Here is a 106,580-nt window from a genome sequence, read left to right on the forward strand (position 1 = left end):
TACTAATACAGCAATCACACAGCATCACAAAATACACGTTTTCAATCACAGTAAGTCCTATGCAAATAACATCTGTTCAGTGTTTAACAGAGAAGAAAAACAGTACATCCGCAAAAACGACCAGCGGAGGGCGCATGACCCATGCAAAATAAAACACCACAATCCCTTCATTGTAAAAAAGTAACAAACCAAGGTGAATACACAGTTACATGAGGGATATTTAGTGGAATACAAACACTTTTCCATACCTGCTACTGTAGCAGGTATGGAAAAGTGTTTGCATTCCACTAAAAGGGATTTTGTCAACAATTGTTTTTCACTTTAAATGTAGTAGCCTGCTAGTTTACAAAACTTTCCAAATTTGCTTGTACTCAGGCATCTGAGGTGTGCTCTGCCTTCTTGCTTGCGTGGCAGAGCGAGGCTTCGTAACCATGTTGATACATATTTGCTTGGCTCAAAAAGGCTTACAGGGGGCCCATTGATGCTGATCATCATCAACTTGCTGACACTAGACAACAACATTCTAGATCTTTGGTCTGTGTACACAATATTCATCAGACTGAAGCCCCTTTCACACTCTGCAGTGCTGCAAGGGATGGTCTGCATGCAGTGGATGAGTGGTTTGAGGCATTCAGGTTCACTCTCTGGGTGCTCGATAGAATCTCTCATTCCATTGACAGCTTGTTCTTGACAAAGATTGAATCGCCTGCACAGTCGTTTTAAATGTGACTCATCGTGCCGTATGCCAGGTGTTGATGGCCAGGTGCTTGAATCCAGAATGCTGAGATCATGAAGAATTTCATCCTTAAATGAGAGCCGCTTCTCCATGTTGTTGATCAGACTTTGTAGGAACTGCTTTGTATTGATCGGCATGAGCTTAGCATTTGACTCCAGGGACACTGATCCAAACTGTCCCAAAGCCTGTGCTTTCAATGCTTCCTCCAATTTCTCTCCTGGAGAATCTTTAAATGATGCCAGCACTCGGATGGTGCGCTTCAGCAGCTGTTCTGCTCTTAAAAGTGAGATTGAATGGGCCTGTAATTGCTGGGACAGGTTTGAAAGTTCAGATAGTGCATCATACATGAGTCCAAGGTCACAAATAAATTCCTTGCTTTGCATACGACGTGCCAGGCCTCTGTAGGTTTGCCTCTCTTTGCCGTATCTTGTTTGGTCTCCTGCAGCATTCTCAAAGTGTCTGTTAAGTGCTTCGTATGACCTCCACACCGCCTTTACAGAACGGAAACTGCTGGCAACCCATCGGGTGTTTAAAACTCTGCCAATCTTCAGGACTTGTGAGCCCACTTCTTGTGCTGCTTCCATAAGTTCCCGTGAATTTTTATTGGACTGACTGTAGAGATTGTGGAGTTTGTCCATGAACACTTTGAAGTGGTTGACTGCCTGAACCTCATCCACAGCATCATTTACAGCCAGTTCTAGACGGTGGTTCATACAGTGCCATGTGAAGAGGTTAGGGTACCTTGCAGTCAGCCTGGTTGCCACACCAGAGTTTTTGCCTAACATAACACTGGCTCCATCAGAAACAAATGAGATCCAGTTGTTTGAAGCCACTCTTCACTAAAGCCTGCAGTGTCCAAACAGTTTAATAGAGCTTCCTCTATAGACTCTGCCCTCTGGCTTTCCAGCTCCACCAGGTCCAAAAAAAACAAATTCAGGAGTAGCTCCATCTAAAGAGGCCTTCACATTGACAATCATGGCTGATTTATGGCTGAGAGAAGTTGCCTCATCAATGAGAACAGACAGCTTGCTTGAAGATTACACAATGCTGTCAACTATTTTTGTCTGCATCTTTTTTGCTATGTGGTCCACAATTTTTGTTGAACTGAACCTTGAGTGCAGACTTGTGCCCATGTTGACACCGTTTTTTTCCTGAAGCTCAATGAGATCGTCATGGTCAGAGAAAGGTCGGTTCATCTTGGCAAGATAATATGCTGTTCTGAATACAGCATTTGTCTCAGCTAACACAGTGTCTGACACAGCTCTCACAAGATTCCCAAGTAAATCCTGTCCACCCTTTTCAGTGAGCTCCTGAGCTATTTCGTGTGCCCTGGGCATCTCATGCCGTCTGATCTTGTTTCTCAAGGAGGCCAGGGTTGTTGGTCTGCTTGAGCCTGATGACTGGATCTTAAACATCGCCCACTCCTCAGATATGGAAATTCTTTTCTCTGTTAAGACGCCAGTAGATTTTGTTGAGCTGCAAATAGCACAACCTGGAAGTAACCAAAAACATGACTAATTAACATCATTCAAGTAGTCTTTTTTGAATCTATATTAGCAATAACACCTTCTGAACTGGATAAGAATCTATTCAAAATAATTGAATGAACTGTAAATAAGCTTCACCGTGACAATATCATTATAATTTAATTGTATAAAAGTGAAATTAATGTATCTTTAAGATGAAAATAAACCAGCTATACTCTCATTTGCATAAAGTTGACTTCATGTGTTTATACCAGCTTTACAAGTTGGCTGATATTTACCTAACTTTCTGTCCTTCCATTCTAACCAAGAATGCCTGCTTTTAAACTCCCTAGCCTGACTCTCAGTCCATAGGGCTGGCCAGGAGTTATCATCTAGAAGGAACAAGGAGATATTCAGCACACACACACTCACAGTCTCAGAGTAAAATGTGTAATAACTCCGTTATTTACTACTTTACTACAACAAGATTGAGCTAGCAAGGCCGTTTAGTGAATATACGTGTGGTATTCATTCAGTTTGGGAAATCTCTTATAAGCTAGTAGCTAGTAGTCTAATATCTGCTAAAATTCACTTGTATACGACTTTCACTTACCCGATACACTGCTGGCATCAGGCTCCGCTGTAGTTCCCTCTTCTTCATCTTACGTCTTAGTGACTGCTGGAGTGTCATCCGAGGCAGCAGCAGGATTGTTTTTGTTTATTAAATGGCTAAGGGTAGTTTGTTGCTTCCGCTTCATATTTAGTGTTGAGCCGCTGGACATCACCGCGGCGCCGACTGAGTTTGATATCGCTGTGGTCAGGTGATGTGACTCAGGCCTGGGTCACGGGTAGTCCACCACTGTCACGGCCATGGACGGAAGACTCTGTATGGCTATTATAATGCTGCGTCCCATTGTACTCGGAACTCGGGACTTTCCGACTTCCGACAAGGAAAAGTGCGACTCTGACAGAGACACAGCGCACAGGTTGAGTTTATGAATGAAAGTATGAAGTGTCATACTTTCATTCATAAAATAAACAGAACTTCTGTCACTATCGAAGTTGATACGTGTCATTGCGCATTTCTAAGTGGGCATACGGAAATGCTGGAGCTTTCTTAGTGGGTATACGGCGTATACCTGCGTATCATGTAGACTACACCTCTGTATACAACTGCAGAGTGGGCAACTTCTCCACAGTGGGCAACCTCCTCAAGCCTCGAGCCACACTCTCCCTACCTCTACTCCGGATCTCTGCAACTCATTCCTCCACTTTTTCGCTGATAAAATCAGCACCATCTATCAATCTTTATCCCCTGTACCCGACTCCTCAGCATCTACTCCACCACCTACCAAGGCCCCTCCTTTCAACATCTCCCTGACCTCCTTACCCCTCCTCCACACTGCTTCCTCTCCCAGTTTGACCTGGTCACCCCTATTGAAATCTCCAAACTCATCAGCTCTTCCAAACCCACCACCTGCTCCCTCGACCCTCTCCCCACTCCCCTGTTGAAGTCCTGCCTCCCCGTACTCTGCCCCTACCTCACTAATCTCTTCAACTCCTCATTGTCCCAAGGAATTGTCCCCTCCGCTTTCAAAACTGCTGCCGTTAACACCAATCTTAAGAAACCTGGTCTTGATCCCTCCTCTCTCATTAACTACCGCCCAATCTCAAACCTCCCCTTCCTTTCAAAAACCCTGGAGCGTATCGGTGCGTCACAACTTCATTCCCACCTCCTTGCGTATAACCTACTTGAACCCCTCCAATCTGGCTTTCGCCCCCTCCATAGCACAGAAACTGCTCTCCTCAAAGTCCTCACGACCTCCTCTACCTCTGCTGACACTGGTTCCCTCAACATCCTCATCCTCCTCGACCTGAGCGCAGCCTTCGATACAGTGAACCATAACATCCTGCTCACCAGACTCAAGGACCTCGGCATTGAAGGCTCTGCACTCAGCTGCTCCGTTCCTACCTTTCCAACAGATCCCACTTCAATCTCTCTCCACACCACACCTCTGCTACAGCCGCAGTCACTCAAGGCGTTCCCCAAGGCTCCGTACTCGGCCCCCCTCCTCTTCATCATCTACATCCTCCCCCTTGGTCAGATACTCCGCCACTTCAATCTGGACTTCCACTGTTACGCTGATGACACCCAGATTTACCTTGGCACCAAATCCCCCCACAACCCCCCCCCTCTCCCATATCAACTCCTGTTTGTCAGCAATAAAAACCTGGATGCAACATAATTTCCTCAAACTCAACAGCGATAAGACAGAATTTCTCCTCATAGGCTCCAAAGCCACACTTAGCAAAATCAATAACCCCACTCCTCACCATCGACGGCACCACTGTCTCCCCATCTCCCCAGGCCCGCAACCTTGGCGTGATCTTTGATTCCACCCTCTCCCTTGAGCCTCACATCCGCCATGTCATTAAAACCTCCTTCTTTCATCTCCGCAACATCGCCAAAACTCAGACCCTCTCTCACAACCGCCTGCTGCTGAAAGACTCATCCAGCCTTCATCTCCTCCGACTGGACTATTGCAACTCACTTCTCCTTGGCATCGCTCCACCTACATCAACCGACTCCAACTGGTCCAGAACGCCAGCCGCCCGACTCATCACCCACACCAAATCCTGGCATCACATCACTCCAGTCCTCAAAAAACTTCACTGGCTTCCCGTCTCCCACCGGATCAGCCTACAAAATCCTGGTCCTTCACCTACAAAGCCCTCCACCATCTGGCCCCCACATATCTCTTGACCTCCTCTCCCCCTACCAACCCCCTCACGGTCCCTCAGATCCACATCAGCCGGGTCTCCTCTCCATCCACAGAGTCCAACCTCCGCAGTTTGGGGACAGAAGCCTTCTCCAGGGCAGCCCCCAGGCTACTGGAACTCCCTCCCCCAACTGATCCGCAATTCCGTGTCCCTCCCCATCTTCCAGTCCCGCCTCAAGACCCATCTCTTCACCTCTGCCTATCCTTAGCCCCACGTCCCCGTCACTTTTCATCTGTGCATCAATTGCCTCATGCTGTGTTTTGTATTGAATTCTGTCTTTACTTTGTGTACTAGTCATGTCTCTACTATTTATTTAATTCCCCTTACATGTTTTTCCTATACATGCTCAATTTTTGTAAGGTGTCCTTGAGACTCTTGAAAGGCGCCCATAAATAAAATGTATTATTATTATTATTATTAAGAACCTCTTTGCTCCTGTACTGAAATCCTCTTGTTATGAAGGCCAACATTCCATTAGCTTTCTTCACTGCCTGCTGTACCTGCATGCCAACTTTCAGTGACCGGTGTACAAGGACACCCAGGTCTCGCTGCACCTCCCCCTTACCTAACCTAACCCCTTTGAGATAATAATCTGCCCCCTTGTTTTTGCCGCCAAAGTGGATAACCTCACATTTATCTATATTATACTGCATCTGCCACGCATCTGCCCACTCACTCAACCTGTCCAGTTCACCCTGCAACCTCCTAACATCCTCTTCACAGTTCACACTGCCACCCAGCTTTGTGTCATCCGCAAACTTGCTAGTGTTGCTCCTAATCCCCTCTTCCAAATCATTAATATATATGGTAAACAGTTGCGGCCCCAATACCGAGCCTTGCGGCACTCCACTCGCCACTGCCTGCCATTCTGAAAAGGACCCGTTCGCTCCTACTCTTTGCTTCCGGTCTGCCAACCAATTTTCTATCCACGTCAACACCCTACCCCCAATACCTTGTGCTCTAATTTTAGTCACCAGTCTCCCGTGCGGGACCTTATCAAAGGCTTTCTGAAAGTCTAGACACACTACATCCACTGGTACCCCTTCATCCATTTTACTAGTCACATCCTCAAAAAATTCCAGAAGATTAGTCAAGCCTGATTTCCCTTACACCTATGGGTTGTGTGGGAAAATGAACCCCACGCTCCCGTCTCCCCCTTCTCTCTTCCCTCTTCTCTCTCTCCCCCTCTCTCTCTCCCTTCTCCCTCTCCCTTCTCTCTCCTCCTATCTCTCCCCTCTTCTCTCTCCTCCTCCTCCTCCTCTCTCTCTCCTCTTCTCTCTCTCCGCTCTTCTCTCTCTCCCCTTCTCTCTTCCTCTTCTCCCCCCCCCCTTCTCTCTCCCTCCATTCTCTCTCTCCTCTCTCTCTCCTCTCCCCTTCCCTCTCTCCCCCCTCCCTCCCCCTTCTCTCTCTCCCCATTCTCTCCCCCTTCTCGCTCTCTCCCTCCTCTCCCCCCCCCCTCTCTCCCCCCTTCTCTCCCCCTTCTCTCTCTTCCCCGTCTCCACCCATTCTTCAGAGTACTGCCTGTTTTGCGCGTGGGAATCTACAGCGCGGAAACAGGCCGTTAGGCCCAACGAGTCGACGCCGACTAACGATCTCCGCACATTCACAAAATTGGGAGAATTCAATGTTCATGCCACCCGGACGCAACTACCCAGGCGGAATATAAGGTGCTGTTCCTCCAGTTTCCGGTGTTGCTCACTCTGGCAATGTAGGAGGCCCAGGACAGAGAGGTCGGATTGGGAATGGGAGGTGGAGTTGAAGTGCTGAGCCACCGGGAGTTCAGGTAGCTAATTGCGGACTGAGCGGAGGTGTTCGGCGAAACGATCGCCCAACCTCCGCTTAGTCTCACCGATGTAAATCAGCTGACATCTAGAGAAGCGGATGCAGTAGATGAGGTTGGAGGAGATACAGGTGAACCTTTGTCGCACCTGGAACGACTGCTTGGGTCCTTGAATGGAGTCGAGGGGGAGGTGAAGGGACAGGTGTTGCATTTCTTGCGGTTGCAAGGGAAAGTGCTCAGGGAGGGGGTGGTACGGGAGGGAAGGGAAGAATTGACAAGGGAGTTACGGAGGGAGCGGTCTTTGCGGAAGGCAGACATGGGGGGAGATGGGAAGATGTGGCGAGTGGTGGGGTCACGTTGGAGGTGGCGGAAATGGCGGAGGATTATGTGTTGTATTTGCCGGCTGGTGGGGTGAAAGGTGAGGACTAGGGGGACTCTGCCCTTGTTGCGAGTGCGGGGATGGGGAGAGAGAGCAGTGTTGCGGGGTATGGAAGAGACCCTAGTGCGAGGCTCATTTATGGTGGCGGAGGGGAATCCCCGTTCCCTGAAGAGCGAGGACATTTCCGATTTCCGAACCCTCAAACCTGTACGTCTTTGGAGCGTGGAAGGAAACCGATGGCGCCACTGCTAATTTTCTCGTTAAAGCTGCGATCCTTTCCCCCAAACGCACCCACGCCCAGCCCCGAGTCTTGTTTACGTGGTACAAGCGCAGTTTTATGTCTGTTTTCGGCTGTCATGTGTATAGAGCTACAGTGAAAGGCTTTTGTTTCCGCCATGAGTACAATCAATCCGTGTACAAGGGGAACAAGTAGCGCAAATAGTTACCCCTCAGATCCCTATGAAATCTTCCCCCCTTCACCTTATTCCTATGTCATCTCTTTCTAGATTCCCCTTCTCTGGGCGAATGAATCTATTTCTAGCAATATTGCACACCTCTAGACGTTCACCCCTCCGCCGCCTCTACTCCAAGGAATAACGTCCTCAAACTATCACCATATTTCAGGCCCTCGAATCCTGGCAACAGACTCGTATATCTTCCATGCACCCCTTGCATCTTGACCACATCCTTCTATAACACGGTGACCTCGGTTAGAAGATCGGGATGCAGCCTTAAGCCCCTGTCCCACTTAGGAAACCTGAACGGAAACCTCTGGAGACTTTGCGCCCCACCCAAGGTTTCCGTGCGGTTCCCGGAGGTTTTTGTCAGTCTCCCGACCTGCTTCCACTACCTGCAACCTCCGGCAACCTCCGGGAACCGCACGGAAACCTTGGGCGGGGCACAAAGTCTCCAGATGTTTCCGTTCAGGTTTCCTAAGTGGGACAGGGGCATTGGCTTATAGGGGGTCTGTTCAAGACTCTAATAGCTGGGAAGTATCTGTTTCCAAAATCTGACAGTACACGGTCTCATGGTTTCGTTTCTTCTGCTTTTCAGCTAATTTGGACTCGGCCGAACAAACATGTCTTCAAACATTTGGAGGTGAACCCAGCCCAGTGGAGCTGAGTGCATTCAAACTAGAAATCAGTGGGTCTTGTGGGCGCCAATGGCGGACATTCCCGAGGGGCCTAATGCCCCTGTCCCACTTAGAAAACCTGAACGGAAACCTCTGGAGACTTTGCGCCCCACCCAAGGTTTCCGTGCGGTTCCCGGAGGTTGCAGGTGGTTGCCGGAGGTTGCAGGTAGTGGAAGCAGGTAGGGAGACTGACAAAAACCTCCGGGAACCTCCGGGAACCGCACGGAAACCTTGGGTGGGGCGCAAAGTCTCCAGAGGTTTCCGTTCAGGTTTCCTAAGTGGGACAGGGGCAATATAGGTCTATTCCCTGTGCTTGGGTATCTGACTCAGTGACGGGACCGTGTGACACAACAATGCCCATTATCTATTGCGGACAACATCTGACTCCGCCCTTTAGACAAAGCGGCCAATCAGCTCCAGTCCGCCTCTGACTTTGTTTACATGGCACCTAGCAACCATTCTCCCAGCCGACCAATCAGACGATGGGCCCCTCGCCATACTGTCGGGGGTATAAATAGCGCGACCGCCGGCGTCAGTCAGGCATTGTCGAAGGCTGCGGTGATCACCGGACATTATGGTAGGCTACGTGGTAGAACTCTGTGGGCAGCCGCGTTCCATGGAGACAGGCCCGGTTAACACAGTGACGTGCTCTGCCCCTGTCCCACTTAGGAAACCTGAACGAAAACCTCTGGAGACTTTGCGCCCCACCCAAGGTTTCCGTGAGGTTCCCGGAGGTTTTCGTCAGTCTCCCTGCCTGCTTCCACGACCTGCAACTTCCGGCAACCGCCTGCGACCTCCGGGAACCGCACGGAAACCTTGGGTGGGGCGCAAAGTCTCCAGAGGTTTCCGTTCAGGTTTCCTAAGTGGGACAGGGGCAGAAGGAGGGAATGGATGGAATGCGCCCGACACTAGTCGGTTGACTTTAAGCCCCGACCCACTTCATCTATCTCTCATATCATCAGCTTTTAAACTGATTCCTGGGATGGCAGGACTTTCATATGACGAAAGACTCGATAGACTCGGCTTGTACTCGCTAGAATTTAGAAGATTGAGGGGGGGACTTATAGAAACGTACAAAATTCTTAAGCGGTTGGACAGGCTAGATGCAGGAAGATTGTACCCGATGTTGGGGAAGTCCAGAACAAGGAGGTCACACAGTTTAAGGATAAGGAGGGAAGTCTTTTAGGACCGAGATGAGAAAAACATTTTTCACACAGAGAGTGGTGAATCTGTGGAACTCTCTGCCACAGAAGGTAGTTGAGGCCACAGTTCATTGGCTATATTTAGGAGGGAGTTTGATGTGGCCCTTGTGGCTAAAGGGATCAGGGGGTATGGAGGGAATGCAGGTACAGGATACTGAGTTGGATGATCATATTGAATGGCGGTGCAGGCTCGAAGGGCCGAATGGCCTACTCCTGCACCTATTTTCTATGTTTCTATGTGAGGTGGCAGGGAAGGCAGGGAGATGAAAGGGAGTGAGAGGGAATGCTACTCCTGCATCTATTTTCTATTATTTTGTTTCTATATCGATTTGTCCCCATCCGGTACTAATCCCGTGTTTCCCCCCCATCTCCAGCGCGAGTGTATTTCAATCCACATCGGCCAGGCTGGCGTCCAGATCGGCAACGCTTGCTGGGAGTTGTATTGCCTGGAGCACGGGATCCAGCCGGATGGACAGATGCCCAGCGACAAGACCATCGGGGCCGGCGACGATTCCTTCAACACCTTCTTCAGCGAGACGGGGGCGGGCAAGCACGTCCCGCGGGCCGTGTTCATCGACCTGGAGCCCACGGTGATCGGTAAGGTGGCAGGGCAAAGAATACTGATATGTTCTGCATTATCCAAATCCATGCCCTGACATGTGGGGAGGGTGCATGTTATGTGGCGCAGGTTAATTTTCCATTCCTGCTCCTCTTCCCCTGCAGATGAGGTGCGGACCGGCACCTACCGGCAGCTCTTCCACCCCGAGCAGCTCATTACTGGAAAGGAGGACGCGGCCAATAACTACGCCCGGGGCCACTGCTCCATCGGCAAGGAAATCGTGGACCTGGTCCTGGATCGCATCCGGAAAGTGGTAGGTGGACTTGCGATAATGTTTCCCAGAATTTCTCTATTACCACCGCAATTCCAGGAGTGTGTTTATGTCAAAAACAGGAAAGTAGACTATTATCTAAATGGTGGCCGATTAGGAAAAGGGGAGATGCAACGAGACCTGGGTGTCATTGTACACCAGTCATTGAAAGTAGGCATGCATGTGCAGCAGGCAGTGAAGAAAGCGAATGTTATGTTAGCATTCATAGCAAAAGGATTTGAGTATAGGAGCAGGGAGGTACTTCTGCAGTTGTACATGGTCTTGGTGAGACCACACCTGGAGTATTGCGTACAGTTTTGGTCTCCTAATCTGAGGAAATACATTATTGCCATAGAGGGAGTACAGAGAATGTTCACCAGACTGATCCCTGGGATGTCAGGACTTTCATATGAAGAAAGACTGGATAGACTCGGCTTGTACTCGCTAGAATTCAGAAGATTGAGGGGGGATCTTATAGAAACTTACAAAATTCTTAAGGGGTTGGACAGGCTAGATGCAGGAAGATTGTTCCCGATGTTGGGAAAGTCCAGGACAAGGGGTCACATTTTAAGTATAAGGGGGAAGTCTTTTAGGACCGACATTTTTCATACACAGAGAGTGGTGAATATGTGGAATTCTCTGCCACAAAAGGTAGTTGAGGCCAGTTCATTGGCTATATTTAAGAGGGAGTTATATGTGGCCCTTGTGGCTAAGGGGATCAGGGGGTATGGAGAGAAGGCAGGTACAGGATACTGAGTTGGATGATCAGCCATGAACATATTGAATGGCGGTGCAGGCTCGAAGGGCCGAATGGCCTGCTCCTGCACCTATTTTCTATGTTTCCACGTTTCTACGTTTCTACAAACACAATATGGGAACTTGTTCAACAAAAGCTATGCCCAGTTCACTTTCTCATTTTCTCCGCGGGAAAGGTGTTCTAACTATCTACCCTATCAATACACCTCGCATATGGTCTCCTCTCGCCCTCCGACGTACCGTAAAGGAAACAATCCAGATTTTCCAATCTCTACATAGAGCTAAATTCCTCCAATCCCGGTTTATTTCAGGTTAAATTCTTCCACACTCTTATGCCCCTGTCCCACTTAGGAAACCTGAACGGAAACCTCTGGAGACTTTGCGCCCCACCCAAGGTTTCTGTGCGGTTCCCTGAGGTTGCAGGTGGTTGCCGGAGGTTGCAGGTGGTTGCCGGAGGTTGCAGGTAGTGGAAGCAGGTAGGGAGACTGTTAAAAAAAACCTCCGGGAACCGCAAACAAACCTTGGATGGGACGCAAAGTCAGCAGAGGTTTCGGTTCAGGTTTCCTAAGTGGGACAGGGGCGTTACCTTCCTATCCTTCCTTTAATGGAGCAACCAGAACTGCACACAGTACCTAAAATATCCCCTTTCCAAAGTTAGATTACATTATTTATACGTCAAGCCCAATATCAGGTAGGCGTCCCTTGCTGTAACACGTCGGAGGCCGAATGCCTTTCCAAATTTCGAAAGTGATTTCGAAATGACATTGGATGGGAAATGTTCAGGAGGAACGCGAGGCAAATGGTTCGGGCCCAGACTGCCAAATATTTCTGCCTGTAGGTGTTGCGTGTAAATGCCTGAAGAGACGATGCCCCTCGATCAATCCAGTCCAATCTTTGTGCGCCCAATACTCAGTGGTAGTTGGGCAACGAACATCAGCAATGTCACATCCGGTATTCTATTCATGCTTTCTGGTTTCCTTCCCTCAGGCCGACCAGTGCACCGGACTCCAGGGGTTCCTCATCTTCCACAGTTTCGGCGGCGGCACCGGCTCGGGCTTCACCTCCCTCCTCATGGAGAGACTCTCCGTGGACTACGGCAAGAAATCCAAGCTGGAGTTTGCAATCTACCCGGCGCCGCAGATCTCCACCGCCGTGGTCGAGCCCTACAACGCGGTGCTGGTCACCCACTGCACCCTGGAGCACTCCGACTGCGCCTTCATGGTGGACAACGAGGCCATTTACGATGTGTGCCGGCGGAACCTGGACATCGAGCGCCCCACCTACACCAACCTCAACCGCCTGTTGGCGCAGATCGTGTCGTCCATCACCGCCTCGCTGCGCTTCGACGGCGCCCTCAACGTGGACCTGACTGAGTTCCAGACCAACCTGGTCCCCTACCCGCGCATCCACTTCCCGCTCGCCACCTACGCGCCCCTCATCTCGGCCGAGAAGGCTTACCACGAGCAATTGACGGTCGCGCAGATCACCAACGCCTGCTTCGAGCCGGCCAACCAGATGGTGAAGTGCGACCCCCGCCAGGGCAAGTACATGGCGTGCTGCATGTTGTACCGCGGGGACGTGGTCCCCAAGGACGTCAACGCTGCCATCGCCACCATCAAGAGCAAGCGCAGCATCCAGTTCGTGGACTGGTGTCCAACCGGGTTCAAGGTGAGTGAAGGGTTTGAGCCAAAACCGTGTGTACCTGGTGGAGGAGGGGATGGGCTCTGTTTGTCCGATTCCTCAGGTGAACGGCACGGCTAAAAATGTTAAATAGATGCCCCTGTATTCATCGACAATAATTGAACAAGCACCTCCCCCTCTCTCACCAGTGTGCCCTCCCTACTCAACACCCCAACGCATTGTAGTCATCCCATGGGAATGTTCCCACCGGTCCCAACATTTGCAGGAGACATCCTGTGCTGATGATGGCACAAGGGATGGAGGGGAGGGGGTGGATTTGAAGGAATTCATGTGCTTGGAGACGGTGGGGCGAAGTGTCTCTTTCTGCCGGGTGCCAGTGAGAATGCTCCAGGAAACATTGAGCTTCTGATAGGGGGCGGAAGTGAAGAATTGGGTTCATCACTAAATAGCCTGGTTCCACTTTGCAACGCGGGCAACAGAGGCTTTGCAGTTCACGGTGTTTACGCGGCGAATGGGTTGGGACGGGCTCGCATGTTGACGGGGGTCCAGGAATTGAAGTCCAATGTCTGCACTTTCCCTAGGTGGGCATCAACTACCAGCCCCCGACTGTGGTGCCGGGGGGCGACCTGGCCAAGGTACAACGCGCCCTCTGCATGCTGAGCAACACCACCGCCATCTCCATGGCCTGGACCCGCCTGGACCTCAAGTTCGACAAGATGTACGCCAAGCGGGCCTTTGTCCACTGGTACGTGGGAGAGGGGCTGGAGGAAGGGGAGTTCCAGGACGCGCGGGAGGACATGGCGTCGCTGGAGAAGGACTACCAGGAGGTGGCCCTGGACTCCTCCGAACTCCAAAGAGCAGGAGAGGAAGAGGGAGAAGAATAGATAATATTATTTGAAGTCAAATGTCACCTTTTATTTTAGAGAACATTTAGCAGTTAAAACTTTCAAGAATGTAAAACCAGGTATAATCATGAAAATAAATTAATGTGAAAGCGAGTTTCCAATAGTGTCCATTGTAACAGTTAAGAACACGAAAGGGTATTGACGGGCTTGGGGTTCAAATCGATTCGAGTTTATTGTCACCTACACAAATACCTCGTGGTTCAGTTATGCCTCTGTCCCACTTAGCAAACCTGAATGGTAACCTCTGGAGACTTTGCGCCCCACCCAAGGTTTCCGTGCGGTTCCCGGAGGTTGCCGGTGGTTGCCGGAGGTTGCAGGTAGTGGAAGCAGGTAGGGAGACTGACCAAAACCTCCGGGAACCTCCGGGAACCGCACGGAAACCTTGGGCGGGGCACAAAGTCCCCAGAGGTATCCGTTCAGGTTTCCTAAGTGGGACAGGGGCATTACAGTGAAGGTCTTGCTTACAGCACCGCGAGATAGCCACATAGAAGACAAATAATTGCCACCCAGGCGTTAACTATGAACACGTTGTGTAAATTGCATGTAGATTCAACGTTGTGTATAAAATGAGAACAACATTTTTCACACAGAGAGTGGTGAATCTGTGGAATTCTCTGCCACAGAAGGTAGTTGACGCCAGTTCATTGGCTATATTTAAGAGGGAGTTAGATGTGGCCCTTGTGGCTAAAGGGATCAGGGGGTATGGAGAGAAGGCAGGTACAGGATACTGAGTTGGATGATCAGCCATGATCATATTGAATGGCGGTGCAGACTCGAAGGGCCGAATGGCCTACTCCTGCACCTATTTTCTATGTTTCTATGTTTCTAACATTCTCTTGCACTCCAAAGGTCATTAAGAATATATCAAACATCGTTCACTTTTCCCTCAATACCTGCCCAAATGTGCCACTATGCACATCAATGCAATCTGCAGTCCGTCTGTCTTTTGTTATTTTTGTCTCGTTTGAGTGCAGTTTAAAGTGTTTTTTTTTATACTGGGTATGTGTGTGTGTGGGGGGGGGGGGGGGGGGTGGGGGGGGGGGGGGGGGACCTTTTCTCTGTCGAGTCTCCGTTGTCGTTGGGGCCGAGCACCGTGGAGCGGCCTCCAACCGGAACGACTTGGGGCTCCAGTCGCGGAGCCTGCGGACTTACTTACCATCGCGAGATTGATCCCTGGGATGGCGGGACTGTCATATGCGGAAAGATTGAAAATACAAGGCTTCGGAAGGATGAGGGGCGATCTTATAGAAACATATAAAATTATAAAAGGACTGGTCAAGCTAGATGCAGGAAAAATGTTCCCAATGTTGGGCGAGTCCAGAACCAGGGGCCACCGTCTTAGGATAAAGGGGAGGTCATTAAAGACTGAGGTGAAAAAAAAACTCTTTCTCCCAGAGAGTTGTGAATTTGTGGAATTGCCTGCCACAGAGGGCAGTGGAGGCCAAGTCACTGGATGGTTTTAAGAGAGAGTTAGATAGAGATCTAGGGGCTAGTGAAGTCAAGGGATATGGGGAGAAGGCAGGCACGGGTTATTGATAGGGGACGATCAGCCATGATCACAATGAATGGCGGTGCTGGCTCGAAGGGCCGAATGGCCTCCTGCTGCACCTATTTTCTATGTTTCTCTGTTTCTATGGATCGAAAAAATTTGCGCCATCTATTGGCCAATGCTCATATTACTTCAAGGGAGCCTAATTCCGTGTGCGGTCTATTAAAACCATATATATATACACACACACACACATTCATATATCTATCTATCTATATTTAAAACTCAGTGTGTGGCTGGCTGTGTGGCTGTGTGTGTTTCTGATTTGTGGCTGCCAGCCTTTGATTCGTTGCTACGCCAACATCAGACCCAGAAACGCCCTGATTTTTTCCATTTCGGTACAGATTTCACTTTTCATTCCATTTCATTCCAAGCATCCACTCCTCATTAAATTTCGTCGTGTTTATGTACACATTTTTAATAAAATCCTTCAACCCCCCCCCCCCCCCCCCGCCCCGAGATGCGGGCGCCAGGAGCCGTTATGGCCGCTGGCCAGCAGGAGGCTGCTGGCGCCCGCATCTCGCCTCAAAGACGCCATTTAAAAACAGCCGCACTGCTGATTCCTGAGCCGCTTGAGTTGGAGGACCACGTCTCCCGTGGGGGCTACGGGTAGGGCACGGCTGCGTTCGGGGAGCAGGCCCAACGGGTCTGCACTTGGTCGAGTATATAATTAAAAGTCTCATCTTGACCGCTTCCTGTCTGCGCTGTATATTGATTTTAGAAAAACCGCTACCATATATCGTTATGATTTTTGGCCATCTTACTCTCAGTCCTCCTCCGCTGAGCAGGCCCCGAGGTTTTTACATCGATGAAAAATAAAAAAGTTATGAGTGTTTAAAAAACCTTGAGACCCTCTCGCCTGTCAATCACCGCGATGGAGGTAACGCCCATGAAAATCTTCTCTAATTTTGCATACAAAATCTTGAAGTGAACTGTACAAACATTGCACAAGTACTCAATAACAGTTTGGATTTCTGAATGGCTATGTTGACCTTGTGGAAATGACCTAGCAGACGGGTCAAAAAATGCAGCATAGACACAAATTCCAGTGCTTCCATTTTCTGCAAAAGGTTGTTAGCTTGAAGCCTGGTATCACCTTTCACATTAATATCAGAGTACAAATGACCGAGGGCATTCTGTGTTATTGTACATCTTTTGAGTGGGGCACTGTCCGTGTTTTTCACTTCTTTAATTTTATTTTTAGTACGTTAAAAGTGTTAGTTGGGGGTCTAATCTTTTTATGTGTGTGTGTGGGAGGGGGGGGGGCTGTTTTTCAAGTCCCTACCTGGTCGGAGAGGTTGCTTTCCTCCGGGCAGCGCCTTCGACCTGTCCTCGCGGCCTACCAGCAGGGCCAGGAGCGGCGTTGCCTGAGGGGACCTGACCAGAACCTCGGCTTCGGCGGCGGCACAGCGCAGGTGCGCTATCGCGGAGCCCGGATCGCCGCGCTGGAACTCCGGTGAGCTGTGACCCGCCGAGAAAAAAACATCGCGGAGCTGCGGGTCTATGGAGCGGCCAGCTGCGGGCGGCGGCGCTGAAATTTAACATCGGGAGCCTGGGATCTCTCGCCGAGATCGCCAGTGGTGGAGCTCCGACCAGCGCGGCCTGTCGACTTCGTAAGCCGCGGTCTCCGGTAGGGAAGCGGTCGTTCCAGACATCCCAAGCCGCTGAGAGGGTTCTCCCGACGCCGGTGCACCATCACCCGGCGAGAGGGCCTGAAACATCGGACCTCCATGGCGGCGACTGTGGAGGCCGCAATAGGCCTGACCACGGGTGGACATGGGGATGGGGACTGGACTTTGTGCCTTCGCCCACAGTTGTGGGGGGATGTTTTTATGTTAAATTTCTTCTTCAATGTTATGTTGTATTTTTATTAGTGTGCTGCAAGGACACCTGAATTTCCCCTGAAAAGGGGATTAATAAAGGATTTATTATTATTATTTATTATTATTATAATATTATAATATTATTATAGCGCTGTAACTTTCCAAAACAGCTTCTGTGGCTTTTGCATGTGCCTCCCACATAGTACCCACATTTAGGCACTTTTGACTGAGGTTGCAAAAATGATTTTAGAACTGCCCATGTCTTTTTGGAGAATGAAAAGAAGGTATACATTTCATTGATAATTCCAAAACTGTTCACTGCATCAAGGCAGCAATCAACAGCCGAATTTAATGAGTGATTCCTGGGATCATTCTTGTAAACCTCCCGTGGACCATCACAATACTTCCTCAAAGGCCAAAGTCATCCACAGGCAAAGGGTAGAAGACCACTTCAATACCGCGGACACCAGAAGCATGTGGCAGGGTGTCAGGGACATCACTGACTACAAGAGCAGCCCCGCCTGCCCCCACAGTGATATCACACTGGCCAACGAACTAAACACCTTCTTTGCCCGGTTCGATACTGGCAACACCACCAGGTGTGGAATAACCCCGGCCATAGCGGAGGGACAGGCCTTAACACTGAGCACTCAGGAGGTACAGTGCGCTCTGCGTAGGATCACTCCACGCAAGGCTGCAGGCCCGGATGGTGTACAGGGAAGAGTATTAAAGGACTGTGCTGGACAGCTGGCGGAGGTATTCACGAGAATCTTCAATCTCTCTCTATCTCTGGCAACGGTCCCCAAGTGCCTGAAAACAGCCACCATAGTGCCGGTGCCGAAAAAGTCCAAAACCACCAACCTCAACGACTACCGGCCGGTTGCCCTGACTCCAATCCCTATGAAGTGCTTCGAAAGGCTGGTCCTCTCCCATATTAAATCCAGCATCCCTGCCTCACTGGACTCCCATCAATTTGCATACAGGGCAAATAGATCGACAGAGGATGCCATCTCTCTGGCCCTTCACACTGTCCTGACTCACCTGGACAGACAGGGCACGTATGTGAGGATGCTCTTCATTGACTATAGCTCTGCATTCAATACGGTCATCCCCACCAAGCTCACCACCAAACTCCACCAGCTAGGCCTCAGCTCACCGATATGCGCTTGGATCCTGAACTTTCTCACGGAGCGACCGCAGGCAGTGAGACTGGGCCCGCACCTGTCCTCCACCATCACCCTGAGCACCGGCACACCACAGGGTTGTGTACTAAGCCCCATGCTCTACTCCCTCTTCACTCACGACTGTGTCCCTGCATTCGACACCAACACCATCGTGAAGTTTGCAGACGACACAACAGTGATTGGGCTGATCACCAACGGTGATGAAACTAAATACAGAGCGGAGGTGCAGAACCTGGCGGACTGGTGCGCCAATAACAACTTGGCACTAAACACCTCCAAGACCAAGGAGCTGATTATTGACTTCAGGAGGTCCCATTCTGGAGAATACGCCCCAATCTCCATTTATGGGGAAAGTGTGGAGAGAGTGTCCAGCTTTAAGTTTCTGGGCACTCACATTTCAGAGAACCTCACATGGTCAACAAACACCGCCGCGCTGGTCAACAAGGCACAGCAACGACTGTTCTTCCTGAGGACATTAAAAAAGACTGGCCTGCCCCAACAGCTGCTGACAACCTTCTACCGCTGCACCACAGAGAGCATATTAACGTATGGCATCTCTGTGTGGTATCTCAGCTGCACGGAGGCGGAGAGGAGAGCTCTTCAGCGCGTCGTCAACAGAGCGCAGCGGATCATCGGGACAGAGCTACCAGCCTTGGAGGGCATCTACCACACGCGGTGCCTCAGGAAGGCCCTCAGCATCCATAAGGACTCATCACACCCCTGCCACGGTCTGTTTCAACTACTTCCCTCCGAAACCTCCAGACTCAGGAACAGTTTAATCCCAAGAGCTATAGCGGCTCTGAACCGGCCCTAATGAGTGCCCCCCCCCACCCACCCCCTTTGGACAGTCTCCCTCAGATGGTCACGTCAAGCAATTCAGCTTGTTTATTTATGTATTGTATTTATTTACCTTTCTTGTACATCAGTGGAGCTGCATACTAAATCTCGTTGCACTGACGTGCAATGACAATAAAATATATATTATTATTATTATTATTATTATTATTATTATTATATAGTGCCCAAAATTAGTGAGACACGACCTCGCACGCACAAAGCCATACTGCCTATCCAGAATCACCCGCCTTTTCGAATGCATCTATGGCCTCTCGTCCTAGACTCTCCCACTCGGTGGGCCGAAGGGCCCGTTTCCGCGCTGTATCTCCAAACTGAACTAGAAATCTGATCAGACAGGAGAGATATAATCTATGTTCCTACATTTTAGGACCGCCGGCAAATAGGTCAGGCTTTTCCCTCTCCCTTGTAGGGCCCCTACATATTGCCCGATGAAAGCTTCCTGAACACATTCGCCAAGCTCCACAACATCTAACCAGTTGGCACTATGGCAGTCCTAGTGTACATTGGGAAAGTTCAAATCCCATAGGACAACTGTTGCACCAGCATATGTGTTCCTCTAATTCCCATTGACTATTTGGGGACCTATAATCCAGTCGCAACAAGGCCATCACCTCCAGCTGTGACCTATCCCGTTGCTCCTGTTTAAAGCTCTTATTTAATTTTCCTCCCAATCAACAAGGTCTCTAAGGAGGCACAATCACAAATGCATTTTTCCAAATGATTTATTTTCAGACTTATAGTGCTAAAGCGAAATGTTATATTTGTAAAACTACCTACTAAAATGTTATGTATTCTGTAACGTAAAATATCACATTTGATTCAATGTTTAACTTTAAATAATATCGTCTATTCTTCCTCTGCTGCTCTCTCGAGATCGGAGGAGTCCATGGCCACCTCCTGATAGTCCTTCTCCAGCGACGCCATGTCCTCCCGCGCGTCCTGGAACTCCCCTTCCTCCAGCCCCTCTCCCACGTACCAGTGGACAAAGGCCCGCTTGGCGTACATCTTGTCGAACTTGAGGTCCAGGCGGGTCCAGGCCATGGAGATGGCGGTGGTGTTGCTCAGCATGCAGAGGGCGCGTTGTACCTTGGCCAGGTCACCCCCCGGCACCACAGTCGGGGGCTGGTAGTTGATGCCCACCTGCGGGGGATGGACAGAGAAAACATAGGATTTGAATTCGTGGGGCCCTTTTATCTCAACGTGAATCATGTGAGATTGTCCCAACTCTCAGCCGCGGGACAGATGCAACGCTTTGTTTCACCGCAGGATGGCGCTGTAAGGCGGGAGGGACGCAACTAGGAATTGATGCAATTATTTAGAAACATAGAAAATAGGTGCAGGACGAGGCCATTCGGCCCTTCGAGCCAGCACCGCCATTCATAGTGATCATGGCTGATCGTCCGCTATCAATAACCCGTGCCTGCCTTCTCCCCATATCCCTTGACTCCACTAGCCCCTAGAGCTCTATCTAACTCTCTCTTAAATCCATCCAGTGACTTGGCCTCCACTGCCCTCTGTGGCAGGGAATTCCACAAATTCACAACTCTCTGGGTGAAAAAGTGTTTTCTCACCTCAGTCTTAAATGACCTCCCCTTTATTCTAAGACTGTGTGTGGCCCCTGGTTCTGGACTCGCCCGACATTGGGAACATGTTTCCTGCGTCCAGCTTGTTCAGTCCTTTTATAATTTTATATCTTTCTTTCAGAATCCCCTCATCCTTCTAAACTCCAGTGAATACAAGCCTAGTCTTTACAATCTTTCCTCATATGACAGTCCCGCCATCCCAGGGATCAATCTCGTGAACCTACGCTGCACTGCCTCAATCACAAGGATGTCATTCCACAAATTAGGAGACCAAAACTGTACACAATACTCCAGATTTACTTCCATTATCACCAAAAGTGAAACTTTTCGTGGAGTATTCTATATGAAGGAATACGGTAAAATGTTCGAATTCTTCCCATGGGATCACTACCGTCTCCGCGCACAACAATCCCAACTATTCCATCTAACCCCAGCTCCTTCGATGGCGCCCCCTTCAGGGTTGTGCCTAACATGTGCTATTGAGGCGTGGACTCAAGGATTGTGGTGAGAAAATGCCCAAGGAATATTCCATTGGTTGTAGTGTATTGTATTGTATTGTATTGTATTGTATTCAAATTTATTGTCATTGTCTCAGTTAGAGACAACGAAATGAATTTCCCTCACAGGCAGTATCATAAAAATAAAAATAAATAAATAATAATAAATAATAAAACATATTAAAATTAAATAGAATTTTTAAAAAAGCACAAAGAGTGAAAGTCCACGACACAACATAACACAGTGGCACCAAGGTGAGGAAGGCACCATAGTCCAGCCAGCCTCCCCTCCGTTCTTCCCAGATGTTCACTCGTGGTCGAGGCCTTCCTAGCACCCGCAGTCGCCGCCCTGGGTGGCCCGATGTTCAGGCCCTCACGCCGGGCTGGTTGAACGCCGACGCCGAACCCCGACGGTGAACATCCTCCTCCTCAGCGGCCCGGACCTCCAGATTAGCCGCCTCCCGCAGCCGGAATCCGCAGCCCCCGAGTCCGCAGCTCCCGAACTCCCGAGTCCGCAGCCCCCGAGCTCCCGAGTCCGCAGCTCCCGTGTCCGCAGCTCCCGAGCTCCCGAGTCCGCAGCTCCCGAGTCAGCAGGCCGAGCCGGGCAGAGTCGCAGGACCCCGCGCTGTCCATCAGCGCCGCCCGCGTTGGGGGCTCCGCAAACCGCAGCTCCATGATGTGGGTGCCGCAGGCCCAGCACTCCGGGCTCCAGACGGCGATCCCCGGTAAGGCATCGCCAGCCCCGCGATGTATCAGCGCTGTCCCGCCGCTGCTCGAGCTCTGGTCGATCCCGGCAGGAAAGGCCGCACCAATCCAGTAGGTAGGCCGCTGGGGGGGGGGGGGGGGGGGGGGCGAGGACGCGACTCGTATAATAGTCGCGTCTTCACCAGGAAGCGACTGAAGGACGGTATCCCCCGCACCGTGCCCTCTTCCCCCACATAAAAACACAAAAAAAACACAAAAAAACACACTTTTACATAACTAAATAAACAAAAAACAAAAAGATACCGGGCTGTAGGTGGAGGCTGCTGGCACCAGCGCCACCGGAAGTACAACATGCTGGATCAGGATGGTTTGGGTTATTGAGTATGAAGTGCGAAGTTGTTTTATGCCCACTTCTTGTGAATGAAAGACGGGACGTCTATTGAACAGGTAAAAAATGCACCATTCTCTTGGGGTATCGCTTTTCAGAAGGCAATGTCCCATGTTTCCATTGGGGCATCTTATCCTTACCCCTCCACTCACCTTGAACCCGGTCGGACACCAGTCCACGAACTGGATGGAGCGCTTGGTCTTCATGGTGGCGATGGCGGCGTTGACGTCCTTGGGCACCACGTCCCCGCGGTACAACATGCAGCACGACATGTACTTGCCCTGGCGGGGGTCGCACTTCACCATCTGGTTGGCCGGTTCGAAGCAGGCTTTGGTGATTTTGGCGACAGTCATCGGCACGTGGTAAGCCTTCTCGGCCGAGATGAGGGGCGCGTAGGTGACGAGCGGAAAGTGGATGCGCGGGTAGGGGACCAGGTTGGTCTGGAACTCAGTCAGGTCCACGTTGAGGGCGCCGTCGAAGCGCAGCGAGGCGGTGATGGACGACACGATCTGCGCCAACAGGCGGTTGAGGTTGGTGTAGGTGGGGCGCTCCATGTCCAGGTTCCGCCGGCACACGTCGTAAATGGCCTCGTTGTCCACCATGAAGGCGCAGTCGGAGTGCTCCAGGGTGCAGTGGGTGACCAGCACCGCGTTGTAGGGCTCGACCACGGCGGTGGAGATCTGCGGCGCCGGGTAGATGGAAAACTCCAGCTTGGATTTCTTGCCGTAGTCCATGGAGAGTCTCTCCATGAGGAGGGAGGTGAAGCCCGAGCCGGTGCCGCCGCCGAAACTGTGGAAGATGAGGAACCCCTGGAGTCCGGTGCACAGATCGGCCTAGGGGAAGGAAAGAGAAAGCCATTGTAAGAGTGACATATAGCCTTTGTATATGACGTTACTGAGTTATCTGACTACGGAAGATGCCACTATGGCTACTGAGCGTCATTGTCTATTCGGGAACTTGCACCCATCACGTACAGGCCATTCCGGGCAGCATTCGTGGCCCGACCCATTTGCCTGTATTTGTCCCACATCTGCCTTAACTCCTCCTCCCCATAGATGTGGCCAAATGTCTTCCGAAAGTCGGATGTGTAACCGGGCTCTGACGGGCAACAGCAAAGGCGCCGCATCTTAACTCGAGGTTGAAATGTCAGTAAAGTAATCCAACTTTAGTTAGGCCGCATTTGGAGTAACATGTGCAGGTTTGGTTGTTCCACAGCGGATCAGCTGTGGCGGCTCAGAAGAGGTTTAGCAGATTGTCGCCTGGGATTAGCTCTGCGAATAGGGTGAACACATTTCGATTGTTTTCTCTGGAACGTATAAGGAAGTACTAAGTTGACATATTCACATATTCTGTTGTGCTGCAGCAAGTAAGAGTTTCATTGTCCCATCCGGGACATATAGAAACATAGGCAGAAACATAGAAAATAGGTGCTGGAGTAGAGGCCATTCGGCCCTTCGAGCCTGCACCGCCATTCAATATGATCATGGCTGATCATCCAACTCTGTATCCCATCCCTGCCTTCTCTCCATACCCCCTGATCCCTTTAGCCACAAGGGCCACATCTAACTCCCTCTTAAATATAGCCAATGAACTGGCCTCAACTACCTTCTGTGGCAGAGAATTCCACAGATTCAACACTCTCTGTGAAAAATGTTTTTCTCATCTCGGTCCTAAAAGATTTTCCCCTTATCTTTAAACTGAGACCCTTGTTCTGGACTTCCCCAACATCGGGAACAATCTTCCTACATCTGGCGTGTAAGTTTCTATAAGATTCCCCCCTCAATCTTCTAAATTCTAGCGAGTACAAGCCGAGTCTATCCAGTCTTTCTTCATATGAAAGTTTTGCCATCCCAGGAATCAGTCTGGTGAACCTTCTCTGTACTCCCTCTATGGCAATAAAACACTCTTCACCCTTGACTCTTGACTCTTGAAGAAGTATGTACAAGCATGTGAGGCACAGATATGTTAGATAGTCAGAACCACTTTCCCAGGGTGGAACTGTCAAAGACGAGAGGGCATAAGTGAAAGGGCGATAATTTAAAGGCGATATGCGGGAGTGGTTTTTGCACACACAGAGAGTGGAGGGTTTTGTCTTTACACGGTCAGACTAGTTTCTGAGACAGGGAGACGCGACTGGAAGTGGTGTATTGAGGGAGAAATTCCGGAAGCTCTATTGCAAATCCACCTACCACTTTCCGGATGCGATCCAGGACCAGGTCCACGATCTCCTTGCCGATGGAGCAGTGGCCCCGGGCGTAGTTATTGGCCGCGTCCTCCTTTCCAGTAATGAGCTGCTCGGGGTGGAAGAGCTGCCGGTAGGTGCCGGTCCGCACCTCATCTGCAGGGGAAGAGGAGCAGGAATGCAAAATTAACCTGCGCCACATAACATGCACCCTCCCCACATGTCAGGGCATGGATTGGGATAATGTAGAACATATCAGTACTCTTCGCCCTGCCACCTTACCGATCACCGTGGGCTCCAGGTCGATGAACACGGCCCGCGGGACGTGCTTGCCCGCCCCCGTCTCGCTGAAGAAGGTGTTGAAGGAATCGTCGCCGCCTCTGATGGTCTTGTTGCTGGGCATCTGTCCATTCGGCTGGATTCCGTGCTCCAGGCAATACAGCTCCCAGCAAGCGTTGCCGATCTGGCACCCGGCCTGGCCGATGTGGATTGAAATACACTCACGCTGGAGGGGAGGAGAAATACAAGAAGACAATATTTACAATGACAGATTATTGACACCAGAGGGACTGGGGCCGTAACAGATGACGGATAACCTATCCCTTCCCAAATGTAGTTCTGTAGATATTTTCCTCCACACCCCGTCCGCCAATAAATGCACACTAGAACTAGGGGACATAGTTGCAGAATAAGGGGGGGCTCTTTTAAAACTGAGATGAGGAAGAACTTCTTCACCCAGAGGGTGGTTAATTTATGGAATTCACTGCCCCAGGGAGCAGTGGAAGCAGAAACGTTAAATATATTTAAGACTAAAATAGATGGTTTTTTAGCTGCCAAGGGGATAAGGGGCTACGGGGAGAGGGCAGGGATATGGACCTAGGTATGGTTAGTATAGTAAGACCTGAGTGATCTCCTGGACAAGTGTCGATCGCCTGGATTGGGGTCGGAGAGGAATTTCCCGGATTTTTTTCCCGAATTGGACCTGGGTTTTTATCCGTTTTTTTGCCTCCCCCAGGAGATCACGAGGTTCTTGGGGTGGAGAGGGGTGATAGCGGTATAAAGGGGAGGGTAGTGTCTTGTGTTCTGTGTCTTGTGTCTACTGTTTGTGGGTAAGTGTGTCTGTTTAGTGTTCAGCCATGAGCGAATGGCGGTGCGGGCTCGACGGACCTGGTGGTCTACTCTCGCACCTGCTTTCTATGTTTCTATGTTAAAAGCGAATGGTATGTTGGCATTCATAGCAAAAGGATTTGAGTATACGAGTAGTGAGGCTCTACGGCAGTTGTACAGAGTATTGCGTATAGATATGGTCTCCCAATCTGAGGAAAGACATTCTTGCCATAGAGGGAGTACAGAGAAGGTTCACCAGACTGATTCCTGGGATGTCAGGACTTTCATATGAAGAAAGACTGGATAGACTCGGCTTGTACTCGCTAGAATTTAGAAGATTGAGGGGGGATCTTATAGAAACTTACAAAATTCTTAAGGGGTTGGACAGGCTAGATGCAGGAAGATTGTTCCAGATGTTGGGGAAGTCCTGAACAAGGAGACGCAGTTTAAGGATAAGGGGGAAATCTTTTAGGACTGAGATGAGGAAAACATTTTTCACACAGGGAGTGGTGAATCTCTGGAATACTCTGCCACAGAAGGTAGTTGAGGCCACAGTTCATTGGCTATATTTAAGTGGGAGTTAGATGTGGCCCTTGTGGCTAAAGGGATCAGGAGGTATGGAGAGAAGGCAGGGACAGGATACTGAGTTGGATGATCAGCCATGATCATATTGAATGGCGGTGCAGGCTCGAACGGCCGAATGGCCTCTACTCCTGCACCTATTTTCTATGTCTCTAAACAACAAAACACACGATGAATATTTGTGGAAGACGCCATCGATTAGGACAAGGTACAGCTGCGGATGAGGAACTAATGTGTCCATGTTCTACTTGGATGTCATCTCGGTTAGCGACACCTCCGCCCAAGGTGTGAATGGAACATCCGGTCGACAGATAGAACCGGACGTGAAAGGTGATTGGTGAGGGATATGTATCCATCTCCTCCCACCAATCAGATGCCCGGGTGGATGGAACGCGCGGCGCTGGGGGTTCTGTCACGTGGGCTCACCATCCTCTCTCTCTGTTGTCTCGGCGGTCGATGGCGGATGTCGCCACTCGCCCTACTTATACCGCGGCCCCGCTCACCAACAAACGCCTCGGATTGGCCTCGCCGGGACAATTGACCCGCGGTTGCCCGGAGACATTGTAGTAAGCAAAGGCCGGCGGATTGTCCGCGGTCATGTCCGTCACCGTAGAGTTGAGGTATAGCACTGGGCAACGGGCAGATGAGATTTGTCGACCTCATTTCAGCCAACATCAGCCAGCCACGTATCCACCCCCCCACCCCCCCCCCCCCCCATTTACATCCCAGAGGGTGGCATTGAAACAGGCCTTTCGGCCCATCCATCCCCTCCTGGCAATCGCACCCACACTAATCCCATTTTTTCGGCACTGAGTCAAGATTTCAATCCCACTCCGAGGAGAATAATCCTTACAGTTATTTTAAGTCTCTACCTTCCACCCGTAACCTCTGGTCTTCCACACCAGTAGGCCATGGGAAAGAAAACAAGTCAATGCCACTACTTGGTGACAAGGGTAGCTAAATTCTGCATCTGTCCAATAAAACTAAACATGTTCGAGATGTTGGGTTGGCAACCGCTCTGCCAAAGGCCGCAAACGACTGCAGAGGGTGGTGGATGTAGCCCAGTCCATCACACAGACCAACCTCCCACACTCTGCCAGAATTTTGTCCACCTCCCCCCTCAACCTCCTCCGCTCAGTGGACATCAAAACCAGCCCAACCGGTCCTCACTCCACCCCCCCCCCCCCCCCCCCCCCCCCCCCCCCCAACCTCGCCTCACGAAACCATTCCACTCCGGGCAACATCCCGACGGATCCCCTTTGTACTCTCTCCTGTGCGGTCACCCCCTCATTGAAGTGTGGAGACCAGTACTTTAAACTGCTTGAAGAACCCCCACATGAAGCATCCATACATGATACCCCAGCAATCGGGCCTAACGTGTCACGTGGTTAAACGGTGGGGGAGGGGTGGAGGCAGGGACCACATCCCATTCAGGTGATATGAGGGCGAGCTCTCGAATGGCCATTTCAGAGTCGGCCAGGGATTGACATCATGGAGTCATAGAACTATACTGCACGGAAACAGGCCGCTCGGGCCACCTATTACAGGACGAACAGGATACTGGGCTATTCCAGGGACGAAATTTGTATGTTCATTGCATGACGTGCATGGATTTTTTCCCCCGAGATATTTGGTTTCCTCCCACACTCCAAAGACGTGGATTACACAGACACAGTAACTCAGCGGGACAGGCAGCATCTGGAGAGAAGAAATTAGTTATTGTCCCTGTCCCACTTAGGAAACCAGAACGGAAACCTCTGGAGACTTTGCGCCCCACCCAAGGTTTCCGTGCGGTTCCCGGAGGTGTTTGTCAGTCCTGCTTCCACTACCTGCAACCTCCGGCAACCACCTGCAACCTCCGGGAACCGCACGGTAACCTTGGGTGGGGCGCAAAGCCTCCAGAGGTTTCCGTTCAGGTTTCCTAAGTGGGACAGGGGCGTTACGTTTCGGGTCGAGACCGATCTTCAGACTGATGTCAGGGGAGTGGGTGGTACAGAGATAAAATGTGGTCGGAGACAGAAAGACTGGTCGGAGAACAAACTTCGTACAGACAAGCTTCCACAGTCAGGATCGAAACCGGGGCTCCGGCGCTGTATACAGTAGCTCTTCCGGTACACCACCATGCAACTTACTTAGGATACTCTCTGCATTAGGGAGATAGACCCGCCTGGTCCTCAAGATGTACGCCAAGCGGGCCTTTGTCCACTGGTACGTGGGACAGGGTCTGGAGGAAGGAGAGTTCCAGGACGCGCGGGACCACATGGCGTCTCTGGAGAAGGACTGCCAAGCGCTGGCCCTTGATTCCACTGAACTCCAAAGAGCGGAGGATGAGGGAGTTGGATAGAAGATATTATTGAAAGTCAAATGTCACCTTTATGTTGGAGAACATTGTTAGTGGTCTGTTGAACAGAAAGTCGATGATCCACATGCAGCTGGCGCTGCTGACTCCGACTGCCACGTGTTTGGCCATGAGCTAGTTTGCAATAATGGTATTGATTGCAAAAAAAGACAGATTGGCTAAATAGGTGGCTCAGCACTTCAACTCCCCCTCCCATCCCCCGTCCGGCCTCTCTGTCCTGGGTCTCCTCCATGGCCAGAGCGAGCACCACCGGAAATTGGAGGAACAGCACCTCATATTCCGCTTGGGGAGTCTGCCTCCTGCGGGCATGAACATTGAATTCTCACAATTTTGTTAGCCCTTGCTGTCTCCTCCCCATCCTATCTCTCCCTCAGCCCTCGGGCTGTCTCCTCCCATCCCTCCTCCTTTTTCCTTCCTTCTCCCCGCCACCCCTATCAGTCTGAAGAAGGGTTTCGGCCCGAAACGTTACCTATTTCCTTCGCTCCACATAGATGCTGCTGCACCCGCTGAGTTTCTCCAGCATTTTTGTGTACCTTGGCTAAATAGGAGTCTGCCTTGTGCGTCCTTCTTGTCCAGGTGGATTATCGCTGTGGATTATCGCTGCTTGGTAGACTGGAGTTGGCATGTGCCAGACACGACACGCCTCTCCAAGCATTCATGATGGTGGGTGTCAAAGGTACTGGACGGTGGTCATTAAGGCGTGAAATTGCTTTTCCATGGAGGAGACAGAGACAAACAGAACGAGGAACAAGACCATTGTGTAGATTACAATTACAACACAATTCGGTGGAGTGCAAAAGGGGCGGGTGATCAGCCTGTGTATATCCCCTCCTCCACCCCGGTGTGCAGGGGGAGGGGGCGAATCTGGGTTGAGTTGATCGGGATATGGATCGATTAATCTGCGGGTTAGTATTAGACTGATCGTGGTGTGGGGGGAGGAGGGGGAGGGAGGGGACACGATGCACCAATGCCAGTCTCCGCGCTGCAAGATTCTGGAATGAATGACATTGATCAGAAAAACTCATCCTGGTAAAAATCTGCCCCCCCCCACCCCCCCACCATCTCTCAGCCGCCTCCCCTTGCAGCGAGTGAGTGACCCTATCCTCCACGACCCACCTCCTCGCCCACGTATAAGGTGTTTCCGCGCTGCCCGGTTCCATGACGTTATTCCCTTGCCTTCCCTGACATGGCCATTCGAGAGCTCCCCTTATACCGCCTGAATGGGATGTGGTCCCTGCCTCCAACCCAACCCCCCCCCCCCCCCCCCCCCCCCCCCCCACGCCCCCCACACCCCCTTTACCACGTGACACGTCCGTCCCGATTGCTGGGGTATCATGTGTGGATGCTTCATGTGGGGGTTCTTCAAGCGGGTTTAAAGCACTGGTCAGGACTTTCATATGAAGAAAGACTGGATAGACTCGGCTTGTACTCGCTAGAATTTAGAAGATTGTGGGGGGGGGGGGGGTCTTATAGAATCTTACAAAATTCTTAAGTGGTTGGACAGGCTAGATGCAGGAAGATTGTTCCCGATGTTGGGGAAGTCCAGGACAAGGGGGTCACACAGTTTAAGGATAAGGGGGTGAGTCTTTTAGGACCGAGATGAGAAAAAAAATTCACACAGAGAGTGGTGAATCTGTGGAATTCTTTGCCACAGAAGGTAGTTGAGGCCAGTTCATTGGCTATATTTAAGAGGGAGTTAGATGTGGCCCTTGAGGCTAAATGGATCAGGGGGTATGGAGAGAAGGCAGGTACAGGATACTGAGTTGGATGATCAGCCATGATCATATTGAATGGCGGCGCAGGCTCGAAGGGCCGAATGGCCTCTCCTGCACCTATTTTCTATGTTTCTATGTTTCTACACAACAGGACACACGATGAATATTTGAGGAAGACGCCATCGATTAGGGCGAGGTACACCTGCGGATGAGGAACTATGTTTCTATCTTTCCCATGGTCTCCACACTTTAGGTGACCGCACATGAGAGAGTACAAAGGGGGTGCATCGAGGGGGTGCATCGAGATACGTGGGGGAGGGGGGGGGAGTGAGGACCGGTTGGGCTGGATTTGCTTTCCATTGAGCGGAGGAGGTTGAGGGGGGAGGTGGACAAAATTATGGCGGGAGGTTGGTCTGTGTGATGGACTGGGCTACATCCACCACCCTCTGCAGTCTTTTGCGGTCTTTGGCAGAGCGGTTGCCAACCCAACATCTCGAACATGTTTAGATGTATTGGACAGATGCAGAATTTAGCTACTCTTGTCACAAAGTAGAGGCATTGGCTTGTTTTCTTTCCCATGGCCTACTGGTGTGGAAGACCAGAGGTCATGGATGGAAGGTAGAGACTTAAAATAACTGTAAGGATTATTGTCCTCGCAGTAGGATTGAAATCTTGACTCAGTGCCGAACAAATGGGATTAGTGTGGGTGCGATTGTCAGGAGGAGATGGATGGGCCGAAAGGCCTGTTTCAATGCCGCCCTCTGGGATGTAAATGGGGGGTGGGTTGGTGGCTGGCTGATGTTGGCTGAAATGAGGTCGACAAATCTCATCTGCCCGTTGTCCAGTGCTATTCATCAACTCTACTGTGACGGACATGACCGCGGACAATCCGCCGGCCTTTGCTTACTACAATGTCTCCGGGCAACCGCGGGTCAATTGTCCCGCGAGGCCAATCCGAGGCGTTTGTTGGTGAGCGGGGCCGCGGTATAAGTAGGGCGAGTGGCGACATCCGCCATCGACCGCCGAGACAACAGAGAGAGAGGATGGTGAGCCCACGTGACAGAACCCCCAGCGCCGCGCGTTCCATCCACCCGGGCATCTGATTGGTGGGAGGAGATGGATACATATCCCTCACCAATCATCTTTCACGTCCGGTTCTATCTGTCGACCGGATGTTCCATTCACACCTTGGGCTGAGGTGTCGCTAACCTAGATGACATCCAAGTAGAACATGGACACATTAGTTCCTCATCCGCAGCTGTACCTTGCCCTAATCGATGGCGTCTTCCACAAATATTCATCGTGTGTTTTGTTGTTTAGAAATATAGAAAATAGGTGCAGGAGTAGGCCATTCGGCCCTTCGAGCCTGCACCGCCATTCAATATGATGATGGCTGATCATCCAACTCAGTTTCCTGTACCTGCAGAGTACCCTCCATACCCCCTGATCCTTTTAGCCACAAGGGCCACATCTAACTCCCTCTTAAATATAGCCAATGAACTGTGGCCTCAACTACCTTCAGTGGCAGAAAATTCCAGAGATTCACCACTCTCTGTGTGAAAAATGTTTTCCTCATTTCGGTCCTAAAAGACTTCCCCCTTATCCTTAAACTGTGTGACCCCTTGTTCTGGACTTTCCCAACATCGGGAACAATCTTCCTGCATCTAGCCTGTCCAACCCCTTAAGAATTTTGTAAGTTTCTATAAGATCCCCCCTCAACCTTCTAAATTCTAGCGAGTACAAGCCGAGTCTATCCAGTCTTTCTTCATATGAAAGTCCTGACATCCCAGAAATCAGTCTGGTGAACCTTCTCTGTACTCCCTCTAAGTAGGTATGTTGCAAAGCCTACCTGAAGCGTCGTTGAAAATCTGCCGCTGCGGGTGTGCGCGATTTTGGCGCTGTTTAGAGGGGGGCGGGTTTAAAACGCGATTTTCTCTAGGCTGTTCAAATCGAAGATGTTCAGCCTAGTTAATTATTAACGAAAAATCGCTGGAAGACCCCGTCGCAAAAGCTATTATTAGTTTTAAAGGCCTCGTATAATAGTTATAGTAGTTTAAAAATCAATCTCTAAACCCGCGACCGCCAGCAACCGCAGGGTCTCATAAAGCAGTCAACTGAAGGTATGCTGTATATTTTTACATTAAAAAGGGCTTCTAAAGATCCCTTTATACAAAGTTTAATATTGCGAGAAGCTCATTTTGGGCCCATTATATCCCGCAGTATTTTTCTGGGCATTTGGGGCACAAATCTACCGCAATGTGAACGTTCTAAACCAGCGCGTTCCACAGGGACCCACTAGAAAGCTGATTTAAATGGGCATTTATTTACAGCAATTGAACACTGAATTCCTTCCATTTGGCCTATAAATTAATGTAAATGAGATTTAAAAATCATGTTTTATTGTGAATTATTTGTGAATATTATTTGGACATTTAGGCTATTTAAAAATGTTAATCATTTATTAAGAAATGGATAGATGTTTAGATCTAGTAATTGAAGTCTGAAATTAGCTACAATTAGGTAACTAACTAATTATATGCTTTAATTTCAGGTCATCCAAGTAAGATTATTTTATATTTGTTTCAGAATGCTTCAATCTATGATAACTGAAAATTTCATTCAGTTCTCTTAATTTTTAAGAAAGTTATGGGCTTTTGACTGTTCACGATCACAGCTTTTTTGTTATGTCCATAGAAAATCAATAGGGAACAAGATGCTCATTTCCGAGTATGAAAATGGCCATAACCTTTTAAATACTTGAGATATGAAAGTGAATTAGGTGTCAAATTAAACTTATTTTTATGCTTTATCTGATGGGATAAATTACAGACTTGATTTTTAAAATCTCAAAATTTTGTAACATTGCTACTCTAAGGCAAGAATGTCTTTCCTCAGATTAGGAGACCAAACTGTACGCAATACTCCAGGTGTGGTCTCACCAATACCGTGTACAACTGCAGTAGAACCTCCCTGCTCCCATACTCAAAGCCTTTTGCTATGAATGCTAACATACCATTCGCTTTTACCGTGTGCATTTATTGGCGGACGGGGTGTGGAGGAAAATATCTACAGAACTACATTTGGGAAGGGATAGGTAATCCGTCATCTGTTACGGCCCCAGTCCCTCTGGTGTCAATAATCTGTCATTGTAAATATTGTCTTCTTGTATTTCTCCTCCCCTCCAGCGCGAGTGTATTTCAATCCACATCGGCCAGGCCGGGTGCCAGATCGGCAACGCTTGCTGGGAGCTGTATTGCCTGGAGCACGGGATCCAGCCGAATGGACAGATGCCCAGCGACAAGACCATCGGAGGCGGCGACGATTCCTTCAACACCTTCTTCAGCGAGACGGGGGCGGGCAAGCACGTCCCGCGGGCCGTGTTCATCGACCTGGAGCCCACGGTGATCGGTAAGGTGGCAGGGCGAAGAGTACTGATATGTTCTGCATTATCCCAATCCATGCCCTGACATGTGGGGAGGGTGCATGTTATGTGGCGCAGGTTAATTTTCCATTCCTGCTCCTCTTCCCCTGCAGATGAGGTGCGGACCGGTACCTACCGGCAGCTCTTCCACCCCGAGCAGCTCATTACTGGAAAGGAGGACGCGGCCAATAACTACGCCCGGGGCCACTGCTCCATCGGCAAGGAGATCGTGGACCTGGTGCTGGATCGCATCCGGAAAGTGGTAGGTGGATTTGCAATAGAGCTTCCGGAATTTCTCCCTCAATACACCACTTCCAGTCGCGTCTCCCTGTCTCAGAAACTAGTCTGACTGTGTAAAGACAAAACCCTCCACTCTCTGTGTGTGCAAAAACCACTCCCGCATATCGCCTTTAAATTATCGCCCTTTCACTTATGCCCTCTCGTCTTTGACAGTTCCACCCTGGGAAAGTGGTTCTGACTATCTAACATACCTGTGCCTCACATGCTTGTACATACTTCTTCAAGAGTCAAGAGTCAAGGGTGAAGAGTATTTTATTGCCACAGAGGGAGTACAGAGAAGGTTCACCAGACTGATTCCTGGGATGGCAGGACTTTCATATGAAGAAAGACTGGATAGACTCGGCTTGTACTCGCTAGAATTTAGAAGATTGAGGGGGGATCTTATAGAAACTTACGAAATTCTTAAGGGGTTGGACAGGCTAGATGCAGGAAGATTGTTCCCGATGTTGGGGAAGTCCAGAACTAGGGGGTCACAGTTTAAGGATGAAGGGGAAATCTTTTAGGACCGAGATTAGAAAATCATTTTTTACACAGAGAGTGTTGAATCTGTGGAATTCTCTACCACAGAAGGTAGTTGAGGCCAGTTCGTTGGCTATATTTAAGAGGGAGTTAGATGTGGCCCTTGTGGCTAAATTGATCAGGGGGTATGGAGAGAAGGCAGGAATGGGATACTGAGTTAGATGATCAGCCATGATCATATTGAAAGGCGGTGCAGGCTCGAAGGGCCGAATGGCCTCTACTCCTGCACCTATTTTCTATGTTTCTGCCTATGTTTCTATATGTCCCGGATGGGACAATGAAACTCTTACTTGCTGCAGCACAACAGAATATGTGAATATGTCAACTTAGTACTTCCTTATAGGTTCCAGATAAAACAATCCAAATGTGTTCACCCTATTCGCAGAGCTAATCCCAGGCGACAATCTGCTAAACCTCTTCTGAGTCGCCACAGCCGATCCACAATGGAACAACCAAACCTGCACATGTTACTCCAAATGCGGCCTAACTAAAGTTGGATTACTTTATTGACATTTCAACCACCAGTTAAGATGCGGCGCCTTTGCTGTTGCCCGTCAGAGCCCGGTTACACATCCGACTTTCGGAAGACATTCGGCCACATCTATGGGGAGGAGTTAAGGCAGATGTGGGACAAATACAGGCAAATGGGTCGGGCCACGAATGCTGCCCGGAATGGCCTGTACGTGATGGGTGCAAGTTCCCCAATAGGCAATGACGCTCAGTAGCCCTAGTGGCATCTTCCGTAGTCAGATAACTCAGTAACGTCATATACCGTCACTCTTACAATGCTTTCCTCTTCCCTTCCCCTCAGGCCGATCTGTGCACCGGACTCCAGGGGTTCCTCATCTTCCACAGTTTCGGCGGCGGCACCGGCTCGGGCTTCACCTCCCTCCTCATGGAGAGACTCTCCGTGGACTACGGCAAGAAATCCAAGCTGGAGTTTTCCGTCTACCCGGCGCCGCAGATCTCCACCGCCGTGGTCGAGCCCTACAACGCGGTGCTGGTCACCCACTGCACACTGGAGCACTCAGACTGCGCCTTCATGGTGGACAACGAGGCCATTTACGACGTGTGCCGGCGGAACCTGGACATCGAGCGCCCCACCTACACAAACCTCAACCGCCTGTTGGCGCAGATCGTGTCGTCCATCACCGCCTCGCTGCGCTTCGACGGCGCCCTCAACGTGGACCTGACTGAGTTCCAGACCAACCTGGTCCCTTACCCGCGCATCCACTTCCCGCTCGTCACCTACGCGCCCCTCATCTCGGCCGAGAAGGCTTACCACGAGCAAATGTCGGTCCCCGAGATCACCAACGCCTGCTTCGAGCCGGCCAACCAGATGGTGAAGTGCGACCCCCGCCAGGGCAAGTACATGTCGTGCTGCATGTTGTACCGCGGGGACGTGGTGCCCAAGGACGTCAACGCCGCCATCGCCACCATCAAGACCAAGCGCTCCATCCAGTTCGTGGACTGGTGTCCAACCGGGTTCAAGGTGAGTGGAGGGGATGGGATCAGATGACCCCTTGGGAAGAGAGGACATTGATTACGGAACACCGGTAACACACGAACAGCGTGGATAGACGCCCGCCCTTTATTCGCCACAATTGAACAGAGAACCTCCCTTCCGCCCTCTACTCAACAACCCCAACCCATCCTTGTTGCAGCACTGCCAATATTCCCTGGAAGTTTTCCCACCTCAATCCTTGAGTCAAGGCATCAATAGGGGGGTTGCACGTAAGGTCACTGGGTCATAGGGCTTGACGCCCGGAGCCGCTCAATCCATCTGGAGGACATCCGTCACTTCCGGTAAATGTCATTTATGCAAGAAACGCCTACTTTCCTACCAGTTAAAAACCGCCAAAATGTTGAATTTCTGCGCTGAAAAAAATTGTGGGAGTCGGGGTAATTGTGCGAGACATGTACCCAGCTTTAGAATTCCAAAAGTGAAGCGAAATGAAGATATAGAGAAGCGAGAACTGAAGGGACAACAACAGCTAAAGTGCTTGGTAAACATTGGCTGTGCAGATATCGGAATTGAAAATATTGGGAATTATCGCGTTTGCTCACTGCATTTCATCAACAGTAAGGCATTATTTGTGTTTTTTCTTGATTCCTTTGGTATCTAAAAAGTCTCAGAAGTGATCAATCAGGCTGTAAATTTTGCATCAGAGCCGTTTTCATTTTGCATGTAAAACCCACTTGAGAACCATGGGCGATTTAAAAAAATTACAGCCAGATTGATCACTTCTGAAACTTTTTAGATGCCAAAGGAATCAAGAAAAAACACAAACAATGCCTTAGTTGATGAAATGCAGTGAGCAAACGGCCAATGTTCGCCAAGCACTCTGGCTGTTGTTGTCCCTTCAGCTCTCGCTTCTATCTACCGTCATTTCTCCTCACTTTTGGAATTCTGAAGTCGGATAAATGTCTCACACGCTTATCCCGATTTCCATAATTATTTACAGCGCAAAAATTGACAATTTCAGCGGGTTTTAACGGGCCCGCTACGCTGGAAACAATGGTAAGTCCCTACCTGCAGTTCATCGCGTGTACTCCAGTTGGCGTAGCGTGGCAACAGTACGGGTCATGGGCCGTGACCCGACTGCCGTGAAACCTCCCTATAGCACAGGTTAGGCACAGCCCTGAAGGAGGCGATATGGAGTGAGTAGAGGGAGGAAGGAATTGGTGGGATTGTTAGGGGCTGGAGACGGTAGTGATCCAATGGGCAGAATTGCCTTATTTTATCAACAAATCCTACAGATAGAATAGTCCAGGAAACGTTCCACTTTTGGTGGTTAAGGAAGTAAAGCATTGCATCACTTCCTAATTGCAAGACTCCCGTCTTACAGCGCCTCACTACGGGAGAGCAAAGCGCATTTGTCCCGCTGCAGGCGGTTTTCAGAGAGAACAGGCTTGAACTTACTCACAGGTTTCGCATTGCCTCCAGGAATTGAATTTCAACGTTTGCTCTGTCCATCCCCCGCAGGTGGGCATCAACTACCAGCCCCCCACGGTGGTGCCGGGGGGCGACCTGGCCAAGGTACAACGCGCCCTCTGCATGCTGAGCAACACCACCGCCATCTCCATGGCCTGGACCCGCCTGGACCTCAAGTTCGACAAGATGTACGCCAAGCGGGCCTTTGTCCACTGGTACGTGGGAGAGGGGCTGGAGGAAGGGGAGTTCCAGGACGCGCGGGAGGACATGGCATCGCTGGAGAAGGACTACCAGGAGGTGGCCCTGGACTCCTCCGATCTCGAGAGAGCAGCAGAGGAAGAATAGACGATATTATTTAAAGTTAAACATTGAATCAAATGTGATATTTTACGTTACAGAATACATAACATTTTATTAAGTAATTTTACAAATATAACATTTCGCTTTAGCACTATAAGTCTGAAAATAAATTATTTTGAAAAATGCATTAGTGATTGTGTCTGCTTACTATCGACGAGAATGGGAGTAGAAACATAGAAAATAGGTGCAGGAGGAGGCCATTCGGCCCTTCGATCCAGCACCGCCATTCATTGTGATCATGGCTGATCGCCCCCTATCAATAGCCCGTGCCTGCCTTCTCACCCTATCTGTTGACTCCACTAGCCCCTAGAGCTCTATCTAACTCTCTCCTAAATCCATCCAGTGATTTGGCCTCCACTGGTCTCTGTGGCAGGGAATTCCACAAATTCACAACTCTCTGGGTGAAATGTTTTTTCTCACCTCAGTCTTAAATGGCCTCCTCATTATTCTAAGACTGTGGCCCCTGGTTCTGGACTCACCCAACATTAGGAACATTTTCCCTGCATCTAGCTTGTCCAGTCCTTTTATAAGTTTCTATAAGATATCCCCTCATCCTTCTAAACTCCAGTGAATACAAGCCTAGTCTTTTCAATCTTTCCTCATATGACAGTCCCGCCATCCCAGGGATCAATCTCGTGAACCTACGCTGCACTGCCTCAATCACAAGGATATCCTTCCTCAAATTAGGAGAGCAAAACTGTACACAATACTCCAGATGTGGTCTCACCAGAGCCATATACAACTGCAGAAGAACGTCTTTACTCCTATACTGAAATCCTCTTGTTATGAAGGCCAACATTCCATTGGCTTTCTTCACTGCCTGCTGTACCTGTAAGCCAACTTTCAGTGACCGGTGTACAAGGACACCCAGGTCAAGCAACTCCTCCCCCTTACCTAACCTAATCCCATTGAGATAATAATCTGCCCCCTTGTTTTTGCTGCCAAAGTGGATAACCTCACATTTATCTATATTATACTGCATCTGCCACGCATCTGCCCACTCACTCAACCTGTCCAGGTCACCCTGCAACCTCCTAACATCCTCTTCACAATTCACACTGGCACCCAGCTTTGTGTCATCTGCAAACTTGCTAGTGTTGCTCCTAATTCCCTCTTCCAAATCATTAATATATATGGTAAACAGTTGAGGCCCCAACAACTAGCCTTGCGACACTCCACTCGCCACTGCCTGCCATTCTGCCATTCTGAAAAGGACCCGTTCACTCCTACTCTTTGCTTCCTGTCTGCCAACCAATTTTCTACCCATGTGAACACCCCACCCCAATACCTTGTGCTCTAATTTTAGTCACCAGTCTCCCGTGCGGGATCTTATCAAAGGGCTTCTGAAAGTCTAGATACACTACATCCACTGGCTCCCCTTCATCCATTTTACTTGTCACATCCTCAAAAAAATCCAGAAGATCAGTCAAGCCTGATTTCCCTTTCATAAATCCATGTTGACTTGGACTAATCCTTCACTGCTTTCCAAATGCCCCATTATTAAATTGAATTGATTTTAAATTGAATCCTTTATTTGTCATTCAGACCTTTCGGTCTGAACGAAATGCTGTTGCCTGCAGCCATACATGTAATAATAACAAAACACAATAAACACAAATTAACATCCACCACAGTGAGTTCACCAAACACCTCCTCACTGTGATGGAGGCAAAAGTCTTAGAGTTACTGTCTCTTCCCTCCTCTTCTCCCTCTGCGCCGAGGCGATACCCCACCGGGCGATGGCGGCCCGGGGGGTGGTCGAAGCTGCCCGCAGCTGTTGCAACGGGTGCTCCGGAAAACAGGCACCAGCCTGTTACCTCTTTAATAATTGACTCCAGCATCTTTCCCACCACCGAAGTCAGGCTAACTGGTCTGTAATTCCCCGTTTTCTCTCTCACTCCTTTCTAGAAAAGTGGGATAACATTAACTATCCTCCAATCCACAGGAACTGATCCTGAATCTATTGAACATTGGAAAATTATCACCAATGCGTCCACTATTTCTAGAGCCACCTCCCTGAGGACCCCGGGATGCAGACCATCAGGCCCAGGGGATTTATCATCCTTCAGTCCCATTAGCCTACCCAATACTATTTCTTGCCTAATGAAAATGTCTTTCAGTTCCTCTACCCCCTTAGATCCTCTGTCCTCCAGTACATCTGGGAGATTGTTTGTGTCTTCCTTAGTGAAGACAGATCCGAAGTACCTGTTCAACTCTTCTGCCATTTCCTTGTTCCCCATAATAATTTCACCCGTGTCGGTCTTCAAGGGACCCACATTTGACTGCTACTCTTTTTCCCTTAACATATCTAAAGACGCTTTTACTGTCCTTCTTTATATTCCTGGCCAGCTTCTCCCCGTACTTCATCTTTTCAGCCCGTATTGCCCGTTTTGATTGCTTCTGTTGTCCTATGAAAGTTTCCCAATCCCCTTCCGGCTACTCTTTGCTGTGTTATACATCTTTTCTTTTCGTTTTATTCTATCCCTAATTTTCTCTTGTCAGCCAGTTGCCTCCTACTCCCCTTGGAATCTTTCTTCCTTTTTGGAATTAAATGATCCTGCATCTTCCAGATTATGCCCAGAAATTCCTGCCATTGCTGTTCCACTGTCATCCCTGCTAGGATCCCTTTCCAGTCTACCTTGGCCAACTCCTCCCTCATGCCTTCATAGTCATAGAAACATAGAAAATAGGTGCAGGAGTAGGCCATTCGGCACTTTGAGCCTGCACCGCCATTCAATATGATCATGGCTGATCATCCAACTCAGTATCCTGTACCTGCCTTCTCTCCATACCCCCTGATCCCTTTAGCCACAAGGGCCACATCTAACTCCCTCTTCAATATAGCCAATGAACTGGCCTCAACTACCTTCTGTGGCAGAGAGTTCCAGCGACTCACCACTCTGTGTGAAAAATGTTTTTCTCATCTCGGTCCTAAAGGATTTCCCCTTTATCCTTAAACTGTGATCCCTTGTCCTGGACTTCCCCAACATCGGGAACAATCTTCCTGCATCTAGCCTGCCCAACCTCCTAAGAAATTTGTAAGTTTCTATAAGATCCCCCCTCAATCTTCTAAATTCTAGCGAGTACAAGCCGAGTCTATCCAGTCTTTCTTCATATGAAACTCCTGACATCCCAGTAATCAGTCTGGTGAACCTTCTCTGTACTCCCTCTATAACAAGAATGTCTTTCCTCAGATTAGGAGACCAAAACTGTACGCAATACTCCAGGTGTGGTCTCACCAAGACCCTGTACAACTGCAGTAGAACCTCCCTGCTCCTATACTCAAATCCTTTTGCTATGAATGCTAACATACCATTCGCTTTCTTCACTGCCTGCTGCACCTGCATTTTACATGTTTTCTTTTAGTTTTATTCTATCCCTAACTTCTCTTGTCAGCCACGGTTGCCTCCTACTCCCCTTGGAATCTTTCTTGCTTTTTGGAATGAAATGATCCTGCGTCTTCCGGATTATGCCCAGAAATTCCAGCCATTGCTGTTCCACCGTCATTCCTGCTAGGATCCCTTTCCAGTCTACTTCGGCCAGCTCCTCCCTCATGCCTTCATAGTCCCCTTTGTTCAATTTAGAACTCAACAGAGGAGGACAATGGGGTTAATTAAGAGGGGGCAAAAACTAAATGAAGGAAAGCTTGCGGGAAATATAAAAACTAACTGTAAATGTTTTTATAGGTATGTAAATAGGAAAATATTACTGAAGACGACTGTTGGTCCCTCACAGTCAGAGATAGGTGAATTCATAATGGCAAACAAGGAAATGGCAGAACAGTTAAACGAGTACTTTGGTTCTGTCATCTCATCTCCCGGAAATACGAGAGGACCGAGGATCCAGTGGGAAGGGGGAACTGAAGGGAATCCACATTAGTCTGAAAATGGTGTTAGGTAAACTGTTGGGACTGAAGGCAGATAAATCCCAAGGGCCTGATGGTCTGCATCCTAGAGCACTCAAGGAGGTGGCTTAAGAAATCGTGGATGCATTGGTGATCATTTTCCAATGTTCTCTCGACTCTGGATCAGTTCCTGTGGACTGAGAGGGTAGCCAATGTAACTCCACATTTAAAAAAAAGCAGGGAGAGAGAAAACGAGGAATTATAGACCAGTTCATAGAAACATAGACAATAGGTGCAGGAGGAGGCCATTCGGCCCTTCGTTGTGATCATGGCTGATCGTCCCCTATCAATAACCCGTGCCTGCCTTCTCCCCATATCCCTTGACTCCACTAGCCCCTAGAGATCTATCTAACTCTCTCCTAAATCTATCCAGTGACTTGGCCTCTGTGGCAGGGAATTCCATAAATTCACAACTCTCTGGGTGAAAAAGTTTTTTCTCACCTCATCTTAAATGACCTCCCCTTTATTCTAAGACTGTGGCCCATGGTTCTGGACTCTGGACTATAATACTTCGAGGATTGGACAGGATAGATGCAGGAAAATGTTCCCGATGTTGGGTGAGTCCAGAACCAGGGGTCACAGTTTAAGAATAAGGGGTAGGCCATTTAAGACTGAGATGAGAAAAAACGTTTTCACCCAGAGTTGTGAACCTGTAGAATCTGTAGTTCCCCACCACGGATGGTGGGGAAGTTGATGGTGGTTTTTTAAAGATGTTATAGCAGCACGTTTGGAAAGCAGTGACGTGATCGACCAAAGTCAGCACGGATTAATGATGGGGACTAATCTTTTGGAATTTTTTGATGATGTAACAAGTAGAATGTATAAGGGAGAGCCAATGGATGTGCTGTATCTGAACTTTCAAGAAGCCTTTGACAAGGTCCTACACAAGAGATTAGTGTGCAAAATTAGAGCACATGGTATTGGGGGGTAGGGTATTGACATGGATAGAGAACTGGTTGGCAGACAGGAAGCAAAATGTTGGAATTAACAGGTCCTTTTCAGAATGGCAGGCAGTGACTAGTGGGGTGCCGCAAGGGTCAGTGCTGGGACCCCACTTGTTTACAATATATATTAACGATTTAGACGAGGGAATTAAATGTAACATCTCTAAGTTTGTGGATGACACAAAGCTAGGTGGCAGTGTGAGCAGTGAGGAGGATACTATGAGGATGTAGGGTGGCTTGGATAGGTTGGGTGAGTGGGCAGATGCAGTATAATGTGGATAAATGTGAGGTTATCCACTTTGGCAGCAAGAACAGGTAGCCAGATTATTATTTCAATGGTGTCAGATTAGAAGGGGATGTACAACGAGACCTGGATGTGCTTGTACATCATTCAGTGAAAGTAAACATGCAGGTACAGCAGGCTGTGAAGAAAGCCAATGGCATGTTGGCCTTCATTGCAGGAGGAGGTCCTATTGCAGTTGTACAGGGCCGTGATGAGACCGCACCTTGAGTATTGTGTGCAATTTTGGCCTCCTAATTTGAGGAATAACCTTATTACTATTGAAGGAGTGCAGTGTAGGTTCACCAGGTTAATTCCCGGGGTGGCGGGACTGACGTATGATGAAAGAATGGGCCGACTGGACTTGCATTCGCTGAAATTTAGAAGGATGAGTGGGCATCTTATAGAAACATATAAAATACTTCGAGGATTGGACAGGATAGATGCAGGAAAATGTTCCCAATGTTGGGCGAGGCCAGAGCCAGGGGTCACACAGTTTAAGAATAAAGGTTCGGTCATTTAGGACTGAGATGAGAAAAACGTTTTCACCCAGAGAGTTGTGAATCTGTAAAATTCTCTGCTACAGAAGGCAGAGATGTTTCCAAGAGAGTTATGCCCCTGCCCCACTTAGGAAACCTGAACGGAGGTTGCAGGTAGTGGAAGCAGGTCGGGAGACTGACAGAAACCTCCGGGAACCGCATGGAAACCTTGGGTGGGGCGCAAAGTCTCCAGAGGTTTCCGTTCAGGTTTCCTAAGTGGGACAGGGGCATTAATGAGCTCCTGGGGATAAGGGAATCAAGGGATATGGGGAAAAAGCAGGGACTGAGTACTGATTGTGGATGATCAGCCATGATCATATTGAATAGTGGTGCTGGCTCCAAGGGTCAAATGGCCTACTCCTGCACCTATTTTCTATGTTTCTGTTTCTATGTAATCCTGAACTACTATCTTTTTCATTGGAGGCCTTTGGACTAATTTTGATCAAACTTTACTGGCTTTATCCTGCACTGGACATTCACATTATTCCTTTTATAATGTGTCTGTACACTGTGGATGTCTCGATGGTAATTATGCATTGTCTTTTCGCTGAGAGGATAGCATGCAACAAAAGATTTTCACTGTACCTTGGTTTACCTGACAAGAAACTTAACTCAACTCATTCTTCCAAAGTTTTGATTGTATATGTCCTATTTCTTTGGCTCCTCGTGATAGAACAACCCCCTTTTGAAAAAGTCTGAAGGGTTCCGACTTATCTGCATGGTGGCCGATTAGGAAAAGGGGAGATGCAACGAGACCTGGGTGCCATGGTACACCAGTCATTGAATGTAGACATGCAGGTGCAGCAGGCAGTGAAGAAAGCGAATGGTATGTTAGCATTCATAGCAAAAGGATTTGAGTATAAGAGCAGGGAGGTTCTGCTGCAGTTGTACAGGGTCTTGGTGAGACCACACCTGGAGTATTGCGTACAGTTTTGGCCTCCTAATCTGAGGAAAGACATTCTTGCCATAGAGTGTGTACAGAGAAGGTTCACCAGACTGATTCCTGGGATGGCAGGACTTTCATATGAAGAAAGACGGGATAGACTCAGCTTGTACTCGCTAGAATTTAGAAGATTGAGAGGGATCTCAAGTTCAAGTGAGTTTATTGTCATGTGTCCCTGTATAGGACAATGAAATTCTTGCTTTGCTTAAGCACACAGAAAATAGTAGGCATTTACTACAAAACAGATAAATGTGTCCATATACCATGATATAAATATATACACACATGAATAAATAAACTGGTAGTGCAAATAACAGAAAGTGGTTGCTAATAATCAGTTTTGTCCGAGCCAGGTTTAATAGCCTGATGGCTGAGGGGAAGTAGCTATTCTTGAACCTGGTTGTTGCAGTCTTCAGGCTCCTGTACCTTCTACCTGAAGGTAGCAGGGAGATGAGTGTGTGGCCAGGGTGGTGTGGGTCTTTGATGATACTGCCAGCCTTTTTGAGGCAGCGACTGCGATAAATCCCCTCGATGGAAGGAAGGTCAGAGCCGATGATGGACTGGGCAGTGTTTACTACTTTTTGTAGTCTTTTCCTCTCCAGGGCGCTCAAATTGCCAAACCAAGCCACGATGCAACCGGTCAGCATGCTCTCGACTGTGCACCTGTAGAAGTTAGAGAGAGTCTTCCTTGACAATCCGACTCTCCGTAATCTTCTCAGGAAGTAGAGGCGCTGATGAGCTTTTTGATAATTGCGTTAGTGTTCTCGGACCAGGAAAGATCTTCAGAGATGCGCACGCCCAGGAATTTGAAGTTCTTGACCCTTTCAACCATCGACCCGTTGATATAAATGGGGATGTGGGTCCCCCTCCTACTCCTTCCAAAGTCCACAATCAGTTCCTTGGTTTTGCTGGTGTTGAGGGCCAGGTTATTGCGCTGGCACCATATGGACAGTTGCTCGATCTCTCTTCTGATCTTATAGAAACTTACAAAATTCTTAAGGGGTTGGACAGGCTAGATGCAGGAAGATTGTTCCTGATGTTGGGGAAGTCCAGAACAAGGGGTCACAGTTTAAGGATAAGGGGAATGTCTTTTAGGACCGAGATGAGAAAATCATTTTTCACACAGAGTGGTGAATCTGTGGAATTCTCTGCCCTTTGTGATTGAAAATCAGTGCCTGAATGCATGAACAGGGACTTGAACTCTCAGATGGAGAGTCTGATGCTGTACTGACTGAGCTAGGCAGCTCACATGTATAACATGATTTCCCCCTAACACAACCATGGCGTAATAGTCGAACTACACGTTAATCTTGCCTTGCAGCCATAATCTTCACCACACCTTGGCAAGGCGAGCAGCATCGTCAAGGATCGGTCTCCCCCCCGGACACTCCTCCTTTTCCCCTCTCTCATCAGGCAAGAGGTACAGAAGTGCAAAAATGCAAACCTCCAGATTCAGGGACAGCTCCTTCCCAGCTGTTATCAGGAAATTGAACCATCCTATCACCAACTAGAGATCGACTGAAGGGCTCCGACCTGAAACGTCACCTATTTCTTTGTCCAGAGATGCTGCCTGACCCACTGAGTTACTCCAGCATTTTGTGTCGACCTCATTGGAGACCCTCAGACTATCTTTCGTGGGACATTACTGGACTTTATCCTTGCACTAAACATTATTCCCATTATCCTGTATCTGCACACTATGGACAACTTGATTGTAATGCCACTGTCCCACTTAGGAAACCTGAACGGAAACCTCTGGAGACTTTGCGCCCCACCCAAGGTTTCCGTGCGGTTCCCGGAGTTTGCAGGTGGTTGCAGGTAGTGGAAGCAGGTCGGGAGACTGACAAAAACCTCCGGGAACCGCACGGAAACCTTGGGTGGGGCGCAAAGTCTCCAGAGGTTTCCATTCAGGTTTCCTAAGTCGGACAGGGGCATAATAAGGCACACAAAATGCTGGAGTAACTTCGCGAGACTGGAGAGAAGAATGGGTGACGCTGGGGACGAGACCCTTCTTCAGACTGATCCGATTCAGACATCAGCCTGAAGAAGGGTCTCGATCCAAAACGTCACCCATTGCCTCTCTCCAGAGATGCTGCCTGTCCAGCTGAGCTACTCCAGCATTTTGTGTCTATCTTCGATGTAAACCAGCATCTGCAGTTCCTTCCTACACAGCTCGATTGTAATCATGTATTCTCTTCTTTGCCTGGATAGCACGCAACAAAAAAGATTTAAATTGTACATTGGCACACAAAAGTAATCTAAACTAAATACAACCAGTAAGTGACAAAAAAAAATTATATATAGATAATATACATTAGAATTTACACAAAAACACTTTTTACAGCATATATTAACAAATTCTTTATTCTTCTTCCTCCAATTTCCTATCGAGATCCGCTGAATCGATCGCCACCTCTTCGTAGTCCCTCTCTAGTGAAGCCATATTTTCCCGCGCGTCCTGGAACTCCCCTTCCTCCAGCCCCTCTCCCACGTACCAGTGGACAAAGGCCCGCTTGGCGTACATCTTGTCGAACTTGAGGTCCAGGCGGGGCCAGGCCATGGAGATGGCGGTGGTGTTGCTCAGCATGCAGAGGGCGCGTTGTACCTTGGCCAGGTCTCCCCCCGGCACCACAGTCGGGGGCTGGTAGTTGATGCCCACCTGCAGGGAACAGAAGAGCAAATACGAGATTATTAGTTTATTTTTTTAATTTAAAAGGCACCAGAGACATAGAAACACAGAAAATGGGTGCAGGAGGAGGCCATTCGGCCCTTCGAGCCAGCACCATTCGCCATTCATTGTGATCATGGCTGATCGTCCCCTATCAATAACCCGTGCCTGCCTTCTCCCCATATCCCTCGACACCACTCGCCCCTAGAGCTCTATCTAACTCTCTCTTAAATCCATCCAGTGACTTGGCCTCCACTGCCCTCTGTGGCAGGGAATTCCACAAATTCACAACTCTCTGGGTGAAAAAGGTTTTTCTCACCTCAGTCTTAAATTACCTCCCCTTTATTCTAAGACTGTGTGTGGCCCCTGGTTCTGGACTCGCCCAACATTGGGAACATTTTTCCCGCATCTAGCCTGTCCAGTTCTTTTATAATTTTATATGTTTCTATAAGATACCCCCTCATCCTTCTAAACGCCAGTGAATACAAGCCTAGTCTTTTCAATCTATCCTCATATGACAGTCCCGCCATCCCAGGGATCAATCTCGTGAACCTACGCTGCACTGCCTCAATCACAAGGATGTCCTTCCTCAAATTAGACCTGGATTCGATCCCGTCCGCGGGTGCTGTGTCTACAGCGTTTGCACGTTCTGCATGGGTTTTCTCCGGGTGTTCCACTTTCCACCCACATTCATGTATAAAATCATGAGAGGAATAATCCGGGTAGATGCACAGAATCTCCTGGTCAGAGTAGGGGAATCAAGGCCCAGAGGACATAGGTTGAAGGTGAAAAGATACAACAGGAATCTGAGGGGGGGGGGGGGGGGGATAACTTTTTCCACACAAAGGGTGGTGGGTGTATGGAACAAGCTGCCAGAGGAGGTAGTTGAGGCTGGGACTGGCCGAATGTTTAAGAAACAGTTAAGACAGGTACATGGATAGGACAAATTTGGAGGGATATGAACTAGACGCAAGCTGGTGGGACGGCTTTAGCTGGGACATGTTGACTGGTGTGGGCAAGTTGGGCAGAAGGGCCTGTTTCCACACTGTATCACTCTATGACTGTATTCCAAAAACGTAGGTTAATTGGCAGCTAAAATTGCCCCTAGTGTCGAGGATAGAACTAATGAATGGGCGATCACTGGTCAATAGGTGCAGGTGCAGGCCATTCAGCCCTTCGAGCCAGCACCGCCATTCACTGTGATCATGGCTGATCATCAACATTCAGTACCTCGTTCCTGCCTTCTCCCCAGATCTCTCGATTCCACTATCTTTAAGAGCTTTATCTAACTCTCTCTTGAAAGCATCCAGAGAATTGGCCTCCACTGCCTACTGAGGCAGATAATTCCAGATTCTGGGTGAAAAGGTTTTTCCTCATCTACGTTCTAAATCACTCCATGGTTTAGGGCCAATGTATATCACTGACATGCTTCCTCTATATAAGCCTTCTATCTAAGATCTTCTGAGACCAATCTGTTAGTGATTCCCAGAGTAAATACAAAACATGGGAAAGCAGGATTTAGTTACTATGCAACAAATAGCTGGAATAAACTTCCTGAAGATTTAAGACTTGCCTCAACTTTGACCACTTTTAAAACAAGACTGAAAACTTTTATGTTTACTTTAGCTTTCAGCTAAATCTTAACTACATTGCACTTTTAACTTTGGCACTTTTTATAATGCATTTTTAACTTTGCTTTTATTTTCTTTTAATTCTTCTATTTTATTTCATTTTATTATTTCATTTTATTGTATGACATGTTTTTATGTGAAGCACTTTGAGTCTGCCTCGTGTATGAAATGTGCTATATAAATAAAGTTGCCTTGCCTTGCCTAGCCTAAATGGCCACCCCTTATTCTTAAACTGTGGCCCCTGGTTCTGGACTCCCCCAACATCGGGAACATGTTTCCTTCCTCAACCGTGCCCAATCCCTTAATAATCTTATATGTGTCAATAAGATCCCCTCTCATTCTTCTAAATTCCAGTGTATACAAGCCCTGTCGCTCCATTTATTCAACATATGACAGTCCCGCCATCTCGGGAATTAACCTCGTGAACCTACACTGCACTCCCTCAATAGCATGAATGTCCTTCCACAAATTGAGACCAAAACTGCACACAATACTCCAGGTGTGGTCTCACTAGGGCCCTGTACAACTGCAGAAATATCTCTTTGCTCCTATACTGAACTCCTCTCGTTATGAAGGCCAACATGCCATTCGCTTTCTTCACTGCCTGCTTACTTTCAGTCACTGAGGAACAAGGACACCCAAATCTCGTTGTACTTCCCCTTTTCTTAACTTGACACCATTCAGATAATAATCTGCCTTCCTGTTCTTGCCACCAAAGTGGATAACCTCACATTTATCCACATTAAACTGCATCTGCCATGCATCTGCCCACTCACCCAACCTGTCCATGTCACCCTGCATCCTCATGGTATCCTCCTCACAGTTCACACTGCCACCCAGCTTTGTCATCTGCAAATTTGCTAATGTTACTTTTAATCCCTTCATCCAAATCATTAATGTATATTGTAAATAGCTGCGCTCCCAGAACCGAGCCTTGCAGTACCCCACTCGTCACTGCCTGCCATTCTGAAAGGGACCCATTAATCCCTATTCTTTGTTTCCTGTCTGCCAACCAATTTTTTTCCATGTCAGTACCCTACCCCCAATACCATGTGCTCTAATTTTGCCCACTAATCTCCTATGTGGGACCATATCAAAAGCTTTCTGAAAGTCCTGGTGCACTACATCCACTGGCTCTCTCTTGTCCATTTTCCTAGTTACATCCTCAAAAAATTACAGAAGATTAGTCAAGCATGATTTCCCCTTCGTAAATCCATGCTGACTCGGACCGATCCTGCTACTGCTATTCAAATGTGTGGCTATTTCATTTTTATAATTGACTCCAGCAACTTCCCCACCGACGTTAGGCTAACTGGTCTATAATTCCCTGTTTTCTCTCTCTCCATTCTTAAAAAGTAGGATAACATTAGCTACCCTCCAAACCACAGGAACTGATCCTGAGTCTATAGAACAATGGAATATTATCACCAATGCGTTGACGATTTCTAGAACCACTTCCTTAATTACCCTGGGATGCAGACCATCAGGCCCTGGGGATGTATCAGCCTTCAGTCCCATCAGTCTTCCCAACACCATTTCCTGCCTAATGTGAATTTCCTTCAGATCCTCCTTTACCCTAGATCCTCTGGCCACTAGTACATCAGTTTGTGTCTTCCTTCGTGAAGACTGATCCAAAGTACCTGTTCAACTCCTCTGCCATTTCCTTGTTCCCCATAATAAATTCACATGTTTCTGTCTTCAAATGTCCAACTTTGGTCTTAACTATTTTTTTCCTCTTCACATACCTAAAGAAGCTTTTACTATCCTCCTTTATCTTCTTGGCTAGCTTACCTTCACACCTCATCTTTTCTCCCCGTATGGCCTTTTTAGTTATCTTCTGTTGCTCTTTAAACGCTTTCACAATCCTCCGGCTTCCCGCTCACCTTTGCTATGTTAAGATTCCTTCGCATCTACAGATACTGTGAATCACCGAGTTCTTCCACCAGTTTGTTTTCATGCTCGGAGACAGAGCAGAAAATGATCTCGAAATAGCTGCCTGGCAGAATGGTCAATCAGGGCTTTCAAGCCATGAAACCATATAGACATCACAGTCGGTATGGGACAGCACAGTGGTACAAGTATAGAGTTACTGCCTTACACAGCCAGAAACCTGGGTTTGATCCTGGGTACACTAAAATGCTGGAGAAACTCAGCGGGTGCAGCAGCATCTATGGAGCGAAGGAAATAAGCAACGTTTCGGGCTGAAACCCTTCTGGGGGGAGGCGGGGAGAAGAAAGGAAAAAGGAGGAGCCCGAGGGAGAGGTAGGAAGGGGAGGAGACAGCAAGGGCTAACAGAATTAGAAACATAGAACATAGAAACATAGAAAATAGGTGCAGGAGTAGGCCATTCGGCCCTTCGAGCCTGCACCGCCATTCAATATGATCATGGCTGATCATCCAATTCAGTATCCTGTACCTGCCTTCTCTCCATACCCCCTGATCCCTTTAGCCACAAGGGCCACATCTAACTCCCTCTTAAATATAGCCAATGAACTGGCCTCAACGACCTTCTGTGGCAGAGAATTCCACAGATTCACCACTCTCTGTGTGAAAAATGTTTTCCTCATCTCGGTCCTAAAAGATTTCCCCCTTATCCTTAAACTGTGACCCCTTGTTCTGAACTTCCCCAACATCGGGAACAATCTTCCTGCATCTAGCCTGTCCAACCCCTTAAGAATTGTGAGAATTCAATGTTCACAGAGAGGGAGCAGTTAGAGAGGAGGTTGTGAAACAGTCTCCGGAGGGAGGAGGAGAACTTCTTCAAAGTAGGCAAACCTTGAGGAGATTTCGCAGTGGAGTAGACAAAGTGTTTAAGAAGGAACTGCAGATGCTGGAAAATCGAAAGTACACATGTGTGGGTGCTGTATGCATGTTCCCCCTGTGACTGCGTGGGCTTTCTCTGGGTGATCATAAGGAACAGGAGCAGAATTAGGCCATTTGGCCCATCAGGTCTACTCCGCCATCCAATCATGGCTGATCTATCACTCCCTCCTAACTCCATTCTCCTGTCTTCTCCCCATAACCCCGACACCCGTACTAATCTAGAATGTATCTATCTCTGACTAAAGATATCCACTGACTTGGCCTCCACAGCCTTCTGTGGCAAAGAATTCCACAGATTCACCAGCCTCCGACTAAAGACATTTCTCCTAATTTCCTTCCTAAAAGAGCGTCCCTTAATTCTGTTAGTTTCGCCGAACACCTCCGCTCGGTCCGCCTTAACCAACCTGACCTCCCGGTGGCTCAGCACTTCAACTCCCCCTCCCATTCTGTATCCGACCTTTCTGTCCTGGGCCTCCTCCATGGCCAGAGTGAGCACCACCGGAAATTGGAGGTGCTGTTCACCTCACCTGAGCACCGGCACACCACAGGGCTGTGTACTAAGCCCCATGCTCTACTCCCTCTTCACTCACGACTGTGTTCCTGCATTCGACACCAACACCATCGTCAAGTTTGCAGACGACACAACAGTGATTGGGCTGATCACCAACGGTGATGAAACAAAATACAGAGCGGAGGTGCAGAACCTGGCGGACTGGTGCGCACGTAACAACTTGTCACTAAACACCTCCAAGACCAAGGAGCTGATTATTGACTTCAGGAGGTCCCATAATGGAGAATACGCCCCAATCTCCATCTACGGGGACAGTGTGGAGAGAGTGTCCAGCTTTAAGTTTCTGGGCACTCACATTTCAGAGGACCTCACATGGTCCACCAACACCGCTGCGCTGGTCAAGAAGGCACAGCAACGACTGTTCTTCCTGAGGACATTAAAAAAGACTGGTCTGCCCCAACAGCTGCTGACAACCTTCTACCGCTGCACCACAGAGAGCATATTAACGTATGGCATCTCTGTGTGGTATCTCAGCTGCACGGAGGCGGAGAGGAGAGCTCTTCAGCGCGTCGTCCACAGAGCGCAGAGGATCATTGGGACACAGCTACCAGCCTTGGAGGGCATCTACCACACACGGTGCCTCAGGAAGGCCGTCAGCATCCATAAAGACTCATCACACCCTTGTAACGGACTGTTCGAACTACTTCCCTCCGGCAGACGTTACAAGGCCTTCTACGCCCGAACCTCCAGACTCAGAAACAGCTTTATCCCCAGAGCTATAGCGGCTCTGAACCGGCCCTGCTGAGTTCCCCCCACCCCCCCTGGACTGTCTCCCTCGGATGGTCACGTCGCACAGCTTATTTATTTATTTTACTTTTCTTTTACATAGGTTGGAGGCTGCATACTAAATCTCGTTGCACTGACGTGCAATGACAATAAAAGATATTATTATTATTATTATTATTATTCCGCTTGGGGAGTCTGCATCCTGGGGGCATGAACATTGAATTCTCCCAATTCTGTTAGCCTTTGCTGTCTCCTCCCCTTCCTATCTCCTCCCCTTCCTATCTCTCCCTCAGCCCTCGGGCTCCTCCTCCTCCTTTTTCCTTTCTTCTCTACCCCCCGCCCCCCCCCCCTCCCCCACCCCACCCTCACATCGTCTGAAGAAGGTTTTCGGCTCGAAACGTTGCCTATTTCCTTCGCTCCAACGATGCTGCTGCACCCGCTGAGTTTTTCCAGCATTTTTGTGTACCTTCCTTTAATTCTGAGGCGCTCCCACTCGTAGAAACATCCTCTCCACAACCACTCTATCCAAGCCTTACACTATTCTGTATGTTTCAATCAGATCTCCCCTCATTCTCCTATTCTCCAGCCAGTACAGGCCCAGTGCCGACAAACGCTCATCATAGGTTAACATTCTCATTCCCAGGATCATTCTTGTAAACCTCTTCTGGACCCTCTCCAGAGCCAACACACGCTTCCTCAGATATGGTACCCCAAATTGCACACAATATTATTCAATTCTATTCTATTCTATTCTCATATTCCAAAGCGGCCTAACCAGTGCCTATAGAGCCTCAACCTTACATCCCAGTTCTTGTTGCCTGGGCGGCGCGACTCTCGTCAGCAGCGGCCTCTGCAGTCCGTCTGTGTTTTATTATTTTTTGTCTTGTTTTTATGTAGTTTTTGTTATTTTTTTTGTTGGGGTGTGTGTGGGGGGGGGAGGGAGGGGTGGTGTGGGGGAGAGGGGGTAACTTTAAAATCTTTCCCCTGCACGGGAGACCCGACCTTTTCTTTGTCGGGTCTCCGTTGTCGTTGGGGCTGCAACGTGGAGCGGCCTCCAACAGGAACGACCTGGGGCTCCAGCTGCGGAGCTGCCGACTACTCACCGTCACGGGGCTGGCCGAGTCCGGAGCGGGTGGAGCTGTGGTGGAGCACTGCTGCCACCCGACCTCCGGAGTTTCGGAGGCTGCAACTGCGGGTCTGGCGGACGGCGGCACCGGGAGCCCGCGGGTCCCTGCTGGGAGACCACTTTTCGGGGCTTCCGCAACGGCGACTTCTCCCGCCCGAGTTGCGGGGTTGAAGAGCTCCTGGAGCGGGGCCTTACACCATCGCCCCGCGCGGCTTGGAATGGCCGCGGCTTGGAATGGCCGCGGGACTTTGCGAGCGCACGCCGGGGGCTCTAACACCAAGACCCGGTGCGCGACCTTGCATCACCCGGCGTGGGTTTAATGGCCGCGGGACAATCGCCATCGCCAGCCGGGGGCTTTGACTTTGACTCTGACTCTGACATGGGGGGGAGAGTGCAGTGGAGAGATAAGTTTTTTTTGCCTTCCATCACAACGATGTGATGGATGTCTGTGTAAACTGTGTTGTGTCTCGGGTCTATTTGTTTGTAATGTATGGCTGCAGAAACGACATTTCGTTTGGACCTCAAGGGGTCCAAATGACAATAAATTGAATTGTATTGTATTGTATTGTATACAAGCCCTGCTGAAATAAATTCAAGCATTGAGTTTGCTTTCATTACTACCGATAACTTCCGCTTTCCTCCCACACTCCAAAGACGTACAGGTTTGTAGGTTAATTGTGTGTCAGCAAATTGCAAATTGCCCCTAGTGTGTAGGATAGTGCTAGCGTACGGGATGATTGCTGATCGTTGCGGACTGGTTGGGCTGAAGGGCCCGTATCCACGCACGATCTCTATTGTAAACTAAAGTTGGTCTTTGCATCATGTTTGCCACAGATATTGACCAAAGGAACAATGCCTGTGCCGGCCTGTTCTACATTCAGGAAACCTCTGTTGAGACGACACAGTGGCAGAGCTGTTGCCTCACAATGCCAGAGACCCCGGTTTGATCCTGATTGTGGGTGCCGATTATGTGTGGAATTCACACGGTCTCCTTGTGGGTTTCCTCCAGGTGCTACAGTACAGTCTAAAAATTTGAAAAACATTTAGATAGGTACATGGACAGGAAAGATTTAGAGGGATATGGGCCAAACACAGGTGAGGTGGAACTAGTGTAGATGGGTCATCTCGGTCGGCATGGGAAAGTTGAGCAAAGGGCCTGTATTACTCTAAATATAAAAGGCACAGAGGAAACATAATGTGTAGAAGGAGTGAGGAGTGATTTAGTTTAGTTTAGGGATACAGAGTGGAAACAGGTCCTTCGGCCCACCGAGCATATGCACACTACCCTACGCACTCTTTGGACAATTTTACATTTACACCAAGACAATTAACCTGCAAACCTGTACGTCTTTGGAGTGTGGGAGAAAACCAAAGATCTCGGCGAAAACCCAGACAGGTCACGGGGAGAAGGTACAAACTCCGTGCAGACAAGTACCCATGGTCAGCATCGAATCATAAAAACATAGAAAATAGGTGCAGGAGGAGGCCATTCGGCCCTTCGAGCCAGCACTGACATTCATTGTGATCAAGGCTGATCGTCCCCTATCAATAACCCGTGCCTGCCTTCTCCCCATATCCCTTAACTCCACTAGCCCCTAGAGCTCTATCTAACTCTCTCTTAAATCCATCCAGTGACTTGGCCTCCACTGCCCTCTGTGGCAGGGAATTCCACAAATTCACAACTCTCTGGGTGAAAAAGTTTTTTCTCACCTCAGTCTTAAATGACCTCCCCTTTATTCTAAGATTGTGTGTGGCCCCTGGTTCTGGACTCGCCCAACATTGGGAACATTTTTCCTGCATCTAGCTTGTCCAGTCCTTTTATAATTTTATATGTTTCTATGGAAATAAAATGGGGCAATAGGGTCTTAGCCCCATATGGGGTTAGCAATGGTGTTAAACAAGGGGGAATTTTGTCCCCGGTCCTTTTTAATCTATATACCCACCGATTTCAACGACATTGACATGTCGCTAGTTAAGATGGTCATTGAGGGGATCTTCAAACCTTTAACATTCATCTGTAATTTATCCTTCCAAACCGGTACTTTCCCAATTCAAATGAAAATAGCAAAAATAATACCAATATACAAAACTGGGAACAAGCATCATTTTACAAACTATAGACCTGTTTCCTTACTCCCACAATTTTCCAAAATATTAGAAAAAATGTTTAATAATAGATTAGACAAATTTGTAGAAAAGAATAAATTAATCACAGAAAGTCAATATGGATTCAGAACAAATAGATCAACATCACTTGCAATACTAGAATTAATTGAAGACATCACAAACGCCATTGATAAGAAATTATATGCAGCTGGGATATTTATTGACATAAAAAAAGCATTTGATACAATTAATCATGATATTTTATTAAAAAAATTGGAGAGGTATGGAATTAGAGGAATAGTACTGGACTGGATTAAAAGCTACTTAAGGAACAGGCAACAGTTTGTAAATCTGGGTAATCATAATTCTACATGCTTGGACATTGTGTGTGGTGTACCACAGGGGTCAGTGCTGGGCCCAAAATTATTTATCATGTACATAAATGATATTTGTAATGTGTCCAATGTCTTGAGGCTGGTTTTGTTTGCAGATGATACAAATATTTTTTGTTCTGGGGAAAATTTAAAACAGCTATTGGATAAAATAATAAAAGAAATGGGTAAATTGAAAATATGGTTTGATAGGAATAAAATTTCATTAAATCTGAGTAAAACTAAAATAATGTTATTTGGTAATTGTAGAATAAATACACTAGTAAGTATAAAGATAAATGGGGTGGAAGTTGAAAGAGTGCATGAAAATAAATTTCTTGGGGTTATAATTGACGATAAAATAAGCTGGAAATCACATATTAAACATGTAAAATTAAAATTGTCAAAAAGTATCTCTGTATTATACAAAGCCAAGCAAGCTCTGGATTACAAATCACTCCGTATTCTTTATTGTTCATTAATTTTACCCTACTTAAATTATTGTGCAGAAGTCTGGGGTAATAACTATAAAAATTCGATACACTCATTAACCATGATGCAAAAAAGAGCAATTCGTATTATCCATAATGCTAAGTATCTGGGTCATACGAATCCATTATTTTTAGAGTCAAAATTATTAAAACTAGAAGATTTGGTTACATTCAAAACAGCTCAGATAATGTTTAGGGCCAAAAATAAAAATTTACCTGGAAACATTCAAAAATTATTTAACGAGCGTGTGGGGGGTTACAATTTAAGAGGAATATTTAACTTTAAGAAACAAAAAGTCCGTACGACTAGAAAAACCTTTTGTATTTCGGTTTGTGGAGTAGGAGTGTGGAATAAATTGAACGGGGAATTAAAGCAATGCACAAACATGAATCATTTTAAAATGATATATAAAAAAATAATTCTCAAGGGGTACAGGGATGGAGGGGATGGTTGACAAGTGGGGGTTAATATTTATCTATTGCTTTACTATTGTTTACTTATGTTTGGGTACTTCAGTTATGAAGTTTGTATGTACATAATAGTTGTATGTATATATATGTCTGTAGGTATTATGGGAAATTGCCTAGGGTAGTATTATTATTAGTAATTAATTGATTTTTAAAATTGGTAGAAGTGTTGGGGAAAAGGGGTGAGATTTAATAAGTTATTCTTCTTCTCACTCCTTTTCGAGCTTGTACAGACACAGAGTTGGACATTGGAACTATGATTTGTTCTTCTCATTGCTTTGTAAATATTGATTGTAATGTCGATAATTTCGATTTTGTTAATATTAATGTCGTTAATGTCTTTACTTGTTCGGAATAAATAAATAAATAAATAAATAAATAAATAAATAAAATATTGATGATCTGTCTAAACAATTGAAAGCCTGTAATACTGGGTGCGTGATTGGTAATATTTTAGTGAACCATATTATGTATGCAGATGATCTTGTGGTCTTTAGTCCATCTAGCGCTGGTCTCCAGCAGCTTCTTACTATATGTTCCGTGTATGGTGTGGAACATGACATTAAATATAATGCTAGTAAGAGTGCTGTTATGGTCTGTAGAACCAAAGAGCATAAATGTCTAAAATATCCTGTTTTTAAATTGTCTGACAACAATCTTAGTGTCTGTAATAAGATAAAATATCTAGGGCATATTATTACAGAATAAATGACAGATGATGAGGATATTTATAGGCAACGACGCATGCTGTATGTACAGGCAAATATTCTCTTGTGTAAATTTGGTGCGTGTGCAGATGTGGTGAAGATGTCGCTATTTAGAGCATACTGCACACCACTCTACACTGCGCACCTGTGGTTGAACTATTTAAAGACAAGTATGCAGAGACTAAAGGTGGCATATAACGATGCCACGAGAACACTGCTAAGGCAACCTAGATGGTGTAGTGCCAGTAATATGTTTGTGGCTGCAGGAGTCAGTACTTTAGAAGCTATCCTAAGACACCACATGTATAAATTCATTTGCAGGATAAATGACTCTAAAAATGTGCTTATTGTGGCCTTGACAAACATAAGGGTTAGCAATACACGCTACGAATCCCAGTTGTGGAGACACTGGTATCATTGTCTCGTTGTAGGACATTGATCATCTTTTAATCTGGATTTTTAACTTAAGTATTGTGGATTTTTGTTAAATATAAATTATGATGTTTTTATGTGATATACCATGATTTTATATATATATATATATGATATATGATATGCAATGCATTTTTAATGTAATGTTGCCCCTTGTCTGGACCTTGAGTCCGTAAGAAAGTTTATTATTATTATTATTATAAGATCCCCCTCATCCTTCTAAACTCCAGTGAATACAAGAATCGGGGTCTCTGGTGCCATAAGTCTCTACGGCTGCACCACTGTGACTAAAATTAAAATTGTATCTGCCATTCCCGAAAACCTGCTCTCCCGGCTAAGTCAAAAACCGAATGCTCGATATCTTTAATCCATGCTCTCTGTTCCCTTGGACGTGCCGTGAATGGAGGTATATGGACCACGTGCAGGCAGAGGACATCAGTTTAATCCTGCAGGAAAGAGCTGCAGATGCTGGTTTAAATCGAACATAGACACAGAAAGCTGGAGTAACTCAGTGGGACAGGCAGCATCTCTGGTGAGGATACGAATAAGGGGTAAGAATAAGGGGTAAACTATGTATTCATAGCAAAGGATTTGAGTATAGGAGCAGGGAGGTTCTACTGCAGTTGTACAGGGTCTTGGTGAGGCCACACCTGGAGTATTGCGTACAGTTTTGGTCTCCTAATCTGAGGAAAGACATTCTTGCCATAGAGGGAGTGCAGAGAAGGTTCACCAGACTGATTCCTAGGATGTCAGAATTTTCATATGAAGAAAGACTGGATAGGGGTTGGACAGGCTAGATGCAGGAAGATTGTTCCCGATGTTGGGGAAGTCCAGAACAAGGGGTCACAGTTTAAGGATAAGGAGGAAATCTTTTAGGACCGAGATGATGAAAACATTTTTCACACAGAGAGTGGTGAATCTCTGGAATTCTCTGCCACAGAAGGTGGTTGAGGCCACAGTTCATTGGCTATATTTAAGAGGGAGTTAGATGTGGCCCTTGTGGCTAAAGGGATCAGGGGGTATGGAGAGAAGGCAGGTACAGGATACTGAGTTGGATGATCAACCATGATCATATTGAATGGCGGTGCAGGCTCGAAGGGCCGAATGGCCTACTCCTACACCTATTTTCTATGTAGAACAGAGACGAGGAAACACGGGGATATGGGGAGAAGGCAGGAACGGGGTACTGATCGTGGATGATCAGCCATGATCAAAGTGAATGGTGGTGCTGGCTCGAAGGGACAAATGGTACCTATTGTCTATCGTCTAAGGAATGGGTGACATTTTGGGTCAAGACGAATGATGTAGGGTCACCCATTCCTTCTCTCCAGAGATGCTGCCTGTCCTGGTGAGTTACTCCAGCATTTTGTGTCTATTTTCAGTTTAATCCTGTGTGGATTGCCCCGCTTGTAACTGGCAGGGACCCAAATATCACCTCCGTAATGCCGTAGTGTGAGGTTATCCACTTTGGCAGCAAGAACAGGTAGCCAGATTATTATTTCAATGGTGTCAGATTAGAAGGGGATGTACAACGAGACCTGGATGTGCTTGTACATAATTCAGTGAAAGTAAACATTCAGGTACAGCAGGCTGTGAAGAAAGCCAATGGCATGTTGGCCTTCATTGCAGGAGGAGGTCCTATTGCAGTTGTACAGGGCTGTGATGAGACCGCACCTTGAGTATTGTGAAGACTGAATAGACTCAGCTTGTACTCGCTAGAATTTAGAAGATTGAGGGGGGATCTTATAGAAGCTGACAAAATTCTTAAGGGGTTGGACAGGCTAGATGCAGGAAGATTGTTCCTGATGTTGGGGAAGTCCAGAACAAGGGGTCACAGTTTAAGGATAAGGGGAATGTCTTTTAGGACCGAGATGAGAAAATCATTTTTCACACAGAGTGGTGAATCTGTGGAATTCTCTGCCCTTTGTGATTGAAAATCAGTGCCTGAATGCATGAACAGGGACTTGAACTCTGGACTCTCAGATGGAGAGTCTGATGCTGTACTGACTGAGCTAGGCTGCTCACATGTATAACATGATTTCCCCCCAACACAACCATGGCGTAATAGTCGAACTACACGTTAATCTTGCCTTGCAGCCATAAACTTCACCACACCTCAGCAAGGCGAGCAGCATCATCAAGGATCGGTCTTCCCCCCCGGACACTCCTCCTTTTCCCCTCTCTCATCAGGCAAGGGGTACAGAAGTGCAAAAATGCAAACCTCCAGATTCAGGGACAGCTCCTTCCCAGCTGTTATCAGGAAATTGAACCATCCTATCACCAACTAGAGATCGACTGAAGGACTCCGACCTGAAACGTCACCTATTTCTTTGTCCAGAGATGCTGCCTGACCCGCTGAGTTACTCCAGCATTTTGTGTCGACCTCATTGGAGACCCTCAGACTATCTTTCGTGGGACATTACTGGACTTTATCCTTGCACTAAACATTATTCCCATTATCCTGTATCTGCACACTATGGACAGCTTGATTGTAATGACCCTGTCCCACTTAGGAAACCTGAACGGAAACCTCTGGAGACTTTGCGCCCCACCCAAGGTTTCCGTGCGGTTCCCGGAGGTTGCAGGTAGTGGAAGCAGGTCGGGAGACTGACAAAAACCTCCGGGAACCGCACGGAAACCTTGGGTGGGGCGCAAAGTCTCCAGAGGTTTCCGCTCAGGTTTCCTAAGTCGGACAGGGGCATAATAAGGCACACAAAATGCTGGAGTAACTTCGCGAGACTGGAGAGAAGAATGGGTGACGCTCGGGACGAGACCCTTCTTCAGACTGATCCGATTCAGACATCAGTCTGAAGAAGGGTCTCGATCCAAAACGTCACCCATTGCCTCTCTCCAGAGATGCTGCCTGTCCAGCTGAGTTACTCCAGCATTTTGTGTCTATCTTCGATGTAAACCAGCATCTGCAGTTCCTTCCTACACAGCTCGATTGTAATCATGTAGTCTCTTCTTTGCCTGGATAGCACGCAACAAAAAAGATTTAAATTGTACATTGGCACACAAAAGTAATCTAAACTAAATACAACCAGTAAGTGACAAAAAAAATTTATATATAGATAATATACATTAGAATTTAAACAAAAAAACTTTTTACAGCATATATTAACAAATTCTTTATTCTTCTTCCTCCAATTTCCTATCGAGATCCGCTGAATCGATCGGCACCTCTTCGTAGTCCCTCTCTAGTGAAGCAATATTTTCCCGCGCGTCCTGGAACTCCCCTTCCTCCAGCCCCTCTCCCACGTACCAGTGGACAAAGGCCCGCTTGGCGTACATCTTGTCGAACTTGAGGTCCAGGCGGGTCCAGGCCATGGAGATGGCGGTGGTGTTGCTCAGCATGCAGAGGGCACGTTGTACCTTGGCCAGGTCGCCCCCCGGCACCACAGTCGGGGGCTGGTAGTTGATGCCCACCTGCAGGGGACAGAAGAGCAAATACGAGATTATTATTTTATTTTTTTAATTTAAAAGGCACCAGAGACATAGAAACACAGAAAATAGGTGCAGGAGGAGGCCATTCGGCCCTTCGAGCCAGCACCGCCATTCATTGTGATCATGGCTGATCGTCCCCTATCAATAACCCGTGCCTGCCTTCTCCCCATATCCCTTGACTCCACTCGCCCCTAGAGCTCTATCTAACTCTCTCTTAGATCCATCCAGTGACTTGGCCTCCACTGCCAACTGTGGCAGGGAATTCCACAAATTCACAACTCTCTGGGTGAAAAAGTTGTTTCTCACCTCAGTCTTAAATGACCTCCCCTTTATTCTAAGACTGTGTGTGGCCCCTGGTTCTGGACTCGCCCAACATTGGGAACATTTTTCCCGCATCTAGCTTGGCCAGTTCTTTTATAATTTTATATGTTTCTATAAGATAGCCCCTCATCCTTCTAAACGCCAGTGAATACAAGCCTAGTCTTTTCAATCTTTCCTCATATGACAGTCCCGCCATCCCAGGGATCAATCTGGTGAACCTACGCTGCACTGCCTCAATCACAAGGATGTCCTTCCTCAAATTAGGCCTGGATTCGATCCCGTCCGCGGGTGCTGTGTCTACAGCGTTTGCACATTCTGCATGGGTTTTCTGGTTTCTCCGGGTGTTCCGGTTTCCACCCACATTCATGTATAAAATCATGAGAGGAATAATTCGGGTAGATGCACAGAATCTCTTGGTCAGAGTAGGGGAATCAAGGCCCAGAGGACATAGGTTGAAGGTGAAAAGATACAACAGGAATCTGAGGGGGGGGGTAACTTTTTCCACACAAGGGGTGGTGGGTGTATGGAACAAGCTGCCAGAGGAGGTAGTTGAGGCTGGGACTGGCCGAACGTTTAAGAAACAGTTAAGACAGGTACATGGATAGGACAAATTTGGAGGGATATGGACTAGACGCAGGCAGGTGGGACGGCTTTAGCTGGGACATGTTGACTGGTGTGGGCAAGTTGGGCAGAAGGGCCTGTTTCCACACTGTGTCACTCTATGACTGTATTCCCAAAACGTAGGTTAATTGGCAGCTAAAATTGCCCCTAGTGTCGAGGATAGAACTAATGAATGGGCGATCACTGGTCAATAGACATAGGTGCAGGTGCAGGCCATTCAGCCCTTCGAGCCAGCACCACCATTCACTGTGATCATGGCTGATCATCAACATTCAGTACCCCGTTCCTGCCTTCTCTCCATATCTCTCGATTCCACTATCTTTAAGAGTTTAACTAACTCTCTCTTGAAAGCATCCAGAAAATTGGCCTCCACTGCCTACTGAGGCAGATAATTCCAGATTCTGGGTGAAAAAGTTTTTCCTCATCTCCGTTCTAAATCACTACATGGTTTAGGGCCAAAGTATATCACTGACATGCTTCCACTATATAAGCCTTCTAGACCGCTAAGATCTTCTGAGACCAATCTGTTAGTGATTCCCAGAGTAAATACAAAACATGGGAAAGCAGGATTTAGTTGCTATGCAAAAAATAGCTGGAATAAACTTCCTGAAGCTTTAAGACTTGCCTCAACTTTGACCACTTTTAAAACAAGACTGAAAACTTTTATGTTTACTTTAGCTTTCAGCTAAATCTTAACTACATTGCACTTTTAACTTTGGCACTTTTTATAATGCATTTTTAACTTTGCTTTTATTTTCTTTTAATTCTTCTATTTTATTTCATTTTATTATTTCATTTTATTGTATGACATGTTTTTATGTGAAGCAATTTGAGTCTGCCTCGTGTATGAAATGTGCTATATAAATAAAGTTGCCTTGCCTTGCCTTGCCTAAATGGCCACCCATTATTCTTAAACTGTGGCCCTTGGTTCTGGACTCCCCCAACATCAGGAACATGTTTCCTTCCTCAACCGTGCCCAATCCCTTAATAATCTTATATGTGTCAATAAGATCCCCTCTCATTCTTCTAAATTCCAGTTTATACAAGCCCTGTCGCTCCATTTATTCAACATATGACAGTCCCGCCATCTCGGGAATTAACCTCGTGAACCTACACTGCACTCCCTCAATAACATGAATGTCCTTCCACAAATTGAGACCAAAACTGCACACAATACTCCAGGTGTGGTCTCACTAGGGCCCTGTACAACTGCAGAAATATCTCTTTGCTCCTATACTGAACTCCTCTCGTTATGAAGGCCAACATGCCATTCGCTTTCTTCACTGCCTGCTTACTTTCAGTGACTGAGGAACAAGGACACCCAAATCTCGTTGTACTTCCCCTTTTCTTAACTTGACACCATTCAGATAATAATCTGCCTTCCTGTTCTTGCCACCAAAGTGGATAACCTCACATTTATCCACATTAAACTGCATCTGCCATGCATCTGCCCACTCACCCAACCTGTCCATGTCACCCTGCATTCTCATGGTATCCTCCTCACAGTTCACACTGCCATCCAGCTTTGTCATCTGCAAATTTGCTAATGTTACTTTTAATCCCTTCATCCAAATCATTAATGTATATTGTAAATATCTGCGCTTCCAGAACCGAGCCTTGCAGTACCCCACTCGTCACTGCCTGCCATTCTGAAAGGGACCCATTAATCCCTATTCTTTGTTTCCTGTCTGCCAACCAATTGTTTTCCATGTCAGTACCCTACCCCCAATACCATGTGGTCTAATTTTGCCCACTAATCTCCTATGTGGGACCATATCAAAGGCTTTCTGAAAGTCCTGGTGCACTACATCCACTGGCTCTCTCTTGTCCATTTTCCTAGTTACATCCTCAAAAAATTACAGAAGATTAGTCAAGCATGATTTCCCCTTCGTAAATCCATGCTGACTCGGACCGATCCTGCTACTGCTATTCAAATGTGCGGCTATTTCATTTTTATAATTGACTCCAGCATCTTCCCCGCCGACGTTAGGCTAACTGGTCTATAATTCCCTGTTTTCTCTCTCTCCATTCTTAAAAAGTAGGATAACATTAGCTACCCTCCAAATCACAGGAACTGATCCTGAGTCTATAGAACAATGGGATATTATCACCAATGCGTTGACGATTTCTAGAACCACTTCCTTAAGTACCCTGGGATGCAGACCATCAGGCCCTGGGGATGTATCAGCCTTCAGTCCCATCAGTCTTCCCAACACCATGTCCTGCCTAATGTGAATTTCCTTCAGATCCTTCTTTACCCTAGATCCTCTGGCCACTAGTACATCAGTTTGTGTCTTCCTTCGTGAAGACTGATCCAAAGTACCTGTTGAACTCCTCTGCCATTTCCTTGTTCCCCATAATAAATTCACATGTTTCTGTCTTCAAATGTCCAACTTTGGTCTTAACTATTTTTTTCCTCTTCACATACCTAAAGAAGCTTTTACTATCCTCCTTTATCTTCTTGGCTAGCTTACCTTCACACCTCATCTTTTCTCCCCGTATGGCCTCTTTAGTTATCTTCTGTTGCTCTTTAAAAGTTTCCCAATCCTCCGGCTTCCCCTTACCTTTGCTATGTTAAGATTCCTTTGCATCTACAGATACTGTGAATCACCGAGTTCTTCCACCAGTTTGTTTTCATGCTCGGAGACAGAGCAGAAAATGATCTCGAAATAGCTGCCTGGCAGAATGGTCAATCAGGGCTTTCAAGCCATGAAGCCATATAGACATCACAGTCGGTATGGGACAGCACAGTGGTACATGTATAGAGTTACTGCCTTACACAGTCAGAAACCTGGGTTTGATCCTGGGTACACTAAAATGCTGGAGAAACTCAGCGGGTGCAGCAGCATCTATGGAGCGAAGGAAATAAGCAACGTTTCGGGCTGAAACCCTTCTGGGGGGAGGCGGGGAGAAGAAAGGAAAAAGGAGGAGCCCGAGGGAGAGGTAGGAAGGGGAGGAGACAGCAAGGGCTAACAGAATTAGAAACATAGAACATAGAAACATAGAAAATAGGTGCAGGAGTAGGCCATTCGGCCCTTCGAGCCTGCACCGCCATTCAATATGATCATGGTTGATCATCCAATTCAGTATCCTGTACCTGCCTTCTCTCCATACCCCCTGATCCCTTTAGCCACAAGGGCCACATCTAACTCCCTCTTAAATATAGCCAATGAACTGGCCTCAACTACCTTCTGTGGCAGAGAATTCCAGAGATTCACCACTCTCTGTGTGAAAAATGTTTTCCTCATCTCGGCCCTAAAAGATTTCCCCCTTATCCTTAAACTGTGACCCCTTGTTCTGGACTTCCCCAACATCGGGAACAATCTTCCTGCATCTAGCCTGTCCAACCCCTTAAGAATTGTGAGAATTCAATGTTCACAGTTAGAGAGGAGGTTGTGAAACAGTCTCCGGAGGGAGGAGGAGAACTTCTTCAAAGTAGGCAAACCTTGAGGAGATTTCACAGTGGAGTAGACAAAGTGTTTAAGAAGGAACTGCAGATGCTGGAAAATCGAAGGTACACATGTGTGGGTGCTGTATGCATGTTCCCCCTGTGACTGCGTGGGCTTTCTCTGGGTGATCATAAGGAACAGGAGCAGAATTAGGCCATTTGGCCCATCAGGTCTACTCCGCCATCCAATCATGGCTGATCTATCACTCCCTCCTAACTCCATTCTCCTGTCTTCTCCCCATAACCCCGACACACGTACTACTGTAATCTAGAATGTATCTATCTCTGACTTAAAGATATCCACTGACTTGGCCTCCACAGCCTTCTGTGGCAAAGAATTCCAGATTCACCAGCCTCCGACTAAAGACATTTCTCCTCATTTCCTTCCTAAAAGAGCGTCCTTTAATTTTGTTAGTTTCGCCGAACACCTCCGCTCGGTCCACATTAACCAACCTGACCTCCCGGTGGCTCAGCAATTCAATTCCCCCTCCCATTCTGTATCCGACCTTTCTGTCCTGGGCCTCCTCCATGGCCAGAGTGAGCACCACCGGAAATTGGAGGTGCTGTTCACCTCACCTGAGCACCGGCACACCACAGGGCCGTGTACTAAGCCCCATGCTCTACTCCCTCTTCACTCACGACTGTGTTCCTGCATTCGACACCAACACCATCGTCAAGTTTGCAGACGACACAACAGTGATTGGGCTGATCACCAACGGTGATGAAACAAAATACAGAGCGGAGGTGCAGAGCCTGGCGGACTGGTGCGCTCGTAACAACTTGTCACTAAACACCTCCAAGACCAAGGAGCTGATTATTGACTTCAGGAGGTCACATAATGGAGAATACGCCCCAATCTCCATCTACGGGGTCAGTGTGGAGAGAGTCTCCAGCTTTAAGTTTCTGGGCACTCACATTTCAGAGGACCTCACCTGTTCCACCAACACCGCTGCGCTGGTCAAGAAGGCACAGCAACGACTGTTCTTTCTGAGAACATTAAAGACGACTGGTCTGCCCCAACAGCTGCTGACAACGTTCTACTGCTGCACAACAGAGAGCATATTAACGTATGGCATCTCTGTGTGGTATCTCAGCTGCACGGAGGCGGAGAGGAGAGCTCTTCAGCGCGTCGTCCACAGAGCGCAGAGGATCATTGGGACACAGCTACCAGCCTTGGAGGGCATCTACCACACACGGTGCCTCAGGAAGGCCGTCAGCATCCATAAAGACTCATCACACCCCTGTAACGGACTGTTCGAACTACTTCGCTCCGGCAGACGTTACAAGGCCTTCTACGCCCGAACCTCCAGACTCAGAAACAGCTTTATCCCCAGAGCTATAGCGGCTCTGAACCGGCCCTGCTGAGTGCCCCCCACCCCCCCTGGACTGTCTCCCTCGGATGGTCTCGTCACACAGCTAATTTATTTATTTTACTTTTCTTCTACATCGGTTGGAGGCTGCATACTAAATCTCGTTGCACTGACGTGCAATGACAATAAAATATATTATTATTATTATTATTATTATTATTATTATTCCGCTTGGGGAGTCTGCATCCTGGGGGCATGAACATTGAATTCTCCCAATTTTGTTAGCTCTTGCTGTCTCCTCCCCTTCCTATCTCTCCCTCAGCCCTCGGGCTCCTCCTCCTCCCTTTTCCTTTCTTCTCTCCCCCCCCCCCCCCCCCCCTCCCCCACCCAACCCCACCCTCACATCAGTCTGAAGAAGGGTTTTGGCTCGAAACATCGCCTATTTCCTTCGCTCCATCGATGCTGCTGCACCCGCTGAGTTTTTCCAGCATTTTTGTGTACCTTCCTTTAATTCTGAGGCGCTCCCACTCGTAGAAACATCCACTCCACATCCACTCTATCCAAGCCTTACACTATTCTGTATGTTTCAATCAGATCTCCCCTCATTCTTCTATTCTCCAGCCAGTACTGGCCCAATGCCGACAAACGCTCATAATAGGTTAACATTCTCATTCCCGGGATCATTCTTGTAGACCTCTTCTGGACCCTCTCCAGAGCCAACACACGCTTCCTCAGATATGGTACCCCAAATTGCACACAATATTATTCAATTCTATTCTATTCTATTCTCATATTCCAAAGCGGCCTAACCAGTGCCTATAGAGCCTCAACCTTACATCCCAGTTCTTGTTGCCTGGGCGGCGCGACTCTCGTCAGCAGCGGCCTCTGCAGTCCGTCTCTGTTTTATTATTTTTTGTCTTGTTTTTATGTAGTTTTTGTTATTTTTTTTGTTGGGGTGTGTGTGGGGGGGGAGGGAGGGGTGGTGTGGGGGGGAGGGGGTAACTTTAAAATCTTTCCCCTGCACGGGAGACCCGACCTTTTCTTTGTCGGGTCTCCGTTGTCGTTGGGGCTGCAACGTGGAGCGGCCTCCAACAGGAACGACCTGGGGTTCCAGCTGCGGAGCTGCCGACTACTCACCGTCACGGGGCTGGCCGAGTCCGGAGCGGGTGGAGCTGTGGTTGAGCACTGCTGCCACCCGACCTCCGGAGTTTCGGAGGCTGCAACTGCGGGTCTGGCGGACGGCGGCACCGGGAGCCCGCGGGTCCCTGCTGGGAGACCGCTTTTCGGGGCTTCCGCAACGGCGACTTCTCCCGCCCGAGTTGCGGGGTTGAAGAGCTCCAGGAGCGGGGCCTTACACCATCGCCCCGCGCGGCTTGGAATGGCCGCGGGACTTTGCGAGCGCACGCCGGGGGCTCTAACACCAAGACCCGGTGTGCGGCCTTGCATCACCCGGCGTGGCTTTAATGGCCGCGGGACAATCGCCATCGCCCGCCGGGGGCTTGACTTTGACTCTGACTCTGACATGGGGGGGGAGAGTGCAGTGGAGAGATAAGTTTTTTTTGCCTTCCATCACAACGATGTGATGGATGTCTGTGTAAACTGTGTTGTGTCTTGGGTCTATTTGTTTGTAATGTATGGCTGCAGAAACGACATTTCGTTTGGACCTCAAGGGGTCCAAATGACAATAAATTGTATTGTATTGTATTGTATTGTATACAAGCCCTGCTGAAATAAATTCAAGCATTGAGTTTGCTTTCATTACTACCGATAACTTCCGCTTTCCTCCCACACTCCAAAGACGTACAGGTTTGTAGGTTAATTGTGTTCAGCAAATTGCAAATTGCCCCTAGGATGTAGGATAGTGCTAGTGTACGGGGTGATTGCTGATCGTTGCGGACTGGTTGGGCTGAAGGGCCCGTATCCACGCACGATCTCTATTGTAAACTAAAGTTGGTCTTTGCATCATGTTTGCCACAGATATTGACCAAAGGAACAATGCCTGTGCCGGCCTGTTCTACATTCAGGAAACCTCTGTTGAGACGACACAGTGGCAGAGCTGTTGCCTCACAATGCCAGAGACCCCGGTTTGATCCTGATTGTGGGTGCCGATTATGTGTGGAATTCACACGGTCTCCTTGTGGGTTTCCTCCAGGTGCTACAGTACAGTCTAAAAATTTGAAAAACATTTAGATAGGTACATGGACAGGAAAGATTTAGAGGGATATGGGCCAAACACAGGTGAGGTGGAACTAGTGTAGATGGGTCATCTCGGTCGGCATGGGAAAGTTGAGCAAAGGGCCTGTAATACTCTAAATATAAAAGGCACAGAGGAAAAATAATGTGTAGAAGGAGTGATTTAGTTTAGTTTAGGGATACAGAGTGGAAACAGGTCCTTCGGCCCACCGAGCATATACACACTACCCTACGCACTCTTTGGACAATTTTACATTTACACCAAGACAATTAACCTGCAAACCTGTACGTCTTTGTAGTGTGGGAGAAAACCAAAGATCTCGGCGAAAACCCAGACAGGTCACGGGGAGAAGGTACAAACTCCGTGCAGACAAGTACCCATGGTCAGCATCGAATCATAAAAACATAGAAAATAGGTGCAGGAGGAGGCCATTAGGCCCTTCGAGCCAGCACCGCCATTCATTGTGATCATGGCTGATCGTCCCCTATCAATAACCCGTGCCTGCCTTCTCCCCATATCCCTTAACTCCACTAGCCCCTAGAGCTCTATCTAACTCTCTCTTAAATCCATCCAGTGACTTGGCCTCCACTGCCCTCTGTGGCAGGGAATTCCACAAATTCACAACTCTCTGGGTGAAAAAGTTTTTTCTCACCTCAGTCTTAAATGACCTCCCCTTTATTCTAAGATTGTGTGTGGCCCCTGGTTCTGGACTCGCCCAACATTGGGAACATTTTTCCTGCATCTAGCTTGTCCAGTCCTTTTATAATTTTATATGTTTCTATGGAAATAAAATGGGGCAATAGGGTCTTAGCCCCATATGGGGTTAGCAATGGTGTTAAACAAGGGGGAATTTTGTCCCCAGTCCTTTTTAATCTATATACCCACCGATTTCAACGACATTGACATGTCGCTAGTTAAGATGGTCATTGAGGGGATCTCCAAACCTTTAACATTCATCTGTAATTTATCCTTCCAAACCGGTACTTTCCCAATTCAAATGAAAATAGCAAAAATAATACCAATATACAAAACTGGGAATAAGCATCATTTTACAAACTATAGACCTGTTTCCTTACTCCCACAATTTTCCAAAATATTAGAAAAAATGTTTAATAATAGATTAGACAAATTTGTAGAAAAGAATAAATTAATCACAGAAAGTCAATATGGATTCAGAACAAATAGATCAACATCACTTGCAATACTAGAATTAATTGAAGACATCACAAACGCCATTGATAAGAAATTATATGCAGCTGGGATATTTATTGACATAAAAAAAGCATTTGATACAATTAATCATGATATTTTATTTAAAAATTGGAGAGGTATGGAATTAGAGGAATAGTACTGGACTGGATTAAAAGCTACTTAAGGAACAGGCAACAGTTTGTAAATCTGGGTAATCATAATTCTACATGCTTGGACATTGTGTGTGGTGTACCACAGGGGTCAGTGCTGGGCCCAAAATTATTTATCATGTACATAAATGATATTTGTAATGTGTCCAATGTCTTGAGGCTGGTTTTGTTTGCAGATGATACAAATATTTTTTGTTCTGGGGAAAATTTAAAACAGCTATTGGATAAAATAATAAAAGAAATGGGTAAATTGAAAATATGGTTTGATAGGAATAAAATTTCATTAAATCTGAGTAAAACTAAAATAATGTTATTTGGTAATTGTAGAATAAATACACTAGTAAGTATAAAGATAAATGGGGTGGAAGTTGAAAGAGTGCATGAAAATAAATTTCTTGGGGTTATAATTGACGATAAAATAAGCTGGAAATCACATATTAAACATGTAAAATTAAAATTGTCAAAAAGTATCTCTGTATTATACAAAGCCAAGCAAGCTCTGGATTACAAATCACTCCGTATTCTTTATTGTTCATTGATTTTACCCTACTTAAATTATTGTGCAGAAGTCTGGGGTAATAACTATAAAAATTCGATACACTCATTAACCATGATGCAAAAAAGAGCAATTCGTATTATCCATAATGCTAAGTATCTGGGTCATACGAATCCATTATTTTTAGAGTCAAAATTATTAAAACTAGAAGATTTGGTTACATTCAAAACAGCTCAGATAATGTTTAGGGCCAAAAATAAAAATTTACCTGGAAACATTCAAAAATTATTTAACGAGCGTATGGGGGGTTACAATTTAAGAGGAATATTTAACTTTAAGAAACAAAAAGTCCGTACGACTAGAAAAACCTTTTGTATTTCGGTTTGTGGAGTAGGAGTGTGGAATAAATTGAACGGGGAATTGAAGCAATGCACAAACATGAATCATTTTAAAATGATATATAAAAAAATAATTCTCAAGGGGTACAGGGATGGAGGGGATGGTTGACAAGTGGGGGTTAGTGTTTATCTATTGCTTTACTATTGTTTACTTATGTTTGGGTACTTCAGATATGAAGTTTGTATGTACATAATAGTTGTATGTATATATGTCTGTAGGTATTATGGGAAATTGCCTAGGGTAGTATTATTATTAGTAATTAATTGATTTTTAAAATTGGTAGAAGTGTTGGGGAAAAGGGGTGAGATTTAATAAGTTATTCTTCTTCTCACTCCTTTTCGAGCTTGTACAGACACAGAGTTGGACATTGGAACTATGATTTGTTCTTCTCATTGCTTTGTAAATATTGATTGTAATGTCCAATTGTTTGATAATTTCGATTTTGTTAATATTAATGTCGTTAATGTCTTTACTTGTTCGGAATAAATAAATAAATAAATAAATAAATAAAATATTGATGATCTGTCTAAACAATTGAAAGCCTGTAATACTGGGTGCGTGATTGGTAATATTTTAGTGAACCATATTATGTATGCAGATGATCTTGTGGTCTTTAGTCCATCTAGCGCTGGTCTCCAGCAGCTTCTTACTATATGTTCCGTGTATGGTGTGGAACATGACATTAAATATAATGCTAGTAAGAGTGCTGTTATGGTCTGTAGAACCAAAGAGGATAAATGTCTAAAATATCCTGTTTTTAAATTGTCTGACAACAATCTTAGTGTCTGTAATAAGATAAAATATCTAGGGCATATTATTACAGAACAAATGACAGATGATGAGGATATTTATAGGCAACGACGCATGCTGTATGTACAGGCAAATATCCTCTTGCGTAAATTTGGTGCGTGTGCAGATGTGGTGAAGATGTCGCTATTTAGAGCATACTGCACACCACTCTACACTGCGCACCTGTGGTCGAACTATTTAAAGACAAGTATGCAGAGACTAAAGGTGGCATATAACGATGCCACGAGAACACTGCTAAGGCAACCTAGATGGTGTAGTGCCAGTAATATGTTTGTGGCTGCAGGAGTCAGTACTTTAGAAGCTATCCTAAGACACCACATGTATAAATTCATTTGCAGGATAAATGACTCTAAAAATGTGCTTATTGTGGCCTTGACAAACATAAGGGTTAGCAATACACGCTACGAATCCCAGTTGTGGAGACACTGGTATCATTGTCTCGTTGTAGGACATTGATCATCTTTTAATCTGGATTTTTAACTTAAGTATTGTGGATTTTTGTTAAATATAAATTATGATGTTTTTATGTGATATACCATGATTTTATATATATATATATATGATATATGATATGCAATGCATTTTTAATGTAATGTTGCCCCTTGTCTGGACCTTGAGTCCGTAAGAAAGTTTATTATTATTATTATTAATATAAGATCCCCCTCATCCTTCTAAACTCCAGTGAATACAAGAATCGGGGTCTCTGGTGCCATAAGTCTCTACGGCTGCACCACTGTGACTAAAATTAAAATTGTATCTGCCATTCCCGAAAACCTGCTCTCCCGGCTAAGTCAAAAACCGAATGCTCGATATCTTTAATCCATGCTCTCTGTTCCCTTGGACATGCAGTGACTGGAGTTATATGGATCACGTGCAGGCAGAGGACATCAGTTTAATCCTGCAGGAAAGAGCTGCAGATGCTGGTTTAAATCGAAGATAGACACAGAAAGCTGGAGTAACTCAGTGGGACAGGCAGCATCTCTGGAGAGGATAAGAATAAGGGATAAGAATAAGGGGTAAACTATGTATTCATAGCAAAGGATTTGAGTATAGGAGCAGGGAGGTTCTGCTGCAGTTGTACTTGGTGAGACCACACCTGGAGTATTGCGTACAGTTTTGGTCTCCTAATCTGAGGAAAGACATTCTTGCCATAGAGGGAGTACAGAGAAGGTTCACCAGACTGATTCCTGGGATGTCAGGACTTTCATATGAAGAAAGACTGGATAGACTTGGCTTGTATTTGCTAGAAAATAGAAGATTGAGGGGGGATCTTATAGAAACTTACAAAATTCTTAAGGGGTTGGACAGGCTAGATGCAGGAAGATTGTTCCCGATGTTGGGGAAGTCCAGAACAAGGGGTCACAGTTTAAGGATAAGGAGGAAATCTTTTAGGACCGAGATGATGAAAAAAATTTTCACACAGAGTGGTGAATCTCTGGAATTCTCTGCCACAGAAGGTAGTTGAGGCCACAGTTCATTGGCTATATTTAAGAGGGAGTTAGATGTGGCCCTTGTGGCTAAAAGGATCAGGGGGTATGGAGAGAAGGCAGGTACAGGATACTGAGTTGTATGATCAGCCATGATCATATTGAATGGCGGTGCAGGGTCGAAGGGCCGAATGGCCTACTCCTACACCTATTTTCTATGTTTCTATGTAGAACAGAGACGAGGAAACACGGGGATATGGGGAGAAGGCAGGAACGGGGTACTGATCGTGGATGCTCAGCCATGATCAAAGTGAATGGTAGTGCTGGCTCGAAGGGACAAATGGTACCTATTGTCTATCGTCTAAGGAATGGGTGACATTTTAGATTACATTAGATTAGATAGCCTTTATTGTCATCCAGACCGAAGTCTGAACGAAATTGAAGCAGTCATACATACAATACAATACAATAAAAAACAACAATAAACACATATTAACATCCACCACAGTGAGTCCACCCAACATCTCCTCACTGATGGAGGCAAAATTCTTAGGTTTCCAGTCTCTTCCCTCCTCTTCTCCCTCTGCGCTGAGGAGATACCCCCCGGGCGATGTTACAATTGTCCCGCGGCTCAAACAGCGCGGCCCACCAGTCCTGCTGACGCAGCCGCTGGCCCGCGGCCGAACCCCGGACTCAGGCCACCGCCGCCAGAACACCGTCCCAGCCACCGGAGCACCGTTCCAGCCCCGAGCCGGATCGCCCTCACGTGAGTACCGTCACCGTCTCAGCCTCGCGCCAGGCCGCCCCGGCATGGGCGCCGCTCCTCCCTCGGGCTGGGCCGCCCCGGCATGGGCGCCGCTCCTCCCTTGGGCTGGGCCGCCCCGGCATGGGCGCCGCTCCTCCCTCGGGCTGGGCCGCCCCGGCCCTACTCCTCCGGCTCCGCAGGGCGTACGCTGTCAAGGGGGTGGGCGCCCGATATGCAGGGCGACATGGGCGCCGCTCCTCCCTCGGCTGGGCCGCCCGCCGTTGGCTCCTCCGATGCTCGCACTCCGACGGGAGCACCGTTCCTTCCTCGGGCCGGCCGTCCTCACGGGAGCGTCACAGCCCCTCACGAAAGCACTGTTCCAGCCCCGAGCCGGACCGCCCTCACGGGAGCGAGCTCAGGGCGAGTCCTGGCGGGCTCTGCCTCCTGAGCCTCGAGGTCGCCAGCTCCGCCATTAGGCCTCAGCGCAGACGGAGGCAGAGAAGGGGTCAAGACGAATGATGTAGGGTCACCCATTCCTTCTCTCCAGAGATGCTGCCTGTCCTGGTGAGTTACTCCAGCATTTTGTGTCTATTTTCAGTTTAATCCTGTGTGGATTGCCCCGCTTGTAACTGGCAGGGACCCAAATATCACCTCCGTAATGCCGTAGTGAATCTAGGAGCCTCTCACCTTGAACCCGGTCGGGCACCAGTCCACGAACTGGATGGAGCGCTTGGTCTTGATGGTGGCAATGGCGGCGTTGACATCCTTGGACACCACGTCCCCGCGGTACAACATGCAGCACGACATGTACTTGCCCTGGCGGGGGTCGCACTTCACTGACTGGTTGGCCGGCTCGAAGCAGGAGTGTGTGATCTCGGCGACGGTCAGCTGCTCGTGGTAAGCCTTCTCGGCCGAGATCAGCGGGGCGTAGCACAGCAGCGGGAAGTGGATGCGCGGGTAGGGGACCTGGTTTGTCTGGAACTCGACCAGGTCCACGTTGAGGGCGCCGTCGAAGCGCAGCGAGGCGGTGATGGACCACACGATCTGCGCCAACAGGCGGTTGAGGTTGGTGTAGGTGGGGCGCTCGATGTCCAGGTTCCGCCGGCACACTTCGTAAATGGCCTCGTTGTCCACCATGAAGGCGCAGTCGGAGTGCTCCAGGGTGCAGTGGGTGACCAGCACCGCGTTGTAGGGCTCGACCACGGCGGTGGAAATCTGCGGCGCCGGGTAGACGGCAAACTCCAGCTTGGATTTCTTGCCGTAGTCCACGGAGAGTTTCTCCATGAGGAGGGAGGTGACGCCCGAGCCGGTGCCGCCCCCGAAACTGTGGAAGATGAGGAACCCCTGGAGTCCGGTGCACAGATCGGCCTGTGGGCAGAAGAAATACAAACCGTTACGATGAAAACAATAGACAATAGGTGCAGGAGTAGAGGTCATTTGGCCCTTCGAGCCAGCCCTTTCATCCCCAATCAGTACCCCGTTCCTGCCTTCTCCACATATCCCGACTCCACTATTTTTAAGAGCCCTATCTAGCTCTCTTGAAAGCATCCAGGGAACCTGCCTCCACCTCCCTCTGAGGCAGAGAATTCCACAAACTCGACACTCTCTATGAGAAAAAAATGTTTCCTCGTCTGTTCTAAATGGCTTACTCCTTATTCTTAAACTGTGGCCCCTGGTTCTGGACTCCCCCAACATCGGGAACACGTTTCCTGCCTCTAGCGTGTCCAAGCCCTTAACAATCTTATGTGTTTCAATGAGACCCCCCTCATCCTTCTAAACTCCAGAGTGTACAAGCCCAGCTGCTCCATTCTCTCAGCATATGACAGTCCCGCCATCCCGGGAATTTACCTTGTAAACCTACGATGCACTCCCTCAATAGCAAGAATGTCCTTCCTCAAATTAGGGGACCAAAACTGCACACAATACTCCAGGTGTGGTCTCACTAGGGCTCTGTGCAACTGCAGAAGGACCTCTTTCCTCCTATATTCGATTCCTCTTGTTATAAAGGCCAACATGCCATTCGCTTTCTTCACTGCCTGCTGTACCTGCATGCTTACTTTCATAGATTGATGTACAGGGACCCCAGATCCCGTTGTACTTCCCCTTTTCCCAACTTGACGCCATTTAGATAGTAAACTAGAAGAGACCTTGTTCCTCCTCCCAAAGTTGGGATATGCAGCCCCAAACTCCACGACAAATAAGTCTGGGTGCGTTATTTTCCAAAAAGGCACAAATTCCTTCCAGGGTGGAATGTGTAGGAAGGAACTGCAGATGCTGATTTAAACCGAATATAAGACATAAAACGCTGGAGTAACTCAGTGGGACGGGCAGCATCTCTGGAGGAACAGCACCTCACATTTAGCTTGGGCAGCTTACAACCAGTACGAATTATGATTTCTCCAACTTCATGGGTGTATGGTGACCCCAAATTTCACTGTACCAATTGGTGCATGTGACAATAAATGTCTCTTGTCCTGTCTTCAAGTAACCCTGGCTTTCCCTCTCTCCGTCCCTACCCCGCCCGAGTTTTCACTGTCCTAATTAATTTTACTGATTGTATGCTTTCTTGTCGTCTTCCCCTCAGCTAACAATGAACCATTCTACATTTCCTTGATCATCGTCTGCTTTGATCTGTCGTTTTCACACTTTTCCCTTACATATCTCTCGTCTCCCCGACTCTCAGACTGAAGAAGGGTCTCGATCCGAAACGTCACCTATTCCTTCTCTCCAGAGATGCTGCCTGTCCCGCTGAGTTACTACTGCGTTTTGTGTGCATCTTCCCTCCAAGGCAGAACAGACTTTCGAGATGCTGTACGGAAGCAGGGCCTTTGGCCCGCGACGACCAGCGATCGTTACCTCTATACTAAACATAGAAACATAGAAAATAGGTGCAGGAGTAGAGGCCATTCGGCCCTTCGAGCCTGCACCGCCATTCAATATGATCATGGCTGATCATCCAACTCAGAATCCCGTACCTGCCTTCTCTCCATACCCCCTGATCCCTTTAGCCACATCTAACTCCCTCTTAAATATAGCCAATGAACTGTGGCCTCAACTACCTTCTGTGGCAGAGAATTCCACAGATTCACCACTCTCTGTGTAAAAAATGATTTTCTCATCTCGGTCCTAAAAGACTTCCCTCTTATCCTTAAACTGTGACCCCCTTGTTCTGGACTTCCCCAACATTGGGAATAATCTTCCTGCATCTAGCCTGTCCGATGTTGGGGAAAGTCCAGAACAAGGGGTCAATAAACACACTCGGGACAATTTACAATTTTATCGAAGCCAATTAACCTTCAAACCTGGACGTCGTTGGAGTGTGGGAGGAAACCGAAACGTCCTGAGAAAACCCACGCATTCACTGGGTGAAGGTACATACTCCGTGCAGCCTCACAGCGGCAGATACCTGAGTTCTGTAGCTGTAACATGTCGCCTTGACGCCCAAGTACTTAATACACTGATCGACAAAAGCAAGTTTGCCAGATTCCATCACCACCTATGTTGCCACTCTCCTGGAACTATGTACCCGCAAACCTGTTCTACAACACTCCCTATTTAGTGTGCAAGTCCTGCCCTGGTTCGCCCAACATGCCTTGTACATGCATTTAGATGGACTAGCGCTGATGAGGGATAGCCAACATAGTTTTGTACATGGGAGGTTATGTCTCACAATTCTGATTTGAAATTTTTTTTGAGGACGTAACCAAAAAGGTCAATGAAAACAAAGCTGAAGACATTTTTTTTAGGTAGACAAAAGTGCTGGAGAAACTCAGCGGGTGCAGCAGCATATAATAATAATAATAATAATAATAATAATAATAATAATATCTTTTATTGTCATTGCACATCAGTACAACGAGATTTAGTATGCAGCTTCCAACCCATGTCAAAAAAATAAATAAATAAACTGTGCGACGTGACCATCCGAGGGAGACAGTCCAGGGGGGGTGGGGGGCACTCAGCAGGGCCGGTTCAGAGCCACTATAGCTCTTGGAATGAAGCTGTTCCTGAGTCTGGAGGTTCGGGCGTAGAAGGCCTTGTAACGTCTGCCGGAGGGAAGTAGTTCGAACAGTCCATTACAAGGGTGTGAGGAGTCTTTGTGGATGCTGACGGCCTTCCTGAGGCACCGTGTGTGGTAGATGCCCTCCAAGGCTGGTAGCTGTGTCCCAATAATCCTCTGCGCTCTGTGGACGACGCGCTGAAGAGCTCTCCTCTCCGCCTCCATGCAGCTGAGATACCACACAGAGATGCCATACGTTAATATGCTCTCTGTGGTGCAGCGGGAGAAGGTTGTCAGCAGCTGTTGGGGCAGACCAGTCTTTTTTAATGTCCTCAGGAAGAACAGTCGTTGCTGTGCCTTCTTGACCAGCGCAGCGGTGTTGGTGGAACATGTGAGGTCCTCTGAAATGTGAGTGCCCAGAAACTTAAAGCTGGACACTCTCTCCACACTTTCCCCGTAAATGGAGATTGGAGCCTGCAGCTATGGAGCGAAGGAAATAGGCAATGTTTCGGGCCGAAACCCTTCATCAGACTGATGGTTTTTTTTTATAGGTACACAAAATTGCTGGGGAAACTCAGCGGGTGCAGCAGCATCTATGGAGCGAAGGAAATAGGCGACGTTTCGGGCCGAAACCCTTCTTCAGACTGATGGGGGGTGGGAGAAAGAAGGAAAAGGGGAGGAGGGGGAGGAGCCCGAGGGCGGGCGGATGGGAGGGTGGGAGGAGACAGCTAGAGGGTTAAGGAAGGGGAGGAGACAGCAAGGGCTAGCAAAATTGGGAGAATTCAATGTTAATGCCATAAGGACGCAAGGTCCCCAGACGGAATATGAGGTGCTGTTCCTCCAATTTCCGCTGTTGCTCACTCTGGCAATGGAGGAGACCCAGGACAGGGAGGTCGGATTGGGAATGGGAGGGGGTGTTGAAGTGCTGAGCCACCGGGAGTTCAGGTAGGTTTTTGCGGACTGAGCGGAGGTGTTCGGCGAAACGATCGCCCAACCTACGCTTGGTCTCACCGATGTAAATGAGCGAGGCTTTTTTTATACATGCCTCGCTCAAATCCATTCAACAAGGCCAATTATCTATCCATTTGTGTGGGAAGGACCTGCAGATGCTGGTTTACACCAAAGATAGACACAACATGCTGGAGTAACTCAGCGGACGTGTTTGAAACGAAGCAAGCCAGCGTCCGAAGATAGACACAAAGCGCTGGAGTATCTTCAACTATGCACCTGCACTCCTAGCTCCCTCTGCTCTACAACACTCCCCAGCAGCCTACCGTTCACTGTGTCGGTTCTGCCCATGTTTGTCCTCTCAAAATGCAATACCTCGCATTTCTCTGTATTAAATTCCATCAACCATTCCTCGGCCCAACCGGTCAAGATCCTGCTGCAATTTTTGGCAACCATCTTCACTGTCAACCGTACCACCCACTTTGTATCATCTGCAAACATGCTAACAATGCCATATGTATATTCTCATCTAAATCATTGATATTGATCGTAAACAGCAATGGGGCCCAGCACCGAACCTTGGTGTACAGAGCCTTGGTGAGACCACACCTGGAGTATTGCATACAGTTTTGGTCTCCTAATCTGAGGAAAGGCATTCTTGCCATAGAGGGAGTACAGAGAAGGTTCACCAGACTGATTCCTGGGATGGCAGGACTTTCATATGAAGAAAGACTGGATAGACTCGGCTTGTACTCGCTAGAATTTAGAAGTTTGAGGGGGGATCTTATAGAAACTTACAAAATTCTTAAGGGGTTGGGCAGGCTAGATGCAGGGAGATTGTTCCCTGTGTTGGGGAAGTCCAGAACAAGTGGTCACAGCTTAAGGATAAGGGGGAAGTCTTTTAGGACCGAGATGAGATAAACATTTTTCACACAGAGAGTGGTGAATCTGTGGAATTCTCTGCCACAGAAAGTAGTTGAGGCCAGTTCATTGACTATATTTAAGAGGGAGTTAGATGTGGCCCTTGTGGCTAAGGGGATCAGGGGGTATGGAGAGAAGGCAGGTACAGGATACTGAGATGGTTGATCAGCCATGATCATATTGAATGGCGGTGCAGGCTCGAAGGGCCGAATGGCCTCTACTCCTGCACCTATTTTCTATGTTTCTATGTCCCCCTGAGGCACACCACTAGTCACAGGCCTCTAGTCCGAAAAGCAACCTTCCACCATGACCCTCTGCTTCCTTCCATGAAGCCAATTATCTATCCATTTGTGTGGGAAGGAACTGCAGATGCTGGTTTACACCAAAGATAGACACAACATGCTGGAGTAACTCAGCGGACCAAGCAGTATCTCTTGATAGAAGGAATGGGAGATGTTTCAAGATTCTTCATCAGATAGATGTTTAGGGTCTGGACCTGAAACGTCATCCATTCCTTCTATCCAGAGATGCTGCCTATTCATCCGAGTTACTCCAGCCGCTACCATGGAGTTGCCGGGTTCGGAGCTCCAACCGGCGCCGCCCGCGGCCGGACGCCCGCAGCCCCAGCTCCGCGATGTTGGGAGTCGGCGGCCACAGCACACCGGAGCTTACTGCACGGCGACCCGGTAAGGCATTGCCCGCTCCCCGCCTCTCCGACCAGGTAGGGGACTAAGAATTAAAGTTTCCCCCTTCACATAAAAGCCCTCCAAACTAACTGACTAACATTTAAGCAATGATTTACAGATGTTTAAGTGTCTCCCCGGTCTCCGGGGAGGAGGCAGCCGCTACAGTAGTACAGACCTGGGTTGACCGTGGGTCGTTTCGGGTCAAGTTTGGCGCTAAACGCGAGCTTTGGTGTGCCGACGACATCCTGGAAAAAATGTCCGGTTTCGGAGCATTTCGGTTTCCGGAACTCTGATAAAAGGTTGTGCACCTGTACTAAGACGGCATGAAAAGAGATAGAAACCAGGACTGCTTGTGTCTGTCTGTCACCCTGGTGCTATTTTCCTGTTATGCGCTTGGATGGGGTGATATGGATTTCTTTGCCAGTCAGTGGATAGATAAGGCAGAGATAGAAACATAGAAAATAGGTGCAGGAGTAGGCCATTCGGCCCTTCGAGCCTGCACCGCCATTCAATATGATCATGGCCGATCATCCAACTCAGTATCCTGTACCTGCCTTCTCTCCATACCCCCTGATCCCTTTAGCCACAAGGGCCACATCTAACTCCCTCTTAAATACAGCCAATGAACTGGCCTCAACTACCTTCTGTGGCAGAGAGTTCCAGAGATTCACCACTCTGTGTGAAAAATGTTTTTCTCATTTTGGTCCTAAAGACTTCCCCCTTATCCTTAAACTGTGTGACCCCTTGTTCTGGATTTCCCCAACATCAGGAACAATCTTCCTGCATCTAGCCTGTCCAACCCCTTAAGAATTGTGTAAGTTTCTATAAGATCCCCTCTCAATCTTCTAAATTCTAGCGAGTACAAGCCGAGTCAATCCAATCTTTCTTCATATGAAAGTCCTGCCATCCCAGGAATCAGTCTGGTGAACCTTCTCTGTACCCCCTCTCTATGGCAAGCACTTGGATGGGGGTGATATGGATTTCTTTGCCACACAAGGCTGTAGAGGCAGTCAGTGGATATTTCTAAGGCAGAGATAGATAGATTTTTGATTAGCACAGGTGTCAAGAGGTTATGTGGAGAAGGCAGGAGATAGGTCAGCCATGATTGAATGTCGGAGTAGACTTGATGGGCCTAATTCTATTCCAATAATTTATGACCTTAAGGCCAGATTACAGCAGGGAATCCACACTGCAGGTTCAGTGTCTGGACACAACCTACCAGTTTCCAGATGCGATCCAGGACCAGGTCCACGATCTCCTTGCCGATGGAGCAGTGGCCCCGGGCGTAGTTATTGGCCGCATCCTCCTTGCCGGTGATGAGCTGCTCGGGGTGGAAGAGCTGCCGGTAGGTGCCAGTCCGCACCTCATCTACAGAGGGAGTGGGGGGGAAGGGGGGTGAGAACAGAAATTTCAGTAGCTCAGATTTGGAGACCAAAACTGTACGCAATACTCCAGGTGTGGTCTCACCAAGACCCTGTACAACTGCAGTAGAACCTCCCTGCTCCTATACTCAAATCCTTTTGCTATGAATGGATTACATGCTATTCGCTTTCTGACATACAGGTTTGTCGGTTAATTGGCCTCGGTAAAATTGTAAACTGTCTCTAGTGTGCAGGGTAGAGTTAGTGTGCGGGGACTGCTGGCCGGAGGGGATTCAGTGGGCCGAAGGCCCCGTTTCCGCACAGTACCTCCAGACTAGGGTGATTGCTGGTCGACGCAGACTCGGTGGGCAGAAGGGCCTGTTTCCACGCTGTATCTCTAGACTAAATATAGTGGAACGCAACTGTGGCGCTATCAAAGTCAGCAACAGTGCGTAGAGAACGTGAACATCCAGTCGCTTACCGATCACCGTGGGCTCCAGATCGAGGAAGACCACCCGGGGAACGTACTTGCCCGCTCCCGTCTCGCTGAAGAAGGTGGTGAAGGAATCGTCGCCGCCTCCGATGGTCTTGTCGCTGGGCATCTGTCCATCCGGCTGGATCCCGTGCTCCAGGCAATACAGCTCCCAGCAAGCGTTGCCGATCTGGCACCCGGCCTGGCCGATGTGGATAGAGATACACTCACGCTGGTACGAGGAAAGGAGCGGGTTGTTATTCACACTGAGACACGGGCAACCTTGGTTGCATTTTACGTGCAAAGTATCCCTCGTCTCAGACAGAGACAAAAGTGCATACCATGCGAGAATGATGGCAGGGATGAGGGGGTTAACCCATGATGAGCTTTTGCCCGCACTGGGCCTGTACTCGCTGGACTTTATAAGGATGAGGTGGGGGTGGGGGGGACCTCAGTGAAACATACAGAATAGTGAAAGGCTTGGATAGAGTGGACGGGGAGAGTATGTTTCCACCACACACACGCACATACAGTGAAGATCCCTTGCCCCTTCTCACACACACACACACAGCGAGTGAAGCTCCCTCAGCACAAGCCCGTGACACACACACACACACACACACACACACACACATAGTGAAGCTCCCACAGCACGCGCACACACACACAGTGAAGCTCCCACAGCTAGCGCGCGCGCACACACACACACACACGCACGAAGAGTCTAGGACTAGAGGACATACACTCAGAATTGAAGGCCGTTCTTTTAGAAAGGAGAAACAGAGAAAATTATTTTGTCAGGGGGTGGTGAATCAGTGAAATTCTTTACCACAGAAGGATGTGGAAGCCGTCAATGGATATTTTTAAGGCACAGAGAGATAGATTCTTCATTAGTACAAGTGTCAGAGGTTATGGGGAGAAGGCAGGAGATTGGGGTTAGGAGGGAGAGATAGATCAGCCACGATTGAATGGCGGAGTAGACTTGATGGGTTGAATGGCCCAATTCTACTCACATGGCCTTATGAGAGTGACCTCATACGTTTTAATTCCAGCGAAGGACAGAGTCCCGTCAAACGCTCATCATGCGTTACCCTAATCATCGTCAGGTTCATTCTCATAAACCTCCAGAGTCTGCACAGCCGTCTGTTAAACGGCCTCTCCCCCTCAATGAGCATCTGCTCTCCCCTCAGTTACTCCCTTCTCCTGCTCTCTGAGACTCTCCCTCCCCTCCTCAGTTACTCCATCGTCCCATCTGAGCCTCCCACTACCCCTCAGACAGACCTCTCTCCCCTCAGACATGGGGGGGGAGACACTGTCCTCTCTCCCCCTCACTGTGAACCCCTCTCTCCCCCTGCCTGAGCCTCTCCACTCCTTCCCCATCTGTTACTCCCTCTCCCCATCTGAGCTTTCCCCCCCCTCCATTCCCGACTCCACTCTGAACCCCTCTCCCCCTCAGTCCCCACTCCCCGTCTAAGTCTCTCCTCACCCATTATTCCCCCTCCTCAGATACTCCCCCTGCTCTCCCCCGACACCTCTCTCTGAACCACACTCAACCCCTCCTTCAGTCAGAATCTCTACCCCCCCTCAGTCAGTCCCCTCCATGAGCTTCTCCTCTCCCTCCCCATCTCAGTTACTCCCCCTCCCTCAGTTACTCCCCCTCCCTCAGTTATTCCTCCACTCTGTTATTCCCCCCTCCCTCACTCCCCCACCATTATCCTCCCCCCTCAATTACTCCCCCTCCCTCAGTTACTCCACTCCCCCTGACTTAGCCTATACTTCTACATCTCTCTTCAGCTGCCCCCCCCCCCCGTTACTCCACCCTCCTCAGTTGCTCCGCTCCCTCTCATCAGTCACTACCCCTCATCTCCCCTGACCCCTCTAACTCTGAACCGCACCTTCCCCACCCCACCCCCTCCCTCCCCTCCCAGTCAGAACCTCTCCGCCTTCAGTCAGATCTCTCGAAGCTCAGTCAGGGGGAGATAGTCTGAAACCCTCTCCCCCTCACGTCAGTCCCCTCCATGAGCTTCTCCTCTCCCTCCTCAGTTACCCCTCTTGGTTACTCCCCCCCTCCCTGTTTCTCCTCTCCCCGTCTGAGCCTCTACTTCCCCATCTCAGTTACTCCCCCTTCTCTCCCCTGGCCCCTTTCACTCTGGATCACACGCCCCACCCCCCGCAGACAAGGGGGGGAAGACAGTCAGAAACCCTCTCTCCCCTCTCAGTCAGTCCCCCTCTATGACCTTATCCTCTCCTTAGTTACCTCTCTCCTGTTACTCCTCCCCTTATTCTGAACCTTCTACATCCCACCTCAGTCTCAACCTCTTCCTCAGACACCTCCCCTCACTCCAAACCCCTCCCCCTGTCAGTCTCCTCCACTTGCCTGAGTCTCTCCCCTCACTCTCAACCCACTCCCCCGTCAGTCCCCTCTCCCCCTGTCCGAGTCTCCCTCCTCACCACCACTCCAAACCCTTCCCCCCCCCTCAGTCAGACCTCTCGCCTCAGTCAAATTCTTCTCTTCCCCGTTAAACAGAGCCCCTCTCAACCCCTCAGTCTCAACCGTTCTCCCGTCTCATCCTCTCTTCAGTCTCAACCCAATACCTCTCCCCCCCCATCAGACACACCTCCCCCTCAGTCAGTCCCCTCTCCCCTTGTCTGAGTCTCACCCCCTCACCCTGAACCCCTTTCCCCTCAGTCAGACCCCTTTCCTCAATCACAACCCTTAACCCCCCCCCGTAATCAGAGCCCATAACCCCTTTACCCTCCCCTCAGTAAAATCCTAGCCTCCACCCCCCACCCTCAATCCTCTCCCCCTCACAACCCCTCTCCGCCTCAGCCCCTCCCTCAGTCAGACACACCTCCCCCTCAGTCAATCCCCTCTCCCCTTGTTCGAGTCTCTCCACCCTCATTCTGAACCCTTTTCCCCTCAGTCAGACTCCTTTCCTCAATCATAACCCTTCTCCCTCCCCCTTTAATCAGAGCCCATCTCAACCCCATTCCCCCCCCCCTCCCTATCAACCTCCTAGTTAGTCTCAACCTACCCCCTCAGCCTCTCCACCTCCACCAGTCGCACATCCCATCCCGCTAAACCTCTCACGCAGTCACACCTCCCCTCACTCTGAACCCCTCTCCCCCTCCCTCAGACACACATCCCCCCACCACCCTCAACACCTCTCCCTCAGTCACACACCTTTTCCCTCAGCCTCCACCCCTCTCTGAACCTACCCCACCCCCCACTCCCCAGTCAGACCCATCGCGGGGTGGGAGATTGCAACCTTCACGTCGTCCGCCCTGTTTCAACGAATGCAATCAACCTGGCATGCACAATCAAATAAGATCAAATAGAACAAATTGTCCTACAACTTTAGGCTGTGCACGCCATACGCAAGAAGACCCATCTCCTCCGTCACAACCCTTCAACTCCACCCCCCCCCCCCCCCCAATCAGAACCGGTCTCAACTCCTTTCTCCTCCCTCAGTCTTGGTTCTTGGTCCTCCAAAATATTCCAAATGGAATTTAAGCTGGAGGTGGTGGAGGGAAGACTTAAGCCAGAAAGGGTTTTTGGGAAGAAAGAGCAACCTTAAATTTAGTTGTATCTGGTTGGGTAACTATGGTAGGGTGGAGATTATTCCATGCTTTAATTGTGCGGGGGAAGAACAAATTGCTGTACACATCTGTCTTGGTAGCTGGAGTCTCAAATTGGATCGAATGCCCTCGTCTGCTCCTAATTGGGTTTGGTGTAGGTTTTGAAAACTATGTTGAGCTGACCATTTAACATTTTGTAAAAACAGGTCAAACGGTGAGCTTCACTTCTGTCTTGGAGAGGGTTCCACCACAGTGAATTCAGAAGTTCGGTAACACTCGCTTCTCTCCTTCAGTCTCAACCCCCCTCCCCATTTATGAGCCTCCCCCCCTCTCCTCTCCCTCCACCATCCCCCCTCCCCTCTCCTCTTCCTCCACCATCCCCCCCCCCTCCACCATCCCCCCTCTCCTCTCCCACCACCATCCCCTCTCCTCTCCCTCCACCACCCCCCCTCTCCCTCCACCATTCCCCCTCTCCTCTCCCACCACCATCCCCCCTCTCCTCTCCCTCCACCACCCCCCCTCTCCCACCACCATCCCCCCTCTCCTCTCCCTCCACCACCCCCCCTCTCCCTCCACCATCCCCCCCTCCCCTCTCCCTCCACCATCCCCCCCCCCTCCCCTCTCCCTCCACCATCCCCCCCCTCCCCTCTCCCTCCACCATCCCCCCTCTCTCCACCATTCCCCCTCTCCACTCCCTCCACCATCCCCCCCCCTTCTCCTCTCTCACAACCATTCCCCCTCTCCTCTCCCTCCACCATCCCCCATCTCTTCTCCTCTCCCACCACCATTCCCCCTCTCCTCTCCTTCCACCATCCCCCCCCCCTCTCCTCTCCCTCCACCATCCCCCCCACTCTCCTCTCCCTCCACCACCCCCCCCCCTCTCCTCTCCCTCCACCATTCCCCCTCTACCATTCATAGAAACATAGAAAATAGGTGCAGGAGTAGGCCATTCGGCCCTTCGAGCCTGCACCGCCATTCAATATGATCATGGCTGATCATCCAACTCAGTATCCTGTACCTGCCTTCTCTCCATACCCCCTGATCCCTTTAGCCACAAGGGCCACATCTAACTCCCTCTTAAATATAGCCAATGAACTGGCCTCAACTACCTTCTGTGGCAGAGAATTCCACAGATTCACCACTCTCTGTGTGAAAAATGTTTTTCTCATCTCAGTCCTAAAAGATTTCCCCCTTATCCTTAAACTGTGCGACCCCTTGTTCTGGACTTCCCCAACATCGGGAACAATCTTCCTGCATCTAGCCTGTCCAACCCCTTAAGAATTTTGTACGTTTCTATAAGACCCCCCCTCAAACTTCTAAATTCTAGCGAGTACAAGCCAAGTCTATCCAGTCTTTCTTCATATTAAAGTCCTGACATCCCAGGAATCAGTCTGGTGAACCATCTCTGTACTCCCTCTACGGCAAGAATGTCCTTCCTCAGATTAGGAGACCAAAACTGTACGCAATACTCCAGTGTGTGGTCTCACCAAGACCCTGTACAACTGCAGTAGAACCTCCCTGCTCCTATACTCAAATCCTTTTGCTATGAATGCTAACATTCCGGAAGTGGCGGCGGTGTGATACAGCTGCGGCTCGCCTGCAGTCTGTCTGTTTTTACTTTTTGTGTTGTTGTTTTGTCTAGTTTAGTAATTTTTTTGGTTATTAGGTGGTGTTATGTGTGTGGGGGGAGGGTGAAACAGAGCTTTCTGTCTCTCCCTTCGGGGGAATGCGACTTTTTGTCGTATCCCCCTTCTCTTCCCCCGTCTGCGCTGAGGCCTAATGGCGGAGCTGGCGGCCTCCAACCTGCGACCGACCTCGAGGGTCCGGAGGTAGAGCCAGCCAGGACTCACCAACTGGCCGTCTTCGAGCAGTGGCGACGTCCGGGTAGCGGCACGACTCGGCGCTCCGGTGAGGGCGGACGGCGCGGGGCTGAGACACTCCTGTGTGAGCGGCACGGCTACTGGCTGGAAGGCGCTCTCGTGGGGGCAGCCCGGTGCGGGGCTGAGACGCTGCCGTGTGGGCGGACCGGCTCCTGGCTGGAAGGTGCTCTCGTGGGGGCAGCCCGGTGCGGGGCTGAGACGCTGCCTTGTGGGCGGCCCGGTGCGGGGCGGAGACGGCGCTACGGCGGCGGCGACCTGGATCCGGGGCTCGGCCGTGGGCCAGTGGAGGACAATGTTGGGAGCTCGCAGGTCACAGGCTGGTGCCTGTTTTCCGGAGCACCCGTTGCAACAGCTGCGGGCAGCTTCGACCACCCCCGGGCCGCGGAGCTTGAACCGCGGGACTGATGCCATCGCCCGGTGGGGTATCGCCTCGGCACAGAGGGAGAAGAGGAGGGAAGAGACAGTAACTCTAAGACTTTTGCCTCCATCACAGTGAGGAGGTGTTTGGTGAACTCACTGTGGTGGATGTTAATTTGTGTTTATTGTGTTTTGTTATTATTACCTGTATGGCTGCAGGCAACAGCATTTCGTTCAGACCGAAAGGTCTGAATGACAAATAAAGGATTCAATACCATTCACTTTCTTCACTGCCTGCTGCACCTGCATGCCTACTTTCAATGACTGGTGTACCATGACACCCAGGTCTCGTTGCATCTCCCCTTTTCCTAATCCTATTACATCTATTGTACCCCTTCATTTTTTAAGCTTTAAGGAAAGATATAGATAAAGAAAGTAGAAAGTAGGATTTCCTATCCTCAAATCAAGTTCAAGTTCAAGTTTATTGTCACGTGTCCCTGATAGGACAATGAAACTCTTGCTTTGCTGCAGCACACAGAACATAATAGGCATTGACTACAAAACACATGAATAAATAAACCGATAAAGTGCAAAATTTGTCCGAGCCAGGTTTAATAGCCTGATGGCTGTGGGGAAGTAGCTATTCCTGAACCTGGTCGTTGCAGTCCTTTTGCTATGAATGCTAACATACCATTCCACCACTCCTCTCCCTCCACCATTCCCCCTCTCCCCTCCCACGGATGAGTTGTCTCCTCGCGTCGGGAAAGCGCGGGAACGGCGGCCGCGCCTGCGCCCCTCCGACCCAACTGCCGGCGCTGACGTCGACGGCCGGCTGCGGAGCCACTGCGCCTGCTCGCTGACGTCAACAGCCGGCTGCGGAGGCACTGCGCCTGCTCGATGACGACAATCGGCCGGCTGCGGAGACACTGCGCCTGCTCGCTGACATCGACGGCCGGCACCGCGCCTGCGCACAGCAGCGAAGCGGGAGGCGCCGTCGCTCGCCTTTGAAGGTAAACACACATATGATGGCGTCCGCTGCCGCCGTCCGTCGTCGACGCCCCTCACCAGTAACAGCCTCCCACAGCCCCATCGCCATCCTCCCCGATAACAAACCACCTTCCCCACCCGAGCCAGGGCCTGGGCCTGGGAAACAGGGCGGTTCCTCACCATATTTTCACCGCCGCGGACGAAACTACAACTTCCGTCCAACTCCCTCCCTCCCGCCGACTGGACGCGTCTCCCACTGAGCCGCGCTATTTATACCCCGCAACATGCCCCGCCCACTTCCGCCGGCCGGCGCCGCCTCCCATTGGCCGCGGCCCACGTCATCACGGTTGCCGGGCGACGATTGGCTGCTTACTTATGGAACGCTCCCACCTCCCCCACGCTCCTTTCTTGAAAAGTGGGATAGCATTAGCTATCCTGCAATCCACAGGAACTGATCGTAAATCTATTGATCGTTGGAAAATTATCATATGTATAAATATATATGTATGTGTATATATGTATGTATGTATGTGTATATGTATATGTGTGTATATATGTATGTATATATATGTTTATATATGTGTGTATGTATGCATATAAATGTATCCATATGTATGTGTGCATTTGTATGTGTATACGTGTGTATGTATGTATGTGTGTATATATATGTATGTGTATAAATATATATATATCTGCATATATTTATTATTACTATATAATTATATATATAATTGCCTTTATGGGTTATGCACATCATCTTATAGCAATGTTACAAAATTTTGAGATTTTAAAAATCAAGTCTGTAATTTATCCCATCAGATAAAGCATAAAAATAAGTTTAATTTGACACCTAATTCACTTTCATATCTCAAGTATTTAAAAAGTTATGGCCATTTTCATACTGGGAAATGAGCATCTTGTTCCCTATTGATTTTCTATGGACATAACAAAAAAGCTGTGATCGTGAACAGTCAAAAGCCCATAACTTTCTTAAAAATTAAGAGAACTGAATGAAATTTTCAGTTATCATAGATTGAAGCATTCTGAAACAAATATAAAATAATCTTACTTGGATGACCTGAAATTAAAGCATATAATTAGTTAGTTACCTAATTGTAGCTAATTTCAGACTTCAATTACTAGATCTAAACATCTATCCATTTCTTAATAAATGATTAACATTTTTAAATAGCCTAAATGTCCAAATAATATTCACAAATAATTCACAATAAAACATGATTTTTAAATCTCATTTACATTAATTTATAGGCCAAATGGAAGGAATTTAGTGTTTAATTGCTGTAAATAAATGCCCATTTAAATCAGCTTTCCAGTGGGTCCCTGTGGAACGCGCTGGTTTAGAACGTTCACATTGCGGTAGATTTGTGCCTCAAATGCCCAGAAAAATACTGCGCGATATAATGGGCCCAAATTGAGCTACTCGCAATATTAAACTTTGTATAAAAGGATCTTTAGAAGCCCTTTTTAATGTAAAAATATACAACCTAACTTCTGCTATTTGCTTTATGAGACCCTGCGGTTGGTGACGGTCGCGGGTTTAAAGATTGATTTTTAAACTACTATAACTATTATTCAAGGCCTTTAAACCTAATAATAGCTTTTGCGACGGGGTCTTCCAGCGATTTTTCGTTAATAATTAACTAGGCTGAACATTTTCGATTGGAACAGCCTAGAGAAAATCGCGTTTTAAACCCGCCCCCTCTAAACGGCGCCAAAATCGCGCACAACCTCAGCGGAAGATTTTCAAGGACGCTTCAGGTAGGCTTTGCAACATACCTACATCTTACAAGACAAATGAATTAATAGTGATTATTTAAATCAAAGTTGCTTCTGATCCATGAGAATAAACTTTATTATCTCTAACTTGCCTCTCACACACAGACACACATTCATATAAATATATAAAATATATATACGTTAAATGTAATTTTGTGCAGTGTGTGTTAAAGGGAAACTGCACAATACAACGCAGAGGAGGGGGCTGTTCCCGCTACAAGATACTCGAGGATCTTTGCTTTGGATCAAAGATTATAGAGGAGCTCTATAATCTTTGCTTTGGATCTCAGCGGGTGGCATACCGGAAGTCGCGTGTCGCTTAAAGAAATGGCGGCCGTGACGTTCCGTCACGTACTACACTTCAGTCCATTGGATTTCGGAGGAGTGGTCTATCTTGCTCCTCTATGATCTTTGCTGCCCAGTGCTGTCCCACAACCTCATCAGATGATTCTAACCTCAAAACCTCTGCAGGCCCACACACACAACTAATCTTTCACCCTATCCATTGGGAAGAATATATCTCTTTTATGTTCTTTTTTTTTTTTTTAATTTAAATTTATTAGAAGTACAGTAAATTACAGTAAAGTTCAGTAAATTACAGTAAAGTACTTATTAAAGTATTAAAGAACTTATTAAACTATTTATTAGAAGTACAGTAAATTACAGTAAAGTACTTATTAAAGTATTAAAGTACTTGTTAAACTATTTATTAGAAGTACAGTAAATTACAGTAAAGTGCTTATTAAAGTATTAAAGTACTTATTAAACTATTTATTAGAAGTACAGTAAATTACAGTAAAGTACTTATTAAAGTATTAAAGTACTTATTAAACTATTTATTAGAAGTACAGTAAATTACAGTAAATTACAGTAAAGTACTTATTAAAGTACTTATTAAACTATTTATTAGAAGTACAGTAAATTACAGTAAAGTACAGTAAATTACAGTAAAGTACTTATTAAAGTATTAAAGTACTTATTAAACTATTTATTAGTACAGTAAATAACAGTAAAGTACAAGCCAGATATATCTTATTACATTTATTGTACCCCTTCATTTTTTAAGCTTTAAGGAAAGATATAGATAAAGAAAGTAGAGAAAGTGAGAGAAAGAAAATTGTGTTCGTGTAAAAGAGTGATCAATGGAAAAAAAAACAGAGACCTATTAACCATATAACCATATAACAATTACAGCACGGAAACAGGTCATCTCGGCCCTTCTAGTCCACGCCAAACACTTACTTTCCCCTAGTCCCATCTACCTGCACTCAGACCATAACCCTCCATTCCTTTCCCATCCATATACCTATCCAATTTATTTTTAAATGATAAAAATCGAACCTGCCTCCACCACTTCCACTGGAAGCTCATTCCACACAGCTACCACTCTCTGAGTAAAGAAGTTCCCCCTCATGTCACCCCTAAACTTCTGTCCCTTAATTCTGAAATCATGTACTCTTGTTTGAATCTTCCCTATTCTCAACGGGAAAAGCTTATCCACGTCAACTCTGTCTATCTGTTATTTGCACTTTATCAGTTTATTTACTCATGTGTGTATATATTTATATTATGGTATACAGACACATTTATCTGTTTTGTAGTAAATGCCTACTATGTTCTATGTGCTGAAGCAAAGCAAGAATTTCATTGTCCTATACAGGGACACATTTTTTTTTATTTCTTTATTTATATAGCACATTTTTAGTCAACTTGCATTGACCCCAAAGTGCTTCACATAATTACATTCACACACACAGGCAAAGATGGGTGAAGTGTCTTGCCCAAGGACACAATGACAGTATGCACTCCAAGCGGGATTCGAACCAGCTACCTTCCGGTTGCCAGCCGAACACTTAGCCCATTGTGCCATCTGTCGTCCCACATGACAATAAACTCACTTGAACACTTGAACTATCCCTCTCATTATTTTAAAGACCTCTATCAAGTCCCCCCTCAACCTTCTGCGCTCCAAAGAATAAAGACCTAACTTATTCAACCTTTCTCTGTAACTTAGTTGCTGAAACCCAGGCAACATTCTAGTAAATCTCTGTACGCTCTCTATTTTGTTGACATCCTTCCTATAATTGGGCGACCAAAATTGTACACCATACTCCAGAATTGGTCTCACCAATGCCTTGTACAATTTTAACATTACATCCCAATTGGTTAGAGAAAAGAATTAGAAATAGACCCTGGAAAAGAAAGGAGGAAAAAGGAAAAAAAAAACAAAACTCTATTATAAAAATCGCACAAAAGGGATATACCAATATTCTTTTATGTTCTTTATGTTAAAGTTGTTTATTATTGTCATGTCTGTATTCTTTTTTTTATGTGCTGCATTGGCAACAAGCATTTCTCTACACCAAGGTGGATGTGACTAATAAAGAAACCTTTGAACCTCTTTCCGTCTTAAAAATATTCAAAGTCCATGTTGACTTCAATACTAATTTCCATCATTTAGCAATGTTACATTTTGAGATTTTAAAAATCAAGTCTGCAACTTATCCCATCAGATAAAGCATAAAAAGAAGTTTAATTTGACACCTAATTCACTTTCATATCTTCAGTATTAAAAAAGTTTCATACTCGGAAATTAGCATCTTGTTCCCTATTGCTTTTCCATTGACTTCACACAAAAGCTGTGATCGAGGACAGTCAAAAGCCCATAACTTTCTTAAAAATTAAGAGAACTGAAAGAAATGTTCAGTTATTACAGATTGAAGCATTCTGAAACAAATATGAAACAATCTTACTTGGATGACCTGAAATTAAAGCATATAATTAGTTAGTTACCCAATTGTAGTTAATTACAAAATTCAATTACTAGATCTAAACATCTATCCATTTCTTAAGAAAAGATTAACATTATTAAATAGCCTAAGTGTCCAAATAACATTCACACAAGAATTCACAATATAACATGATTTTTAAATCTCATTGTCATGAATTTATTGGCCAAATGGAAGGAATTTAGTGTTTAATTCCAGTAAATTAATTGCCATTTTAATCATCTTGCGAGTGAGATTTTGTGGAACGTGATCGTTTGGAACGTTGCGGTTGCGGTGAATTTAAACCCCATGTTTAAGTGTATGGAACAATTGTTCCTCCATTACATCCCAACATCCAGAAGTTGCGATGTAATGTTAAAATTGTACAAGGCATTGGTGAGGCCAATTCTGGAATAGGGTGTACAATTCTGGTCGCCAAATTATATGAAAGATGTCAACAAAATAGAGATAGTGCAGAGGAGATTTATTAGAATGTTGCCTGGGTTTCAGTATCTAAGTTACAGAGAAAGGTTGAACAAGATAGGTCTTTATTCTTTGGAGCGCAGAAGGTTAAGGGGGGACTTGATAGAAGTCTTTAAAATTATGAGAGGGATAGACAGAGTTGACATGGATAAGCTTTTTCCATTGAGAGTAGGGAAGATTCAAACAAGAGGACATGATTGGAGAATTAAGGGACAAAAGTTTAGGGGTAACATGAGGGGGAACTTCTTTACTCAGAGAGTGGTAGCTGTGTGGAATGAGCTTCCAGTGGATGTGGTGGAGGCAGGTTCGATGTTATAATTTAAAAATAAATTGGGTAGGTATATGGACGGGAAAGGAATGGAGGGTTATGGTCTGAGGTAGATGGGACTAGGTGAGAGTAAGTGTTCGGCACGGACTAGAAGGGCCGAGATGGCCTGTTTCCGTGCTGTAATTGTTATATGGTTATATAGTTCTCCGACTAGTTCTACTGTCTTCCTGATTAAATATTACTGATTGTATGTCTCGTTGTCACCTTCCCCTCAGTTAACAATGAACCATTCCACATTTCCTTATCACCATATGCTTTGATCTGTCATTTTCACACCTCACCCTTCTATATCTCTCGACTCTCTCTCCCCCCAGACGCTCAGTCTAAAGAAGGGTCTCGACCCAAAATTTCACCCATTCCTTCTCTTCAGAGAAGCTGCCTGTTCCGCAGAGTTACTCCAGCATTGTGTGTCTATTTTCAAATACCTTGTTTCTGTCCTTTGATTAGATTAGTTTACTTATACATGAAAAGATTTTTTGTTGCGTGCTATCCAGTCAGCAGAAAGAATGCACATGATTGCAGTCTAGCTGTTTGCAGTGTACAGGAAGGAACTGCTGATACTGATCCACACTGGTGAAGATAGACACAAATGGTGGAGTAACTCAGCAGGACAGGCAGCATCTCTGAAGAGAAGGATTGCCTGATTACGGAGAGTCGGTTTGTCAAGGAAGACTCTCTCTAACTTCTACAGGTGCACAGTAGAGAGCATGCTGACCGGTTGCATCGTGGCTTGGTTCGGCAACTTGAGCGCCGTGGAGAGGAAAAGACTACAAAAAGTAGTAAACACTGCCCAGTCCATCATCGGCTCTGACCTTCCTTCCATCAAGGGGTTTTGTCGCAGTCGCTGCCTCAAAAAGGCTGGCAGTATCATCAAAGACCCACACCATCCTGGCCACACACTCATCTCCCTGCTACCTTCAGGTAGAAGGTACAGGAGCCTGAAGACTGCAACAACCAGGTTCAGGAATAGCTACTTCCCCACAGCCATCAGGCTATTAAACCTGGCTCGGACAAAACTCTGATTATCAATAACCCATTTTCTGTTATTTGCACTTTATCAGTTTATTTATTCATGTGTGTATATATTTATATTATGGTATATGGACACACTGATCTGTTTTGTAGTAAATGCCTACTATGTTCTGTGTGCTGAAGCAAAGCAAGAATTTCATTGTTCTATCAGGGACACATGACAATAAACTCACTTGAACTTGAAGTTTCGGGTTGAGACCCTTCTTCAGACTGATTCAGGGGAGAGTAATGGGTAAAGTGTGAAAAAAACAGATCAAAGCATAGAAACATAGAAAATAGGTGCAGGAGTAGAGGCCATTCGGCCCTTCGAGCCTGCACCGCCATTCAATATGATCACGGCTGATCATCCAACTCAGTATCCTGTACCTGCCTTCTCTCCATACCCCCTGATCCCTTTAGCCACAAGAGCCACATCTAACTCCCTCTTAAATATAGCCAATGAACTGTGGCCTCAACTACCTTCTGTGGCAGAGAATTCCACAGATTCACCACTCTCTGGTGAAAAATGTTTTTCTCATCTCGGTCTGAAAAGACTTCCCCCTTATCCTTATCCATATGTGGATCTCTGGAGAAAAGGAATAGGTGACTATCTTTGAGCATCTACATCACAGTGCCAGACACACAGGTTCTATCCTGACCACGGGCGCTGTCTGTACGGAGTTTGTACGTTTTCCCCGTGATTGCGTGGGTTTTCTCCTAGTACTCCAGAATCCTCCCACACCCCAAAAACATGCAGGTCTTGTAGGTTAATTGGCTTGATAACAATTGTAAATTGCAAAAGGATTTGAGTATAGGAGCAGGGAGGAGCTACTGCAGTTGTTCAGGGTCTTGGTGAGACCGCACCTGGAGTATTGCGTACAGTTTTGGTCTCCTAATCTGAGGAAAGACATTCTTCATAGCCAAAGGATTTGAGTATAGGAGCAGGGAGGATCTACTGCAGTTGTACAGGGTCTTGGTGAGACCACACCTGGAGTATTGCGTACAGTTTTGGTCTCCTAATCTGAGGAAGGACATTCTTGCCATAGAGGGAGTACAGAGAAGGTTCACCAGACTGATTCCTGGGATGTCAGGACTTTCATATGAAGAAAGACTGGATAGACTCGGCTTGTACTCGTTAGAATTTAGAAGATTGAGGGGGGATCTTATAGAAACTTACAAAATTCTTAAGGGGTTGTACAGGCTAGATGCAGGAAGATTGTTCCCGATGTTGGGGAAGTCCAGAACAAGGGGTCACACAGTTCAAGGATAAAGGGGAAATCTTTTAGGACTGAGATGAGAAAAACATTTTTTACACAGAGTGGTGAATCTCTGGAACTATCTGCCACAGAAGGTAGTTGAGGCCAGTTCATTGGCTATATTTAAGAGGGAGTTAGATGTGGCCCTTATGGCTAAAGGGATCAGGGGGTATGGAGAGAAAGCAGGTACAGGATACTGAGTTGGATGATCAGCCATGATCATATTGAATGGCGGTGCTGGTGCAGGCTCGAAGGGCCGAATGGCCTACTCCTGCACCTATTTTCTATGTTTCTATGTCCCTGGTGTGTAGGATAGTGCTGGTATGCGGGAATCTCTGGAAGGCCAAAGAGCCTGTTTGGCTGCTGTATCTCTAAACTAAACTGAAGCGAATAACCAGTTGAGACACCAGTGCGGAGGCCGTTGATTTAACGATGAAGGATGAAGTTTTGGCGGAGCAGACTTTGGCTGTTGGAAACTGCACACAGTGAAGCACCCTCTGCTCCATCCGGACACACCAGGGCCGGATTTACGCATAAGCTAGACAAGCTTAAGCTTAGGGCCTCGAGATCTAGGGGGGCCGACTCACCTCGCTGCCTCACCGACCATCCGCCCACCGGGACCTCCTAATCTTTGCCTTCTGACCCTGGCCACTCCACCGCCCTCCAGCAGCCCGCAGCCGTCGCCTTTCCTGCAGCCTGGACTCAGCGCCGGGCCTGAAGTTTGTACGCTGTTAACTCCAACTCCCCTGGGTTTGACTGCACTGTGCTAGGTCCTAGTACTAGTCCCCTAACCCTGGTAATCTCAGTGGCTGTTCCACTGGGTCTTCCCCATTCCCCCTCAAATCATGTGACCCCCAGCTCTTCCCCACCCACACTAAAACCTCTTTTAAAAAAGCGGAGCCTAGATGCCTCTATTATTAACAACTATAGACCAATTTCAAACCTATCTTTCATAAGTAAAATCATTGAGAAAGTTGTCCTCCAGCAACTTAATCAATTCCTGACTTCAACTGGCTGCTACGACAACTTCCAGTCAGGATTTCGACCTCTTCATAGCACCGAGACCGCTCTTATTAAAGTTGTAAACGACATCCGTCTTAACACAGACTCTGGCAAAGTTTCAATATTAATGCTATTAGATCTCAGTGCTGCATTCGACACTGTTGATCACTCAATACTTTTGGACAGGTTGGAAAAATGGATGGGGCTCTCAGGCACAGTCTTAAGTTGGTTCAGGTCATATTTACAAGATAGGAACTATTTTGTTTCCATTGGCGACTTTGTATCAGAACCAACCAACGTGACGTGTGGAGTACCGCAAGGTTCGATCTTAGGGCCCTCTTTATTCAACATCTACATGCTCCCACTAGGGCAAATCATGCGATATAATAATATTGACCACCACTGCTATGCCGATGACACTCAAATCTATGTAGCGCTATCACCAAATGACTATCGCCCCATAGATCTGTTGTGCCAGTGCATTGAGCAAGTCAAAGACTGGATGTGCCAAAATTTTCTCCAACTAAATAAGGACAAAACGGAGATAATTGTTTTTGGTGCTAAAAAAGAAAGGCTTAAAGTAACCCAACACCTTCACTCTCTGTCCCTGAAAACTTCAAATAAAGCCAGAAATCTTGGGGTCATTATGGATTCAGATTTAAATTTTGACAGTCACATCAAATCAGTAACAAAATCGGCCTACTATCACCTCAAAAACATAGCAAGATTAAGAGGACTCATGTCAGCTCAAGATTTAGAAAAACTTGTACATGCCTTTATTAATAGTAGGCTAGATTATTGCAACGGTCTCCTTGCAGGTCTTCCAAAAAAAACTGTCAGGCAGCTACAGCTTGTTCAGAACGCTGTTGCTAGAGTTCTAACAAAGACCAAAAAATTTGAGCATATTACACCAATTCTTAAATCCTTACATTGGCTCCCTGTATGTCAGAGAATTGATTTTAAAATCCTGCTGCTCACCTATAAATCACTACATGGTTTAGGGCCAAAGTATATCACTGACATGCTTCCACTATATAAGCCTTCTAGACCGCTAAGATCTTCTGAAACCAATCTGCTAGTGATTCCCAGAGTAAATACAAAACATGGGAAAGCAGGATTTAGTTACTATGCAACAAATAGCTGGAATAAACTTCCTGAAGATTTAAGACTTGCCTCAACTTTGACCACTTTTAAAACAAGACTGAAAACTTTTATGTTTACTTTAGCTTTCAGCTAAATCTTAACTACATTGCACTTTTAACTTTTGCACTTTTTAGAATGCATTTTTAATTTTGCTGTTCTTTTCTTTTAGTTCTTCTATTTTATTTCATTTTATTATTTCATTTATTGTATGACATGTTTTTATGTGAAGCACTTTGAGTCTGCCTCGTGTATGAAATGTGCTATATAAATAAAGTTGCAAACTACAGTCCTCATACCCCCCTCCCCCCTGACCACCCCCCACCCCTCCACCGGACATCGCCTCAGCCTCAGTCCACTCACCTGCCTTCCTCCGGCACCAACCCCCATCCCTGCCGCAGGCCCAACACTCCAGAGCTTCAAACGGCGATCCAGGTAAGGCATTGCCCGTTCTGCGGTGAATCCAATCTAACTATATATATATATTAAAACTGTGTGTGTGTGTGTGTGTTTCTGCCTGACTTGTGGGTGCCAGCCTTTGATTCGTTGCTACGCCAACACCAGACCCACAAACACCCAGATTTTTTCCATTTCGGTAGAGATTTCACTTTTCATTCCAAGTATCTACTCCTGATTAAATTTCGTCGTGTTTATGTACACATTTTTAATAAAATCCTTCTCCCCACCCCCCCCACTCACTCATTTCGTCGCCTCCTGCTGGCCAGCGACCATAATGGCTGCTGGCGCCCGCATCTCGCCTCAAAGATGCCATTTAAAAACAGACGCACTGCTGAGTCCTGAACGGCTTGAGTTGTAGGACCACGTCTCCCGTGGGGGCTACGGGTAGGGAACGGCTGCGTTGGGGGAGCAGACCCAACGGGTCTGCACTTGGTCTAGTATGTATTTTAAAACCAACTGTTTAATGACAACATACAGTAGGATCTAAACGTGTCACACTGTCACTGTCGGGTAGTCACGGTCCTCTAGTTGTGGGGGCGGGGGATTGGGAGGGCGGGGGGGGGCTCACAAGTGAAATAGCTTAGAAACATAGAAACATAGAAATTAGGTGCAGGAGTAGAGGCCATTCGGCCCTTCGAGCCTGCACCGCCATTCAATATGATCATGGCTGATCATCCAACTCAGTATCCCGTACCTGCCTTCTCTCCATACCCTCTGATCCCCTTAGCCACAAGGGCCACATCTAACTCCCTCTTAAATATAGCCAATGAACTGGCCTCGACTACCCTCTGTGGCAGGGAGTTCCAGAGATTCACCACTCTCTGTGTGAAAAAAGTTCTTCTCATCTCGGTTTTAAAGGATTTCCCCCTTATCCTTAAGCTGTGACCCCTTGTCCTGGACTTCCCCAACATCGGGAGCAATCTTCCTGCATCTAGCCTGTCCAACCCCTTAAGAATTTTGTAAGTTTCTATAAGATCCCCTCTCAATATCCTAAATTCTAGAGTATAAACCAAGTCTATCCAGTCTTTCTTCATAAGACAGTCCTGACATCTCAGGAATCACTGGTGAACCTTCTCTGCACTCCCTCTATGGCAATAATGTCCTTCCTCAGATTTGGAGACCAAAACTGTACGCAATACTCCAGGTGTGGTCTCACCAAGACCCTGTACAACTGCAGTAGAACCTCCCTGCTCCTATACTCAAATCCTTTTGCTATAAAGCTAACATACCATTCGCTTAGGGCCTCTCTTCATCTAAATCCGGCCCTGCGACACACACACACACAAAGTGAAGTTCCCGGTACAGGGAACAGAGGGGGGAGGTCGGGAGGGAGGATATCCCTGTCAGTCTGCTCCTGGGCCTGGCCAAGATGGCTGAGCCTCTACCTCCAGTCAGCGGGCAATCGACGGCCACAGTTGACCGCCTGCCCCTTTTCCAGGCCTACGTCCATGCCCGCGTGTCCGTGGAGAGGGAACACACACGCGGTGTTCTTGGTTCTTGGTTTCTTGGTCCTCCAAAATATTCCAAATGGAATTTAAGCTGGAGGTGGTGAAGGGAGGGCTTAAGCCAGAAAGGGTTATTGGGAAGAAAGAGCTACTTTAAATTTAGTTGCATCTGGTTGGGTAACTATAGTAGGGTGAAGATTATTCCATGCTTTAATTGTGCGGGGGAAGAACGAATTGCCGTACACATCTGTCTTTGTAGCTGGGATATCAAATTGGATCGAATGCCCTCGTCTGCTCCTAATTGGTTTGGGTTTGGTGTAGGTCTTGTAATCTATGTCGAGCTGACCATTTAACATTTTTTTAAAACAGGTCAAACGGTGAGCTTCACGTCTGTCTTGGAGAGGGATCCTTCCACCCCAGAGAATTCAGAAGTTTGGTGACACTCTCTTCTCTCTCATAGGTGTTAGTAACAAATCGAGCTGCCTGTCTTTGGACACGTTCGATGGAAGAATTTTTTTTATTTGTGTATGGGTCCCAGCTGCAACTGCGTAGTCCAAATGAGGTCTAACGAGGGTGAAGTATAGCTTCTCCTTGACAGAAGTTGAACAATGATGAAAGTTGCGCCTCAGAAAGTTTAGGACACCTGTTGCTTTCACCGTTGCATGATGATGTGTCCACGGGGACTTTGGAGGCCTTCCGTGAGCGCTGGCTGCCACGGGAGATCGAGTGTATTGTTGATAAAGTTGGCGTTATATTAATTTGATGATCGTTTGTTTGCAAAACTGTCAACATAGGCAGTCTTTGATTGCGCTGATTTGTATGTTGATTTTTATTTTTTGAATAAAGGTATTTGTATAATAAAAAAACATTTTTAAAAAGAGTGAAGCTCCCTCGCACCGTCTCACACACGCACACAAGCAGAGTGAAGCTCTCTCCACATCACTTGGAGGTTATCCACTTTTAGAGGCACGAACGGGAAAGCAGATTATTATCCGAGTGGTGTCAGGATTGGAAAAGGGGAAGTACAACGAGACATGGGTGCCCTAGAACATTAGTCACTGAAACTAGGCATACAGGTACAACAAGCAGTGAAGAAAGCTAATGGCATGTTGGCCTTCATAATGAGAAAAGTTGGGTATAGGAGCAAAGAGGTCCTTCTGCAGTTGTACAGGGCCCTAGTGAGACCACACCTGGAGTATTGTGTGCAGTTGTGGCCTGTTGGCCTTCATAACAAGAGGAGTTGAGTATAGGAGCAAAGAGGTCCTTCTGCAGTTGTACAGGGCCCTGGTGAGACCACACCTGGAGTATTGTGTGCAATTTTGGCCTGTTGGCCTTCATAACAAGAGGAGTTGAGTATAGGAGCAAAGAGGTCCTTCTGCAGTTGTACAGGGCCCTGGTGAGACCACACCTGGAGTATTGTGTGCAGTTTTGGCCTGTTGGCCTTCATAACAAGAGGAGTTGAGTATAGGAGCAAAGAGGTCCTTCTGCAGTTGTACAGGGCCCTAGTGAGACCGCACCTGGAGTATTGCGTGCAGTTTTGGTCTCCGAATTTGAGGAAGGACATTCTTGCTATTAAGGGAGCTCAGCGTAGGTTCGCCAGGTTAATTCCCCAGATGGTGGGACTGTCATATGATGAAAGAATGGAGCGACGGGGCTTGTATTCACTGGAATTTAGAAGGATGAGAGGCTATCTTATAGAAACATAGAAAGTTATTAAGGGGTTGGACACGCTAGATGCAGGAGACATGTTCTCGATGTTGGGGAAGTCCAGAATCAGGGCCACAGTTTAAGAGTAAGGGGTAGGCCATTTCGAACTGAGATGAGAAAAAACTTTTTTCACACGGAGTTGTCAATTTGTGGAATTATCTACCACAGAAGGCCGATTCGCGGGATGCATTCAAAAGAGAATTAGATAGAGCTCTTAGAGCTAGCGGAATCAAGGGGGTATGGGGAGAAGGCAGGAATGGGGTACTGATTGTGGATGATCAGCCATGATCATATTGAATGGCGGTGCCGGCTCGAAGGGCCGAATGGCCTAATCCTGCACCTATTGTCTATGTATCACACACCTCTATCCATGTGAAGCTCCCTCCGCACTGCTCTCTCACACACACACACACAGTGATGGTTCTTCCTCCCATCCCGCACACATGCATATACAGACACACACACACACACAGTGATGGTTCTTCCTCCCCATCCCGCACACATGCATATACAGACACACACACACACACAGTGATGGCTCTTCCACACCATCCCGCACACATGCATATACAGACACACACACACAATGAAACTCCTTCCACAACATCCCGCACACACACACACACACAATGAAACTCCTTCCACACACCCCCCCCACACACACACACACACAGAGTGCTGAAGCCTTTGCTCTGCTCCGTTCCCCCACAGATGCTGACTGTGTTCACTCGATGCTGAGGTACCGCTTCTTCTTGGCTGTGTTGGTGTAGGGGTGCCAGCACCACTCTGTCTCTGACGTTTTCTCGTTCTCCAAGGTCCCCAGTTTGATCTGGTACACTGCGGGACGGGGAAAGGTAGAGGAAAAAGGCCCAGTTAGACAACGCAATCGCTTCAAATCAATCCCATCCGTTGCGGAGACAAGCTCAGTCAATGACGACAAGAGTCCAGAACACTGAAGCAAAGACACAAAGTGCTGGAGGAGGCAAGCACAGTGTCGCAGGGGTAGAGTTACTGCCTCACAACGCCAGAGACCCGGGTTCAATCCCAGCTAAGGATGCAGTCTGTAGGTATGTTACAAAACTTACCTTCAGCGGCACTGCAATTCTGCCACTGGCCGTGCGCGCCATTTTGGCGCCTTTGAGGCGGGGGGGGGGGGGGGGGGGGGGGGGGGGGGGGGGGGGGGTGATGTTATTTAAAACGCGTTTTTTTCCTATCTTGTCCTGGATTATATTTTCTCGGAGTGCAAGCTTTTGCTGAAGAATTGTTCCAACGGGCGTTCTGTGATTTTTTTTAATTTAAATCGCCCGACAATTTCAGCTCTGGAGTAATTTAAAAATCAGCTTCTAAAGCCATCAACGCCGACAATGGGGACGGATTTCACGTACGGGACAGGTAACGGAAAGCCGTTCATTTTATGTATAAAAGTGCTCCTTAAGATGCCTTTAATTCACATTTTACGTTGGGAAACGGTGATTTTTCCCCCCCATACGAACCGGCAGTGTTTTTCCTGCTGATATGGGGTTTAAATTCACCACAACCGCAACGTTCCAAATGATCGCGTTCCAGAAAATCCCACTCGCAAGATGATTTAAATGGCCATTAATTTACGGGAATTAAACACATTCCTTCCATTTGGCCTATAAATCCATGACAATGAGATTTAAAAATCATGTTATATTGTGAATTCGCGTGTGTATGTTATTTGGACACTTAGGCTATTTAAAAATGTTGATCTTTTCTTAAGAAATGGATAGATGTTTAGATTAGTAATTGAATTATGTAATTAGCTACAATTGGGTAACTAACTAATGATATGCTTTAATTTCAGGTCATCCAAGTAAGATTGTTTCATATTTGTTTCAGAATGCTTCAATCTATAATAACTGAACATTTCTTTCAGTTCTCTTAATTTTTAAGAAAGTTATGGGCTTTTGACTGTCCTTGATCACAGCTTTTGTGTTGAGTCAATGGAAAAGCAATAGGGAACAAGATGATAATTTCCGAGTATGAAAATGGCCATAACTTTTTTAATACTGAAGATATGAAAGTGAATTAGGTGTCAAATTAAACTTCTTTTTATGCTTTATCTGATGGGATAAATTGCAGACTTGATTTTTTAAATCTCAAAATTTTGTAACATTGCTACATTTTGTACGGAATTTGTACGTTCTCCCCTTGGCATGCGTGGGTTTTCTCCAGATGCTCCAGATTCCTCCCACACTCCAAAGACATACAGGTATGTAGGTTAATTGGCTCAGTAAATGTAAAAATTGTCCTTAGCATGTATAGGATAGTGTTAATGTGCGGGGATTACTGGTCAGCGTGGTCACAAGCCTCTAAACTATACTAAACTAAACCTGGGTTCGATCCCGACTGTGGGTGCTGTCTGTGTGGAGTTTGCACGTCCTCCCCTTGACCTGCATGGGTTTTCACCGGGTGCTCCGGTTTCCACCCAAACTCCAAATGCAACATCTCCAAGTTTGCGGATGACAGAGCTGGGTGGCAGTGTGGGCTGCGTGGAAGATGCTCTTAAGCCCCTGTCCCACTTAGGAAACCTGAACGGAAACCTCTGGAGACTTTGCGCCCCGCCCAAGGTTTCCGTGCGGTTCCCGGAGGTTGCAGGTAGTGGAAGCAGGTAGGGAGATTGACAAAAACCTCCGGGAACCTCAGGGAGCCGCACGGAAACCTTGGGTGGGGTGCAAAGTCTCCAGAGGTTTCCGTTCAGGTTTCCTAAGTGGGACAGGGGCATAATAAGGCTGCAGGGTGACTTAGATAAGTTGGATTAGTGGGCACATGCATGGCAGATGAAGATAAATAAATGTGAGGTTATCCACTTTGGTGGCAAGAACAAGAAGATGGATTATTATCTGAATGGTGTCAGATTAGGAAAAGAGCAGGTGCAACAATACCTGGGTATCATTATACATCAGTCACTGAAAGTAAGTATGCAGATCCAGCATGCAGTGAAGAAAG

General features: G+C 47.5%; 4 protein-coding genes across 4 annotated transcripts; 2 read left to right on the forward strand and 2 right to left on the reverse strand.

The window, feature by feature from the left end:
• The first annotated feature begins 9,898 nt into the window (after positions 1-9,898).
• LOC116967537 (tubulin alpha-1B chain-like) lies at positions 9,899-13,626 on the forward strand. The gene is made up of 4 exons (XM_033014168.1): positions 9,899-10,073; positions 10,200-10,348; positions 12,089-12,769; positions 13,324-13,626. Exons 1-4 carry the CDS (start codon positions 9,953-9,955, stop codon positions 13,624-13,626), a joined length of 1,254 nt encoding a protein of 417 aa, XP_032870059.1. The 5' UTR covers positions 9,899-9,952.
• A 6,281-nt stretch (positions 13,627-19,907) lies between these two features.
• LOC116967577 (tubulin alpha chain-like) lies at positions 19,908-24,834 on the reverse strand. The gene is made up of 4 exons (XM_033014193.1): positions 24,699-24,834; positions 24,424-24,572; positions 22,387-23,067; positions 19,908-20,201 (listed from the first exon to the last, which is right to left on the reverse strand). The coding sequence occupies exons 1-4, from the start codon at positions 24,817-24,819 to the stop codon at positions 19,908-19,910; spliced, it is 1,245 nt and encodes a 414-aa protein (XP_032870084.1). The 5' UTR covers positions 24,820-24,834.
• Positions 24,835-33,451: 8,617 nt separating this feature from the next.
• On the forward strand, positions 33,452-37,699 carry LOC116967628 (tubulin alpha-1 chain-like). Its single transcript, XM_033014231.1, has 4 exons — positions 33,452-33,587; positions 33,714-33,862; positions 35,231-35,911; positions 37,406-37,699. Exons 1-4 carry the CDS (start codon positions 33,467-33,469, stop codon positions 37,697-37,699), a joined length of 1,245 nt encoding a protein of 414 aa, XP_032870122.1. The 5' UTR covers positions 33,452-33,466.
• Positions 37,700-46,686: 8,987 nt separating this feature from the next.
• On the reverse strand, positions 46,687-90,394 carry LOC116967578 (tubulin alpha chain-like). The gene is made up of 6 exons (XM_033014194.1): positions 89,963-90,394; positions 83,418-83,640; positions 82,795-82,943; positions 75,708-76,388; positions 61,625-61,870; positions 46,687-46,983 (listed from the first exon to the last, which is right to left on the reverse strand). The coding sequence occupies exons 1-6, from the start codon at positions 90,392-90,394 to the stop codon at positions 46,687-46,689; spliced, it is 2,028 nt and encodes a 675-aa protein (XP_032870085.1).
• Positions 90,395-106,580: the final 16,186 nt, after the last annotated feature.

This window comes from Amblyraja radiata, chromosome 40 (assembly GCF_010909765.2).
Source record: "Amblyraja radiata isolate CabotCenter1 chromosome 40, sAmbRad1.1.pri, whole genome shotgun sequence".
Classification (NCBI taxonomy): domain Eukaryota; kingdom Metazoa; phylum Chordata; class Chondrichthyes; order Rajiformes; family Rajidae; genus Amblyraja; species Amblyraja radiata.

Bases quoted from the DNA above. Each gene is read 5' to 3' on its own strand.
- LOC116967578 (XM_033014194.1), bottom strand. From the start codon at position 90,394: ATGGTGAGGAACCGCCCTGTTTCCCAGGCCCAGGCCCTGGCTCGGGTG. The intron at 82,944-83,417 runs GTAAGCGACTGG...CTCCCTCTGTAG, and splicing joins TCTGGAGCCCACGGTGATCG to ATGAGGTGCGGACTGGCACC. The intron at 61,871-75,707 runs GTGAGAGGCTCC...TGTCCCCTGCAG, and splicing joins GGTGCCCGACCGGGTTCAAG to GTGGGCATCAACTACCAGCC.
- LOC116967628 (XM_033014231.1), top strand. From the start codon at position 33,467: ATGCCCAGCGACAAGACCATCGGAGGCGGCGACGATTCCTTCAACACC. The intron at 33,588-33,713 runs GTAAGGTGGCAG...CTTCCCCTGCAG, and splicing joins CCTGGAGCCCACGGTGATCG to ATGAGGTGCGGACCGGTACC. The intron at 33,863-35,230 runs GTAGGTGGATTT...CCTTCCCCTCAG, and splicing joins TGGATCGCATCCGGAAAGTG to GCCGATCTGTGCACCGGACT.
- LOC116967577 (XM_033014193.1), bottom strand. From the start codon at position 24,819: ATGCCCAGCAACAAGACCATCAGAGGCGGCGACGATTCCTTCAACACC. The intron at 23,068-24,423 runs GTAGGTGGATTT...TCCTTCCCCTAG, and splicing joins TGGATCGCATCCGGAAAGTG to GCCGATCTGTGCACCGGACT. The intron at 20,202-22,386 runs GTGAGTGGAGGG...CATCCCCCGCAG, and splicing joins GGTGTCCGACCGGGTTCAAG to GTGGGCATCAACTACCAGCC.
- LOC116967537 (XM_033014168.1), top strand. From the start codon at position 9,953: ATGCCCAGCGACAAGACCATCGGGGCCGGCGACGATTCCTTCAACACC. The intron at 10,074-10,199 runs GTAAGGTGGCAG...CTTCCCCTGCAG, and splicing joins CCTGGAGCCCACGGTGATCG to ATGAGGTGCGGACCGGCACC. The intron at 10,349-12,088 runs GTAGGTGGACTT...TCCTTCCCTCAG, and splicing joins TGGATCGCATCCGGAAAGTG to GCCGACCAGTGCACCGGACT.